Genomic DNA, 118141 nt, shown 5'->3' on the forward strand with positions numbered 1-118141 from the left:
AATGTGCACTGTACTCTCATGCTTTAAGCACATCCAAAATCCTATTTTGTGCTCTGCAGATACTTATAAGTGGAGCATATTTTGCTCGTAAGCTTTGTATTGTTATCAACAAAGTCAGTTTGATTTCATATACAACAGACATGTGTTATCTGACTTGTTCTGCCACTTTGTGATTTGTCTAACAGCGAATGGCCTTTTGAAACTGTGCCTCTCCTACATATGATCATTATCACATGTGAACATGAGGTAGCTGCTGTAATTGATATCAGAGTGTGTTTGTGCCACTGTCATTTATGAAAACCATCTTACAATCTGACAGAAAGGACTGATAAGAATCAGGCTGGTGATAAACCTCTTTTATGTACAATGTCAAAGACTTATCTTGTTGACACTTGGTGCAGAGGGAGTTTAGAGGGCCCGCCTCAACATATGGGGTCTACAATCTGTAGAGAGGGGAAGAGAGATGTGTTTGATAACCACATGACACATGATTAATCATTCAAGTATCATTTACAAGCCAAGGGAAGAGAATTATGTGTTATTTGGTTGATTCTACATAATGACTATATATATATATATATATATATATATATATATATATATATATATATATATATATATATATATATATATATATATATATATATATATATATATATTCAAAAGTTTGTGGTGAGTAAAAAAACAAAATATCCTAAAAGAAATTACCATTTTTTAATTCCGCAAGAATGCGTTCAGTTGATCAAAAGTTATAGTAAAGATGTTTATAATGTTTCAACAGATTTCTATTACAAATAAATGCTGTTCTTTTTTATTTATCAAAGAATCCTGAACAAAAATGTACCACTGTTTCCGCAACACAACTGTTTTCAACACTGATAATAGTAAGAAATGTTTCTTGAGCAGCATATCGGCAAATTAGAATGATTTCTGAAGGATCATGTGACACTTTGAAATTCAGCTTTGCCATCACAGGAATAAAATACATTTTAGAATATATACAAAATAGAAAAACAGTTATTTTTAAATTCTAAAAAATAGTTTATAGTATATAACGGTTTTACAATCAAATAAATAAGAGATGTATTTAAAAAAAAAAGCTCAAACTTTTGAATGCAGTGGAACGGTTTTGTTATACAGTTGTATTTTAAAGCCCATAGATAATGTCTTCATAATAATATCTATATACTTGCCCCTAAAATGAAAAGTTATTACAAGCCTCAACAGTTTATATTTGTCAATCCACATTTCAATGTCACATTTTACATCAGTTTAGCTTTTGTAGTCAGTGCCAAATAGAGTTCTCTGAATAACATAAATGTGACCCTGGACTACAAAACCAGTCGCATGGGTAAATTTTTTTAAATTGAGATTTCTACATCTGGAATCTGAGGGTGCAAAAAAATCGAAACATTGAGAAAATCGCCTTTAAAGTTGTCCATTTATGTTCGCGATTGTGCTGCATTCACTCACAAAAAGAAATGTTTTATATATTTACGGTAGGAGATTTACAAAATATCTTCATGGAACATGATCTTTACTTAATATCCTAATGATTTTTGGCATAAAAGAAAATTCGATAATTTTGACCCATACAATGTATTGGTGGCTATTGCCACAAATATACCCGTGCGACTTGTGACTGGTTTTGTGATCCAGGGTCACAAATCAATAATGTTACTATTGTCTATAGCTTTCAAATGTTTTGAGAGGTCTACAATAAGAAAAAAGTAAGAAAAACAGACCAACTAAAGTATCACTAATGTTTTTTTTTTTTAAATCTAATTTGGCTTTCAACTAACCGGCTTAATGCTGTCTCAGTCTCAGCAAAGCTATGCAGTTTCTTGAAGGCATTATTTAGGCCTATAAATGAGATTATAAATGATAATTGCTGTAGGCCTACTGTCCTTGATCTAAGCCTGTCTTAATCTGAAAACCTTTTTTTATTATTTGTGCATATATTTTAGTGTTAACACTGTCTGAAATGATGTGTGTATGCTTTGTGAACAGTACATACTGTTTGTGTGTATATCTTTGTATGGGTAAATGTGTGCTTATCCGTGTATATTTTGTACATATTGTTACAGTGATCGACTCAAAAGCTGAATACTGTGTGTACACATTTTTGGTGACTGCAATGGATGAAGCTTTAATGTACGTACATTGCTGAAACTTTCCATTGTTCATTTGTCATTGCAGCACACTGTCCCTAAGATTCAGCCGTCCTGAGACATCGCTAATCAAAACTGCATGTATTAAACTTTTTGGGTGTGTGTGTGCTCATCTCTCCAAGAATATCGCACTGTTGTGTTTCATGACAGAAAAATTCAAAAGAATATAACTGTCATATTTTGTGAAGGTAATAAACATGTGTTGAAAAGTGTCTGTGACTGTTAATCTGAAGGAAATCCTTAGAATGTGAAAAGGGTGAATTCTGGCCATGAGAGACTGGCCAGATGTGATTGTTGTAGTGTCAAAAGATTCAAAATCAGAAACGTTGTAAGTATTAAAGTATGGAAACATTCTTGGCCTGGCTGCAAGTAAAGGAAAAGGCAAGAGAAACTGGTCAAAGCAGAGCAGGACATCGAGAGAAAGAAAGTCGACTTTGAAGCTGCCAGAGTGCTTGAGAAATCTGAGAGGTTTCTGCTCTTTAAACCAGCCTTCTGGAAATCAAGCTCACAGATATTAAAGGGATAGTAACTCAAAGAGTCATAATTTACTCACCCTCACATCATTACAATCAAACAGTATATAACTTTATTTCTTCTGATGAACACGAAAGAAGATATTTTGATGAATATTTCAACTGTTTTGTCCATGCAATAAAAGTACCAATACAAAATAATGATCTTTTTAATTAATATATTTTTAATAATAATTAATTTTGTCTTATTGCATAGAGATATATTAAAATACAATCAGACATTAGAAATGAAACTCAGAAAAAGTACAACTTGAATAAAATGCATTTTATTTTTTTATTATTTTCTCACCTATGCAACTAGATATTGAAACGACGCTCTGGTGACCGACAACACAGTGCAACACAATAGTTTTGAGCTTCTGATGCTGTTTTTCTCGCTGTGATTGTTTTAGTTGAGAGTGTTTTATAATTTTAGTTTTTCAGTACATTTAATTTTTAGTAAGGCTTTGTTTGAGTAAAATGTTAATAAAACACTGTTACATATTCTGTGTTCTTTCATTAAGAAGAAACTAAATGCATTTCGACAGGAAAATAATTCAACACAAATTCAGATTTCAGCACTTTCAAAAATACGTGATTGTTTGTGATTAAATATTTAATGATAAAACATTAGTTTGTGATTAAATATATGACTGATAGCACTAGTTTTTAGGTTTAATATGCATGTTTTAATTATTCATAATAATCAGTGAATAATTACATTACAAAGTACAGTCTGCTTTGTTAAGCTCTGGTTTAAGAATTTTAGATGACTGTTTCACCTGTTACACAGTAAATAGTAATTGTTGTATTTACATAATTTTCAATGCTCTAATCAATTTACGTCATCATATGCCTAAATTTAGAGATAATTTAAGAGAGCATTTAAGAAGCAATAAAATATAATATAAATTCGATTGGCTGGACGCTGTTGCAAGAGTGCTGAAGAAGGAATGCAGCCTTGTCGTACAGCTTTACCAATATTAAACCATGTGTTTCCTCATTCTGTTGGAACAGTTGCTTCAATCGATCCATCGATGGCTTTTACATATGTAATCAGTTTAAAGTTTCTTCCAAACAGGTCATTCTGGTGATGCTGCCGTTGTCACAAGACTGTGATCTTCTGCCAAGAACATCAGGCCAATCCTCTCCTGTCCAGAAGGTGGTTTGTCTCCGTCTCGGCACCTCAGCTGAGACCTGTCCACTATGGGTGACCCTACCAGTAGTTGTGAAGTACCAGTGGTGTAGCTCTCAGCATCACTGATGCACACAAGCCCTCACAGCACGTCAAGCTGCAAACCGTGTGAGGGACCTTAACCTACCCTACCTACCCTAACCTAACAGGTTTAAAGGCAACCGCATATCAACCAATCACTCAAAACATCCTATTGACCACGTATCAATGCATGAAAAACCACTCCGAAAGTCCAGAAACCGCACAGCAACAAGCTAACAAGCATTCAGAAAACCTTGCCAAACACGTCAACACCACCGCAAACATTGTGACAACCATGTAGCAATGCATTAAAAACCACTTAGAACAACTTAGGAGGAGCCACATAACAAAATCACCAAAAGCATCCAAACAATCTCATAACTTAGCAGTGTGCTAAAAACATATTCTTCAAACTATAAAACTTACTCTATAACTATATAACAAGGTATACACAATATTTACATGCGTAGGCCCCGCTGTGTGATACTCCAGCCTCCATGTGACACTGATCACTCAGTGTCTGGGCTTCTTTCTTCTGGGTTCCTCAGGCATGGGCTCTTCACTGATGTCCACATGGATTCGTGGAGCGAAGCTTCTTCTGCTGGGTGTGGAGAAGCTCTCAGTGATCAGGACACGTCCGTCAGGCTGCTCTGTCTCCACCAGTGTAGGGCAGTTGAGGGTTTCCCACAGCCGCTGCTTGATCGTCAGTCCCAGATCAAGGCTGTATGGAAGATGCCGACAGAGCGTGTCTTCTTCATGGGCTCCACCACAGAGTGGTAAACGTCCTGGTAGCCCTGCACACTGGAGCCATGGATGGAGACAGGCTCTTCCTGCTGACACCGGTCCACTGAAGAGACTGAGGCTGCTGGATGGATGTCGGGAAGGACAGCAACGTTCTGTAGGTAGCGCTCTTCTAAACTGTTGGGTCTTTGAACTTCCACAGAGGTGCAGCTGTAATTGTGATCTAACTTGACTACAGCTGCCAGCTGTGAAAGGTCTTGAATGGAAGAGACACTCTCCACCAAGAATCCCCTCAGGTGTGCGGGACGAGCCCTGGTTCTTCTTGAGCGACGCTGTTCCATGCTGATGACCGAAGAACAACTTCCAAAATTAGACAAATTGAAGAAACGTACTGACCTGAAGAGTTGTAAAGAGCGTGTAGCACGTATAATCAGACTTCAAGGCTGCAGGGACAGTTGTGTTGATTTCAAATGTCAAAATGTTAGTCTTAAAGTGTTGAGGCTCATTTAAATGTAAACAACACTTGATATCAGCAGTAAGTCAATTAGAGCAGCATAAGCTCTATGTTACATGTACTGTATGATTCTCTATCACCATCGTCATTCACAGTTATATAGGGTATAAATTCCCCTTCTGTATGCAGTGGTGTCTATAAAGGCCAGCATTATTACTACTCGGAAATGTTCGTTGGTCATATCTGTTTTTTCAGTTAATCTTTTATGTGAATGAATCCTTCGTGCACTAACTCGTATCTACTTTTGTTAACTGCATTCTCTTCTTTTTGAAGTTCATAAATGCTTTGGTGACGTTTCCTGCTTACAAAAATTTACTATAGCTCTCGAGTGCGGCCTGAGAAAAGAGCTTTTTGTGTTCTGAATCTACTAAACAAATACTAACAGTCTGTGTTTTGAGTCTGACAGAGACAATCTTGTATGTGAATGATAATACAAATGCACATAAGTGCTGCTGTTCACATAAACTCTGTTTTCAACCCGTTTTGATTTTAACGGGTAATTGTTACGGATATTTAACGGATAATTGTTTTATTATTATTATTTACGTAAGGCGTGCAATGGCAACTGTAGGTAGCGCCGCACTCTTCCTGTAGGCTTCTGAAGAAAGAAGAAAAGAAAGATCTTGCCAGAGGATTTGATGGACACTGGGGTGAGGAGGAAGAGAAAAGAGTGTCACAGAACATGATTGTAAAGTAACATTTTAATGAATGTCATTGCATTGAATATTATTTTTCAAAACTGTTGTAATGGTCAGCTGTTATTTTTGTAGCAAATGTTCCTCAAATTACTCTGGAAACATTCTTGGCCTGGAAGTAAAAGAAAAGGCAAGAGAAACTGATTAAAGTAGAGCAGGACATGGAGAGAAAGAAAGTCGACTTTAAAGCTGCCAGAGTGCTTGGGGTGAGTAAAAAAAAAAAAAAAATCATGTGTATGATATTCCTCCTCTGTGTGCCTGTCTCTTGAGAACAGGGACTTCTTGTAGGGCAGCTCAGTAGAGAGCCCTTCGCCTCCCCAGTTCAAGTCCTTTCATGAGTTTGTATGTTTGTTGGGTATGGGTTGGTCAGGTGTTGTTTTTTTTTCCTGAAGGGATGATGCATTTTTGTAGGAAATTATAGCACACTGAAAAAAATTATTCGTTGAAATTAATAAAAAAATGTATCGTAAGTGGTTGCATTCAATTGATTGTATCTACATTTAAACAAATGCATTAAGCTGAACTAAAATTGATTAAGTTCAACTTAATGCATTTGTTTAAATGTAGATAAAATCAACTGAATGCAACCACTTACAATAAAAAAATGTATTAATTTCAACAAATAATTTTTTTCATTGCACTTGCAGGTCCATCGTCCTGAAGTCAGTGGGCTTTATGAATGGGTTTTTGTTTTGTCGCAAACAAACTGAATTAGTAATGCAGGACTGAATGTGGGATAATTGTTAAATAACCATTTAACAGTGATAATAATGTATCATTACTGCTTAGCTAAAATGTGGAAAATTTAGCATTTAAAAGCATGCCATAATTTAAGGTAGGGTTGGGCAATATGGCCAAAAAAAACAATGTTCCTATTGAAGGCTGAAAACAAACATAGAAAATAACCTTGCAGTCTGTCTATTATGTGTAAAAAAAAAAAAAAAAAATATATATATATATATATATAGGCTACATATATATTTATATACACACACACACACACACACACACATATATATATAACATCAAAAATGACCGCCAATAATTTTGAAGGGAAAATTAATACAACATTAAAAACAATATATAGGCTATATACATTGCAGTGTGCAGTGGAAAGGCGGCTTAAGTGCTTCAAACTCCGGTATGCCCCACCCACAGCTGGAAGTCCACATACATTGATGATTGTTTCCTGCAGCAATCGCCTTTTTACAGTCTATAGTCCAAACTACCAAAGCGATTCCATTGAGTTCAAACGACAGCGGACACTATGGACTGGAGATGTCCCTCACCGTGAAAAACATTTCTGTCATTTACAATCCCATCAATCAGAACAATACCTTCACCAGCGGGGATCTTATATCGGGACAAGTCATTCTAGATGTAGCGAAGGACACTCAAATGCAGTCACTGAGTGTGAAAATTAAAGGGAAAGCAGAGGTTTGCTGGGGCGATCGTCACGAGAAACATCAGTATTACTCGGATAAGGAGAAGTATTATTCCGTGGAGAAGTTTTTCGTTCGGGAGGAAAAAACGCATGGTAAGAGGAATATGTAGCCTAGTTTTTGTTGTAGCCTACAGTTAGTGGAAATCAGATCGATTTAAAAAGTTGTATTTTGTTCTGTAACTTGATCTTGAAGGTAATGACCAGACGCTGAGAGATCCATCAGGACAGCCGTGTAAGTCTGTTCGCGGATGAATATTGCAAAAAGAGCTTTGAGAATTAAACTTTATATATAGCCTAACTATAACTTTTTTTTTTTTTTAAGATTCATCGGTTGTGGCACCAGGCCATCATGTTTATCCATTCACTTTTCAGTTGCCTTTACAGTAAGTTACGGTTATTTGCATGTTGTAAACTAGTAAAATGTAGGCTAATTGACTGTAAAATGTGTATGTGGGTCTATACTCTATAACAACAGGCAGGGCCGGATTAACCATTAGGGCAACTGGGCACTTGCCCAGGGGCCCATGACATCTAGGGGGCCCTGACAGGTAGGAAATACACAGAAATTTAATAAAGTTATCAAACTCTTTACGATCTTCTTCACTGCATAAAGTGCATCTACGCGGGTTCACGCGACTTTCCTGCCTCCCCGCTGAACGCCAGATTACTCCCGCTGGTTGAGCGCGGTAAAGTTCGTTTCAGTTTCGATATTAGCCGGACATTTGTTCTATAGGGTCGGTAGTCTAACAAAGATATCAATAGCAAGATTAGTTTTAACATTATGTGACCATTATATATCGACATGATGAAATATTCGTTCAAAATCATTCGTGCATTAATGCTGCATAATTATACCTGAGAATGCTTTGACGCGTTTCCACAGCGCACGATGCTTAAGGGAACGTCTGCCAATTCCACCAACTGCGTTAAACGTAGTCTATAATTTGTATTATTTAAAATGACTTTTAACATTTAAAAACAGACGTTTTCAAATTCCAAAGCTTGCAAGGTTCCTAATGTCAATACTGACTTTACAGCTATACAGCTTTCCTGGTAGCCTTGAGTAAATTAACGTCTAAGAAAATGATTCATAAAACGTATAAATATCAGTTGAGCCTATGTTTATTTTCGTCATTGACACAGACGAAAATGAAAAGACTATCAGTCAAAGTTCAGCTTTAGGAGAGGTAGAAATAGGCCAGTATAAGAATACTGAGAGAATAAGAAATATGAAGATGAGGAGAGAGCAGACCAATAATTTAATGACAAGGTTTTAAAGCTAGCCTATTTCTTATAATTGTTTGGCCTTCAAAAGTCCTAAATTGCACATATGTAGATCAGAGAAATCCAAATTTTCTCGGGGGAGCATGCCCCCGAACCCCCCTAACTACGGGGGGCCTTGAGTCTTGTTGCCCAGGGCACAGGAAATTGTTAATCCGGCCCTGACAACAGGAAGGATGCCGGAGACAGGGCCGGACGCCGGAGTGGGGCCACTTTTCAGCCCGGGAGTTTCAGGCCCAAGACTGGCCCTCTTTTTCCATGGTGGAATTCCAAATTAGCACTTTTTCCAAATTGGATAAATGAAGCAACAGTTCAGCTCTTACCATTGTGCAGTTTTTATTAATAACAATGTTCAACAAATAATGCAATGGTTAAATAATAATTCACTTAAGCTGAGAAGTTAACACAAGGATAGGTTGATAAATTAACAAAAACAGAAAGAAAGAAAGAAAGAAAGAAAGAAAGAAAGAAAGAAAGAAAGAAAGAAAGAAAAAAAGAAAGAAAGAAAGCATTTGAAATGTATCACTCTTCCACAAAGAGGCATATTGAACTAATGTTTATAGATTTGTATTCAAAAATAATGCTTTTTTAATCAAAAAACGTGATACCAATGACATTTGAGGTTATTAAAACAGTAAGTCCCGCCCATCGACTACCAAAAATAAAAGTGTTCGAGTGAGCAAAAGCAGGAGATCAAGAGCGTGGAATGATAATGCGGGCGCGAGGGCTTGTATTGCGTGCAGAGGAGATGTCATGCGCGCACAGGGTTTGAATGAGCTTGCGAGTTCCCGTTTCCTCGCTTGTAGATCTGTTATCCTCTCGCGAATGTCATTTACTGCGCGCAGTTCATTTTGTCATTGATTTTTCGCCATAGGGCAGGCCCAGCTATCGGTAGGCGCCGGCGGTTTTGGAAAAGACGGGCTATGGACCCAACCAACTCTATGGGAGGGTAGGGGAGAACTCCCTCTTATGGTATAACCCATGCAGAGGCTGCGCGCTGCGGTGTCAGAATGCGGAACGTGTGTAGCCTAATGTAACTAACGTGACAAATGTGTAATAAAAAAAAAAAAAAAAAAAAAAACTCAACCAGCCCAAAAGTGAAGCGGCCCACCGGGAATTCTCCCGATTCTCCCGATTACCCACCCCGGGCCTGGCCGGAGATAATATAGGCTAAAGAAAAGTATTTGAAGAGCAAAGTTTAAAATATATAATATACATTTTCAGTAATTTTTGTATTCATCTTGTTTTCAGAAATATTTTTTAAAATCTTTTATATTAACAAACTTAAAGACAAACAAACATAAAGAAATGTCCTTTAATGTACCATCAAGTAAAAAAAAAAAAAAAAAAAAACATCCTTTATTTGCACTTTGAGTATGCAAATTAACACAACTGTTATTAAACTGTTAAACTATTATTATTAAAAATTTTAAATACCCAGACATTTTGGTTATGACTCATTAACTTTGATTTGGAGGACATGTTTTTCACATATTAATAATATCTTTAAAAAAATGGCTTGACTGCACAATTTAATATAAATAAATATCTAAAATATTAAAATAGAATTAATAAAATAGAACTTCTAATTTAGCTAATATTTATTTTTTCAAGAATTTCAACCTTTTAATGATGCTTTACTTTCTGCTGTACAATTACTCTGTGTTTACACATTACATTATTTTCTTATAGGCACTTCCCACCAACCTTCAAAGGTTCAGTTGGAAAAGTCGTCTACACTTTGGAGACAAAACTATCCCGATCAATGCGTATTTCTAGCAAAGCCAAAGCAGAGTTTCACTATGTCCCCAGTCCTGTTGTGTCCAATCATGAACTAATGGTGAGATTACGACTATATCCCATGCACTTTCTTTCTAATGTATACCGTACGTTCCTCTACTTTGTTTTGAGGTTCAGTCACCACTCTTTTACATGTTTTGTCTTGTTTAGGCCCCTCAGTATGGAACCAAAGATAAACAAATGAAACTCTTCACCTCTGGGAGTGTCTCCATGAACATAAACACTGAGAAAATGGGATACTACCTCGGTAAAATCAGATCTTTTCAGATTTTGTGATTCAGCTATTGTAATAATTGACAAAGAAGATACACATTTCGTGCTTGAAATCAACCATAAGTCCATCTGAACCCACTCACCACTGGTTCTGCCTGTTTTTCTCCCTCAACTTGTTGTGGAAAAGCATCATTTAGAGCATACACAACATGTATACATTCAATTATAATGTAAAAAGTACTGTTTTCTTTATAAATGCACATTTTTAATTTTTTTTTTTTTTTATCTCTCATAACATGATTCTGAATTAAGATGCCTATTTTGTCAGAATTGACAGTCATAGTTTCTTGGGATAATTCATCAAGTAATTTTCATTTACATAATCATGTCTCATTGTGTCTCACTACAGGAGAGGGCTTGAAAGTTTTGGCTGAAGTTCAGAACAATTCATCCCGTACAATCAAGCCAAAATACTGCCTGTATGAAAAACACAGTTTTTTCGCAAAAGGAAAGAGAAAACTTCACACACATGACCTTTTTAAAGAGGAAGGGGAACCTATTGAGCCAAGCTCAAGAAAAACCGTCACCAAAGTGCTGCCCATTCCTCCCAGCCTTACCGTCTCTATCCTAAACTGTAGGATCCTCAAGGTTGAGTACAGACTCAGGGTGAGTTTCAGCATCTAAAGCAAAGACAAACACTCACATTGCAATGAAGTCAACAAATACATTACATTGGCATAATTATGTCAAAATCCAGCTTTGAAATATTTTTAGTTCAAAACTGGATTTTGACATGGCAACCATCTTTTAATTCAAGAGGTGTGCTGATTGCTCATCTCGTACAGAAACACATTTCTGTTGCCATTACCCACTCCTAATTTGTTCCTAGGTCTACCTGGATGTGCCGTATGCCTCAGACCCGGAGATCAAATTCCCAATAGTGATTCTTCCTCTTCAGTCTTTATCAGCTGCAAGTAGTGGTACAAACAATGACTTTCAAATCTGGAATCAACCAACAAGAGGCAATGCATACCCCAACCCGCCTCCATCTGCCCCACCACTTAATGTTGTTGGACAGCCTGGTCAGTTTGGTGGCCCTGGCCACTACAGACCTCCTCTCAGTCAGTTTCCTGCTCCTGGTTACCCAGGACCTCCTCTCAGTCAGTTTCCTGCACCTGATTACCCTGGAGCTCCTCTAAGTCAGTTTCCTGCTGTTACCCTGGACCTCCGGGTCAGTTTGGTCCTTCAGTTTCACATCAGTCTGACTCATCAGCTCCACCTCCATATGTGGAATATCAACTATATCCACAGATGCCAGACCACCCTGAAAAATCTTAGAATCCCCGTCTAGGTTTCTTTTATTATTATTGTTTTATCTAAATTGCTATAATGATTCATATTTATTAAGGCTGTCAAAATTAACGTGTTATTTTTTTTTCAGTTAAACGCTTTAAAACAGATGTTGCGTTGTGTTACATATTTTTCCCATCATCCTTTGGCTAGCGTTACATTACACGCTGTTATTCATGCAAATGCTTTTAAACTATTCATGCGTGATAAGACACAAAAGAGAAGTTTTTCTTTTTCTTAGTTTTTCTAAGTCTCCTGTCTGTAAAGCAGCTTCAGACAGCAATTGAACGGAATTACACAAAACACAAAATTATGCAAAATAAAAGCCTGTTTTGTCGAGTATCCTTGCAACAATAACAATGGTATAATGATTCAGTTCGACTCCCAAGACAAGACGATGCTCACCCGACTGGCCAATAGGATCGTGGCCCAGCCCATGACACAATTCTCACAGTCAAAGCAGAATCCTGACACGAGAGCAAAAAAATTGCATCGAGAGCAAAGAAAAGCGTTTTGAGAGAAACACTTTTTTTTTTTTTAGAGAAAATGTTTTCACACTGATAGCAAAAAAATATATATATGAGAGTTTTTTTCAAAGTATTTTGAGAGAGGTTTTTTTTCTCAGAAAAAAAAATTAAATAAAATTTATATATTTTTTTGTTCTGAGAAAATACTTTCTCTCAAAACTTTTTTTAGTCTCAAATATTATTATTTTTTGCTATTGGTATGAAAACTTTTTCTCTCAAATATTTTTTTTTCTCTCATAAAATGCTTTTTTTGCTATCAGTGTGATAACTTTTTCTCTCAAACTTTTTTTTCTCTCTCAGATCATTTATTTTCTTGCATGTAATAAAGACACAATTCTCTCTCCATAAACCTGCTGCTGTCTGTCATTAAGGATAATCAAAGAATACAAGAAAAAGAGAAAATCCCTCACTGCTCCCAGAGGGGTTACCAGGATGTCATGTTTGGGGGGGGCAACATAAACAATTGAAAAAATCGGCGCAAAAATAAGCTATACTACACACAATCTGTTTTAGTGCATATCTTTTTCTAAGCCAGGAACCCAGAGATAGGCACAGGGCCCCCATAATATGAAGGACTAAAAATGACAGAACGAAAAATAAATAAATAAATAAATAAAAGTAGAAATAAATAATTAAATGCAGAAATAATAGTAAAAATAAATACATTTTGGTAATATAAATGGCTATTTCTGTATTTTTACATGTATTTGTTTATTTATTTATGCATTTCTATATGTATTTATTTATGTATTTATACATTTATTTATATATTTATGTATTTATATATTTATTTATTTATATATCTATATATGTATTTATTTTAACATTTATTTATTCCTACATTTATTTATTTCTGTATTTCCACATTTCTACATTTATTTATTTCTGTATTTCCACATTTCTACATTTATTTATTTCTGTATTTCCACATTTCTATTTATTTTTCCCTGCGCATGTATGCTAATTGACCAATGGCTAAGCCACGCCCACAAACGCGATGAGCCAATCACAGTACGCATAGCTAACCCAATACACTTGGACATTCTCTGCTTCCTCGTCCATTGCAATGTATTGCGGTTATCAGTTTTCATTCGTTTTTATGTTTTTTCTTGTCATTTTGGCTTTTAAACAGCGTGTGTGTGTGATTTTGGTTGGGTGACAGTTGTAGGTTACAGTTTGACAAGAGTTTACAGTTTGACAAAAGCACAATGTTGTGTTTTACACAAATATAAGTAGGCTAAACACTTTGCAGTTTTAATTATGTCCTGTATGAACAAAATGGAGTATGTTTTTATGTTTCCACTGTTCGATCGCGCCCCGGCGCCCGCTCTCTGACACACACGCACACACATTCCAGCAATGCAATCTTGACATCGCAGCCTGTTCATTATTCTGCGCTCCCACCAAACGCGAATAGAGCGTCAAATTTGCGCGTATCCGCGTCTAGTTCGACGCTTGAACATTTTGAATCCAAAGCGAATAGGACGCGCGTATAAAGCGAGCGTTTGAAGCGAAATAGCACCAAACTATGACGTTTACACTGTGAACTGTAAATCTTTGTTCTGGAGCTGAAGCTTATCGACATTCTCAACAATAAAATTATTAATATAACCCTCCAATGCATATTTAAGGCCCTTTTGGTGACACCGAGATGATATATAATCTTTCTGTCTCCAAAAAATCATCAATTGCCTCCTGTGAAATGTCTCAGACTGTGACAGCTGCCAAAGCGCCTGTTACCGAATGTTGACTGAGTGAGTGGAGGGGGCGTGGTTAGCCATTGGTCAATTAGCATACATGCGCAGGGAAAAATAAATGTAGAAATGTGGAAATACAGAAATAAATAAATGTAGAAATGTGGAAATACAGAAATAAATAAATGTAGGGATAAATAAATGTATAAATAAATACATATATAAATAAATAAATATATAAATACATAAATATATAAATAAATGTATAATACATAAATAAATACATATAGAAATGCATAAATAAATAAATACATGTAAAAACACAGAAATAGCCATTTATATTACCAAAATGTATTTATTTTTACTATTATTTCTGCATTTATTTATTTATTTATTTATTTCTACTTTTATTTATTTATTTATTTATTTATTTTTCGTTCTGTCATTTTTAGTCCTTCATACTATGAGACTATAGGGCTATCACATAAAAGTTAGTTAAACCAGGTCAACATTAATAATATGATGATAATATTATTATTATTGACAGATTCATATATATATATATATATATATATATATATATATATATATATATATATATATATATATATATATATTCAGATCTGATACCTGATGATGAGTGACAGGTGTTTGCTTGTGAGAAGACGTACACGAATAGGCTTCCGAGAAGGACGAGAGAGTTTTTTCAATGAATCTGAAGTCACGTTTGTATAGACAAGAGGTAAATGAATTTGTTTCTTCTAAGCTGTTCCAGACTTAGGTGCTACTTTTAGGGCTAGAATGCTTCGTGAATTACTCTTAGTAAAACACATTAGTCTAAAGTTATGAGTGACACGCCCATTATTTTTAGGAGTTTCTCTTAAATTCGCCAGTTAGGAGCTACTTGTAGCCTCTTATAAGATTCTTTGTGAATGCGGCCCAGGTAAACATTTTTGCTATGCTCATTTGAACAGTATGAGAACAGTATTGAATGTTATTCTCTGGTTGTAAGTGGCTTTGGATAAAAGTGTCTGCTAAATAATTAAATGTAAATGTAAACATGTAGGCCTAGATAAAAGGAAACATATTAGGCTACAGGGGGTCAGGAGTTGAAATTATGATATGATAAGCCGAGGCAACATAACTTTTTTTAAATATAGTTTATTTTTTTTTTATTTATTATTAATGGTGCTTGCCATAGGCAAATATTATTATTATTTTACCCTTTTTGTGAACTAGCCTACTTATTCATGGATTTCATCAGGTCCCTAGATACATCCAGTGTATCCTATCTACAGGACCAGTCTGCGGCTACACTGTAAAAATTAAAGGTGCCTGGAGGAACCTTTTGGGGTTCTTCACTTCGCCACACCGGCGGAACCGTCTGTAGATCCTCTAGGCACCCTTTAAAAAGGGCCGGTTCTCTGAGGAACCACACAGGTTTCCTGAAGAACTCTTATATGAAGCACTGTGTGGAACCACTGTGGGTGCCTCCAGGAACCAAATTTTTTTTTTTTTTTTTATTATTTGTATTAAATTAATTTCATGTTGTTACTACGGTTACCATAAACTTCTATTATAATAAACAAACTGAACCAAATACAAAATAAGAATTGTTTATTACATATTTTAGATCCATTTTAATACATACACTTCAATGCACTTGGGGAAAAAAAGCTAGTAATAGATTAATATCAATGAATACACACAAAACAAATTGTATAATACATAAGTAAAATGGATAATCAACCATGTGTATACAATAGGCTACACAAGAAAAGACATCTCAACAAAATGCATAGAAAACACATGTTCCATGTAATAAATCAATGTAAAAAATTAAAATTGACTAATTAAAAATGTCCATCTTCACTTAATTTTAAAACGTGTTTCAGTTCGCTTAAGTCTGACGCAACTGTTTCCAAGTCCAAAAGCTCTCTCAGATGCCAAAAACAAACAACAAACAGTGCTAATATGCACTCATTGTTCTGTAATATTCCTGAAAATTATGATCCTAACCTTTATCTCTATTCCGAAATCTCAGATGGTTAGTTATTCTGCTATTTTGAATCATAAAATGTTGAAGTCTGGGATGCCGTGAGACTGGAGACTGTAATGTACACTATGGCTTTTGAAAAGCTTAAATGTGACTTGAATCAACAGTTCCCATAAATGGTTGAGTATATTCTCAATATCTAGAAACAAGATAAAGGAAGTAGAGTAGAGGCTTTGACCCGGAAACAGTATTCCTTATGTCACAACAAGCAGAAAACATTTTCCATTTGAACAGAGTTAAGGTGCAGTAAAATGATCTGTTGTTCTGTGAGTGTTCACTGGTGAATTCAGTCATTTCAATAAGAATCCACACGATCAGCAATTTTGTGTGGTGCTTCATACATTACATTGCTACACTGCTGACAATGGTCAATGGACCTTTTTGCCTGTGTAATTTCATGAAATTCACAAATGTGACGCACCTTTACTCACTGCAACATAAAATGCAATCAATTATAAAATCTTCACAAGGGACATGTGAGGTACTTAACGAGTTAGAAAAGTGAAAAGGTGCATCAGCTTCATTTTCCGTTTGTTTTTCCTCTTTTCTGGTGGATGGTCCAGGCACTTCAATGATTTTCAGGTCTACAGGAGGATTTTTATTCTTCTTCAAACTTGTATTTCAGCTTACCGAGATCCCTGCAAAATACAAAATTTACTGTTAGTAAGGTTATTAAAGTGATTGTTGTGAAATTTAAATAATTTCCTCAGCCTTGTGACGTTCCAAACCTGTTTGACTTTCTGTCTGTGGAACCCAAAAGCAGATCTCAGGCATAATGCAACCCCTGACACCATTCAATTTCACTGCATGAAACACAAGCAGAAAAAAATTGTGTAAATCATTCATGAAACCATTCTTATGTACACTTGTCTAGTTCAATTCAATGCAACAATTTATATAAAAATGGTTTGCAATTGCACACAGAGTTCATAGTAATAAAGTACTTGCATGTGGTGCAGGTACTTACTGTAATTCAATGTTGCCACTGAAACATTGTAAGTTACTGGTTGTTCTGGGGAAACAAAATAACAAAGCTGATTATTCACAACATAGTATTTATTGACCACTAAATGGATTCAAAATGATATCTGAGAGAATGAGGGCACCTGTAGTAAGTAAAGTTAGGCTAAACAAAAACAGACCAAACTATATTAACCTGCTTTTGTTATTCATAACAAACGCCAATGACGACAGCAGGAATCAGCTAAATTAGTTAGGCTGTAAGTTATATCAGCAATTTGAAGACACATTTGTGCAGAATATGTTGAATTGAATGACTAACTTTAAATCAATCTAAGACAATAAGTCAATAATTTCAATTTGTTCATTAGATCAACGTAGTTTGCATCGCGGCTAAAACCTTCATACCAGATACTGTTCAATAAACCATAGCAATAAACAATTGAAAACGTAGTAATGTATAATACATTTAGTTTATATATGTGTGTGTTTGAATATATAGTGAGTATTTATATTTCGTTGGCGAGTTTACAAACCTTGTAACGGAGAGCCGAACAAACGGCGGAAGATGCGGCAGGCGCTGATGAGGAGAGCCGTTACTTTCAAACTCGATGACGTAGATCAGCTGAGCTTTGTTGCGCGCGAGCAGCGCGAGCATCACTGAAGTGACGACAGCAGAGGAATAGCAGCAGTTTCGTGACTGAATAAAACCTTTATCCTCATGGTTCTTCTTCTTCAAATAATAATTTATGAAGAAGTAAAAAATATTATTTTATTACTATTATTTATTCAATAATAATTAATGATTTTTTTATTAATATTATTATTATTTAGTGTTGTTGTTTAAGGTTTAAATTAATCAATAAAATAGGCCTATATAAATAAATGTAAGCTACCCAGGTGAAAAAGACGTAGGCTACTGTTAAATGTATTAAAATGCATTAAAGTAGGTTATATTTGTATTGAAGGCCTACTAAAAACACACTCAAGTACATTTTTAATAGTAGCCTATACGTATTTTTCACCTGTGTATGTATACTGAATCAAACTTAAGTAATAATAGGATAATAATAATATCATTCTGGCCTCACTGAACCACTGGGTTCCTCCAGATGCTGGCTTTAACATAAGAGATCTTCCAGGAACCACTTAAATGTTAAAAGATCTTCCAATAACCCTTCTATCGCATTCAGGTTCCTCTATTTTCCCCCAAAGCACTTCGAGGTCTCGTGGTAATGAAAAGGTGACTCCAGAACCTCTAAACTAAATACAAAGTGCTTAAAGGATCCCATAAGTTCCAGCAAGAACCTCAAATATTGTCAATGCTCCTCCAGTAACCCTACTATAGGAGAAAGAGCTTTGAGGCACTTAAATTACATTTTTAAGTTCCTTGAGTATCCGACAGGATATTTGAGGCTCCTTTAGTTTTTACAGTGTAGTCTTGGCAAATTCAGAAACAAATTGATTCATGTCCAGACCTTTTGTGATTTTTTTTTTCGTGTGAAATTTTTTCAATTTTAAGTTTTAATTTAAAATGTTTGCGAATCAGATTTTAATATAAATACATGGTTAAATATTTTACCACTTGCTTGAGCAACTAAATATATAAATATAGAAGTAGTAATGCATTGAATAATACGTTTATTAAATTGGGTTTAAACGTGAACGTCTATATGAGTGTATATGTGTACAAAGAGAATCGCAATGCTGACAAAAATAAATAAAAATTGTTGATAACTTCTGGATTTGAAATAAAAAAATAATGAGTAGCCTCACTCTGTTTCTGATACAGCCGCGGATCAGTTAACCTACAAACTGCAAACTCAGTATATGTGAAAGCACGTAGCGCGTGCTGCTCCTGCACCGCATACACACTGCACACAGCTTTCTTGTCTTACACATCACACACTCCACTGTTATGGAGGCCATTTCAGTAGATTTACTCACTAACATTGTTGTGGAAACACATTAAGCATGGAAACTAACATAGGTAGTATCGTGCTACAGCGCACATTCTATCATACAGTTCTGGCACCTCAGTCCCAATACTGTAAAACTCGACGTACATTCACATCACATGTTAATGCGTTAATGCAGCGGTAGAGTTACACAGGTCTGTGGTGAACAAAATATTTAACATTTTACTCTATGACATAAAATACATAAGTAATAGGCTACCTCAGTTTTTTTTTTTTAAGCTTTTACATGTCTTGAAAAAGGCGGTTGATCCAACAAGTGGCTAAATGGGACTAAAGAGGTTGTTGGGATAGAAGTTATCACACCGAACAGGAAAACTCATCTACACACTAGTCCGCTTTTACAGACTCATTTTGTTTATAATCACTCTCTTGCAAAGGCTGCATTCACGCCATGTTGTTAGAAGCGATTTCATGGCCGATTCTCTGCCAGAGAGTGTTCCCATAGACTGCAGGCAATGTTGTAGCCTAATTACCGTAATTATGAGATGACTTAGAATTATTTGTTTCTATTGCAACACTATCAAGACCAATATAATCTGCTGCGGTCAGATGGCACAGAGGCACAGCTCTCACAAAATTCCAAGTTTACAAGTTATAATTATGAGTTCTAAGAAGATGCTTTTACAGGTCGGAATCTCGTAATTGGGTGATTCTCCAACTACAGGCACTTTTGTTGTCCCTGGCCTTTTTTTGTAAATAAATAAACAAACAAGTGCACAAATAAACTGTCATTATGAAGTTCATGCTCCAACATCCTAGTAACCACCAAATCTTGCCCCTTTTTTCTTTTAAAAATGCTTTTGCATGGCTGTTTATTAGCAGATTTTGCAGTTTTATGCTTGTCCCCAACCCAGACTGGCCCTCTTTGAATGTTAGAAAATTATATTAAAGGATCGATTTAAAAATATTTTTTAACATGTTTGTCTTAAGGACAAATAAAATAATGTCATACCATCGAAATTCCATATGTATGTCATAATTCTAAACTATTTTTGGAATGAAATACGTCTGTCCCCAAGTTTTCCGTCATTTCCACCTCCCTCAACAAAATCCACTTTAATAGACCCACCTTAAATATTTTATTTACTTGGTAATCATGGAAATAACTGTGAAAAGGATGTATTAGTTGAAGATGAAACTTCAGGCACATGTGCTCTTCAGCACAAGAAAATAAATCAAGGTAAGTCAAGCTTTTATACTGAATATTTTTATTCAGCGTCATTTCCACCTTGTCTGTAGTTCGGGTGAATTATGTACAACAAATATGAAAATAATGTATTTATGTTTATTACGAGTAAACAACATAATAAGTCCAAAAGTGGCTAAGCCTGACATGAGGGTGTGCTAATATTGCAGAAAAACTGCTAAAATGTCATTTCCACCTCCGTCATTTCCACCTCTGAGAAATTTGAGGCGTAGATTTGGACATGATATATGCTGTTTTTGTGCGTTATTGACATGTTCTCATGACATATTTGTGCTTTTGGACTGAAAACTTTATATATCACCATTCCAGTACACTCTAAATGTATTTTTATTTATCTATATTTATATGAATGTTTATATAATTTGCATATCATTTGTAATCATTATTTTTAAAACTATTAGGTATACTGTTCAACTCATATATGTTAAATAATAAAATATATGGTTAAAAATATTTTACACTGGCAATTTAAGTAAAAATAAACAGAAACAATCTTTCCACTATAAACCGTCATTTCCACCACTTTCCACCACTACAGTTTTTAAGAAAAAAAATAAGAATAACCAATGATGAGGATCTAAATGTATTTTAAAATAAGTAGTAATAGTTCATTACTCACAATATATGTGTGAGTGACTTATAATAAACATAGACCTGAGCAAAAATGAGATGCTGTAGGCAAAAATCCCAACTCGTGGCAACTCGTGGCATTTTAGCAACTTTAAATGAAAATGCATTAAGTTCATGAAGTTTTAAGATTTATTTTGTTACATGATTAGGTAGCCCACTGATGTTGTTGACAGATGCATAATCTTATATAACAGTTTTACAATATTAAATTGTAATAAAATACATAAATTGAAAAGTGGTGGAAATGACATGGCTCTTCAGAAAAACTGTTAAAAATAATAATAATCCATGGAATTCTAAAACTGCCCACTGTTATATTGTGTTAGAAGACAAATGAATGAAGCAAGGAAGATTGTTTTAAGAGTGTTTTAAGAGAGTGAATTTTACATAAACTCACAGTGCCAAAAGTGCTTCTAGTTGGAGAATCACCCAATTACGGTAATTACAGCATGAACACATATAGCCTTGACTGCTAAATACTGCGACTGACCAATCAGAATAGAGTATTCCAGAGCGCTGTAATAAATTAAAATATTTTCAACAAAATGGCAATAAAAATAAATTATGAACTTAGTGAAATTATTTTTATGAATTCAAAACTAACTAATTGTGGTGCCTGACAATGTGCATCCATGAAAACTAAAAAAAACTCAAGTAATGATGAGATAAAGACAATATAAACACACATTCAACACAGCAGACACACATTTCTTTCCACACATCTCTTTCCACACATCTCTCCCAGAATGATAAATATATGAACAGATGAAGGTTGCAGTAAATAGAAGTTATAAAAGGAATTAAAATGACATCACTAATCGCATAGCTTGTTAATGGGTTACACCCCACCCGTGCAACTGAGGTTTATATATGGCTAGTCAGGTCTGCTAGCTAGTTAAGCATGAATTGGAAGTTGTGATTGTCTTTTCTTCCTTATTGTGACATATCCAAGTGGATAGTTGTTTGCTATTGCTGTGATCTTTTTTTTTATTTTTATTTTATTTTTATTTTTTTTATTGCTGTAATCTCATGTGGGCAACTCACACCAGTAAACACGTCATCAGAGAAGAGAAGAGATGTTGCTGCAAGAGGGAGGGGGACGTTTTTTGATTAAAGATTATGAGGGCACATGAATAAAAAAAAAAGAAAAAAAAAGATGTTTTCTTAAAATGTAATATGACAGACTTTATAGGGAAATATTTTCAGTAGGCTACCAATCCTAAAAAACAAGAAAAAAAAATGTATGTATCTCCTCTGGACACTTAGTGGAGGACCCTAGTGGGCTCTACTCATCACATACTGTAGCAGAACAACATTTTCTTACTTGCATAGATAAATTGTCAAAATATTCCAAATTTCCCTTACTTTCACCCTATTTTATGTTGTGTTATGGATTGGATCCTTAAATGCAGTACTACACTGACATCTACTGGAGGTGTGGGTTCTGGAACTAGCTAGTTCATGAAATTATTATTGAATTTTTACTCTAAAAGGAGAAGCCCATCTGTCACATTTACCCCCGGTTTCACAGACAAGTCTTAAGCCTAGTCCCAGACTAAAATGCACGTTTGAGCAGTCTTAACCGAAAGTAACTTGCATTGACATCTTAATATATATCAGTGCCATTGTTTTGTCTCAAAATGCACACAGAAATGTTTTTTTTCTAAGGCATGTTTATAAAAGCTACTTAAATGTCTTAATTGAAGTAAGGCCTAACCCTGGTTTAATCTAAACCCTTTCTGTGAAACCAGGCCTTTATCGATGTTTAGAAACATATCTTTGTGTGTAAAGTATTAAAATAAAGCATCTATGAAATTAGATACCATTCAAATACATTGTATTAGGCTAAAATTGATATGAACCGTAAATGGAAGTATTTGTGCACTTTTGAACACTTAAGTCACACTTTAATATGTCTCTATATCATTGCATTAGATACATAATATAAAACCAGGAGGCATCTGCACAAATAATGCTTGAGATTTCCCTCAGAATAGCATTTTGCAACAACTTTTAATCATGTCCCATGCTTTTTTTTTTTTTTTTTTTTTTTTTCATATTAAGTCAATCCCCTAGTAAGTTTACTTCACACAGAGTAACAACAGGCGTTTCTATTGTTTTATGTATCATTTTATCATTCAAAACCTTGAAATTATTTGTTTGTTTGTTTATTTATGGAGAACTGTTTTGTTTTGTTTTTGCATTTGTTTGTGTGCTCTATCTTTATTTATAGAAACTGATCACGTTTCGTTTTACAATCCAATTTCATTCATACTTTTAAGTATAACTTAAGTGTCCAAACACTTTTTGAGGCCAATATTGCAAAATAAGTGCAAATAAGTGTTAGAGTCCAGTCCAGAAGCGTCACGCGCCAGCAGGTGGAGCCGCCATTCAGTGTCAGTTTCAGAGCTTCAGCGCGAGCTCACAGGGGGGTTTCGTCAGGTTGACAGGCAAAGGAAGAGACGCAGTAAGCGAAAGCTTCTCAATGCTAGGGGTACGGCGCTTTTCTCGGCACCAATGCTGACAAAAGGAGTAGATTTTGTTTTGCTCTCTTGAGAAAGAAGTCCGAACGAAGTAAGTGTGAGAAAGTCCTCGCGCAGTTTATGGTAAAGGCTCAGCAGAGTTTCAGAGGAAGCAGGATGTACCATGAAGACGGTGCAAGCTCTCTCAGACCACGATATGGATGTAAGTAAGAGCCACTTCACTTTATGTCAGTTATATGAAACTATTCTATTAATGTTATTAAACGAAATGAGTATAAATTGAATGTGAATTTACTGTAGTGCCCAATGTCCATGACAGTTGGCCAGCAAGAGTATCTGCAACTGCAGTCTGACATCCATTATCACTGCAGTGGTGGTTAGTTTGGGTGATTCCCCCGTGTGATTTTTTTTTTTTTTGCACAATATTTTCTCAATAATTATTCAGAATTATTTGGAAGCACACTATAAAATGTGGTATCATTTTTGCCTTAGGATCTACAGTATTTGTACCTTACCTGATGTTTAAAAGATGCTGATTTTAAATAATATTTTGGACTTGAATAAAACCAGGTAACGTTTATTAGGTTACATGAACATGCTTTTTTTTTTTGAGTGCTGGAAATGTGTATTTGAAGTTACCCCTGAAGGCCTCTCACTTGTTGTATTTAACACAAAGGCAAGTTTTATCTAGAGATGAAAGATTGATATACGAACAATACTGATTATTTCTGTGTTCAATAACTGATATGCAGATCTGGTGGTTGGTAAAGAGTTGAGTAATTTTTTGGAAGCAATACATTAAATAAGTGTTACTTATTCCTTAAAAGTTTAAAGGGATAATTCATCCAAAAATGAAAATTCTGTCATCATTTACTTGCCTTCAACTTATTTCAGACCTGTATGAGTTTCTGTCTTCTGTTGAACACAAAAGAAGATATTTTGAAGAATGTTGCTGGTAACCAAACAGTTGATGGACCCCATTGACTTCCATAGTAGGAAAAAAAAAATACTATGGAAGTCAATGGGATCCATCAACTGTTTGGTTACCAACATTCTTCAAAATATCTTCTTTTGTGTTCAACAGAACAAAGAAACTCATAGAGGTTTGGAACAACGTGAGGGTGAGTAAATGATGACAAAATGTTCATTTTTGGGTGAACTATCCCTTAACTGATAAAGTAGAAAAGTGTGAAAACTGTTTAAAATGATATGATTATCAGTCTATATCCATAGAAAAAAAGAAACTCATAGAGGTTTGGAACAAATTTTGGGTGAGTAAATCTAGGGCTGCACGATATTGAAGAAAAATGACTTCAGCTTCTGAAAGTGAACATCAGTGTTTTACTGTAGCATAAGAAATGTTAGGCCTATTTTAACATCAGTGTAAACCACTGGGTTTAGCGTTTCAGGAAGGCCTATATTAGGATTATTTAACAACAGAAACTGAATAATCAAATGTAAAAATAAAACTGCTTAGTTTTCAGTCTATGAATTAAATATATATAGGCTACTGATTCTTATTAAAACTACAAAAGTTATTCAGCCAAGAGCAGTAAGTGATTTTCTCTATGTCTTTTGTTCATGACCCCAGTTATTGCAAGCTGTTGCGATATATACATTTGCGATATTTCGATAATTTCGATATATTGTGCAGCCCTATATGCAACTATTTTGTCCTTTGTCCTGAGCTAGATCCCAGATCTTTTCCTGACATATCCTGACATAAGGTGCTTGTGTATTTTTGGCATTAGATCTCATGCTGTGGCCTGAGCAAAGAGAAGCTCCATGATAGTTTTCTCCAGTTAAACATTACCTCTGCCCTTTGTAAAAGCACCTGACAGTCTGTACAGTTCAGATATTTGAGGAATTCGGTTTGAGGAGTTTATCTGCGCAGGTCTTATTAAACACACACATTGCGCCATGCTGACAAGACATCATGTCTATACTGTTTATATCTATGATGAGGAATGTTCAAGATGCTGTTTGCGTAGCACGCATTTGATTCTGGTGTGAACTACTAGTTGGTTGTGTATCAGAACCTGCTAGTTTGAGATTAACTCCACCATATCAAATCAAGGTTGAGAGATGTACTTGAGCACTATTTGTCGGCTCTTTAAATGAAGTTTACTTAACTCGTGTCAACACTGGCACCGTGACCGAGATCACATTCCAGCTAAACTGCTGACAAGGCCGCTGGTTTCATTCCGCTGATTTATCTAGGGTGTTTAGGATTAGCATTTTTGTTATTAATTGCTTTTTTTATTCATAAAAAGCAGATTTTTAGATATGACAACACATTCTCATATTGCATTTGACTCAAAAAGCTGTTGTACAACTTTTCCCTGTGTCTTATGCTGTTTGTTTGAAGAGAAATGTTTGGGTCAAAGTGTGCATCACAATGGATGGCATCTTTGGTTGAGGACTGTGCAGGATATATAGCCTACATGGAATGACATCATATTGAGCAATGAAAACTGAAATGCCATACAGTGCATCTCATTATCATGTGAGGTAGCTGTGACGCATATTGATATGAGAGATTGGATGGCCACAGTTTACTAACAGTTGTTCCCCTCACAACCACTATACGTGTGGTGCGGTTGCTGGCACAATGTGCATTACTGTTCAAAAGTGTTAAGATGTTTGAACGATTTTGAGATAAGCCTTAAGAAATTATTATAATATGCTGATTCGCTGCTCAAGAAATATTTCTTCTTATTATTATCAGTGTTGAAAAGTTCAAAATTATTTGATGAATTTCATAAAGGACAGCATTTATAAATATCTTCTAAAATTATAACTTTTGATCAATTTAAAGCATCCTTGCTGAATACAAATTTTAATTTCTTAATAAAAATCTTATTGACACCACAACTTTAGAATAGTAGCATCTATTGTGCAGCATCGGATCTTAGTCAACCGGCTCCTGAACATCTCTGATGTTTCCTCAAGTGGCCGTTGGATTGTTCTTTCTTTAATTATAATATTTGAAATGCACAGATGCTTTATGAGAACCAACTTTTGTTGCCATGTTTTCAAAATTATTGTCTATGGGACAGATTTAAGGTGATAATGCTGACCTACGTAATGAATCCCCACAGAGGTTAACTAGCAAGCCTGAGCCTGTGCGACAGGGTGAGAAATTTGCAGTGTTGTTTGCTGTAACAGGATTGAATCTCATTTACTCGAACAAAGGCCAGCATGTGACCATGTGTCAGCAAGCTTAATTATTACTAGATGAGTGAGGATTGTGAAAACACTTAGTAGTTGGACAGACTTGTGCTCAGTCTGATCTTATCTTAAAAATGAAACTTCTTGTTGCATGTCAGAGCATCACAAAGTTCTCTTTAGGTGCCTTTAGGTTTCTTTTTGACTGAACTGGTCTTTGTTTTTTGCTTTTGAGAATGGATGTGGCCTACTTTACTAAGAGTCATAATAAGTGTCATATTTTACTATTTTATTGATGTTTCACCTGGGCTCCACCAGGCTATAGAGATACTCCATATATTTCAGTCATGGGATGGGCGATTGTATAATCAAATAACTTATTAAACCAATTGACGTGAGTGCAACTACATCTGCTAGTGTTCTCAGAATCAATCATGAGCTCTGTGGTAAATGCAACAGATTGTGAAATTCTGTGCTGCTTTCATAGATGGTCTCGTGATGGTGAGATGTGGTTGACAGTTGATCTGTAGCCTAAGTGTCATGTTAATGTGTTGGGTCACAGCATGTCAAACAAGGGCTTCACAAACTTTTTTAGCAGTTTAAATTCAAAATAGAATCCATATTTGAAATTCAGTCCTGGTTTTAACATGATTTTTGACATGATTGTGTTGGTTACATCATGTGGTTGGTGAGTGTTTAAGTGGCAGCTCCATGCCATTGAAATAAATGATTAAATAACAAGTAAATGTTATAGGGAAACAATATACAGTACCAGTCAAAAGTTTGGAAACATTACTATTTTTAATGTTTTTGAAAGAAGTCTCTTATGCTCATCAAGCCTGCAGTTAAAAAAAAACAAAAAAACTAAATAAAAACAGTAATATTATGAAATATTATTACAATTTAAAATAATGGTTCTCTTTTTTAATATATTTTAAAATGTAATTTATTTTTGTGATGCAAAGCTGAATTTTCATCAGCAAGTACTCCAGTCTTTGGTGTCTTATGATCCTTCAGAAATCATTCTAATATGATGATTTGCTACTCAGTTATTATCATTGATGGAAACAGTTGTGCTGTTTAAAGGTCCCATGACATGCTACTTTTTGTAGGCTTTAATATAGGCCTTAGTGGTCCCTAGTACTGTATCTGAAATCTCTTTCCAAAAATTCAGCCTCGGTGCAGAATTATAGCCACTACAAGCCAGTCCCAGAATGAGCTTCCTTCAGACAGGCCGTTTCGGTGTCTGTAGCTTTAAATACTAATGAGGAGGAGAAAGGCGGCGCAAGGTGGAGGGTGGGTGTGGCCTTGACCATCTTGCGCAACGGTACCGTGGCGTGCATGTTTACGTTGGATATAGCCTATTGCAATGGCACGAAGACACCTAGTCGTTCAAGCATTTCAGTTTGACCCAGAATCTGATCCAGATGGAGAAGCAACGGATGAAAAAGTTGCAACTCAGCGGCTCCAGTAGGACTTTTCCGAATGGTTAGTTTAAAATATTATGTCTGGATACGGTACTTTATTTGGATGGTTTACAGTTATTATCATGTAGCTAACGCTAACCTACTGTTGCCTTTACATGAGAGATCTGTAACATCTGTAATTTATCTTATTACAATTAAATCAAGCTCTGCGATCTTGAAATGCGGATATCGCGCGCGCCATATAACCAACAGGAAAACGGTTATCCAAATAACAAAGTGTACAACACTCGCGTTACAGTGTGTGTATTCACACACATAAACTGCATAGCTGCATAGCTAATGTTACAGCCACATTCTACGTGTAACAATCTAGGTAACCATAAACAGTAAAGCAACACACTTATATATCATTAGTTGACTTACTTGTCCGAGGTGTGTAGCTGAGCCAAAGAGAGTGATCCAGACTTCAGTTTCAGACGTTCAGTAAGCTCAGCTCTGTATTGACCCTTCGGTGTTCATTTGTACATCCAATTATTGAGCAATTGTTATGCTTCGCTCGCTCAAAAGCCATGATATCTCTCGTGGACAAACTAAAATCGCGCGCGCGCGTTCCTACTTCCTAGCGCATTTTCTCATGGGCGAGAAATATTCTCTGGGCGGGCAAAGCAGAGAAAGGGGAGGTAACATTTCCTCCTTATGACATCATAAAGAGGAGATTCAAGATCAGCGCGTATGAGCCTCCATTTTCTCAAAGGCAGAGAAAGATAGCAAAAGCTCGATTTACACCGATTGAAATTTCTAGAAACTTGGGGACCATATACAGGCTTTGGGAACTCATATTAATGTTAAAAAACCTCAGAAAGTGAAAATTTCATGTCATGGGACCTTTAATATATTTTTTTGGAATACTTTTTTCAGGATTCATTGATGAGTAAAATGTTAACAGCATTTATTCATAAAAACAGCATTTATTCAAAATAAAAACATTTCTAACAATATAAATCGTTACCATCACCTTTTATCAATTTAACGCATCCTTGTTGAATTAAAGTACTAATTTCTTAAAAAAAAAATAGTTATTGTTCCCAAACTTTTGAACGGTAAGTGTATATTGTTACAAAAGATTTATATTCTAAATAAATACAGTTCTTTTTAACTTTTTATTCATCAAATAATGCTGAAAAAAGTATCTCAGGTTAAAAAAAAATATTAAGCAGCACAACTGTTTCCAACATTGATCATAAATCAGCATATTAGAATGATTTCTGAAGGATCATAAGACACCAAAGACTGGAGTACTTGCTGATGAAAATTCAGCTTTGCATCACAAAAATAAATTACATTTTAAAGTATATTAAAGTTTGATAGAGAAGTTTATGAAGAACCAGATTTAAAAAAAGGATATAAGATATGTTTAATACTTCTAGAGTTACAGGCATGCAAACTATGGAAAAATACTATTTATGGTATGCATTTGTTTTTGTTTTGATTTTCCCAGGGTCCTTCCCATTTTTTTTATCCCAACTTTCATCGTTGGTATATAATGCAACAAAGATTGCTCTATCAAAAGTTAAGTAATAGACCTAAAAATAAAATAATGAGGCTTTTAAAGTCATTTTACCCCCCTGTAATTTGGCTCCAAATCTCAGGAGAAAATGGTCTTTTTCAGTCCCCTCTACAAAATAGTGGATTACTCAGTAAATATTCATTCATGATATTTCATATTTTGGCTTTCTTCTTCATTTATGTATGTCTTTCACCAGAAAAGAAATGATCAAAATCAAAAATTTTAGCCGGGACCTCTGGTTAAAGTTGACACGGAATGACCTAGCATCATTTGTTTTCAAATGCCACTTGATTTTGATATTTTGTATCTAATGCAATGATGTTCATGTGACTTAAGTGTCTTGAATTACTTTTTTGAGTCACTACAAGTTGAGAGCAAGGACAGTGAGGATTGACCAACCTCTTCGTGTGACCAGCTTAAGTCATGTGTAAAAGATGTCAGCTCTGCTTAAGCAGAAATAAAGCGATTGCATTGAACTCGGCAGTGTTGTGAGCTGAAGATGAAGGTGGCGGAAAGGAAACGTAGTAGCAATCACGTAAATGTCGGCCACAAATGGTTTCGTAATGCAACAGTACTGACAGCTGACAGCCGCTTGTCGTAAGAGTGTCACTTCCTGATGCTTTCATGTACCGCTGACAGTGATGAAAGAGATGCTGATTATTTCTGCATGTGTAGGCTATATTGTATAAAATTACTCAACCTTGCACACACATTCAGTGTTTTGTCTACTTGTTTTTATAGGGGTTTAAGTGTGGTGTGTTTCTGATTCACTTCTCTCCTTCATAACAAATTGCTTGAGAAGCCTTTTCCAGTTCACGCTGCTAAAATCTAATTCCAGTGTGACTTAAATCAACAGCTGTCTGAAACACACAAAGTCTGAATAAAATATAATCAGCAGAATGGATTTTGGCTACACACCATCAGATTCATTCAATACCTTTTGTCATAGTGTGTCTAGTGGTTGTTGTGTTGGCTGTGCTAAAGTTGGCTGATTAAACTGGAGAGGAAAATGTCACTCTCAGCGTTCTGATGTGTTATTCCACCAGTATGGAAAAAGCTATTCTTGCATTCTTCAACTGTTATTTTCCTTTGTTTATCCTACAGCCATTGTGGACGATGAGAGGCTGTCGGCGGAAGAAATGGACGAGAGGAGGAGGCAGAATATTGCATATGAATACCTTTGTCACCTAGAGGAAGCCAAACAGTGAGTAGAAATTGTCATGCCACAGATAGGCCTACATACTGAGCCATTGTCATGGGACCAGATAAAAATACAATATTGGGTAAACCAAATACTTTATGACAGAATAAGTCCCGCCTTCTAAATAAAAGAGCCAATCGCCTATTGGTACAGTTATTGCATCACTGCAGCTGCATTTAGAAGCTCCGGTCGATACAGAATCAGTCAGTGCTCTGAGATGTGCGCTTCTGACTGTACACGTGCATTTGCTGGTCCAGCCTGAAAAATGCATTTTTCAGAAACAATTTATGAAACAGTTGTTGTCAAATTTCATTGGTGATTTCAAATATGAAATTTAATCGTAAGCTTTAGTGAACAGCTTTGGAGAATTTCATGTTTCCTCATTCACAGAGATGGGAGCTGTACTTGCATGACTAAAATAGCTGCCAGAGAGGAGTTTCAGAGATGGTTGCTGAGTCACTTGCCTTAAAGGGACTTTGGATAAACTTAAAAAAGCTAAAGGGAAGTGAAGGGGCATTAAAGGTACATTATAATATGGTTCCCTCAAATGTGTCATATGGATTACAGTAACTTTATGATACTCAGGGTCCTTCTACTGTAAAAGGGTGAAGATTTATTATGGACGTGAACTTTAGTGAGGTATTATTCAGAGGTAAGGCTGCATGATTTATCGGAATTATTGGAATCGCAAATGTGCATATCACGACGAGATGTATATTGCAACGGCTTGCGATAACTGCATTATTTTAATATTACAAAAAGTCTTAAGTTTTAGGTCGACGCAGACAGCAGAGAGTAGACTGGACACATGACTGTTACATACAGTACGTGTGGCATGCTTAAAGGGATAGTTCACCCAAAAATTTAAATGTTGTTGTCATCATTTACTCACCCTCATGTTGTTCTAAACCTGAATGAGTTTCTTTGTTCTGTTGAACACAAAAGAAGATATTTTAAAGAATGTTGGTAACCAGACAGTTGACAGTTACCATTGACTTCCATAGTATTTTTTTCCTTCTATGGAAGTCAATGGCTGTTTGATTACTAACATTCTTCAAAATATCTTCTTTTGTGTTCAACAGAAGAAATCAACTCATACAGGTTGGGAACAACAGGAGGCTGAGTAAGTGATTACAAAATTTTCATTTTTGGGTGAACTATTCCTTTAATGTTATTAAATCCAATGGGCCCTATTTTACCGATCTAAGCGCATGGTCTAAAGCGCACGGCACATATGCAGTTAGGGCGTGTCTGAATCCACTTTTGCTAGTTTAATGACGGAAAATGGTCTAAAAGGGTTGTTCCTATTACTCTTAATGAGTAATGGGTGTGTATTAGGCATATGGGAGTGTAATTTCCCATTCCCTTTAAAAGCCAGTTGCGTTCTTGTGAAAGACTGAACGCTTCTCCAGAGAGCAAACGGATCTCCTTGTGCACGAGGTTAACGCGCACAAGCAGACCATCTACGGGACAAGCCGGATTTCACCATATCTTTTTGTACATTGTAATCCTTTTATTTTTTAATATTTGGCTAGTTTGTGTGCTGCTGCGCGTCCCTGTGTGTGTAATAAGCAGAGTGTACGCACGTTGTGGACCCGCCTATAGGCGCACATTACTAACGCGCTCTTTAAATAACAAGAAGAAATACTGCGCCATTGACTTTAGACCAGGTTTCAGTTGGTCAATGGGCGTAGTCTATTTCAGTTGCCTCAAAATAGCAACGCGCCAACAATGCGCCAGAACCCACCTCGTTTTCAGACCAGTACGCCCATGGGCGCACAAATGGGCGCAAATGCATTCACTATTTAAACAACATGGCGCAGGACGTGAAAATGATAACTGCGTGGGGCTGAAACTAGCAAAAAAAACTGTGTCGCACTCGCACCTAGCGCTGCATTGTGCCGTGTGTATTATAGGGCCCATTAAGTGAAGTACTCATGCGCACACAAAGGCACTTCTCGGACAGCGCGCAATCCCCAATTCTGTTCTCTTCTGCAGCTTAAATGGCCAATTACACCCAAATTTCAAAATGCCCATCTTGTTGAGTATTCATGTTAACACAGTTATGTCTTAAGTGGACTAAACAGTTGAGAAAGAAAGCGTGCATGTAACAATATGGATTCGTTCCGTTCTTAAAGTGACAGCAGCCTAATAATATGTGTTAATCAAACGACAAAGAGAAAATCACTCACTGCTCTTGACTGAAAAACTTTTGTAGCTTTAATAAGAATTGAATTCATACAGTGAAGACTAAGTTGTTAAATAAACAAAATATATAGGACTACCTGAAACCTAAAATGGCATTTACTTTTTATGTACATTTACATTTATTCATTTAGCAGACGCTTTTATCCAAAGTGACTTACAAATGAGAATAGAAGCAGTTAAACTACCAATAGGACAACAATATTCAAAAGTGCTACGACCCTTCCCAGTTTAATCTTAACGCAGTACATGTACTTTTTTTTTTTATAAATAGATATAGAAGAGAAGAGAAAGTGTTAGTATTAATGGATTAAGTGTTGCTGAAAAAGATGCGTCCTCAGCCTTTCTTGAAAATGGCCACGGATTCAGCAGCTCTGGTTGAGTTAGGCAGGTCACTCCAGGGAACTGTCAAGGTAAAGGTCAGAGAAAGAGATTTTGTGCCTCTTTGAGATGGCACCACAAGACGACGTTCACTTGCAGAGCAAAAGTTTCTGGAAGGCACGCAAGTCTGAAGTAATGAGTTTAGGTAGGAGGGAGCAGAACCAGTCGTTCTGTAGGCAAAAGTCAGTGAATTGAATTTGATGCGAGCGGCAACTAGCAACCAGTGCAATTTTGTGAGGAGAGGAGTGACGTGTGCTCGTTAAAGACCACTCTAGCTGCAGCATTCTGGATCAGTTGCAGAGGTTTGACAGTTCAAGCTGGAAGACCAGCCAGGAGAGCATTACAGTCCAGTCTGGATAGAACAAGTGCTTGGACAAGGAGTTGTGTAGCATGCTCTGATATAGGAAGGGCCTGATCCTCCTAATGTTGTAAAAGGCAAATCTGCAGGACCGGGCAGTTCTAGCAATGTGGTCTGTAAAGTTCAATTGATCATCAATCACAACTCCAAGGTTCCTGGCTGACCTTGATGGAGTTATGGATGATGAACCTAGCTGAATGGAGAAGTTGTGGTGTGGTGTAGTGTTGGGTTGGCCGGGACCACAAGCAATTCTGTCTTAGCAAGGTTTAGTTGAAGGTGGTGGTCCTTCATCCAGCCAGAAATGTCTGTCAGGCAGCTTCCGTCTGATCATGTAATGCTACAGTAAAACTGCTGTTCACTTTCAGAAGTTGTAGGGATGCTTTCTTCTCACAAAAAAAACATCAGTTGGTTATATCATTTTCAGTTTTTAAATATATCAGCCTAAATATAATTCAAATTTATTTGACACATTTTAATGTATCGCATATAGAAGAACACAATATTTAACGAGTTATCGCATATCCCTTTTTTTCTTCAAAATCGTGCAGCCCTATTCAGAGGGTGTGTTTTGAAGCATGTGGTTATGCTCACAGTGTGATAACTTATCAGTATGATATTGTAGTCTATTTCTGATTAGTCAATATTATTTTGAACAGGATGGCAAATATATATATATATATATATATTCTTTTGCAATACCTTTTTACAGGAGGGTTAGAAGCATATCATTTGTTGGGCCATAGCAATTCTGTTCCACTCTTAAGTGTATGATCTTTTTTCAGGATTGTTTTGATGAATAGAATTATTTTTTTTTAAACAGCTTTTATTTAAAATAGAAATCTTTTGCAACATTTTAATTGTCTGTCACTTTGATCTATATGATGTATCCTTGTTGAATAAAAGTATTAATTTCTTTAAAAAAAAGAGAGAGAATCTTATTGATCTCAGACTCTTTAATAGAGGTGTACAGTATGTTCAGGTTATGAACCAGGCATATTGTGTGCATGGCTAGCACATTTCCAGTTGTGAGGGTTGAGACTTGTTTTGCTGTTAAGACACAGAGAGCAGTTAAATGCATCAGCGGTCATTTGTATCATTGGGAACTTGACCCAAATCTGATGAAAGCATGAAAGAATGTGAGGGAGTATTGCAATGTGCATTGTTCTGAGATGAGGACATTTCTTTCACTTCTCAATATAGTTCAAAATTCTGCGCAGTTTGTCTGATGACAGGATGATAAAATTGGACAATCAGAGGAAAGTGTGCAAGTTAATGAATTAATGAATCCGTTGTTACACATCCTGACTTTTCTGGCAGGGCAGTTTTGGCCATGACTTTAATGCAAAGCCTCTGTTCTGGGAATCCTGTCGTGTTGGATCAGGATTATAAGGCTGGTCACTAATCTGCTTGTTAGTAAGGGAGTAACATGTCATCCCTGTGTTCCACTGAGACGTCAGGAGTCACCCTTGGAGGCCCACAGGTTTCACTAAATATCTGATGCCTGCTGTGCAGATTTTTAACAATCAAAACAACCAATTAGTGTGGTGCTTTTTGAAGTTCAGTATAGAGCTGTAAAGAGATGTTACTATATTCTCAGACTTCATTACACCTGGCAAGTTAGCTTTTGAAACACAGTAAAATGTTTTCATTGTTTTTTATAACCACATGTTTGCTTTTGTCTATTTCATTTCAATTAAATATAATAATAATAATAATAATATAATAATAATAATATAGCACATTCATTTCTAATTCATTTCTACTAAATATTTATCTTATTTTTTAATGAAATGTTAATTCATATGCTACCATTCAGTTTTATTTAAATAATTTATTGTAATAATATTTCACAATAATAACTTTTTTTAGACTTCTATTAAAAACATGAAAAATCTTACTAACCCCAAACATTTTTGAACAGTAGTAAAAAAAGAAAAAAAAATTGAAATATATATATATATATATATATATATATTAACATTTTACATAAATACATTTATTTGTTTATTATTTATTTATTTATTTTACATTTTTACAGTAGTTTTCTCTGAACTTGTCTTCAAACCCCTCAGCATGCCTTTGTGGCCTCCCGGGACCCCAAATTGAAAACCCCTGAACTGATCTGCATAATTTATATAATTGTATATTAATTCAATTCTATTTCTATTGGACTGTTATTGCAGCTGACAAACATACCTTCTTACACAATCCCAAGCCCTTTCCAGCACTGTGACTGGGAAACTTTGTACCCGCTGACTTAAGCAAACAGAGCATGTGTTATTAGATAGGGGGACCTAGTTGTGAGACTTTTTCCATTTCTAATTTTGTCATTGTGTAATCCCCTAAACCGCATTAGTCACAACAGATTTATGTGAGTAACATGTCTATCATACATCTGAGACTGTTTTTTTTTCTAGATGTTAATTAGACTTCATGCCATTGCCTCCTTTTTAGCAGCTTATAATTCTCTTTCCCTGAGTCAAGATTAGAAACCTTTTTTGCTGCAGTAAAACATTTTCCATTCCCATCTTTACAGGTTATACTGTCTGTCACTACTTGTCTGCTTTGTCTGCCAAGTCTGGAAAATAGGAAATCATTCTCTTTATATGTGACCCTGGACCACAAAACCAGTCACATGGGTCAATTTTTTTAAATTGAATTTTGAAATCACCAAAAAGCTGAATAAATAAGCTTTCCATTGATGTATGGTTTGTTAGGATAGGACATTTTTTTAGGATATTTGGCCGAGATACAACTATTTGAAAACCTGGAATCTGAGGGTGCAAAAAAATCGAAACATTGAGAAAATCGCCTTTAAAGTTGTCCATTTATGTTCGTGATTGTGTTGCATTCACTCTCAAAAATAAATGTTTTATACATTAACGGCAGAAATTGACAAAATATCTTCAAGGAACATGATCTTCACTTAATATCCTAATGATTTTTGGCATAAAAGAAAAAGTGATAATTTTGACCCATAATTCCATTCACTGACAAAGTTATTTTAAGTTACTATACAACGTAATTTTAAGACAAGTCAATCCACTCGGTGGCCGTCTTAATACCTCTGGCCAGCTATTTTCTGTGTTGCTAACAGGCATACTTTAAAGGAACCCTCCAAAACTTTTCTTTTGTTCTTTTAATTACTTTTCAATAATATACAGTAGCGTTCATAAGTTTGGGCTCAGTAGGGTTGTTTTTTTTTTTAAAGAAGTTAATACTTTTATTTAGCAACAATGCATTACATTGATCAAAAGTGACAGCAAAGACATTTATATTGTTTTTTTTTCTTCTTCAGCAAATCAGAATATTAGAATGATTTCTGAAAGATCATGTGATACTGAAGACTGGAGTAATGATGCTGAAAATTCAGCTTTGCCATCACAGGAATAAATTACATTTTAAAATATATTAAAAAACAACAACAACAAAAAACTTTAAATTAAGTAGAAACAGCACACAGACCCTATGTTTTGTACAGGTAATGGGTTCAAAACAATCAGAAAAATAGGTGAAAAGTCATGGAAGATAATGTTAACCTCTGTGCCTCAGTCCAGTTATTTATCTGACAGTAAACTACCAGACCAAATAGATATTTTTTGGTCCATTGCTTTGTTCCTTCCCCAGCTGAAGCAATATTATCCCACAGTGTGTTCTAGTTTCGCTGTCAGAGCGCTCACCTCAAGAGTGTGTTTGTTCACCTCAAAACGGTTCAAGCAACATATTAGTCAGAGCTGTTTATTAGGAGTCATTGCCAGATTGGAGCAGAGCTTTGAATGTTTCTTTCATTGTGAACCCGTGCAGCCTAACAATCACAGGAAAGTGTCTCCTGAATGCTGTACACAGTCAGATCTCTTTAAGACAGTGTAACAGACGGCTGCATTGTTTGGTAGAGAGCAGCGGGGACAGGGAGAGGTGTGCACAACGGCCGGATTCTCCTCTTCTGATCTAGGGTTCCACATATCCTGATACAGCAACACTCATTCATTTTCATTGTAAAAGATTTTCTTTTTCAGATTAAACGGATAGTCCACCCAAAAACATTTTCATGTACTCACCTTACACCCTCATGTCATTATGACTTTCTTTCTTGTGCGAAACACAGAAGAAGATATTTTGAAGAATGTTGGTAACCAAACAGTTTCAGTTCCCATTGACTTCATTGTATGGGCAGAAAATATAATGAAAGTCAATGGGAACTGACACTGTTTGGTTACCAACATTCTTCAAAATGTCTAATTTAGTGACAAAGTTTTGTGCCTAAATAAATAAATACTTGTTTTTTACAAATAAGTTTTAAATGATGCTTGTTCACAGGAAATGAAGAGGTCGCATGACCACTATACTTCCAAGGGGTCATGATTTGGTTGGTTAGCATTGGCTAGTTAGCCTTTTCTGGTACTGTAGTCTAATAAACATCTTTCTTCACTGATGGCCATTCAGAACATATTTTTGAACACATAATTAAAAAAAATAAAAATAATAGTGGTCACGACCTAGAATAGTGTTGCCCTTTCTTATAGGGTCTGATGGCAGAGGGAAAAAAACTGTTAAATGTGAATAATAAACTAAACCTTTTAATGTTTGTATTTAGGGACCGAAAAATTGTTGTTGTTTACTTTTGTACATTAAACACGGTTTGCTGAGTTTGGTGAACTGAAACAAATCCAGTTAAGAACCACTGCTCTGTAGTGTGGTAGATGTTTTACCATTGTCAGAATGGCTGGAGGGGCTTTAAAAGCTTGAAATTACTTATTTTATGACACAGCTTAATAATGAGTTCATTAATCATGGGTGACAAATTGATCTGCAAGTAGGGCATTTAAACAATGGTATGGTAACTGAACTGTTTCACTGATTCTTTATTAGTGCTGTTCATTTAAAGTTAAAGACCTCTGTCATATTAGATTAGATTAGATTAGATTGAAATATAAAGTCAAGTCAAGTCACCTTTATTTAAATAGCGCTTTATAGAATACAGTGCAATTTCAATGCTGCTTTACAGTGATAACAGCAAAATAATACAGTGATGCAAACAGTGTTCTATTCAGCTGTAAAACAGCTGTAAAATAAAATAATGTCATTAGCTATGTTTCCATCCAAAGTTGCGAAGTTAACTGATGCGCAAAATCGGAACATCGCATTAAAACATTTGCGAATAAAGCACCGTTTCCATCCATTGAGTCGAAGAGAACAAAATCGTCAGTTCCTGATAAAGTGGTGCTAAATATCACTAAGAAAAATGGAAGTTGCTGCAGTAGGAGAAGCCACTGGATAAACTAATTTCGTATAGCAATAATAAATTACTTGCGTCTCAGAGCGCCCAGGCGAAACAAAATAAAGTTATCTTGCTTGAGGTGCTTCGGATGCCTGCTGTTTGAGAACATAGTCGTGTAAAACAGTTCTGGAAGAGAATTATACCGAACTACTTTGACGACGGACCTGAGCAATGACCAGAATGGCCAAACCGGCATGTCAGATGCTGTTCAGCAAGTTTGGTCTACTGGTTGGTCCAGTTATGCAGCTGTCCCATCTCAAAAGTCACATGTCTTTTTTGATGCGTATAGAGGAGTTTATTGTTAGTTAATATGTTTTCTTATATAAAAAGTTTATCCGACTCAATTGAGCGCATGTTTTTTTTTATGCATATTTTTAGAATTTATGCGCATTTTGGCGTTTCCATCCAGCGTATTTTTTTTTATTGTGAATGATGAAAATGTGGATGGAAATATAGCTACTGTTCAGCTGAAGTCAGTTTAGTTTTAATTCAGTTCTGTTGTAAAGACTATCAATTATTAAATTAGTTAATTTCACCTATAAAGCAGTTCTGCAGAAAACAGTGATGTCATCATCCAACTCAGTTTATCTCATCCAATAGTGTCAGTGCAGAGAGATTAATAATATTGATGAATATTAAGTGTCCCCATTTAAGCAAGCCAGTGGTGACAGTGGCAAGGAACCCAAACTCCATCAGGTGATATAATATAAACATGTTTTTTGCTTTGAAAGGCACAGTTTACATTGGCAGATAGCCTACTCAGTTTTAGCCTCTTCTATAGCAAGCTGTCATATACACAATGATTGTTTGACATTTTACTGTTATTCTCCTTACATATTCATGATATATTGTACTGAAACTGTATGCCACAATCGTGGTTCGATATCACTGATGCAATCTCATGTGCAAGTGTGATTTTAGAGGCACTCTAGCAGATGGGCTGTGTTGAAACAGAGCAGGTTTTGTGGGAGGCTGGGGAATTGCTGACACATGTCTGGGCAGAATGTTTTCTTTGCCATTGTCATGTTGTCTTTAATTAAATCAACCTAAAGAGCTGGATGGACATGCAAGGAATGTCATCTTTTGGCCCATTTAAAGGAAGCATCAAATATCAGAGAGGGTTTCTTTGGTCAAAAATATCATGATGTAGGCTAACCCACTACGGGCATAATAAAAGCAAGTACCTCTTCCTTGATTGTGCTGTACCTCAAAATGAACAGAGTGTGCCTGTGACCTCACCTATGACCCCACAACTGACTAACTCTTGACTATGCTAAATTGCCAATGATCTAGGTTAAGCCACCCAACTCCAGAGTGACTTAATAGATGATTAACCAAAGGTTTGCAAATAACTGCACATTTTTGGCATTTTTACCGATTGACTCTCCTCTGTGTATTAGTGTAAGGTTTCTTACCTAATCAGATCTGTTAGCTCTAACACTGATTATAGTCCCATATATTTAAGCATAGATAACCCATAAATCATTAAAAGAGAGTAGCTCTGATTTACAGATATTGGATTTTTTTAAAGTGCCCCTATCATGCTTTTTCGTTTTATTATTTTTCATGCCATGTATTGCATAGCTGTTCGTCAATGTAAAATGTCTGCACTGCTTCTGAGATTAAAACGGTCGATAAATGGAGTTATGTCTAGAAAGAACCGATTCTGAACTGCCTAAAACGAGTCGTCAGTAATTCAATGTAGAATTGAAACAAATTTGCAGCTTCCCGCGAACATCGTCTACTTTGAATCGCACACAAACACTGTAGTTGTAACTGAGGCCTGGAAGAGTTTGTTTTGTGTTGTCGACATGGCAAGAAACTTTCTGCTCTGCAAAAGCAAATACACTTTGCACGCACTTCCAAAGGACAATGACTCAGGCTTGAATTGATACTGTAAAACCGACGCGATAGTTACTGTCCGCATCAATGTGTGTACAAGGAAGCCTCTGTAGCTGAGATTCAGATATAGTAAAGCTGTAGACCAATAACAACAGGCTGGGCCATCTGACCAATCAGAGCAGAGTAGGCTCACGGAAAGGAGGGGTTTAGAGAGAGCGAACCCTTTATCAAACCGTTTCAGACACTGTGAAAAAAGAGGTGATGCTGCAATATACATTATGAGAAAATTAAAGTGTGTTTTGACCTTGGATGCATGTAATCCTATTGTAATAGACCCCTCGTTTTCACTTTAAATTTAGTCTGCTCCATGTTTGTGAGCTGAATGCAGGACACTTAGCTGACAGTTTGTTGGGCAGCTCTACAGGGCCCAACGCCAGATTCCCACTCTGAGAAGAGAAAAGATACGCCAATGTAGGTGCCATGACAATATAGCTTTCTCTGAAAATGTCAAAGGTCACTTGTGTCATCTGGTCACTCACTAGCAACCAGTTTGAAATGTAGTTTCTTGTGCTGAATGATCCAGGTGAATTTCAGTGATTCAGTGATCTGGAAAACTGAACTGAAGTGGCTGCATGCTTATTGAGACTGCAGGCTAATAAACTAGTCCATAATTACAGTAATGCAATTATTATAACTGTATGATTTTCAGTTGTTATTGCACATAAAAAAAAAAAAAAACTTGTTTAATTCAAATGATAAAATAAATACACATAGATAAGGCGTCTTATGCTCATCAAGGCTTAATTTATTTCATAAAAAATGCAGTAAAAACAGTAAGTGTGACCTGTAGTTATGTATTACCTGTTCATGCCAGAAAAGCCAGTATTTAACATTTGCCCAAAAAGCTGAGCAAACGTATAGGGAGTTTTTACACAAGGCAAATAACTGCCATTGAGAGGAATGGAAATACTTACAAATTACTTTATCCAGGCATTACAGACCTTACAGACCTTGGGTTTTGTAAAGAAATTAGAGAATATCACACCAACAGTTTGTGGTCATCTTGGTTTCACTTTTTGGGGGAACTGAGATTTTGTCATTTGGGTGTGCTTTAGGGACTTTACATCTGAAATTAATATTAATAATTAAAAAGTGCAGTATATCAGAAAGACAAACTTATTGATTTTGCTGTTAGAAAGGAAGCTCTGTGAGATCTCAGTCATCTATTAAACATTTTTGCTTCTTTAACAAGTTTAAAAATACCATTGACTCAGGTTTTATGATGCTGAGAAAAATAATTGTTGATGCCCGTAGGCATAATGGTGCATTTGAATGGTGCAAAGTGTTTATTAATTGATTGTGTGCCTAAGTTTAATTTTCTTTAACCATTCTTTTTCTGTAATTCATTTAAAGGTTTAACCTGTAATATCTAAAGCAGCACACTTTTTTTCCAGAAGGAATCTCTGTCTTGGAAGTACATTCAGTATATAATGCATGTTAAAGCATGTTGCTGTCATTTGAAAGTATTGATTTTATACTGTAGTGAAAAACCTGCTAGTTAAAACATTTAACGTCTATTAGTCTATCAGTCTATTAAGTTTCTGTATGTCGTCTTTGAGTAAGCAGCTGAAACATTAAGCCCTTTGTTTTCAGATGGATGGAGGCCTGTCTGGAGGAGCAGCTGCCTCCTACCACAGAACTGGAGAACGGCTTGAGGAATGGTGTCTACCTTGGCAAACTGGCCAAGTTCTTTGCCCCGCAGCTGGTGACAGAGAAGAAGATTTATGACAGGGACCAATCTCGTTATAAGGTACTGATTTTCTGATGTTTCACTTTTTAGAATTGTTTTTAGCAACTCTTTAGCTCAGCACACAAATGCTGTATGTTACCCTACGTTCACACGGACACTCCTAAAAAGTACATTTTGTAAGTCACACCTGTTAAATACAGATGTCAGACCCAAACATTGACTGTGTCTGTGTGAACGGAGCCAGTGTGTTACAGTGCTTCGTCAGGATGTGCCTTTTCCTTAATGCAACACAGACATCCTCACATCCTGAATGTCTCATTCCCATGGGAGGAGAAATAGCAGATTCAGATTGAATTGTGTCCACTGATAGTGTTGTTTATTTGCACATATTGTTTTCAAAGAAATTATGCAAATAATCAGGTAATGATGCAAACACACCCAGAAATGTTGTGTTGAATTCAATTTACATGGCACAGCATATAAAGTTGGCATGTTTGTGCTAAAACTAATGACACTTTGTTTAGCACTATTTTAGAGCATTTAGCACCTGGTTAAACTGAATTGTGTACATACCATACAAAAGTTTTAAGAAGTTGTAACTTATTTTATGCTCACCAAGGATGCATTTATTTGATCAAAAATACAGTAAAAACAGTACATTTTAAAATATCTGAATAAAAGTATTAAAACAAATCTTACTGACCCCAAACTTTTAAATGGTTGCTCATTACCACATTTCTGTTGCACATAGAAAACAGAAGGAACAAAGCTTTAAATATAATTCAGTTTAAACAATATGTGCAATAATGTGTTACTGTTGTATTTATATATTTATTTGCACTTTTTTCCCAGCACTCAGGACTACATTTCAGACACACAGACAACACTGTGCAGTGGCTCAGAGCCATGGAGTCGGTTGGTTTGCCCAAGGTGAGGCACAAGTACACGCTTTTAAAGAAATACACACACACACACACTGACACATATCTTTGCCGTCCTCTCTCTTTGAAGATAACAGTGCATTTTATTAGACTTGCATTCAAAGAAGCGACAAGTTGGAATCAAACTGTGACCTTGGTATTTTTGAGAAGTTATGTTTCATTGGGAAAACTAATACAAATATTTACTAGCTACTATTATTTATTATACAGCTTTACTTAAGCTTTCACTGTAATAATTAGGCTACTGCAATATCATCATATCCGATTATACTTTTGAATTATCTAAGCAAGAACACATTATTAATGCATTTTCTGTCGCTATTCCAGAATACTAAGAACATTAGGCTTGTAAGTACTGCATCAATTCAGTCTTCCACGTATCCTGTAGCTTATAGAAACAAACTAATTTGAAGCATACAAGCACTGACACTGCAAGGCAAACTGCACTTTATCTCAGTGTTTGACAGCCCATTTTGTGAATCAGAGTCTGTTTTTGAAGTCCTTTAAACCTAGCGTCCTTTGTTACCTAGCGTACACGGTACCTAAAAGTTCGGTCGATCTGTAAAAATCATTTTAACAGAAGGCTAAAAATTTATATTTTGTAAAATTTTGACGGATTCTCCCAACCATGCAAATTCACAAAAAATGCATTCATCAGTTGATAATGTAACGCACTGAAAGTTTTGGTGTGATTGTACTGTTCAAAGGGTTAATTATCAAATGTTAAAAAAACTATTTTTTATTCGTTTGGAAGCTGCATTCAAATCCATTTGACTCAAAAATCTGAGGGGGCACGTGCATGATGCCTCTGAAACTGTGATACAAAACTGTGTCCTGTACACAGTGTGTGTCCACTCTGTCAGTTTGGACAGTTTACAGTTACCATTGTTATAAGGTTATTATTGTATATTTACTCATGGTTTGACTTGTTGACTTAAATTAGCATTGGCCCTCTGTTTCACTCAAGGGCAGGAACACAGTAAGTTTCATCTAAGTATAAAAACTCAGTGCAATGTGCAGTACATTACACAAAGCCACAGAAGTAAACAGGCATCATGTTTACATATACTATATGGGCAAAATTATAGTGTAAGTGCTTTGTTGAAGTCCTTTTATTTCAAAACCATTGGCATTAATTGGGAGTGGACCTCCCTGTGCTGCTACAAGGAAGATTTGAACATGTTGAACATGGCTGTAATAGGTTGCTACCGTTCAGACTCGAGCGTAAGTGAGGTCTGGCATTGTTGTTGGGTTTTTGGGGGTCTGATTCACGGTTGCCATTCAGTTCACCCAAAGGTGTTCAGTGGGGTTCCAGTCTGGACTTTGTGCTGGCCAGTTCACAGACTCTTTAAATCATTTCTATATGGATCTTGCTTTGTGCACATTGTTGTGTTGGGACAAAAAAAGCCCTTCCCAAACTCTTGCAATAAAGTTGGCTGCACACAATTCTTTATAATGTCTTCGTGCTGTAGCATTATGATTTGCCTTTATTTGAAAAAAAGAAGAAGAAAGGATTAGTTCACCCAAAAATGAACGTTTTGTAATTATTTACTCACCCTCATGTCGTTCCAAACCTGAATGCATTTCTTTATTCTGCGGAACACAAAAGAAGATATTTTGAAGAATGTTTGGAATCAAGCGTTCTTCAAAATAATGGAGGCCATGATGACATGATGAATGCGCACTATTTTATGACGTTTTGTTGTATAAATATAATACATAAATAACAGTAGTGTTCACACTGAAAGTAAAAAAAAAAAAACTATTTTAAATAAATGTTTCTATTTATCAAAGAATCCTAAACTTTTTTTTTATCAATGTTTCCACAAAAATATTAAGCAGCACAACTGTTTTCAACATTGAAGATCGTGTGAGACTGAAGACTGGAGTAATGATGCTGAAAATTCAGCTTAAATATATATAAAAAAAATATATATATATAGTATATATATATATATATTTATATATATAGTTATTTTAAAATGTAATATTATCAATATTTGTGTTCTACTATACCAAATAAATGTAGCTTTGGTGAGCTAAAGAAAAATATTTGGTGAAAAAAAAAAGTCTTTTGAACGGTAGTGTACAGTACTTGTAGTGTATTATTTATTAAAAAAAAATATTTTGCCATTTCTCTTTCAGATATTCTATCCTGAGACCACCGATGTATATGATCGCAAGAATATGCCCAAGGTGATCTACTGCATTCATGCACTGAGGTACTATTATATACCGTCTGATGTTTCTCGACTCCTCATTCTATTCTTTCATGCTTTTTAATGTTTACAAGCTGTGGACTAAAAAGGTTTGCTTGCTTCATCAGGTTTCATAACCTGAAATTATAAAAATGGCGGTTACTTTGTGGTCATGGTCTCTTGATCTCTCAGTTATGACAGCAGGTTTGTAGAGCATCAGCATGTATGACTGCTGCTTCCTTTTGGCAGCCATTGTCATGGCAATCTCACCACTGAGAAAAGCAGCCGTTTTTGGAGTAATGGTGGGGGGTGCCTATAGTGAATCTAACTATCCGTCCTGCTGGTTAACTTCCTGTCTGTGTTAAGTCATTTTTTCCTGTCACTGTTTCCTGACAATTCCTGTCACTATGCTTCAGAGACAAAACTCATTTTCTCACCTCTTCTGTTGTGCTGAGCATCCTCAGATCATTGACTTCCTGAGAGTAGTGCTTTAGGACGTAAACACATCCGTCAAGTTAATGTTTTATGTTTTTATCTGCTTCATGGATAATCCACATTTAAGTTTTTATGGCCTGCCAAGGATTGAATTCTCTGAAGTATGAACTCTGAGGTGTGATCCTGTACTGTTATGATATCAGATTCCCGCCCTCCCTTGCAGGAAGTGTACACTCAGAGATTAGCAGAGGTTTCTGTTTCCTGTTTGTCTGCCACTACTGAAAATGTGCAACGTACAATCTGGAAGCAATATTTCGTCTGTCCTACTGTAAATGTCTGCCTTTATAATCAAAGCTCATGGGAATATTGATTAGAAATCCACTCTGTGGGTCATCCAGGCATTATATAGAGATTTGTTTTTAAGAACTTTGGCATGTAACTTGTTCCACCCTTTTGTTCTACACATATGAATATGAATAGTTATTGCTGAGGAGAAGTGTGCTTTCACTTTTCTAAACATTCAGACTTAGGATTTTTATCTGGTAACAATTAAATGGGCAAATAAATACCATTAACTTTAATTACCGTTAAAAAGTTTGGGGTCAGTAAGATTTCTTTTGTAAGAAATGAATATTTTTATTCAGCAAGAATGCATTAAAGTGATCAAAAATGACAGTTAATGCATTTATAATGTAACAAAAGGTTTCTATTTAAGGTTATTTCCGACTCTTAGGTTAATGATAATTTATAAATATACTATTGTTCATTGCTTATTTTTTCATTCATTATACACTAACCAAAGTTATTTTTTTTTCGACAAGTACACATTAAATTGATCAAAAGTGTCAGTAAAGACACTTATAATGATACAACATAATTCTGTTTAAAATAAATGCTATTTATCAAAGATCATGGTTTCCACAAAAATATTAAGCAACACAACTGTTTTCAACATTGATAATATTTTTTTTTAACCCCAAATCATCATATTAGAATGGCTTCTGAAGGATCATGTGACACTGAAGACTGGAGTAATGATGCTGAAAATACAGCTTTGCCATCACAGGAATAAATTACATATTAAAAGCTATTCAAATGGAAAAAATAATAATAATAATAATATTTCACAATTGTACAGTTTTTATTGTATTTTTGAGCATTGGTGAGCATAAGATAATTATTTCACAATCATAAAACATACAGACTTTTGAAACTAGTGTATATGAAAGGAGGGACTTGAGTTGTATCATGCAAACAGGGTGGGCTCTTCTGCCAAACCGCAATTCAGAACATTAGTGACCACACAGCAACACCCTGACAAACACCCACAAAACCCTATAATTGTAACTAGAAAATTTCATATAGCATTCAGTTGTTAACGTTTTATTTTATGCTAAGTGATTTATCAGAAAACCATTGAGTGACTGAAAGCCATTCATGGTGAGCCATTTTAAATAGAAAGCCAGGTAATTCATTGGTGTCTTAATGTATGCAAATCATAACTTTTAGTTATTTGGCAGCTAGTGTGCACAGGGGAATGTGTCTAATGAATGACCACAGGAAGGCTTCTTTTATAGTAAATGATTTATAGTGCTTCCTGCTCTCTCGTTCTCTCACTTGTCTTGTGTGCGGGTTGCCTGGCTTCCTCCCTTTGCCTTGCACACACTCTTCCTTCCTGACCCTGTTGTTAAGTTGCTCAGTAAGACTAGACATCACTGAGACTGTGCCCAGAGATGCCTCAGACGTCATTATATCATCATCGGCATATACTTCGCATTAGATAGTTGACATGTATACATTTTTTCCCTAGATAATCAGTATTTTAGGGTCAACATATCTAATATAATAGTATATATGATACATGATGTTTATATATTGTTGTAACAAGGTTTGTGTTCAGGGAAGAAGGAGGTGGGAACCGGCGAACGTTTAACATAAAACTTTAATCCAAAAAAATAAACAAACAACAAAACGAAAGTAAAGTGGCAGCCCCTCACAGACGACTGCCACATAAATTAAAACAGAACAAAAACATAAAGTCCCAGGCCTAGTCCTCTCTCGTCCTTCACTGTCGTCACTCGAGGCATGGCTCCGTTCCCATGGCTCTCGGCCTTGCACTGCTTGCCACAATTATTTTATATATAATATATTTATATCAAATATTTTTGCATTATGCATTTATACTTTGATATCCATGAAAGGAAATGTGTGTATCAGTTGGCTCTGAAGAATATAATCAAGCTTGTGACTCATGAGGTATAGTGGCCTGCATCTCTTAAGCCACTTAACCTTTGGCTCTTCTGTAGTTTGGAGGAAAAATTCATACCAGACTGTCTATCTCTCTGGCTATTGATGTAGGGGTCAAAGGTTAAGGAAAGCACATTAAGTTTATCTCTCTTGCATAAACGTTCAGTTGCACACCACCTTTAATAATTCATTACTCCTCTATTTGTCCTCAGTCAGTGGATAGATAAAAGTTTAATGCAGTTTCCAGCATGTGTTCTACACTTACTGCAGGCTATTTTCCTGTTCCAGAATTAGCATAGTGTCAGACTTAACACAACTGTATACTGCCATCTAGTGGAAGATAATTGTTGCTACATTTTTTATTTGAAATGGACGATATTGCAGAGAAAGCTAGTGAAATATTTAAAACAGTGTTTCCCAACTGGTTTTGGCTTCAGGGCACAACACAGTATCAAACTGAATTTTTTTTTTTCTTTCCCTCTTTCTTTCTTGTATATTAATTACAATAATTCAAGATGTGGTTTGGACAGACCATGTTTTATCCTCATTGTATGTGAACCTATATGTAATTATTTTAGTTTTCTTGCATATTTTTGTTCTAATTTCGCTGCTTTTACCAAGTAACATACTAATTTTCTTCAAAATATCAAGTTTAATTGTACACATGACCTTTGACATCAACAAAACGTATGGGAATTCAAGAAATGCCAAGAGTGCTACTGGGGTAAAAATCTTCATATCTCGAGGATGGGATTTGGATAAGGGATAGTTCAATTTGTTTAGAAATATGGCCAAGGCACTCAAGGATTAATAAAATGTCAATGTTGATTTCTCCTCATTTTTAAAAGTTGATCAACCTATTTACTTTGCTATAATGCATGGTTGTATGGGCATTACATCCAACGATAGAAGTTTGTTTGGATTTGGAATAAATCTTTTTTTTTTTTATAAACAATTTTAACTTCATTTTCAACTATGGGATGGAATCCTGCATTTTAAATTTAGTTGCGAGAACTTTTCTTTCCTGACTTAGTAGTTCAGTTAGAGATGTTGTTCCCTCATATTACAGTATAACCAAGAGAATTGAAGTTGTGTCTCTACAACAGCCTGTGAACGTGTAGCTGTACTCCCAACACTAGTCTAGATGCTTAGTCGTTATTGATGGTTTCACCCTGGCTAAAAGCTGAGATATGTTTCTTACTCAAAGCAGTAGAAAGGTTTTAAATATTTCTAATTGTCTTTTTCTTCTACCATTTTGGAGAGAAATGGAAATAAACTGACTTTAATTTTGACTTCCAAATTCATTGTGTAATCCTTAACCCTGCTCTCATGCAGAAATTACTGTTCTAGCTCAGATTTTCTCTCATTCCCTCGCTATGATATAGTGCATTTATTTGTTTGTGTATTTGTTTGTTCTTCTTTGTGCAGCTTGTACCTCTACAAATTGGGAATTGCCCCTCAGATCCAGGACCTGTTGGGGAAAGTTGACTTTACAGGTAAACCACAGTCATTCTCATAGATTAATGCAATTTTTACCAGAAAATGTCAAAACATTTTTTATTTTCTACCTCAGCTAACCACACTTTTAGAAGAAAAGGTTCTATTTTGAACCGTAAAAGGTTCTGTCAGATGCCTCATACATGGAACCTTTTTGGCTTTCCCATCATGGGATCATTTTATGGATTTAGTTTAATTAATTAATTTAGTTTCAATTCATTTTTTTATTTAACTTTATGAATTGAACCGCTTGTAAACACACTTTATCACTAGAAACAACTGAAACAACTTGTTAAACATGAAAGTATTATGCAATCATTTAAGACATTTCTCCTTATATAGAACCATTTTCCCTTTCCCTTAAATAGTTCTTTAAGATCAAGAACCCTAGGGTTCTATATAGATCCCCATTGAACCTTTTTTTCTTCTTCTACAGTACAGGGCTGGAACCACAGTACGATGATCGTGCACCCTTAATTATACATACAATAGTTGCCATTGTTATTCTAACTATAAACAAATATGGGTTTTTCAAAGGATAATACTTAAACTACCTCAATTGAAAATACGTGGTTTCTTGCAATCTTACATTTGAGTTTTGAAGCATATAGTGGTGTTCCCTTACAATAACAGAGTGCACAGCCACACAATTATATCCATAACTGAAGAGTAGATCCTCTGTCAGCTCAGTTTACAGGACAAGGCAGAAAAGTGCCTCAGGTTTCAATGATAGCGAATGCTCTGCAGAAACGTGGCTGACTGCGTTTGATTAATGAAGGGAATGTTATGACAGGTAATTACCACTTTAGCTCGGCTCAGAGTGTAACTCTTCAGCTCATTCATTGCGTTTTGTTAATAGCTATTATGACACTTCATCAGGAAATTGAGTTCAAGTCATAATAATGTGGTCTGTAATGAATTAATGATGGAGGTGAACATACATTTAAGATTATAGCTTGTTGTTTTTGCTGTAATGGTTTGATGTTGACACACTTATTGTGGAATGATTTAAAGTAACAAGGACCTTGATTTGTTCGACCTGTATGTTGGCAAGACAGCCATTGTTGTTTTTCAAACGCATTACAGGTGCAGGTCCTGTGAATATGCATGTATAAAATGCCACAGATTAGTAATGTGTCAGTGATAGTAAATAGGCTAGAATTAAAAGATATATGTAAGATACGTAACCTAAATGATGACATTTCATATTCTCATTCCACAGAGGAAGAGATCAGTAACATGAGGAAAGAACTGGAGAAATATGGGATCCAGATGCCCACCTTCAGCAAGATCGGTGGCATCCTGGCCAATGAACTTTCAGTAGATGAAGCTGCATGTGAGTGACTTCATCTGTTTTTTATCTAGTCATAGGTTTGTGTAAGTATACATCTGTTTAAATTACATACCTATTATCCTCATTCTCATGATCGCATGTTTTTGTGTCCTCTTTCTGATTTATATCTGCAGTACACGCTGCTGTCTTTGCCATTAATGAGGCCATAGACAAAGGGCACGCTGAGAACACAATGGCGGCTCTGCAGAACCCTAACGCCTTACTGAGAAACACAAATAAACCACTGGCCCAGGCCTACCAGGACACACTCAGCAACGCAAAGAGGAGGAAAGAGGACCAGGCCTCGGGACGGGTAAACTAGATATTCATATAAATTTAAAAACACACTTCAGTTCAAGAGTTTGGTGTCAGTCATATTTTTAATGATTTCTTATGCTCACCAAGGCTGCATTTATTTGATCAAAATACAGTAAAAACTGTAATATTGTGAAATATTATTGCAAGTTAAAATAGCTGTTATTTTATATTATATTTTAAAATGTAATTTATTCCTGTGATGGCAAAGCTGAATTTTCAGCATCATTACTCCAGTCTTCAGTGTCACATGATCCTTCAGAAATCATTCTAATATGATGATTTGCTGCTCAAGAAACAGTTATTATTATTAACAATGTTGAAAAAAGTTGTGCTGCTTAATATTTTTGTGGAAACGATGATTTTGTTTATGATTCTTTGATGAATTCATGAAATAAAAAATTCAAAAGAACAGTCTTTATAAGAAATTTTATGTAACAATGAAATCAATGTAATGCATGTTTGCCGAATAAAAGTATTGATTTTGTTTAAAAAAATATTAATCCCAAACTTTTGACAGTAGCATACTTAAGAGTCAATTTTTTACATTTTAGATAAAATAGTTTTCTTGCATATAGTCTATAGTTTAACATGCTATTGGTAAAGTTATTTAGGACAGTTTTAGACAGATCTTTCAGTAGTGAGTTACTATTCCTCAACCTTTAACTGGATAATAGGCAGCAAGACTGATAATGTTTTTACATCTGCATGTCAGGACTGATGTTTTACAAACCCAGTGCAAACCACATTTGTATGAATTAAAACCTGGTTTAATTAGGATTTTTGGAATTATGTGTTGTATAAACAATACCTTAGTCATACAAAGGCAAACAGTAAAAACTGTGCAGTGTGCACACAAGTAAATATCAGAATATATCAAAAACTTAAAGATTAAGCAATAATTTACAAGGAGGACTATTCACAATTTACAGAAAACTTTAGACACGTGTTTGCAAATATCTGATTTTTACATGCAAAGCAAATTGGTTTGTGTTTCTTTTAGCAGCCTCCTCTCAAACAAGCTCTAGCATTCCTTTAGTTGCAAAATCAGCAGGATTCTGATTAAAAAATAACAGAGAATCAGCCTCTCTTGTTAAATGCTGATGTCTTCTAACACTCCTCACACACTCTGCTGACTCCAGTATCACCTGATCCCCTGATGGTGACTTAATTGAATAGTCACTTTGTTGTGTGTCCACATCTAAGTGGGTAAATGTTGTATTAGGCTTTTTTTTTTCATTTAATTTTCAACCTGCTGTTAAAATCTTTGCTCAAGGGCACAAGGCCCCTGATTATCCTGTTTTTTGTTGTTGTTTTTTTATCTCTTTTAAAAAAAGTCTTGTTGTGACACGTTGTATGTGTGTTTAGCGCTCGTCTGTTGCAACTGAAGAGAGAGATGTGTATGAAGAATTACTGACCCAGCAAGAGATCCAGAGCAGTGTAGACCTCGTGAACAGTAAGTGTGGGACATTAATCTGGAAAGTGGGCTTTAGACCACATATAAAATAATGTTTATTGTTTTTGTTGTTGTTGTTAAGATTAATACTGGAAATAAATATTTTAGTTTAGTTTTTAAATTGCAAAAAAATAATAAAACAATGCAAAGTTATGTCTTAAAATCTAAGTGAAATATTTAAAATTCAACACTATTTGTCTGCAGCGTTTCATTCAAATTGTTATGCTAACAGTATGATTTGCAATAAAAACTGCATTTTCATTAGCATTGTTATTTTAGTATTATTTATATACAATTATTTGTTATTTTAAACTAGCTTTTATTTTTCTATTTTTATTTTTTATTTAAATTTTAGGTTTAGTAATTCTTTTATATGCTTTTTTTTCTTTTTATCCATATAATAAATGTAAGTTGAAGAACAAATTATATATATATATATAAATATATATATATATATATATATATATATATATATATATATATATATATATATATATATATATATATATATTTAATATGTGTGTGTGTGTGTGTATGTATTTTTAGTTCTTCAACTTAAATGTATTTGTTTTGGTTTGTTGCCAAGGCAATGTTTCTCATTAAGTTACATTTTTTTAAGTATTTCATCTAATTTTTATAATTTATTTTATTTCAGCTTTCAATTACCAAAAGCATTTTTAAATGTTTTAGTTTAAGTTAACAATAACAACACTGTTTATTAGTAGCCTCAGACCTCTTGGAACTCATGATACAGTATATTGCTCATTTTGTAGCTTTTTATTGTTTGCTTCTCATGATTTCAAATTTAGGGGATATTTTCATCCATGGAAATATAGCAATGAATTTTTACTGTATGGCATAGTAGGCTGCTTTGAAAATATTCTTGAGATTCTCTGAAGTGAATATAATGTAATGTAAATGTTATGTACAGTAATAATGATTTTCTCTCTCTAGCATCAGCAGCTATTCAGCAAGTAAGCCAGGCTCTTGATGCTGAGGATCAGAAAGCCCTACTGGCCAGCCTTCGGTTGCCTGCACTTGGTCTTGTAGGAGTCCTCGATGACAACTCCTGCTTTTACCTGGAGCACTTCACGTCCTACAGGAAGCATAAAGTTAAGGTACTGAAGCAGATTATCTATATCAGTTGAAATTACTCTTGATTTTGGGTCAAATGAATTTGATGAGCATGTTTATGACATCTGTATGTAGGATGCTGGTGCGGGTGCTCAGCTGGAGAGAGAAGAGATTCAGAGGGTCATCACTTCCTGTAATGAGTTTGCAGAGGCCGAGAAACGAAGTATGTTGCACACATACATTTGCCCTTGACTGGCTGATAACGTATAGACTTGAGTGTTGTGTAGATCCTCTGTAGATTATTAAGCTCTCGATGTCACCATTGTTGGTTTAGATGGTGTTACAATAAAAGTTAAATTAACAATAACGTGAATGGCTTTCTTAATGGATCAACATATAGTTTTGAGTTCATTCATTTTGAGTGCCTTAGAACAAATAATTCTGAGCCAATAGCCTCATGGGCAGCATGCCGACATGTAGCGTAGTTGCGCTTCGAGCAACCCGAGTTCGAGTGCCAGCTCGTGGTCCTTTCTCTGTCTCTCCCACTTCGCTTCCTGTCCTCTCTCCAGCTATACTATCAAAATAAATAAGTAATAGAATAAATAAAAACAAATAATTTATATACATTTTTTGCTTAAACGTTAAAAACTGAAATTCAATCGATACAAGTGAATTTATTAAATTAAATATTTAAAATGATAATGTGTAATGTGAAAAATTCATTTTGAGATCTGCTAAAGATAACATTTAACAGTGTTATTAAATGATTAGTGTTTTAAAATATTATCTTTAAGTGAGCATCAGATGATGGCTGACTGAGGTAATCTAAATGTAAAAATATATATGTATATGTATGTGTAAAAAAGCAGCTGATTACTGATTTGGTACCAGCATACACTGTGTTTTTCTATTCATATGATTGTTCTGTGTTTTTCTGATACTACTGCTTATTGTGCTCTTGATGGACACAGAGCAGGAGGCGATTGTTGCGATCAATGCAGCTATTCGTCGAGGTGTTCCAGAAGAGACCGTGGAGGAGCTTCTGAACCCAGAGGCCCAGTTACCCATCGTCTACCACACTGCTGCCAGCCTGTACCAGGCCGAGCTCTTCAGCCTGCAGCTCGGCTCTCAGGTCAGCTCTCTTACCCTCTATCCCACCCCCGGCCCCAACGTTAAGCTCTTTCTTGTCCTTCCTTACAAAACAAGTTTAAATTTTCTATCATCTCAGAACAAGGCCGGTCTTACTCATGAGGAGCTGTGTGTAGCTGTGGAGATGCTGTCTGCTGTGTCTGTGTTAAATGAGGTTCTGGACACCAAAGACTCAGTGGCCATCATTGAGCAGCTCAGTGACTCTCCACTGGGCTTCAGTGGTCTGGATGCTGACAATTTACAGAGGTACAGTGACACTACTGATTGAACAGAGAGAGATGCCAATAATACTATATGCCACTCTGAGAAACAATTTAATAATTGACTTGATCATGTGGTTGTTTTGCTTTGTTAGATATGCAGACACACTGCTCCGTCTTAGAGCAGAGTCCCTCGCCCAGGGTCAAGAGTTCCTCACCTGGAATGATGTTCAGAAGTGCATCGACACTGTCAATATCCAGGTGCACGAGGAACATGAGAGTAAGCAAACTTTCAAATAAATTATAAACTAAACTCTATATATAGTTAGTTATTTTTAACTAAACTTTCTTTCTATAAACTTTAATTTTTAATTAATTAATTCTTTTATTCAGCAAGGATGCATTAAATTGCTCAAAGTGACAGTAAAGATATTCATATAATGCTACAAAAGATCATACTGTTCTATTGAACTTTCTTTTCATCTAAGAATCCTGAATAAATGTATCACATTTTCCACAAAAAATATTAAGCAGCACAACATTTTCAATATTGATAATTATAAATGTTTCTTGAGCACCAAATCAGGATTTGATTAAATAAATACAGCCTTGATCATAAGAGACTTCTTTCAAAAACATTTAAAAAAGCTTACCGAAGTTTGAAAGGGAGGTATTTAAATAGCTTTTTCTTTTCAAAATGTAGTGTATACAATTTTAGTGCATTTCACTCTTCTAAAAAAAGAAGGACATTAATATATTTTCTTATAAAATAGCTTTTTGCTCTATTTCTTTACATTATTTCTTTCAGATGAGCTGAATAATATAATAAAATATAATATAATATCAAAATAAGGTGTAGCAAAAGGCCTTAAACTCATTAATGATGTGTGTAACTCATAGGTGGTCTTTCAAATACATTGAACCTTGAAGGTTATTAAAATATACCATACAAAGAATGTCTTTTTTGAGAAAGTTTCTCCATAATGTTCAGATAAGCTGGTGTCGCTATATGGTTGTGTGGACGTGTGTGCATGAATTAAGAACAATTGATCCAGTCTGTATGAATCACACCGAACAGTTTTATTGAACATTTAATGAATCTCACATTTAATGAATCTCAAGTAAACAGGTGGACTTTTATAAAGGTGGAATATATAGAAGTTAAATATCTTAAAACAACATATTTGTTATTGTATAAACAATGAATTTAAGACATTTTTGTCAGTTTCTTAATGGAAATGTACACATATCAATGACTCTTCCATTGCATCACGAGTTGTTGATCACATAAAATTCCCATGTTCTGTGTGTAGGAGTCATTGCTATCGCTGAGATCAACGAAGCTCTAAATTCTGGAGATCCAGAGAAGACACTCGCCGCCCTCCTACTCCCTACAGCTAAACTACAGGGAGTCAATCCAGCCACCGCCAAACACTATCATGATCTACTGCTGACCACCAAAGACCTCATCTGCAAGGTGAAAGAGAATAACAGCACTGAACCAATGAAATGTTTAAGAGGTTACATCTCATATTTGTATTACTCTTGAATTATTTTTCTCTTATTCAAATTACTTGAACACTTCTTTCATGGTCTCAAATACTTTGTATTCAGCTTGACTTCTGTGTGTCCAACTTCTTTCATTTCTGTACAAAGTAATGAGCCTCTACTATAGTTCAAAGTAGGAAGTCCAACCATAACATCCTCAATCCACTGTTGAGCCATTTTAGATAAGGAAGCCCACCCTTGCAGGGTCCGCAACATAAAACATCCTGCTATTTAAAAGGCCTTAGACAGTGGACAGAGCTTTCAAAGGTCTAGAGCTAAAGGATCTAAACTTGACCTGGGAAGTTGAAGTCTTTGTGAGCAGATAAGAGAGGAAAGGGTCCAGACAGCTGTGGAAAGAACACAGACACACGGCTGCTCTGTAGTAATAATACAGGTCATAATGCTTATCAATGGACAACTTCACATAGTGTGCAAAAAGAAGTGCACTACATGGAGTAAAACACACTAAAAAGATCCCAAACACTAACGTGCTGGCCTTCATGTAGTGTTTCCAGTCAAGGCTGGAACAATTTAGGTGGTAGATGATGGATCCGTAAACAAATGCTATGACCAGCGATGGAAGGATGAACCCCAGGCAGATCAGACTCAATCTGTATGGAATCAAAGGTTTGTAGGACGCTTCCTTATAGGGCTGGATATCATGACAAGTCACCAACTCTTGCCCGAAAACACGGTAGCTTTGCTGAACCAGAAACTCTGGTGCCATCGCAATAGCAAAAACCACCCAAATGGTTAAGCTCGCCCAGATCGCACAGTACCTTTTCAACATTGTCCTGTAGAGGAACGGGTGGACCACCGCAAGGTAGCGCATCACACTAATACACATGTGGGCATGGATCGAGCAGTAGGTGTTACCATAAAAGCAGGCAGTCACCACCTTGCAGGCAAGCTCTCCAAAGATCCAGTTGTTGTTATTGAAGTGATAGTGGATTCTGAGTGTGAGAGAAAGTAGCAGGAGTAGGTCTGAAACTGCTAGGCTAACATATAGGATACCACTGGAAAGATTCTTTCTTCCACTGAGGCAAGCCAACACAAAGACGTTAGAGGGGATCCCGATCAGGATGGCTAGCATGTACGCGGATGGAATGATCCTAGTGCTGACTATTCCAGTGCTGTAACTGATGACTTCATCAGAGGCGTTTATCACACGCTGCTGGATAGATGTGTTGGAGAACAGGGAGATATTGAACACTATTCCTCCAGGAAATGTTTTTGGCTGAATTGACTGTTTTGGCATATTAATGCCGGTATATATTGATGCTGAAAAAATGTTAGAAAACACAATGTTAAAATACTGAAATAAAGTGTATTCTTTCTTTGTTCTCTATATAGTTTCTCACAGCTTGATACTGAAATATGTAGTTACATTTAAACTGAATTGAATGTAATTCAACAAATCATTAGATGAGCAGACATGGCTTCAAGTCATTATTTTTAACTGTAATAATAATAGCATTGCACATTAAATTCTAAATACATATTTAAGTAATTGTGTTAGCTGGAATAATCTGGAAAACATTGGTTGTGGAAATTTGACGTGACTATAAATCATTAAGTCTTATCAATTGAACAGACTGTATTTGACATTAAATATAATGTCAGCTCTGACTATGGCCGATATGCTTTGGTTTCAGTTTTTAATATTATAGGCACAGATGATCCAAATGAATCACTCATGACAAACATTAACTGTAAGAGTAAGACCGAACAAGCTGCCAACATCAAGCATTTTGTATTTTTTTATTTGAATTCATTGAAGTGTTACATTTTAACTGTGGACATTTACTTTTCATTTATTTAATTTATTTTAATTTGTCAGGGTTATGTAGTTTTGCGTGTTGTTGTTTTCCTTCTCTGACTCTTGTTGTTCTTTCAGCAATGTACAACCTTCCAAAATTCTCACAAACTCGTCATCTTTGTTGTTATAAATGCGGCACATTGTATTGTGAGAATTATTTGTTTTTAGATGATTAAAAATTCTCTAGATCTACTTAAGTTTTCATTGTCATTATAGACTGCTACAGTAGCTGAGAGTCAGTCAACTACCCTTAAAGTTTTTTTTAGTCACAAAATCATGACTTCAGCCCATGTCCAATAGCAATCTGCTGTTGATCTCTTACTATCTTTAACTGTTAGAGAAAAGTGGTCTTACCTGAATCTTGAAGTGAATCCTCAAACATTAATGATAATAGCAGCAGCACAAATACTCTCCACATGCTTGAAATGAAATTTTACAAAGTATCGTTTGTCAAACAACTAAACATGACCTACAAGTTTCTGTTCTGAGAATCAGTCATCTGTATGAGATAACCACAAAGCTAGACGTCTGCGTCGAAAGGCGTGACGGTTTCCTGTAAGGGTTTAGGGAGTGTGGATTCAGAATTACTCAGTGCTCATTTCTCAGGCATGTCAGGATATGCTACATGATGTGAGGCTTCCCCCAAATGGTTCCAATTCTGGACTAAACTATTTACAAATATCTGTCCACAAATAGTTCCAAAATAACATACAGGAATGTTTATATGATGTTTTGGTGTTCTGACCACTTGAGTAACTTAAGTTCTTTAATGGATTTCTTTCTTTCTTTCTTTCTTTCTTTCTTTCTTTCTTTCTTTCTTTCTTTCTTTCTTTCTTTCTTTCTTTCTTTCTTTCTTTCTTTCTTTCTTTCTTTCTTTCTTTCTTTCTTTCTTTCTTTCTTTCTTTCTTTCTTTCTTTCAGGTCTTATCGCTTCAAATAAAGGAAACAGTACTCTTTTGTTTTGTTTTTCAGGATCTCAGTGTCAGCAAATGATAGGTAGAATGATAAATCTTTAGTTTTTCACAGCAGTCGATATCATCAGGTTGCAGGTTCTTACCTTTTTCTTTTTATTCTGTTAAAAATGTGTAAAAGACAGTGCAGCTTTGCAATCTGGCCACACTATTTACCAAGCAACATTCAGTGAATTATTTGATGACACTTTAGGCCAGTTTTTATACAGTTCACTGTGTTTTCAAAATTCCAAAATAAATTATGAAAATGTTTGGGTTAACTTTGCTCTTAACATTTGACATCATGCACTGAGATGCTATAATATTATATGACTGCTGTGAAAACACCTGCATTAACAAGATATTTACCAAAGAGACACTTCCTGTTTAACAGTGATAGTTGTACAGAATGTATAATACAGCCTCTAATACTTGATTTACTATAGTTGCTCACATTCAGAATAAATTAGTGTGTAGTAGCAGATGATTTGGTTTGCACTGTGACAGTGTGTGAGCAGTACATATGTATTGTATTGAGCCTGTGTATTGTATTGTATACACATGTATTGTATTGAGCCTGCGCTGACTGTGTGTTGCGCTGTAATAGAGCTCCGGAGATGAGTCTGCTGTGCTGTGGCTGGACCAGATCCAGGAGGCCGTACACACTGCCAACCAGGACCAGGAGGATGCACTCAAATGTAAGTTTTTAACTAAATATAAGTTGCATGAAAGATGTATGATTAACTTCTATGTTAATTCTGTTAATATCCTATGCACATCCCTGTGAAGGATGTATAGTATATGATTCACATAATGGCATATAACCTTTCAAATTGGGTTTGACGTTTAAAATGAAATGTTATACTTACAAAGCACAATATATTTTATAACGTATATAATATATATTTTATATATAAGCTATAAATAATAATCTATACAAAATTAAAAATAAAATTGTCACGTTTGGCTGCAATAAAAGCTTGACTATGGAGAATCTAACAGAAAATCACTTTATTAACAACATAACTCGGAGATACCCAGGATATATCAGGAAACAACTAGAACGCAACCACATCATACAAAGACGACACAATTAACTGAGGAAACTAAGAGCTTAAATACTAGATAATCAACAAAATAGAAACAGGTGTGTAACATAATCCGTAACCAAGGAAACTAACTAGAGAATACAGACAGGCAGGCACACAGGACAAACCAAACTAAGTGCCATTTACACGACACCATTTTCAACTAAAAATGGAAAACTTTTTATGCATTTTGGCCGTTAATATACACAACAACGCCATTTTGGGGGCCTGCAAATGCAAGCTTTTTAAAATGCGTTTCAAAGTGCAAGTCTTTGAAAACGATACCGTTATTTTCCCCATGTAAACAAAAAACACGAATTTGTGAAAATGGTGGCGTCGTACGTATGCGTATTATGTGTTCAGTCTATAGGCACATAGTGTTTCCTTGCTAAGCGACATCGCCAACTATTGGAAGTTGATTGTTCTGTATATTGCGTGTCTGATTTCAGTGGCTGAGGCCGTCGCAGACATAAACAGGTCAGTATCTGAGGGCGATGCTATGGCCACACTGGGTGCTCTGCAGTGTCCTGATGCAGGTCTTCGAGCAGTACTGTCTGAATGTGCTCATATCTACCACAGCCAGCTCTCTCAGTTACAGAGCACTCAAACAGAACAAGGTAACTCTATCACACCCCTAATGACTGGGGTCTGGAAGGTCTAACTATAATTTGAACATTAACTTAGCTCTTGTTATCTGCCTTACTCTTTGAGCTGGAGAATGTATTGTCATGCATATTAAGTATAATTTATTATATAATTATACAGAATATTGTGTATGGTATTATCAAGCCTATTCTTGTATATGTTTATCATTAACATTAACAAACCTAATTGTGTCAATTGTGTGCAAATTTTGCCAGTTTAATTGGATAAATTGTTAGATATTAGTTGTAAATATTCCACAGACTTTTCAAGCATCATCTAAAACATTTACTGGTTTATTTGATTTCAGACCGGCAAATACATATGCAATTCTTCATAAATAAGTTATTCTTCACAGGACCTCTGGGCAATCACAGTGCTTTAATTTTAATTGTGTTATCTGTAGGGACCAGTGGCAGTTCATGGGTAAAACACAAGATCAAGGATAAATATGATTACTTATATAACATCGAAAGCAAAGAAGGGACGTGGGTTGAGCCAGATAATTTTTTTCATGACAGTTCACAGCTCACCAAAGAAGATATTCAGGTATGTCTTTAGCACAAACATACATTTGCAGTTTTTTGGGTTGTTTGTGACAGCTCTGCAGTTCATTTCATATTTTCTTTCCTCGTAACTAGAGTGTTTTGAGCAGTGTAACAGCTGAGTATAGCAGAGAGCAGCTGTGGTTGGCCAATGAGCCGCTGATCATCAAACTGCAGGCCCTGATTCGTGGATACCTGGTGAGGCGGGCACATACTGACAGACTGGAGTACCTGCAAAAACAAGAGCCGAGCGTCATCAAACTACAGGTGCTTAACTGTGTTAAATTATTGATAGATACTTAACCTGATTACTGGTATACCAGACCTCCTACAGCCTTGTGAATTTGTTTTGTTTGTTTGTTTTTTGTTGTTTACACTTAACTGCATGTTACTATACAATTCTTATTTATGTCAAAGTATATATAATTTGAAAATTTTAAGACTCAAATTTTAATATTGACCACTGTTTTAAAATTAAAATAAAAAAAAACTTCTTTTGAATTACTTTTTATTATTTGTTTAAATTATTGTTTATTAAAGAAAACAATATACTACTTAAGTTCATAGTTTTATAATTGGCACTTTCGTGTACTTAATTTACACATCAAAAGAATGTAAATCAAAATTATTTTATGTTAACACTTCAGAAAAATTGTCATAGGGCTTTTTACTTGCACCAATAACAAAACACTGAAAAACACACTATCCTATGAAAGTATAGTAGAAAAAAAGGTGTGTGGGGCTTCAAAAAATCCAAAATCGCATACTCCCTTGAGTTGGTACTTATTTTGAATATTTGCAACTGCTAAAAAAAGTATGTTCTATATATATATATATATATATATATATATATATATATATATATATATATATATATATATATATATATATATATTAGTATAAATGTGTACTACATTCGCCATATTGTCATTATCGTGTGACCTACCAGCATTAGTTGCGTCGCTTCACTGTCATTCACAAATCATCTCCCGTGGCCTCATGGGATAGTAAAGTGCCCATCGTATCCATGCACACTTCAGAATCTCATCCGGGTTCACTCTTTTATGAGTACTGTGAATTCGGACATACTTGTTTTGTCACATACTTTTTTTCGCCTACTATATAGTAGGGAAGTATGCGATTTCGGATGCAGCCATCGGGTAGTTTTCACATTGGGTTTGGTTTACCATTGCAGGCATCCTGGAAGGGCTACAAACAGAGAAGAGTCTATAAAAACAGACTAAAGACCTTCCAAGACAGCGTGAGCACGGTGATTAAGGTAACGGTTATATCACTGATGCTCTTTTATTACGTTTTTCATCATACCGTATTCACCTTGTTGTTTTGAATTGCAGAACTTGAATTATTCTTAGCATGAAAACATGTTTCCTCTACACTTTAGTTACAGTCACTGGTGAAGATGTGGAAAGCTAAACGAAGCTACATTAAGAGAATGCAGTTCTTCAAAGATCATGTAAGTCATCTCACTCACAAGTGAACGAGCAGCTTCTGCATCTGCATACTCATGACGCTGAAATATTCTGTGTCGTGTTCAGGAGAAAGAAATAGTGACGATTCAAGCTTACCTTAAGGCTAATAAAGCAAGAGTTGACTACAGAACTTTGAGTAAGTCGATTACATTATTATATTGAATGTATTATGTAATTTAATTTATATATACTTGTATTGATAGTTGATTGGTTTGCATGGTAAATAAATGTTTTTCCATTTACTTTTCAAACAGCCGGTTCTCAGCACCCCCCTCTCTCAGTGGTCCGTAAATTTGTACATTTGCTGGAACAAAGTAGCCTCGATTTACAGGAGGAACAGGAAGTGACACGGCTCAGAGAGGAAGTGGTCACCAAGATTCGTGCTAATCAGCAAATGGAAAAGGATCTGAATTTAATGGATATTAAGATTGGCCTGTTAGTAAAGAACAGGATCACACTACAGGTGCTATTTTTATGCGGTGGCTTTAAATAATTTAAAGACTGAGATTGTTAAACTATGTGGATTGTTTGTTGTATATACTATGGATTAATGAGACAAATGTTACATTATCCTTTGAGTTTTCCCAAAAAAAAAAAAAAAACATTTATGTTTTCTTGAGTCTCATGAGAGTAGAAGCAGTTACAGATGTTCAAACCAGCTGAGTTTAACCTTTGACCCATCCTAATTTTTCCAACCACTTCAATGTTTTCTCCTTTGGCAGGATGTGGTGTCACACAGCAAAAAGATGAAAAGCAAAAAGAACAAAATGAGTAAAGAAGATCTGACCATGGGGGAAAAGCAGGGCATCAAGGGCCTGAGCAAAGACAAGAGGAAGAAACTGGAGGCCTATCAGCATCTCTTTTACCTTCTACAAGTGAGACCTTTGGCCCAAATTCAGTCATTTTAAATAAATAAAGACTAAGGGCCCTATCTTGCACCCAGCGCAATTGACTTTGTACACCGACGCATGTATCATTCCTATTTTGCACCCGCGCAAAGCGCGCTTTTCCCTCCACAGAAGCACGTCGGTTAATTAAGAAATACACTTGCGCTCCCCGGGGCGGTTCAGCGCAAAGAGGAGGCGTGTTCCGGCGCAAACGTTCCTTCATGCTATTTTGCAGGTTTAGAAAACAATTGCGCCACTAACCAGGAAAAAATTGTTTAAAGTCAGTGGCGCGTTGCGCATGTTATTCATAAGCTATTTTAAGGGCGCATGCTTGGCCATAATCAATGTAGCGTGTGCACAACGTGAATGCACTTTGATTCTCTCATCTACACAGAAGCAGCAGTTTTCATTTTTGCAAATCATACATTATTACGATAGATAGATAGATAGATAGATAGATAGATAGATAGATAGATAGATAGATAGATAGATAGATAGATAGATAGATAGATAGATAGATAGATAGATAGATAGACAATTTATTATAAAAGCATACATCTAGCTTACACATTTACCCAAATTATCATACGCCTTTTTAACCGAAGTTAATTTGGGTGTGTTTATCCATCCCCAACGTCCCTGACGAGAACGTCGGTCTCCTTGGCTGTGAACCGCTCCTGGTGCGCGCCTGGCAAATCCGCCGTTACAATAGGAATCCGCTTTAGAACAAACGCGTCTGCTCTTAAAGGGAATGTGAGATGACGCTCTGATTGGTTTATTTCACGTTACGCCCAAACCACACCTATGAATAATGAAGCTACTTCAGACCAACCCATTTTAGATTTGCGCCTGGCGCAAGAGTCATTTATCCCGCCGGCAAAATAGCAACAGCGCCAAGACCCGCCCACACAGTTACTTGCGCTTTGCGCTTTGACACTTGCGTTTCAGATCGTTAAAATAGGGCCCATAGACTGGAATGCTGAATTGCAACTGGTGGCAAACCAAAGGCATTAAAGGGATATTATATATAATCTATAAATATGTAAAAAACAGTATTTGTAAAACATATATATATATATATACATGTATATGTATATAACATACTTTTTAAAAAAATGCACAAACTGTTATAAATACTGTAAATCCTTTCAGTTAATTTTTTTTGATCAATGAGTTTTCTTAATTTAACAGACTAATCCTTCATACCTGGCCAAGCTAATCTTCCAGATGCCCCAGAACAAATCCACCAAGTTCATGGACACTGTGATCTTCACGTTGTATAACTATGCCTCTAACCAGCGGGAAGAGTACTTGCTGCTCAAGCTTTTTGAGTCAGCGCTGCGAGAGGAGATCAAGTAAGATATAGAGACTGAGATTTTGAGCATGCAAAGAAATTATTTTTCAGAGAGACTAATATATTTCAATTCATAATTATTGCATCAAACGTGAATCAAATGTGTCTCTGAGACAATGTGTATAGTTTTGCTTTATTATATACAGTATGGCAAATATCATTTTAACTTTGCTGTCATCTCTGGCAGATCTAAGGTGGATCATATCCAGGAAATAGTGACGGGAAACCCTACAGTCATTAAGATGGTTCTGAGCTTTTACCGTGGTGCTCGCGGACAGAACGCCCTCAGGCAGCTGCTTGGACCAGTGGTTAAAGAGATCATTGAGGACAAAAACCTGGGCATCAACACTAACCCTGTAGACATCTACAAAGCCTGGGTTAATCAGCTAGAGACCGCTACAGGAGAAGCCAGGTTCATATTTTCATATGCATATTTTCTCATCTCACATATTGCACACACTTTCTCACATCCATTTCCCCTCCAACTTTGTCAGCATATTTACATTTTTTTCTCCATACTATTTGTAAATCATAACAATAAAACAATGACCAGAAGTTTGGGGTCAGTAAGATTCTTTTGCAAGAAATTAATGCTTTTATTCAGCAAAGATGCATTAAATTAAATTTAAATTGTTCTATTTGAAATAAATAGGTTTCCACAAAAATATTCAGCAGTACAACTGTTTTTAACTGATGATATTAAAAAAAATTCTAGAGCACCAAATCAGCATATTAGAAGGATTTCTGAAGGATCATGTGACTGAAGACTGGAGTAATGATGCTGAAAATTCAGCTTTTGCATTATGATTTAAGAATACTTCACTTTTTAAAATATATTCAAATGAAAACAGTTATTTTTAATTTTTGTAATATTTCACAATATTACAGTTTTACTGTATGGTTGATCAAATAAATGCAGCCTTGGTATAGATGAGAGACTTCTTTCAAATACATTAAAAAAAATTGCATATCTCATACCGACCCCCTCTTTCTATCTTTTGTTTTTGTTTAATTCTTTTTTTTTTACTACTGTTGTTGAACTTCACTTCATAGTAAGCTGCCATATGAGGTCACACCAGACCAGGCTCTGTCACACGAGGAAGTGAGGGTTAAACTGGAATCCTCCAATCAGATGCTCCGTACTGTCACGGACAAAGTGCTCGGCTCCATCATGTCATCGCTGGACAGCATCCCGTAAGAACAAAGACCATTGCAACCTTTCAAACAGATGTTCAGTTATGCTTCATGCAGTTCATTTTCATTTCGCCTGTTATATTTGCCAAATATGCTTGTATTATGAATGATTCTTTTATACAATATAACTTTACAGTGTCATTGTGCACCAGGGGGCAGCACTGTAGTTAAAACAGAGAGAGTCTGCCAAAAACAAGAAATATTTTCAATACATAATAAGCGTTGTGTGTTGTTTTGCACACAGCATTCATTACTACCCTCTCATTAATTTAAGGTATGGCCAGATTTTTATTTTGTATTGTTTGATATCTGTTTTCTTTTGCATGCAGTTACGGCATGAGATATATTGCTAAAGTTCTAAAGGACACGCTTCATGAGAAATTCCCTGACGCCACAGAGGATGAATTATTAAAGGTCAGATGTTGAATATTTTAATGGTACTCGTGTATCCAGATTCCATACAAATGTTTATTTTAAAATATGTATTCAGTGGGTCCTGCCTGCAAAGTTCCTTTCATACTTGAAATGTAGCTAGAATTGCTTGACACATAATGAACCACAACAGATTAAAGATGAACTAAATCACATTTTGTGGAGTCAACGTCTCAAGAACCCAGAAAAATAATGGTTCACATGAAATAAGTTCAGTTTGAATAGCAGCATCTTCTTCCCACAGATTGTAGGGACTCTGCTCTATTACCGTTACATGAATCCTGCCATTGTGGCTCCAGATGGCTTTGACATCATTGACATGACGGCCGGAGGTCAGGTGCATTCAGAGCAGAGGAGGAACCTGGCATCAGTGGCTAAGATGCTACAGCATGCTGCTGCCAACAAGCTTTTTGAGGACGAGAGCGACCACCTCACCCCCATGAACAGCTACATCTCCCAGACCTATCAAAGGTTCAGGTGAGGAGAACAGAGCACTTCATGAGTTTAAGGTTTAGTTTGTCTAGGGTCACACACAAAAAAAATACTATTACTGTTGAGAAGAATCAAATACTTAAAGGGATAGTTCACCTAAAAATGACAGTTCTGTCATCATTTACTCACCCTCATGTTGCTCAAAACATGCATGACTTACTTTCTTCTGTGGAACATTAAAGAAGATATTTTGAAGAATATCTCAGTGTTTTTGAAAGTCAATAGGGTCCAATGTTGTTTTCTTCTCATGGAAACAAAAATACTTTTTGTAGAAACTGATGAGTTGAACAAAAGATTTTAAACAATCAGACGAATCTTTAGTCAGGACAGGCTAAAGATGCATGGAAATTGAGGTTAAAGGTGAGGAAGTGTTTTTGTATGAAAGTAAGGCATCAGCAGTGAGGAGAGACGTGTGTTGCCACTTCAGACGTATTAGTTTGTGTATGCTTGTGCGAGGCAGCTGGAAGTGCTAAATGACCTTTTGCCCAAAGCCCCTCATTCCCATGCCGGTGAGTCATTCTTACTGGAAACTCCCTGCTGATTTCTTTTCCTCTCTGATTCTCAGCAATTCTGCCTGATGATCTGGATAAGTTTATGACAGCATGTGACCTCCTCATTCAAGTATACTTTGCATTGTAAATTGATTATGCATTTGATTCAAACATCTTGTTTTGCATTTTTTTTGGTTCAAAACAGATTTCCACAGAATTTGAACAGCTGATACACACTCCCATGTCTCCTGCGTATGTGTGTATCAAATATTTTGGCTAATTCGATGGGGTTTATATATTTTACCATGATTCTACCGCAATCCACAGATTTCCGATGGCAAAATGGGCTTTTTTAATAAAACTTGGCTGCCTATACAGTTGAAAGGCAAAAAAAAAAGGTGCTTACCTGACAGAAGAAAAAAAACAGAAAAGGCCTGTTGTCTTCCTTTTTGTCAAATAGGTAGGAAAACACCCATAATGCACTGGGCATGTCCACTCCCATCAGTCTGCTGTGTGTAGTACGCTCACCAGTCAAATACCACATTGCTTTAGTAGGAAACACTTCTTAGCAAACTTTTAGTCATAATGGTGTCGGCTTGTATTGTTCCTGGGTGCAAGTCTGTAAGAATTTAAAAAGTAAACGTTTAGCGTAGTGGATTACTTTGGGTTTCCAGTGAAGGATCCAGCACATTGTAGGCAGTGGCTAAAAGCTGCAAAGAACACAAAGAGAATGCCGCAATAGAAAATCTGAAAAAAGTGTTTTGTAGTCAACATTTCAAACTGGATGACCACAAACAGTGTTTTAGGCCAACTGGAGGGGGAAATCTGCCGTTCTGTCAGAACCTCCCAAAGTAAAACACTATTGCGTAGAGGTAAGAAAGCTGTTGCCATAGTGTTCTAGTTTTACTACAGGTATAATGCTGTTTAAAGAGTAGACATAGTATAATTTTCAGTGATAAACCTACTCTTACAATAACTGTTCTCTAAATAACCCCCTTGTCAACCCGACTGTCTGTGGGCCGGGATACAAAAATGCGGATGGACAATCTGTAGTTTTCACAAAAGCCCTGGAGCTTTTGCTGGCAAATAAACGTGAGCTTTTTTTTTATTGCTTTTCAGGGGCTTCTTCCAGGCAGCTTGCGACGTTCCAGCTCCTGAGGAGAAGTTTAACGTGGACGAGTACTCTGACATGGTGACACTCAGCAAACCTGTCATCTACATCTCTATTGAGGAGATCATCAACACACACTCTGTAAGCCACAATAGAACCAACCAATTCAATAGAAATCTCTTTTTTTCAAAGTTGCAATGAAATGGAAGTAGCAAAATATATATATATATATTTTTTCGTATTGTAACGCACCCGAGTGTAACGGATTGTCGGAAAAGAAAAAAATGTAGGGCGGGACTTGGTTCTATGCTTTAGTTGTTAATTGGATTTCGAGATGTGGGCGTTGCCCTCAAAAGTGGTGGCTGATAAATGAGTGCTTGCAGGGGCGGGGTTTAAGCAGACTGAATGATTGGAGAAATCCTACATACATCAATAGAGAGAAGTCAGTCATTTTCACTGGAAGATATAGTTATGACATTTAGATTTAACATCACAAGGTCAAAACATTATTAAATAAAACATGCGTGTACTAACCATCCACAATAAGTTCTATAACTTGCTTTTAGAAAAAAGATAAGGTGAATTTTCATTTCAAGCCAGCTTTAACAAAGAGGTTTGTATTACAGCTGTGAGCCCATCATTCAGTGGAAGAGATGGCCTCTTCTTTTATTGCTGGGCTGTTCATATGAAAAAGAGACACACAACTTATCAAAACATATATTTTCAAGACTTACTGTATCTGTAGGCATGTGATCTGGAATGTGAAGTCAAATGCTTTTTTTAGATCTGCAACTCATGAGAGGAATCTACTGTGAGGAGCGGCTTAACTTGATCCATCTGTGTGAGGAAGTGACATCATGACCTGTGCAGACATAATAAATAGCGCCTGTATACTTTTCTCAACTCAGCCAAACGCCTACATTCTTTCTATTGGAGAACTAACATTTATGTATGTTTTCAAGAGTGCAACACATAAATTAAGAGAAGTGATGTCCATTTTCAGCTCTATGACTGCAATATATATTTTATTGAACCAGAGATATTCTGTGATTTGAGGTGATGTGGAGTTCAAAACAAATATTTAGGAGATATACAAGGAAGAAATTACCTTCAAACTGAACTGTGTATTGAATCCTAAAGTTTGGTGTTGGCCTGGTTTCTCTTCCATATTTTAGGACAATGAGATGGATTGGAAACAAATACTCATCCTCTTAGTCATGTTGCGGATTCTATAAAAAAATTAAAATAGAATGAGTCCCAGATTTTACATTTTCAACTTTGCATTTTACAGAATAAAGAGCATTCATTTTTAGTGATTTTTTGACAAAATCTTTAAGTAGATATCACCATAATAGTAACTGTAATTACAATATATGTTAACTTGATCCAAGGTCGATTTTGATATGGTGATGATGTGTTGTCAAGAAGTTTTGTTGTTTTGTAGTCTATACAGACTAGTTGTAGCTGATAGTTAAATGTACTTTTTTTTCTAGCTGGTGTTGGAACACAAGGAAGCCATTGCTCCAGATCACAATGATCTTCTGCTTGAGCTCCTGAAGGACCTGGGGGAAGTTCCTGACATCGAGTCTCTAATTGGTAATATGATAACAAATACAACATCACCAGAATTTTAGACATCACCAGAATTATCCACCTAGATGACATAAAGACTGATTTGATGTTTTTGCAACAGTGTGTGTTTAGATAAATTTTCACTCACTGAATGTTGATTAATAGAAAATGACAGAAATTAGCAGAAACTGCTGTCAGAACTTAGACAATAATGAAAGTAAAACACACTCTGACACTCAGGTGAAGGAACTGTGGACACAAATGACCCCAACAAGGAGAACTCACTGAGTCAGCTGGCCAAAACAGAGATCTCCCTTACCCTCACCAACAAGTTTGAGCTGCTGGATGGAGATGACAAAGACATGAAGGGTCTAATGACAAAGTAAGGGAGCAAGTAATCAACACTTCTTCAACTGCCTTAAAATTTGAAATGTCCTCACATATAAATATCTCTCTTGCACACTCAACTATTCTTCACTGTCCTCATCATTTCCTGTCTTCATATCTCTCCTTGCCCATGGGAGGAAGTGGTTTGGTGACCAGTTTTATCTTCACTTCTAAAATGGGCCTCTTGACTCGCTTTGTGTAATTAGCATTAAGTAAAGGCCTGTTCACAAGATGATTCAATGTGAAAATTCAGTGCAACAAACATTTTACATTTCAATATTAATGTGTCTGTTAAGAACAACACAAACATTTGAATGCCTTGAATACTTGAAATGTGTAATAATACTCAAAGGAAACATTTGTTTCATTCTATCATTTGCTGGCCAGTATTGTCCTTCTGTTAAACTTGCATGCTAACTGCTAGAATTCTAGCCTAGGGATCTTTATGGCAGTATTTCCTTAGGGAGGAAGCAGGAAGAGTGACATCATAACTCATTGTCTATATGTTTACACCCTGCTCCATTTCCATTTCCAAAAAAACACAACATCTGTGAGGCCCCTTTGACCCAGACGTGTATGATCTTCTGTTTACAGACCATATAAACATGAATTACTGTAACCAGCCAGTTTGTGTATGTACGTTGTGAGACAAATCACAAATGAGTCTGTTTTCTCCCTGCAAGCACTTTTGGTATGCGTTTACTACCAGACAAACTTTGGACAAACTTGTTCTCAAAGGGATAGTTTAATCAAAAATGAAAATTGTATTATCATTTACTCTCATCCAATTCTCATTTATTATTACTCACTCTCATGTCATTCCAAACTTGCATGAATTTGTTTCTTTCTTCTGTTGAACATAAAATATATTTTGAAGTAGGTTCTTGTCCATTTAATAAAAAAGCCAAAACAGCATTGAACCCCAGTGACAGAATGTATAAAAATCACAACAAGCATAAATTCAGTCAAGTTCGAACATTTTTAAGTTAGGGTTATTTCAATCAAAAACTAAAATTCTGTTTTTTCCCTCATGTCACCAGCATATTGCAGGCTTTATCAAGTCTCAATTGTGAGTGCCAAAGAAGTAGACTTGTATTGCATTATCTGCTGAACAATGTCAGCCCGTATCTTACCAGATGAGAAAACGCAGAACATGTTGAGACACTCTGATAAGTGCATCCTCATCTTTGTTTGCCTGTCACTTTGCAGAACAAAGAAACTGATAGTGGATGTGGTGAAAATTCAACCAGGGGAGACACTCACCGATATCCTGGAAACTCCCGCCTCTGCTGCACAGGTACACAGTAGGCCTTTCCCCCATGATCAAGATTGAATGGAGGCCAGTCTTCTAACAGATTCAGATGAAGTTCAACCCTCTCTCTCTGGTGTTGTAGGAGGCAGAGCATGCTAAGCTTGTGGAGCGTCAGGTGGTGCAGGACTCTCAGACTCCAGAAGGGTTAAAGAGCAGCCAGGCCATGCTAGAAGACCGCCAGCTGCCTCTGGAGCAGAAGAAGAGGAAGATCCTCAGGAACCTGAGAACTCTAGAGCAGGCTGGTCTGGCCAGCTCGAAACACAAGTACCAGGAAGTCATCAATGACATCTCCAAGGTCAGGCTGTTATGACTTCATTCAGGGGTGCAGGAACTATGTGAAAAGAGCTTGGCGCACATTAAGCATGGCTCACTGATGAGTAATACTTGCATATGGGATGAATGTAGATATTCCTAAGCCATATAATGATTGCTATGCGTCTATTAAACAATGGCATGTCCCTTATCTTGCTCCCTTTAGGACTGCAGGGTGCCATAAACGCCTTCAACTAGTTAGTTTATGTCTTTAGTCTGACTGTATTTGTAATGTTTTTTTTTTTTTATGTAATGTAATGTAATGACTTTTTTTTTTTTTTGCATGTGGCAGGACATTCGATACCAGCGGCGCTATAGGCAGAGGAGGAAAGCCGAATTGGTGAAGTTGCAGCAGACTCTGACTGCGCTCAATTCCAAGGCAGCTTTCTATCAAGAACAGATCAACTACTATGACACATACATCAAAACCTGTCTGGATAACCTCAACAGAAAGTGAGTGGAGATACATGTAATGTTCTCTGGCAACTTTTCATATTTTGTACAAGCATGCTCATAATTATGTGAATAAGAAATCAATTAAGCAATTCATTGTGTTTTTCAATACATAGATAAGAGCCTGCAATTTGATTAGCAAATAATTAAAGGGGGGTGAAACACTCAGTTTCAGTCAATCTCCTGTTAATCTTGAGTACCTATAGAGTAGTATTGCATCCTTCATATCTTCAAAAAGTCTTTAGTTTTATTAAATTTATAAAAGAAAGATAGGCTGTACCGAGTCTTTCCGGAAAAAAACGAGCGGCTGGAGGTGTGCCATGTGGGCGGAGCTAAAGAATCACGAGCACCATGTTTACTTGCTGTTCTTACGCGCCGATAGCTAACAACACACAGACATTTGAAGCAGTTTTACTCACCGCCAACGCACGACCGTGAACCTTTATCGTTGGGACTGCTCCATCCTTAAGCATTAGACGATCTGCAAATCCGGCGTCGAACTGGGCCTTGTTTATAAAACAATCATCGTCGAAATGCAGGGAACAAACAAAAACACTTGCACAACTCCGTTGATGCTCTGGAAAAACAAACTCCATCCACTGGTCCCTTAACGCTGGGTTCTTTGGGAATCTGTGCAGGGTTGTCTTGTTTTTGGCAACCAAAAACCCACTTCTTTGGTGACATTGTGCTAAAGCCAAGCACAGCGCTTTGATGGGAGTACTGCTTTCGCTCTCTTGCTCTGGTCTGCGAGTGCGCGCCCGTCCGCGTCCTTCCGGAGAAGAGCCCTTAGGACCCGTATAAGGAAATTCCGCCGCATCTGACGTCACACACGCCCATACTCGAAAAAAACTTTCCGAAACTTGTGACAAACCGGAAGGAGTATTTTTGGAACAGAAATACTCCATCAAACGTACAACTTAATTTTTGAAACTTTGTCCATGTTTAGCATGGGAATCCAACTCTTTAACAGTGTAAAAAACTCAGTATGCATGAAATAGCATTTCACCCCCCCTTTAATCAAGTAATAAAACAGATATATTCATTATATATTTAATTAAATGTAGTAATTTAGAAAATAATGTTAAAACTTATGACATTTATTGCATTTTCAGTTTAATTATTGCTTTTCTTTATTATATTTGACCTTTTTGTTGATTTCCTGCTCATTTGAGGTGCAGCACCAAATCTGTTGTTAATATCAATTTGTTCATAAATTAATTTAATTAACTTTTGCCAATTTTTAATCTGTCCCAATGACTGACTAACTTTAATTCATTTGATCTTATCCCCATGTTGAGACATTTTCACAAGTTTATTAATATCTCAAATGATTATTGATTGGCACAATACATAATGCAATTAACCAATGATACACAATAGCTTAAGAGGGGCACTTACTGGTGTGTAAATTGGGAAGTGTCCTATCTGACATATATTTCACTAATGGTTGTTTCACCACCAGGAATTCACGAAGGTCCATTAAACTGGACAGAAAGGAAGAAGAGAAGAGCACTAAGAAGTCCAAGGCCTCGTCCCTGAAGTACACAGCTGCCAAACTGCATGAGAAAGGAGTCATTCTGGAGATTGAAGGCCTCCAGACTAATCAGTGTGTACTTCCTCTTTACACCATTTATTTTTATTCTTTTGCATTGATAATGCGTAACTTTATATTGTGCCAAAATAAAGCACAGAAATATCTAAACCAGCGGTGTCCAAACCTGCTCGTGGAGGGCCACTGTCCTGCAGAGTTTAGCTCCAATTTCTCTCCCACAACACATCTGCCTGGAAGTTTCTAGTATGCCTTGTAAGAACATAATTAGCTGCTTCAGGTGCGTTTAATTGGGGTTGGAGCTGAACTCTGCAGGACAGTGGCCCTCCAGGGGCAGGTTTGGACACCCCTGATTTGAACTGACCCCAGATCAGTGGCTGGGACATATTGCACAAGATGCTTTTCAGAGAATGCTTAATGTACAGTCAGCAGTTTGTGTGTTGCATTAAAGGGTGGGTAGTGCATTATGAGGAGTTATCCATCCTGTTTTGCTCTTCCTCATGCAGGCCAAATAGGAGTTTAGTGAGTGACAAGCCAACTATTTTTGCTATCTCTTCAGGCAGATCAAAAGAATATTAATAATGTTATCTTTCAGTGCTAAGGGATTTAGTCGTTTAATTTGTTGTCCGTTTCAGGAATGTATTATGCTTATTGTACTTTTGACCAGGCACTACCAGTCATTTTGCACTCTAAGCCCCACCTATTCCAGTACTTCAGTAAGTGTTTTGTACGTTTCAGGTTAAAAAATGTCATGTTTGACATTTGCCCTTGTGAGGAAGTGGGTGACTTTGAGATAAAGGCCAAGTTTATGGGTGTTGAAATGGAAAAGGTGCAACTGCATTTCCAGGTCAGTTTCCAGGTGCACAGAGCCTGGCACAAGTTCTTCTCCTATGCATGCAGGATACTACTTTTATTATTCGGAATTCGGTATTTATGGACATTTTTAATGTCTTGTGTTTTTTTTTTTTTTTTTAGGACCTGTTGCAGCTTCAGTACGAGGGAGTAGCTGTCATGAAAATGTTTGGCAAGGCCAAAGTCAACGTCAATCTACTGATCTTCCTTTTGAACAAAAAGTTCTATGGAAAATGAGAATCCTTTGGAGTTAATGCAGTGCAGATATGTGACCCTGGACCACAAAACCAGTCAGTTTTTTTAATTGAGATGTATACATCATCTGAAAGCTGAATAAATAAGCTTTCCATTGATGTATGGTTTGTTAGGATAGGACAATATTTGGCCGATATACAACTATTTCAAAATCTGGAATCTGAGGGTGCAAAAAAATCAAAACATTGAGAAAATTAAAATTGTCAATTTATGTTTACGATTGTGCTGCATTCACTCACAAAAATAAATGTTTTATATATTTACAGTAGGAAATTTACTAAATATCTTCATGGAACATGATCTTTACTTAATATCCTAATGATTTTTGGCATAAAAGAAAAATTGTTCATTTTGACCCATACAATGTATTGTTGGCTATCGCCACAAATATACCCGTGCGACTTGTGACTGGTTTTGTGATCCAGGGTCAAATATGTTTGGAAATATTTAACTAGCAATCAATGTTAGTTTACACTTTGCAAATTGTGCAAAAAGAATGGAACGTGCCTTTGGTTTTTAGATGTTTTTGTAAAAGAAATGTCTTTGAGCATTCAGGATATTTGTGCAACTGTTTTTGCAGGTTTTCTGTATTTAGTTAACTATAAAATGAGATCTCGCCACTCTAAGAATGATATGATACATGCCAAGATGTACATACATAGCATACTTAAGATTTTACTTTAATCACCACAATCAAAGAAACAGATGTTCACAATATTGCATGATGACTGGATTTTTTTGTTTTGTTTTTTAAATTGTGTATGGATTATATTTTTTAAATACGAATATAATTGAAATATATATTTGATGGCAAATAATGTATTGGAAGCTGCAATGTTTTAATATGTTCAAAATGTATAATGTGGGAATAAGACAAATGACTCAAAATGCACTACTGCCGTGTTGGCTGTTAAAAAGATAAACTGGAGGAGACTTTTCACAGGCCTGACAATAACTTGTGCCTATAATTTTTTAGTGCTCAATTGTACATCTTTTAAAATATGCCTATTAAAGAACATTCCTAAACGTTTTCAGTTAAAAGAAATGTGTACTGAGAAGGATGAATGTATTGGTTTTAATTAAATACATCTTGCATCAAAACTGCGTTTGTTCATTTATGTAGGGCAGATCTGACTTAAGGGCTGTATTATGAATCAAAAACCCGAGTATAAATTCAATATTAGCAATTTTGTCTGTCAATTCTGTCCTCCAGACAAAAACTGCAACTTCATATGTTTGTAATAGCACTAGGTGAAACAAATCAACAGTATAATATACTGTAAAATAACAACCCTTAGAAATTTCAAATTAAGTTAACATTTGTATCAACAAGTCCTGGTCTTTCCTGTGGTAGTGGATTTTAGAGTCCTTGAGCTGCACGAGTAGGCGTTGACGTGCACGCGCCAGACGGAGTGAATCCAGCATCCTCCCTCTATTCTTTCCTGATGTCTTGAGAGCGTGCGCGATTAGGCTCATTCGGGAAAAAAGTATTTGATGTTAAGTGCGTGAATTAAAAAAAAAAAAAAAAAAAGAATTTTGAGCTGTCCTGTTTAATTAAGTCGTGATGTTGAGGGTTGTGGTGTTGATGGGGCTTCTGGCTGTGGAGGGATCTGCGGTTGCGCTGCCCAGTAACGGTAAGACACTTACTGCCTCTTTCTTTGCCCTGGACAAACAACTTTAGTAACTTAAAGTTCTTTGGTAAGCGGAGCTAATTACACACTAGGTGCTTACTAGTTCATTTGAAATTAACTTCTTAAAGGCAAGCAAGACTAATTGGTCGAAAGTTGAAATCCTGAGCAACTCCGTTTATGGTAATTCATTTTTTTTTTTTTTTTTTTTTTTTGTATATTATTTAGGGTACCAAGTAATCGTTTAATCTCTTCTGGGAAAAAAGTTTAAACCAGCTTTGAAAAGGGCCTTGAGCATTTTAGCAGTGAGGCATATTAGCATATTCAAATATAAATAATAAACAATCTAAATTTTAAAATAAAGTTAAAATCTAAAGTCATGTTGTTTTTACTGTTGCCTAATAAAAAATTAAAAAATAAACATTTTATGAAACTAGTGAGAGTAGTAATGAACTGCATTACTATTTAAATGCATCCAAGTAATCATGAAATCCCTTCTGCAATTTTTTTTTAAATAATTGAATTATCGATTGACAGCGTGTGCTGTTTAATACCTTTAACAATTTTCTTCCTCAGCGCATAACATTTTATGGTTATACTTATCTGTAAATGTTAGAAAGACCAGCGTATAATAGATTTTAGATTTTTCACTGGGATTTATAAAAAATTATAACCTAGCTCAAATTACAGTATGGCGTTGGAGCTTGCAACGCTAAGGTCGTGGGTTCGATTCCCAGGGAAAACAATAACTGATAAAATGGAAATATGTACCTTGAAAAGCGATGTAAGTCGCTTTGAATAAAAGCGTCTGCCAAATGTGTAAATGTAACCGAGATTAATCGATTATTTAAATCGTTTGTTGCAGCTCTATGACCAGGCAGAGAGCTAAAACCAGCAAACCTAGTTATTTATTTATTTATTTATTTATTTATTTAAGCACATATAGTATTAGTATATTTGAATATATAAATAAATATTAATCTAAAATATATAAATAAATAAAATTAAGGGACAATAAATGAATAATACATCAAACTAAAAAAAATAAAAAAATAAAAATATTTCCATGTGTAACAGTCTATTTTTTACAGTCTATGGTAACAGTGTAACAGTGACGAAAAACATTAACGAGAATCGTCCAGACAATGTTTTTTTTTTTTTTTTTTTTTTTTTTTGCTAAACATTTTACACCTTTTTTTGTTTGTTTGTTTTGTTTTTCAGGAACGTTAATTCGGACATTTTCGGGTTATTTCCTCACCGTCACCGATGAGCCAATATTTGATTATCTGGACGTGCAGGACGAAGGCAGCGGCTCCAGTTCGGGCCAAGCATCCAAACCCAGGAAAGATCACCACCACCATGTGCCTAAAAAGACCTATCACATCTCTCAAGAGGCCTCCAGCTTCCTCACAGGCCGCGTGGTGACCGCTGTCATCCCTACAATATATATTATAGTGTTTATTATCAGCGCTCCTCTAAATCTGCTGGCGCTCGTCATGTTTGTGCGCAAAGTGAGACCAAAGAAACCGGCTGCGATTTATATGATGAATCTAGCCTGCGCTGACCTTCTGTTCGTCCTGGTCCTTCCGTTTAGAATAGCCTACAATTACAACGGAAATAACTGGATATACGGGGCTGGGATGTGTCGTTTCGTGACGGCTGCTTTCTACTGCAACATGTACTGCTCAGTGCTGCTGATCATGTGCATTAGTGTGGATCGCTTTATGGCTGTCGTGTACCCGATGGACTCGCTTACCTGGCGCAGTCCTCAAACCGCGTCCGTCGTGTGCGCCGCCATGTGGATTTTGTCCATCGGCGGGACGATGCCTTTGCTGATTTCAAATCAGACCATTCACTTACCTGACCTGGGCATAACCACGTGTCACGACGTGCTTGACATCCACCATCTCCGCGAGTACTACCTGTACTTCTTCCCCGTCATCTCTTCACTTTTCTTTTTCATTCCGCTCATTTTTAGCACCGTCTGCTACGTGCGCATCATCCAGGCCTTGTGCGCAGCCAACGTGGAAAACCGTTCGAAGAAAACGCGGGCCGTTTTTATGGCGGTAACTGTTTTTGCCGTTTTCGTCATATGCTTCACACCAACAAACGTCATCCTGTTGGCGCATTACGTGCAGTTCGCGCGCAAGCAAAACGATGCGTCCTACGCCGCGTACCTGGTCTCCACGTGCATCGGGAGCGTCAGCTGCTGTCTGGACCCCCTCATCTACTACTTTGGGTCGTCTCAGTGCCAAAAACAGGTTCTCGCCTTTCTCAAGTGTCAGGCGGTCTCGGGCATGGAGAGGAGCGCACAGTTCACCAGCAGCACCAGGTCAACCAAGGTCGAGACTTTTCAAAGCAGCGTGAGCAACCAGTACAGGAAGCTGATGGCATGAAAAGCAAACGGGCTGGTCTGATGGCTGCTTCTAGAGGGGTTTGAGAACTTTGCAGCTGGCCTGAGTGAGAGACTTTCTTAAACCAGCTGCAGCAGGTTTCCAAGGACTTTCAATCACATTTCGTTTAACCTAGCTCAGTAGAATGGTGGGGGTTGATTGCATTATCATTCATTGGAACTCTTTAATTATTCATGCATTTTTTTTGTATCCAAATAACTCTATTGGGACTTCAACCATTTCTGTGCTCTTGTAACGTCTTTGCTAATGTATATATCCTTGCTTTATTTTTGTAATCATTTGTGAATTGTGACCATGTCAAATAGCGAATCAAAACATTTTTACAGTACAAATCAGATACTAATGCTTGTAAAGATTAAAATGGTTTGTTAACATCATTTCTGATTACTGTAATTTGCATGCTAGCTAAATGGACCAGCTGGCTGCCTTTTTTTTATGAAGTTGCCTGGTGTGTTCTTTTTGTCTTTGATGAGTAGGTAGATGTTACAATATATAGGCCTACTATACTGTTAGGTTTGAATAGGCCTACTTTATTCAGCAAGGATGCAATAAATTGACCAAAAGTGACGGTAAAGACATTTACAATGTTACAAAAGATTTCTATTTCTTTTCAAGCAAGTCAGTCTGCTAAGGGGGAAGGCGGAACTTGATATTCAAAAGTCAATGAATATGCGACAGGTGAATGTGAAATTTTTGACGAGCAAGACGTCAATCTCTGAGTAGCACAATTGATGTAGCTAAGCCACGTAATAAACTTCATTCCGTAAAATAAGTACAATTAACTACACAAAAAAGCATTTCTAACGTCTCCAGCATGTTTAATAGTTACCCAAAATTAAACAGTTCACCCCTTATATCACGTTCATCAAGGCTGTCTCTCAGTTGGAATATTAGTTCAAACATAACACATGGACATCAATCACTTCACTGAATACTTGCTGGCCAATAAATAAATATTACCTTTACGATCAATCTGTTTTCAGAATGCAAATTATGTAAATAAAGGCAGAGCATATTTTTGCCCTGCTAAAATTACCAATTGGTCACCAACATATGTTGTGCTTTGAACTGGTTGTAGGGTTGTCTCCAAGCTCTTTAACCAATCCTGCTCACTTTTTTTTATCCATCAAGAGCACATCAATTGACCAGTTAATCAGTGAGAAATATTGAAGTTTTAGATCAACACCAGTATAAACTAGCAGGGTGGGACCAATATAAATATTCATGGTGCCCTGTGCAGTTTTTTTTTTTCTCAGAAAGGTCACATACACAAACACAACAAATGGTGAAAATGATTTTTATATCAGCATATCCAAATTCTTCACAGATAGCTGTATTTACAAGAACAAATCCAACATGAAAAGAACTGAGGTGAGCCCTAAAAATCTAAGTTCAGGATATACATTAGTCTTTTCCCACAACCTAACGGAAATTAAGCGAAACTGTGGTTTGCCTAAACAGTGTGTTTGTTACAAGGTGATTTTGCCAGTAAAGGTTGTCTGGTCAAATTCATTGCATTGAAGCTAAAAACCTTGTTTAAACTTGTGAAAACAACATATATTGAATGAAAGCCTTGACAAATCTCGAGGAAAACCACCACATACTCAGTTGCTCAACTAAAAAAACAAAAAAACATTTGCTGTTCAAACATAACAGTGTGTAACTGTACATGATGCTTATCTAAAAGTGGAAGTTATCATTGGGGAACTGTTGAATGGGATACTGAGGGCTTCCTTGGTATCAGCTATACTGCATAGAACAGAAAACAAAAATGTATATAAAAAAGTAAACATGTACAGTCCAGCCCTGTGTGAATCCAAACAAGACACAGACATGTAATGACAAAAAAAATGTTGAAAAAAGCTTGTTCTAGATGTCTTCTGCTTCCTTTCATGGCTTGCTTGAGTTTGTTTAGATTTGGAGTAGGATGACTTCACTGTAATTCACGATAGTTCACCAAAGACAAAATGAGTAGAAAACCAAAGATCCGGTGGAGAGAAGATTATGTTTAGTCAATTAACGTGGTAAAAACTTGTAATTTCACTCCTGTGCTGTCCTCTCACACACTCATTGTCATGTTTGGAGAATACTGCAAGAAGACAAGAAGGTATTTAAAATGATAAAAATACTTTAATGATCCTATGGAAACATCTTTCTGCATACATACACTTTCACTTTGAAATGGGTTGAGGAAGTTGCCACTCATTTCTCCATCATCTCTTGGTGTGCCAGGCTGATTATTCATGCTGAGGTTTCCTGGTGAGCTCTGATGAATGTGAAAAAAAAAAAAAAAAAAGAAGTTTGAGGACAGCAACCACACTGAATTTCAGAGAAATGTACGTCAGAGTTTAAATATCTTTCAAAACAGAACAGAAATGTCCCATACCTTTGGGAGGCTTTCAATGTCACCAGATCCTGTTGAATGGGGGGAAAAGGAAAAGACTAAAGTATTGAATGAAAGGCGAGAATGTGCAAATGGATGGAAAATGTTTATGTTTGGCATTGTGTTGTGTCAGTTAAATCTGTCACACCTAATGAACCATTTATATGATGAGGCTCCATGCCTGCCATGCTGCCTATTGGGCCATCGGCACCTGAACCTAAAGGAAACTGAAAGGAAAAATGCCATAAGGAAAACAAAATATACTTCTTATGTTCTTCTTTTTTTTTTTTTTTAAATACTCACATTTGGTCTGTTTCCATTTGGAGGGACTGAGCTGATCATGGTGTACATGTTGTCACTCGAATTGTTTGACTCTAAAATCAATATTGTACATCACACATTAGTTTTTTCATTATTAGCTAAAGATAAAAGAACCGACTTGGTAGGGGTAAACGATGTAGTGTGTTTCCTGCTGTCTAACATCTACATAGGCTGCTTCTATCTTCTATGCTAATGCTAACTGAAATAGAACCATGTTGACTGATGTGAAACGCTGCATAACTTCATAGCAGCAACTCACAAGATTAACCCTCTCTGCTGATGGCAATGCTGTTAGCAAATGTTGCTAAAGACTTTTCAAATCTAAACAGTCATATCTTAAAATCTGTTCAGTATTGTATTGTTTAGGATACAAGACTGAACAGATTTTAAATCACTGTGTACAAAAAACACTTGCTGACTTTGTAAATAGTTACAGAGAAAAACTGGGCATCATACACTAAATGAATGAGGATCGCACACCACCAAACTTTCAAGTCATTCAAAAATAAACTCCCACAGAAATGTGGCTTATTACTAGGAGACGCATGACGAATGAAAACAATATGTCCTAAAATCAACTCAAAATATCAAACATGCTTGATATCCTCCAACTGGATGGAACACGACACCGTTTTCAACTAAAAATGGAAAACTTTATGTGTTTTTGCAGTTCATTCACACGACAACAGGATTCAAAGTGCAAGTTATTGTCTCCATGTAAAATACAAAAATGGGAATTTGTGAAAACTGTGATGTCATGCGTGTGAATATTATGTGTTCAGTCTATATGGAGTTTAGTGTTTCTTTACAAAAGTGACAACGCCAACTACTGGCCTGGAAGAATAATACGGCGTTTTTAATCTTTTTCACGGATAGGAAAGGAAAAACTTTTCTGTTTTAAATACATCGTTGTCGTGTAAACATACACTTAGTCCTAAGATTAAAAAAATTACCTGCAGGACTGGGCATGATGGGTGTCCCGGGAGGTCCGCCTCCTGCTGGGGGACCCTGCAAACACACTGATTCTGCTTATTCACATGACCAGAATGTGTTACCCAAAGTGTATCTAAGACAAGGTACTGCACCAGAGAAACCTTAGACAGCATTACATTACCTACCGAATAACTGCCCGGAGACCCAGATGAATAAGGGATCTGCAGGGAGAAAGAACGTGTACTGGTATTTATATTTAGGATGCAAGACTTCTGATCAATTAACATGCCATGTTGAGAACTAACCGAATTGTTATTTGGAGGATTGGGCCATGGTCTTCCTCCTGCAGGACCCCTTTACACAACGGCATACAAATGTATAGTTTTATACAATTTATACAGTACATCAATAGAGATTCTGACTTAATGATTGCTGAAGTATTTATGGGATGATAATGAACTGTGATCTGAATACAATTACATGTTAATCCCAGGCATTCCGGGTCCCAATATGGCATTTAGGGGAGGTCTCATCCCACCACCATAGTTCTGGAACATCAATTATACCCAATAATACATCACAATACACTCAAGTTTGTGAACATGCTTACACACCTTTACCTAATTTTCCATGGATAACTCACCTGTGGTCCAATAGGAACCATTCCTCGAGGGGTCATCCGCTGCATAGGCCCACTCATGTTGGGATGGCCTTGAAAATGGGCAAATTAAGCAGAGGTTGCTTCATATACGCAATTATTTAAACCATGGATTTAAATAATAACATTTGATAGCTGCATACACATTTAAATTAGCCAAAATATTTAATAAAAAACACACAAAGGGCAGAAGTAGAAGTGTTGACTTGATCATAAGAGTTGTATTTTAAATACCTGGCTGTCTGGTAGGATCCATCCCACTGGGAAGGAGAGGCTGGTTCCCAGGCCCCAAAGCCTGTACAAAACCATTCAGATTGAAGTTTCAGGCATTATAGTGCGAGGAATGAAAACCTAGTTCCCGAAAGCAGAATATATGAGTGAAAATACCTGATTGGGTATTCTGAGAGAGCCTCTGGGCCCACCTGGGTATCGAGGAGACAGAAACTGCTGAGGAAACACAAGGAGAGAGAACAATTGATCAATTCAATTTTCAAGAACCTGAACACAAATCCTTCATGGTTCACCCTGCAGGCAAACCAGAGCAACGGGCACTATAAATCACACCACCAGATGGCAACACTGCATTTCTATTTTAAATCTGTTATTTAGTCTTACAGATGTTTAAAGGGTTAGTTCACCCAAAAATGAAAATTATGTCATTAATTACTCACCCTCATGTCGTTCCAAGCCCGCAAGACCTCCGTTCATCTTCGGAACACAGTTTAAGATATTTTAGATTTAGTCCGAGAGCTTTCTGTTCCTCCATTGAAAGTCAATGGACGGCATACTGTCCATGTCCAGAAAGGCAATACAGACATCATCAAAGTAGTCCATGTGACATCAGTGGCTCAATCTCAAGTTTATCAAGCGACGAGAATACTTTTTGTGTGCAAAAAGTAAACAAAAATAACGACTTTATTCCACACATTTCCTTCTCTCTGGGCCTCAAGTGAGTTCACGTAGTGTTTTTGCGTAGCGCGTCTGTGTTGTACGTCACACGCATCACATATGACCAGCGTCGGCCAATAGTGAGCCTACGTGTGACGTACAACACAGACGCACTGTGCAAAAACACTTCGTGAACTCACTCGAGGCCCAGAGAGAAGGAAATGAATAGTGGAATAAAGTCGTTATTATTGTTTACTTTTTGTGCACAAAAAGTATTCTCGCCGCTTGATAAACTTGAGATTGAGCCACTGATGTCACATGGACTACTTTGATGATGTGTTTATTGCCTTTCTGGACATGGACAGTATGCCGTCCATTGACTTTCAATGGAGGAACAGAAAGCTCTCGGACTAAATCTAAAATATCTTAAACTGTGTTCCGAAGATGAACGGAGGTCTTACGGGCTTGGAACGACATGAGGGTGAGTCATTAATGACATAATTTTCATTTTTGGGTGAACTAACCCTTTAACTTCAATGCTGATGTTAAATCTGTGTGGGATAAACACATGTGGCTTCAATTGATCCCTCAATGCAAAACAGCAAAAGCATGTAAACAGTAATGCAATTAGAAGTCAATTGAGTGATTGTACAGCATCTCTTTCCAAGTCAAAAACGAGCCTATTCGCTTTTTAAACGCATATTCTTGGTCTTATTATGAATGACTCATTGATGCTCATTATTCTGTTAAGGCCTTATTTTACCCAACTCACATTCAGGTTTGGCTCCATTCTGGAAAATAACACCTACTTTTTATCACCAAATCCCAATGAACACATATCCTGTTTTACTTGTAAATACATCAAACAATGGATGTCAATTGGCTTGCAAACAGCATTTCACATTGACTTCAAAATGAAAAAGTACTGTTTCAACAGATGTGTAGTAAACAGTGCTATATTTGTGATGTCCAAAGCAGATATCTCAGAGGGTTGGTTAAGATAAAACCAGACCAAACTGAGTGAGTTTGAGAGGAGAACTGAAAAAAAGGATTGTTAGAGCTGGATTCTTCTGGAATCTGAGCGATTGTCAATACACATCAGGCAGGACAGCAGCTCTCAGACTGCCTGCCGACAGTTAATCGATGTACGTTCTGGTGCATTTTAACTGACGTACACACAGCCCAGTGTTGATGCACTCGAAATCCTCCTTCAAAAATACCACATTATAACAGATAATTAAACAAATAATTGAAAAGACACATTTTCTCTTTCCAATTAAAAATCAAAGTGTGGAAATGTTTGCATAATCTGCTGTTATAGACATCCACATATAGTTTTCTTGGCCTGAATAAATATTTAATGGCCCATTCACTATAATCTCTCCTGACTCAGCACTGTCTCCCCGGCTCAACTGTCAATCACAGAGGAAGAACTGAATTTCTTTTTATACAGTATTCCAACACCTCCATTATCTGAATTCATTTTTTTTTTTTTTTTTTTTTACATGCTGCTCATTTGTTGTGGTATAATCCTGTTTCAGACTGTCTTCCAATGGCCTTTATCAATAAGATATTTCAAAATAATGAAGGTAAGCACAAAAAGATGCAAATCAGAAGTGTCTCAGTGCAAAACTTTTAATATATACAGTATGTGTGTACCTGGAAAAATCCCGGGGGCAAAGGCATACCGTCCCCAGGAGGACTTCCAATCACCGGACTCTGTGTTGCACTCTACAGGACGCACACACAAACACACACACAACTGAAATACCCACACATAAAGGACACAGGAAGATTGAGGAAGAGGAGTAGGATTTCACATGTAACGTATCATTTTGAGAATAACATACTCTTTAAATAACCTGAAAATGTATGGATTCTTTGAAGAGCCAGTGCAATAAACAAGCAGCAAAAAAATATTTTCAGCATTGGTGCTGTACAATAATTACAGCTCTTTTCTTATAAGACAAGTTACTGTACACTTCAAAATCAGAAACAAAAGTCACAACAAAAAAAAATATTTTGAAGAATGTTGGTAACTAAACGTTTTCCCATTGACTTCAATTGTGTGTATATATATATATATATATATATATATATATATATATATATATATATATATATATATATATATATATATATATATATATATATAAATATATATATATATATATATATATATATATATATATTTTTTTTTTTTTTTTTTTTTTGCACATACAATTACCAACATTCATCAAAACATTGTTTGTCATAAGCAAATCATGATAGATATCTTTAAATTATTTTTGGGTGAACTATCCCTATTAGCCTGTAGTTTTAAAACCTCACATCTGATATCACGTGCTCCAGCACTGACACACTCACGCACACAAACCTAAGAGTTGAACAATGGGAGGAAATATGAAACAGTGGGAAGACATAGACACTGAGAAGTTGCACCTCCTGGCAAACACATTTTGTCCACTGAATAATTAAAAGCACTAGTGTTGGTGTACTACAGTTTCACTGGCAGTTTAGACTTTCTACTCAACAGAAACAACTGCTTTTCCCTGTTTGCCACTAAATACAAGGATGGCAGTTACCTCAACATACCAACCTAAGTGCCATGAGCTGCCCAGCAGTAATTACAGTAGGATGAAAATGGCCAGGAGTGTGTCTGGGTCTTACTGTATTTCATCCCAAAAATCTAAATACATTTGTTTTTTTGGGGGAAAATTATGAATCTGCAGATTTTATATAAATATATATATATATATATTATTCACTGAAAAGTATCTTTATATGATGGTAGTATTAAAAAAAATGCCTTTATGCTTTATGCCTTAATACAAAATAATAGGAATGTTTACAACAGAGGAATGTTGTGTAGTCCCTACCAGCCGTTTGTTGTAGTCCTTAAAAAGCAATTTCTTTAAAAGAAATATATCTCCCTTTGCTTTGAACTTTGAGCGTTGTAACTTTGCAGATGTTGTTTATGCTCAAACAGCAACATTACACACTAACTAAAGTTAAAAAAGTGAAATCATAATCAACCACCCCTTTAAATAAACCCTTTTTGTTATTTAAGATCTTTTTGTATCTGATGATGCCATCATCATCCTCTGGACTAAACCGTGACAATTAGTATACAAGTGCAATGAAATTTCTTTGTTTATTTTCTCACTTCTTACTTGGTGAAGGAAACAGTTGTACTATACACATGGCCGACATGTTCCAGATTCTTAAGGTTTAAGCCTGCAGTACATTTCCATATTTATTAGATTTGCTCCTTCTGTCTGCAATAAGGAGGCTGCATGCGTGTGTGTGTGTGTGTGTGTGTGTGTGTGTGTGTGTGTGTGTGTGTGTGTGTGTGTGTGTGTGTGTGTGTGTGAGAGATTCCTTCAGTGGCTGGCTGGGTAGAGAGACTCATTTCTCTACTCATTAGAGAAACGTGGGTAGAATGGCAAGTCCCCTTGTCTAGACTTTCTCATCAGCTGCATCAGGACAAGATCCCTAGTCCTCACACTCAGAGAGAGAAATAAATCTACTCAGCTCAAATTAGAGAAACAAAAAACATTTGATCCAGGTTATAAGACCTGTTACACAGAGGATGAAAGGGGTAAAGCAAAACTGGAATTCAACAATGAAACAAACCAAAGAGTGCCGTACATGTAACTAACTAACCAAACAATCCGAAGTTAAAGGGATGGTTTGGAGTAATTTCAACCAAGGGTCCTTTGCACCATGACATCAAGCCAAACAAACCTGGACGTCGAGGTCACTTCCGTGATTTGGGAAAAGCCCGTTAAAGTCCTTTGCAAAACTCACAAGTGTAAATAAAGGCCCTTGCACACTGAGTCTGAAATTCGCATCCGAAATTTCACTAGCTTTTCCATTAAGGTCCGAAATTTTCGCATGCGTTTTTTCGTATTCATGATTCGGTGGCTCTGAATTGTCAAAACACCATTCAAAATGCTTGCAGAAAATTGAACCTGATCCAAATTTTTTTATGACAGACAAAAGTTTCAGAGGCAGTGAGCAAGCGTGATTGACATAACGTGAGGTCGTATTTATTTTTTAACAAGCAAAAATTTGGAGTTAAACCATCCCTTTAACTTGAGAGAGACTGATATTGAAATATATCAAAATACAAAAACATCAATTCACAAACTGAAACTCATCCTAAATAAAGCTAAATTTTTAAATAAGGAAATTAAATTTAATCAAATAACAATGCCTATTCGCTATGTTGTCTGTCCTCTTTTGCTCTCATTCTCACATCTGTTATTTTAAGCATGTGACTTGTTACATAAGCTCCACTGACTGAGAGACAACAGAGATACATTATAGTGACAGTTGGACCTGAGCCATGTGTATAGGATGGGAAGAGTAAGCCAGCTGAGAATACAGACAGACCAATATAATAACAGGATATATCTCAATAATACCGACAGGAAGAAAGTCTCTAGTCCTCTATTAATCTCTCTCTCGCCCCCTTCATCCATTCATCCCCTGTAATGCCGACACTTCCTGTTGAAACCCAAAATTGGATGTGGATTTATAGTAGAAAATAAAATGTATAATTTCCATCATGTCCTTAATAGAATTCGGGACTTTTGCGGTTTGTGCAGTTTTTTCAGTGACTCCGTTTACATTGTTGCACCATTATAGTTTGCAACAAGTGACTGTCCTTATAAGCAACTCATTGAGTCATTTATTCAACCGATTCAATCAAGAACCCTCATTCATTCAGTGGCCTAACTAAATAGGTGCCGCATTCAAAATCGCATACTTCCCTACTATATATTAGGTGAAAAAAAGTATGTGACAAAAGAATTGTGTCTGAATTCACAGTACTCATAGAACAGTGTACCCGGACGACCTACTACTTCTGGGAAGATTCTGAAGTGTGCATACGATGGACACTTTACTATCCCATGAGGACACAAAAGAGGATTTGTGAATGGCAGTGAAGCAACGCAACTGACGCTGATTGGTTACCAGCTCAGAGATGCGCTCGCTTAACTTTACTCAAGCTACTGTAGTAAACGCTGCACAATGGTATCGCTCTTTACAACGTCACACATAATGGCAATTAATATGATTAGCCTTTAGCTTGACTATGTTATCAAACAGCTAATAATGTGTTGCTAATATTACACAAACCATGTTTCCGTTCACCATCTCAGTCTGCCTTCTAAAAACCAGCATCCTTAGAAACGCTTTGAACATCATAGAACGTCGGTGGAGAAAGGAATATAGTTCATCATAATATCGTAATAAACATCATATACATAATTCACCTGCTATATTGCTAACAGTAACAAAGTACATTTACATAATGTCAATCTGGCGTTGGATTCTGACATCAATCTGATTTTCATTTTCAACATTGGGTTTGGACTTCTAAATGCGAATTTTGTCATCGTTTTGAAGCACACTAGCTTTTAAATGACAGTAAGGCTAACATATTCATACTAAAAGCCAAACAACTTTAAATAGGGCACTATTTGAGGGATCAGTCATTTGGGTGTCCAAAACCATTGTGGAGGTTATTGAGTGCACTTATTCAATCTCACATTCAATCCCACTACTGGAACTGTGTTCTAGAAATAAACTTGATATTAAAATTAGGGTAGGTAAGCAGGCATAGATTCAGAGGCATAAGGTACTGTAAGTATTACATACGACAAATAATACAACAATGCATTGACATTTACTTTTTACTTTTGATACTGAAGTACTTTTAAAAACAAGTACTTCTGTACTTTTACTTATAGGTCCCGTTCTTCGTGATCCCATGTTTCAAACTTTAGTTAGTGTGTAATGTTGTTGTTAGAGTATAAATAATATCTGTAAAATTATAAAGCTCAAAGTTCAATGCCAAGCGAGATATTTTATTTAACAGAAATTGATGACATCGAACGGCCGGTTTGGACTACATCCCTCTACTTCCTTCTTTAATGACGTCATTAAAACCGTTTTTTGACTAACCTCCGCCCACAGGAATGCTCCCTCAACTCTACCGAATTTCGTACTTGCGCACTTCTAATAACTTACTGTGTTTACTCAGCTCTTACGGTGATTTTCTGAAGTAAAACTGACGCTTCATCTTTTGTGTGATGTAACGTTACAATAAACTTTATTAAACTCGTCAGTATATGTCTGATCATCATTCAGACAGCAGACTTGTAGGCTATTAATAAATAATGGATACATACAAGCAGATGACAAATACGTTATAATAACCGTAATTAAACTACTAAACTATACCTGTTTCATCTCTATACAGCACTCTGACTCTCTAGGCATTATTGTCCGACTCGAAATGAACACCGTTACTGAGAGTTTCTGATATTATCATCATTCCGTGAGATGAATTTGTCCTGAGAGACTGTGCGCGAGCTCATGAAGCCCCGCCCCCTGGGTCGTCCAGCAGCAGCTCATTTGCATTTAAAGGGCACACACTAAAACAGCGCGTTTTTCTGAGCCCCCAAAAATGACAATTTAAACATGCTGTAAAAAATTATCTGTTGGGTATTTTGAGCTGAAACTTCACATACACACTCTGGGGACATCAGAGACTTATTTTACATCTTGTGAAAAGGGGCATAATACGGGACCTTTAAGTAAAAATCGGTCTTTACATCTTTTACTTGTAACGGAGTAATATTTGACCAGTAGTATTTGTACTTTCACTCAAGTAAGGAAGTTGTATACTTTGTCCACCTCTGATTTTTTATATCAACAGAAAAATATACCAGGAAAACGAGACTCCCCTGCTTGCAGTTAATAATATGCTAAAGCCCAAGAAACACCAGAGATTTCAAACCACATTTTTGAGAGTGTCTTTGGTTCACTGCAGTTTTAAGGAAAACATACTCAGCAATGGTGTTGACTTGTCAGTTTGCACATGGTTTGTCTTCAAGCATATTGAAACACAACATAGACTTTCACAAATTGATTTTCACCTAAAGTAATTACTTATTCAAAATAAGGACCTACTCAAGAGAGCATGTAATTTATGACGCAGCCACCGTTTGTCTTTATGAGTGAGCCATCGGATCTTTCACTCAACCAATTCGTTCATCAACACTCATTCATTCAGGAATGCAACTACTTCCTTGGAGGCTCAACATTTGATTCTGCTGTGGCTTTGTTAGGAACTATTTTAAATGCTGGAGCAAAAACAAAGTATCTGGAAACCTTGTGTCTTACGACCTAGCGTCTTACATCTAGCACATGATACGAGTTGTAAAAATGTGGAGCTCAAGTAAAAGAAGTTCAGCATTTAACGTCACCATGAAATCAACTGTGCCCTCATAATCTTTAATCAAAGTCCTCCTCCCTCTTGCAACAACATCTCTTCTCTGATGACACGTTTACGGCGCAAGGACAGGACAACCTGTTACCCACGTGAGATCAGAGCAATAGCAAACCACAATGAACCAAAACAGAATCAAGCCACACTCAATATTTTTTCCTGTTCAAGAAGCCGTTTCACTCAGATATACGTCACAATAGGGAGGAAAAGATGATCCCAACTTCCGTATCACGATGACTTTAAAAACACGGTTTTCACATTCCACTGCCCTGCGTTTTGCATTTTTATAAACGACCGCTTAAGGAACAACATTAGAATGGTTACTTAGAAAACGTGTGTATAAAGGATGGAGCCAGAAGCCTCCTGGGTAATGATGCAGTCCTATACCCACCAGACAACCTTTCCCATAATATCTGCAGTCTAATCTAATGCAGTGATGAGGTCATCCTCACCACATCTCCTTTCCTGCTGTCTCTCTCTCTGCTGGAAACATTCTCTGCTTTACAGATGGCAGACTTTAACCGACCGGTGTGTTTACTTCTGTGTGTGTAAGGGGGTTACTTCAGGACAACAGTGTTTTCAATTAACCCGCAATGAACACCCAGCCCAGCTGCTAACTCACTCCACCCAGAGTCCACTTCTCTACCTCTGGAACACGGCCAACCAGACATTACAGGAACGTCTGAAGATAGTGTGTGCATACCAATTCAGTTGTGTGTAAAAGTACTCTGGCTCATATTATGCATCAGAACATACTGAGATTAAATACACAATAATGATAAAAGGATTCACCCCATCATGCCAATCACCTTTCACACTGGCCCAGACAACACAGTGAGACATATGGAGAACATGTAAACGTTTTTTTTTTTTTTTGTTGAGAAAATAGCCTGTCAATTGTCAATGTCCCGTTAGCAGGGCACTCGGCATGCTTTTTTTAGACTAGGAACGTTTATTATTTCTCAGCATATCTTGATAATGGTATGATATATTATGTAATCTTGAATAATATTGTTTAAATAAATATTTTGTTTTTAGATTCTTTTATTGAGTACAATATTATTCTAAATATAACCTTATCATCATCATCATCATCATCCATAAGAAGTGATAATTCTCATTTCTGTCAAGCTAAAATGTGTTAAAAAGCTTCAAAAACATGGAAGGAAAAATAGACCACTAAGCCATGCTTGTCAGATCTTATTAGAACAATGAATTAAGAAAGTCATTGATTGAACTGCACATTTTAAAGTGAAAATCTAAATCTAGAGCACCCCAATTTTATTTGGCAAGCGATAAACGTTTAAGATAAACAAAGATAAAAAGCACATGTAGGCTATACTATTCAGTGTAGCAGCAATAATCCAAGCTTGAATGTGGATACACTGTGTGAAATATCCCTCTCCATTCAGGGGTGAAAATCTTCATTAACATGCTTGAATAGGCTGCATAATATTATAAGCTATTTCATGCTGTCGTGCTTCCCCTTTTCCTCTCATGTTTAATTTGCTGCTGTTTGTGTTCTACTCTGTGCGAACACAAAGAAAATGAAAGTGCAGATGAGACTAGCCCTAAGCCAGGCAGGAGAAAACCACTAGGGAATATGAAGGATGTAAATGTAAAGACAATATGTTAAAAGCTTATCAGAACTTGACACAGAATTTGCTCAGGATTTGCTGATTTATTAAATGGTGCTGATTAATCAAACGGCTTATATAAGTATAAGTAAAATTTTCAGTATATACATTTCTTTATATATTCAGTATTTAATAGAGCACTCCCTGACTGTCAGGAACATCACAATGTGATTTTAGTAGTGTATAATATTGCATTTCTATACAACAGCTTTGCTAAATAAAGGGGAGAAAGTAAATAAAAACACCCTATAGCATCATTTTAAATTTATGTTTTAGTATATTCAATCCCAATCAAAATGAGTTGTTCCTCATGCCACCATGTATTTTCCAGGTTGTGTTTCCAGGTTGACAGTAAAATATCTAGTTCAGTCATGAAACTGAACGCAGGCTGATAGGGCATGCAATCTGCAAGCAATCATATCATTACCGCATGGCGCAAGCTGATTGGCCTCTGCTGATCATGCAGCCAATGAGATTGCTTGCTCAACATTTAAATGGTCTAGTAGTTCATCGTTTGCTGTAAGCTAGTCCTGCAGCATGCTAAAGAGTAGGGCTGAACGATTAATCGAAATCGAATCGCAATCGCAATTTGAAACTTTACGATTAGCTAATCGCAATAGGCTGCGATCTGGATGAATTTCAAAAAATATGCAGCGAGTCTGTCCTAATGAAGTAATGAAAATACATTTCTCAAATGACAACAATCATTATGATTATCATTTTTAGCAAAAGAATGATCAATTTAACCATTATGCAGCATTGACAAAAAGTAGATTAGAGTGCTCAGGCTAAAACTTGACTAAACAAAAACAGGACACGGTTGACTAAATCTGATAAAAACTAAAAAGTACATTTGACAGGATTAAGAAAAAAAAAAAAACACAGCTGACAAAATGAACTAATTGAAAGGCACACTGCATCTGCTAGACTACAATGTAGTAGTGGAATAGTCTACAGTTAAAGGCATGTTGTACTCCTTTAATTTAGAGTGTGTGCTGCACACTATTGAGAATATTGAGATGAAGCTTGACTTAACATCGCAGTATCTCTTAGATTGCAAGAAAATTGCAAGTAAATATTTTTCCCAAATCGCAGAGCCCTACTGTAGAGTTCTTCTAGAACCCTCCACCTCCCCCAGCTCCACCTGCCTAGATCCGCTATGGGATTTATGCATGTCTATTAATGCAGCAGCAGCGTAGCAGATCTGTTACTTGTGATCTGCTATTCAGGTTATGAGATGAATGGCATGAATGAACACAACTGTTGCATAGCCTAAGTGATTAACCAGAATATGTTGTAAGTATTAAAACATGGTTTAGTAGTTTACTTCACTTTGTGTACTTAGCCTAAACCACAGGTTCAATCCTGCTCCTGGAGGGCCACTGTCCTGCAAAGTTTAGTTCCAACCCTAATCAAACACACCTGAATCAGCTCATCAAGCTCTTCGGAATCGCTTGAATGTTCAAAGGTGCTGAAGCAGGTTGGAACTAAACTATGCAGGACAGTGGCCCTCCAGGAGCAGGATTGAAGACCTCTGGCCTAAACAGTCTGACCTCTCATCACTAACGGTTGTATAAATGTATTATGATTTGATTTACTCGACATTGAGATCATTTAAAGTCTAAAAAAGGATGCTGATTTTTAGCACTGGCAACAATGAATATCAATGATCAGTCACCAGACTGAATATTCAGCTTCATGTTATATTTAACGATATGTAATGCAATGATACAATTGTGTGTCATCTCATCTATTCGAAAACTATCTGTATGACTATTTTAATTGGATTTATTTATTTATTTAATATGTTAACTATTCCACTACGACAGGTGACCCACTCTGAGCAACTGAGGGAAAAGTGTACACATGCAAAGTGTAGCCCTATTCGGTCAAAATAACACTGACAAAATCCAACAGATCTCCAGAGTTTCAGGCTTCATTCAATTTGTGTAAAAGACAGAAAGGCAACAGAGTACCAGTCATTGTCTGCCTTCTTCTTTTTTTTTTTTTAAACAATGTGGGAGAGTGGGTAAAAATAGAGTGCGTTTATGATTGCCAGGGAAATGGAATGTCCTCGTTTAGGCAGGAGAGAATAATCTGAAAAGCACTTAAAGCACAGCAGTAATATTTCTATGCTAAAAATGGCTGTTAAACAATGGAAATCAATGCGGGTTGAGTCACTGGATCGTTCATCAGGATTTAGTTACTTTACATTTTGGACTTGTATATTAAGTGAGAATATGACAATTTGTGTTATGTAAAATCATTACTGTTGTATTGCTAAAAAGCACATAAATATAGAGACCACAATTTTGCTAAAAAAATCATTAATTTTATTTCAAATATATTAATAAATGTAAATGATGCAAGTATAATAATAAAAAAAGAATTAAATAAAGTGTTCATATTAAATAAAGAAATAAAATTGAATTTATTTCTCTCTCATCCATTCATCCATCTACCCATCTATCTAATATATATCTAATATATACGTTACTAGGTTTACTGTACTGCCCTCCACAGTCACAGTGTGTATTAGCACATTTCACAAAAAGTTACATTTTGACAGTACTCTCTGCAGATGTTCATTTACTTTTTTTGTATAAGCTGTTTTTGATTGTTGGTATACAGCAAAAATTTCAAGTCATAACTCTTTATTTTTTAGTTGTAAGTTATAAGAGCGGCTTTGTATGTTACTAATTATTCACAATATGCGCAAGTCCACAAGCATTATGTTTGTATGAGAGCTGCTGGTACATAATTCTATATTTTTGAACGAAAGCTGTTTGTGATTTTGCCACAGCAAAATAATTCTTTGTTTTTTTTTTTGTCTGAAGGATTATATTGCTCATTGCACATAACAGGAAGATGTTGGTTAAAATTATATTATTATATGCTAGAGATTCAGAATACGCTGAAGTTTGTATTCATTAACTACAAGTATGCTAATAGTACAAGCACACATTTATTTTCCTGTTGGTTCTTTGCTATGTTGGGACATATGCTGGCAAATGTAACCTTACAGTTGACTTGCCAAATCACTTCCATTTGTTTATTAATAAAATTAATATAGGAAGTATTGGAAGTAAATTATTTATGGGTCATTATAAATACTTTGCTTTACAAGTACCAAGTAGTCACACAAAAAAAAAAGATGCATCAATAATCGTTTTAGCATCGCAGCCCTCTGTGCCTAGAGATTCCCACCTCTAATATATATATATATATATATATATGTATATGTTAATTAAGATGAAATCACTTCTGGAAATATGTCTAATGTATCTATGACTCATTTTAGAGGATTATATGATTTAATGACATGTGTTTATCAATTCATGCATGACTGAGGATCAGTGTGGCACTTCACATGATTGACACATGAACTAAAAGTGGAGGCTCTTCCTGTAATGAGCCGTGGCTGGTCAGCAGTTAATCTTGATGATTCTGGTCCTGAAGTCAATATAATTTGTGGTAGATAAACAGGCACCTGACTTGTAGTTGGAGTCAGTGTTAGCGGTATTAGAGGAACAATGAGGTTATTATGCTCATTTTGAACTAACCCAAATGGGTCATTATTTCTTCTAGACAAGCCTTTAATCAAATCACACTTCATATTTTTCTCTATTGCTATCTCTATTTCTCTCTCTTTCACACTCAGAACAGAGGTCAAGATGTCCTCCTCCCTCTAGCCAAGATGACCGCAAATGTATGACATCATTGCAAATGCCTCCAGCACGGACCACCAATTTATCATCCTTCCCGCTTTCATTCCCCTCCTGCTCTCCTTTCCTCTCCTTCTATGAGCTGTACACTCACTCACAATTATCCTGCAAGGCTTCTCAGGGACCAGCTCTAAATCACTCAGAGCTGTTCTATAGGTCAGTGGATTCCTACTGGTTTTGTTTACAGTTCAAAACAGTGAAATGTATTAATTGGTTTATTAGTGGTTAGCAGCAGCCAATAAAATCATGGTAACAGCACAACATCCTGTTAATCCTCATTGCAGGTGAATGTATTTATACTCACATAGTCATGGAAAGCTTTGGCTTCACTTGAGTGTTCACATGATTCTCTCCTCTCAGAAGCAGCACAGTAGAGGTCCCAGAAAACACTGCGATAAAATATGCACAATATAATATAAAAAGACTAATACTGCAGTGTGAGAATGAATCACTATCCTCAGTTAATTAAAGCTCTATTTGGACGGGACTAGTTTTCCCTGAGGAAATGTTTGTTTCACAGATGTACTTTGAGATTTTTTTTATCCCGTCAGAATTACATATGTCTGTTCTCTTGCACAACATTGTATAAATTACAAAGCATATACTGTTCAGCTAACTTGGGGATCCTCAGAGAAATTGAACTGATTATTGGTGAGAATGTCTGTGATTTACTCAACCATTCAAAACTTTGGGGTCAGTAAGATTTTTTTATTTGAAACTTGGCATCTTGGCATTTGAAAGGAATTAATATGTTTATTCAGTAAGGATGAATTAAATTGATCAAAATTGACAGTAAAGACATTTATAATGTTACAAAAAATGTCAAATTAATGCTGTTCTTTTGAACTTTCTTTTCATATAAGGAATCATGAAAAAAAAAATAAGCACACCACAACATTGAACATTGATTATAATAACATTGATAATATTATAATTTTCAACATTGATAATTATAAGCAATATTTCTTTATCGCCATATCTAACCATTCTATCACCATTCATAGTAAGTAAAAGTAAAATACAACTTATGTCAAGTACTGAGAATTAAAGCATTAAAGAGAGTCTTATGACAAACTACACTACCTTAATTAATTCCCTTAATTAATATATTCTTTACTGTAATATTATTATATTATTATAATTTTTTTAAAAATGGGTTTCGTGTTGCACACATCCAGACAACATGATCTCCATAATCCCCACTCCACCTCAGTATCAACTAGAGATCCCATGAAATTACAGACGTTCATATTCTAATAATTATAACTCAAACGTATTTTAGGACACTAATCCCATTCACATAGTGCTAAAGAAATCTGATAGCAGATATTCTTACCACCACCATGAGTGCAAGAACCCTGGCGGCTCTCCTAATGTTATATTCTTCTCCCATCGGATCTGCCGAGTTAAACAGAGAACAAAGGAAGTGTTATAAAGATTCAGTGACAAGTTGACCTGTGCTCCCTTTGTGATTTAAGCATAATTAAAGGCAAATTCTGCCATGGAGAGCTGAACTCGGAGTCAAACATGGTGCCTAGAATAAATCTGAGGGATAAAACTGTAACTTGGCATCTGTTTGAAACAGTCTCAGTGTGACTCAGTCATTATTCAATTCAGTTAACCAACTGACACTTCGCTAAGCTCCATCCTCCTTGGTTAACTTGGGAAGGAATTGGACATTTTCAAAGAAGTGACAACGTTTTTTTATTATATTGTTGTATAATTTCTGGAAAATAGTGTTTGATACTATTCAACCACACAGGACTTCTATAGGTTTAGAAAAAGAGCAAAAACTTGTCTGAAAACATGGTGGATGACAACAGTTGCTAAGGTAGACTGGTCAGTAACAGGCTGGATTTGGCGAAGGTCAGTTATCAAGCCATTAAAGCCTAAAGTATACTTTGGCTTTTACATTGCAAAGGTATGCAAGGGTATGCACTCAGTGCAAGTGATCCAAATTTCATCAGCAGCATAGTATGTAGGTACTGTACATGCACAGTCAGATTTTTCTAACTGCACATACAATGTACGATCCACTAACAAAAGAACCTACAGGTTTTTTTGCACCCATTGATACACAGTTGAAAAAGAAAGACTGAATGAGATACAACAACAACAAACTACTGGAGATGGCAACAACCAGAGGTAGGGGTCTCGACTTGCATGGCTTGAGTCTGACACGAGTAGCAAATTTGTGACTTAGGCCTATATGACTAAATTAATAAATTTGACTTGACTTTGATTTGAGAACCAATGACTCGAAAGTCATTTGAATGCTACTACTACTAATACCATGCCAAAGACTCAGAGAACTGAAATGACAGAAACCAAGCGTAGCGTTAGTTCTGGCAGGTCACGTTAGTCAAGCTCGCATCAGCTGACCCTCAGCTGATCCACATCTACCTATAGGAATACGACGCCTATCACCATATACATAAGCTCCTTCAGTATTATCAGCAGCTATCGCGTTTCTCAGGAGCTAATTACCCTCCTCCATCCCCAGCTCCTCCTCTCGTCCAGTCAGGATTTGACATTCTGATTCCCCTTGAATCAGAATAATTATCGAATAATGTTGTACTTTAAAATCTTGAATTAAATATATTTGCAAATTTTCATGTTGGTTCTGTTCTGTTTACCCCAAGGGGGATTATTGCTGCTCTCCCTGCTCTTATCCATGCTAGGCTGCATGGATGCGCAGGGAGTTCTTTCCCAGAACGGAACCATAACGCCAATCCAAACTGTATGCTAATTGTCAATCATATTTGACGGTAGTGGTCCTGACAGAACTATAATTAAATTATTTTTTTTTTTAAAATTGCAACATCATAAAAAAATGATAAAATGTAAGCCACAGAACCACCGGCAATGCTGATCAGAGTCTGTGCTATTTCATGATGCTGACTCTAGTTTAAACAAGTACATTTTTTAGCTCATAACTTCTGGAGAGAAATAGTGCAGACACTGAACAAGGATGAAACTTTCTAGTGTGCATGTGTCGAACACCTGTGTTTGTGAGTGCTTTCAAATGAAGTATACTTTGAAAGCCTGTGTGTTCGGCTGTACGGATACGGGAAAAACTGAAGTATACTTTAGGCTTAGACCTTCTGCACATCCTTCTCCTTTCTCCTCAACTCTTTCTCTAAGACTAAACAGGAACAGAAAACACCATCCATCTTGATGAGATCATCAGTTTTTGTCACTGACCATGTGAGATGGGTTTACAGACATTAAAGCACTGACGACAGCTGCCATAAACAACACGGGTGTGCCCAACATTATCTCAATACACTGCTGCGAGAGCCACTGCTATTTTTGGGTTCGAGTCCAGCGGGAACTGGTTACATGAGCAGGGTGGCAAAAGACAGGAGTCGCAAAGGAAACCAGCCACAATGGACGGGGCGGGTGGCTTAGTCACAGAGGCTGGACTGAGTCACGACAGCACTGTCTGGCTTGTTGATGTTCACGTCTGAGTGGTGGGCCAGCCTTTGTGTTTTTACCTCTGTCATCGTGCCAGTCTCATTCCATTTTCCCTCATCTCTCTTTGTTCTGTTCCAGTATTTATCTGATCCGCTGTCATTCGCAAATATTTACTTGACTCAGAGCTAGAACACTCTGCATCTGCATCTGCATTTACTTTTACTGTTCAATTGTATCTTGTCAGTGATCATGTCATCAGTAAGTGAGCTGTCGTGGACACCCATATAAACATATCTTTCCCAAACACAGTTCCAGAGGATGACAAGCCATTAACTTCATGTTGAAGATAAACAATGTTCATTTAAAGAGCAGAGCAAGTGGACACTCAGTGCTTAGGAGAATCTGTGTAAATAAGCTTACAGTCCCCCGCTGTATCTCCACGAGACAGTGCCATTAAACAGAAACAGTTTGCCCAGTTTCTAGTGCCAGTCACTGGTACATGTAAATATTACCTCCTAAAAAGTATCTTAAATTGTCCACCTTATTCACAGTAAAGGTCTTAGTGAAAATGCAAATGACTGGTTCACTTACCTCTGACAGAAAGGTCTGCGCTGATTTCTGAGCTCCCACATGTAGCAGATATTCGTACACATACAGAGCTAACCTGCCGAGACAGAAAATTAAGAAGATATTGAGGAAACCTACTTTAAAAGCATCATGTCATATACTGTATAAGATCCTTCAGGATAAAACTCAATTGTTCAGTTTCCTAAAATAATTCATTAGAAATAATTATCATGTCCTCTTTGAAATAGCAAAGTAACTTAACTTGATAGTTCAGCCAAAAATTTAAATTCAGTCATCATTTACACGTTTTCATGTTGTTCCAAACCCGTATAGCTGACTTTATTTTGTAAGACACAAAAGGAGATTTTTAGCAGAGTGTTAATACTACTTTTTCCATACAGTGGAAGTGAATGGTGACCAATTCAGCTCCAAAAATGACATAAAAGTACACATGCAATATCATTTCAAGTCCCCTGAAGCCATATGAGAGGTCTGTGTGAGAAAAAAGACTGAAAGATTGAAATTTGTGTTAATTCACCAAATATGAAAATGTTCAATATCGTATGTGTGTCACGTGTAGTATAATACATTACACGACTCAAAATGAAAGCAGAAAGTATTTTTAATTATCAGGAGAAAAACAAACAGAACAACTACACTTAAGCAAGAAAAGACCAGGGGCCTGTTCTTCGTACGTCGCTAACTCACTTAGCTGGATTTGATTGTTCTCGATTTGGCATGATCTTGGATTGTTTGGTTCTTCGAAGCTCATCCTAGACTTGTTGTCATAGCAACAGGTGCGCAAGCTTAAACCTGCTCGGGAGCAAGCTTATTATTTCATGTTAACAGGATTAGACTGCGGCTTCATAAGCGGAGCTGATACAGGAAGTCCAGCGCAATAGTGCACTTTCTGAGATATATATTTTTTCTTGTGACTCGTGAGATTGTCGTTTACATTATTAATTTGTTGGAAACGCACATTTATTTTCGACTTGTCGGAGTCGGGCTTTAACTACAGCACGAACTGTTTGCATTGCCCTATGATTATTTGCGAGTGGCTCTTTCCTTTACACTATTGGAGATGCAGAGAACTTGATGGCAAGTGCTGTCTGTCGTGTCATTTAGGTTTTTTTTGTGGCATTTCCAAGCCACTTAAGACCCAATGTTGTAAAGCAGTTGTTTTTTTAGGCTATCATAATTTTTTATGAAGATCGTGCAATCATGACCATGCCGATTACAGTATATGTCACTCAGGCTTCACTATCGTGATTGGTACCATAGACTATAGGCTACACAATAGACTGCCATCAAGGCCTCAATGAAGGGAATTATGTGAACAGAAAGGGAGTTCACAATGTAAATGTGTAGCCCAGTTATTCTTGATTCTTAATATTCCAGATTAGTAATATTATATCAAATAAAAAAAGGCAATTGACTAAAATCTTCCATATCACAAATGTGAAAGCAAAATGGCCAGGATCTGTGTATGACTTAAGCATTTTCAGAGATTCACATTTATGCACATTATTTGAAAGTGGTAAGGAAAGTTCCACAATTAAATATCAAGCTCACTGTATTACATACACTTATGCTGATCCTAACAGAACTGCATTTTTTCATAGATGATTATGACATGTTCCTGCCTGCAGACAGGTGTTTTATGACCCCATTCCCTGACCCAAACCAGTTACAATGCAGCTCTAGCCAGGACAAGGGCACACAATGATATGAACTTTGGCTAACTAAAGGGAAGATTTCAGTGTCTGAAAAGTCTGAGGGTTGCACTGACAGGGCCTGTGACATTGTTGCATGTGCCATATTAGACAACATTGCCAAAAAAAAAATAAAAAAATTAAACATTAAATGTTTAATAAAAGACAAATATGCTTAGTTCCTTGAGTTTTATTTCAATTGTCCTTTGTAAAGAAAAGCCAGTCGTCAAGTGCCTGCAACAAGAGATATTAAACACATGCCTCATGCAACAAATAAAAAGGAAAAGCTATGTCTCCTCTGTCTGTGCAGACTCTTCTGTAGGCCTTTCTGTAGATGTGGAATCCTGCAACTTATATTGCAGCCATAAAGCATACAAGTATAAATTAAGTAAAGTTATTTATGCACTTGCAGGTAGGCTAGTTCCTCCATATGACAGTTATCTGAGAGGCTTTATTCACTGTCCAGTGCAATGGAAACAAATGGAAATGACAAAGTCTTATACTTTCTTTCCTTTGGAAATGTCCACTTACTGCACATATTTCAGCCACCACTTTCTTGGGAACAGATACAAGTGTGTATTATGTAAAAGTGCACAAAAGAGGAAAACACAATGTCATTACAATGAACTACACTCTGGAAAAATGAGATCAATAACTTATGGCAAAATATAACATAAGTTTATCAGTTTTCACTTTCACAAGTCAAAGCAATTCATCATTACTCAAGATTTAACAGTTGAAATGACTATACGGCCTTAATTTAATGCAGCAAAAATTATTTTATAGTGTAGGCTACTAAGATCTTTTCTTTTCTTTTTTTTTTCTCAGCCTTTTTCTTGGTTGCTTTTATAAACAGAACACCATTTATTTAACAGTGCCTTTTATAAAAGAGACTATAATATAACAAAAAATTACCATTATGTAGAAAATTTTTGTACTTCACTTTTATTTGTTCCCGTGTTCTAGTGTGGTGACTCTGACATTACAATGAACAAAGTAATTATGCAATTATTAAAATACAAATATATAGGATAAGTGTTAAAAACATCTAACATGGCCACTTCTAATGGATTTCAATTGTCTGCTACTTTTTTCAGCCCTCTCTCCTGGCATTTGCAGACTTTGAGGTGTTCCCTGGCGTTTTGATTAAACATTAAAATTCTGAATAAACTTCGAATATTAGTTCTTGCTCTGCTGAGGAGAAAAACTGAGCCCGCTCTTTGGCCACGCTGAACAGCCAATAGCAGCGTTGCTGATCAATGTTTCTACTATCGATACATATCCCCTTTTAAACCAGCGCATGAACGCGCAATTATCTCAGATAACTCAATCCAGCTATACTAATCATATCCGGCAAGTGTGTTCGAAGAACCTAATTAGCCGGATCATGATTAGCACGATGATATCATCTTGGATGTCTCATTTGATCTCGGATGTTTTAAGCAACGTACGAAGAACGAGCCCCAGGAACAAAATGAAACACAGGGTTTAACTTTAAATACAAAGAGCAAACAAAGGGAACTAATCAAGACCAGCTGAACAGAATTATTAATTAACGGTAACCTAGGTGACAAACTAAGAAATCAGATCAAATAATGACAGGGAGACAGAACAGAACTGAATTAAACCACACTAAACAAAACCATGAACCTGGCAATGTCCATTTTCAATATTGCTCAAACGAGATTTGAGAGTTACAGCAGAGGGAAAGATTTTTAGCGAATAATGACTTTAATTCCACTCTGTTCCTCACACAAAGCTATGACCTCAGAAGAATGTAGTCATACGGACTAATGCGCCTAGTCGTTATGGTGCTCTTTTTGTCATCTGTCATTTTTATTTCTGTCATTTCTTTTTGATTCAGTTTCATTATATGGAAAACAAGAGGGAATATATTTTTGGATACACTATGCTTTTAATTCTAGCTGTGTATCATCTCATATGGTTAAGCAACCCATATGTGATTTTAATAAGGCAACTCAAGTCCTAGTTTGGATATCATAATCACGACAAACTTTTGCCAAACACTGAGTTCACAGAGAGTTCAGTCTTCCATTACTATTCAGTTCACCATTTCACTTTCAGTTTTACAATCTCATTTGTAATTTTTAAGAGTTCCATATCTCTGCGATAACATTTGGTTATTTTTGTAGGTGAAAGTTTATTGTATAGAGGATTTTCATATTGATTTTTTTTTTAGTATCCTCCATGAATGTGTGAGGGAACCTGAGTCAGCAGAGTCCAGCGGCACCTTATTAAAAAATATTTCACATGTACGCAGACGACGTATTCTCTCTCCTGCTTGTTTCTGCAGACACAACACTTGATGCACAGAACGACCTCCAAATGTTCAGAGTATGCGCATACACTCACACAAAACAAAAATAAAAATATGACGAACATTCACTACAATGTATAAGACAGTGTTTGAGCAAGAGAAGAAAGTACTAGTGGAATAATGACAGAGGAACATTGGCAAACCAAGATCACACACAAGCGAGATTGAGGGAGGAGATTTGGAGATTGGAGGAATGATGGGGGGTCCTGAGAATCAATCCTCCTGAGACTGTCAGCAAACTTTCATATTCTAATGACGAAGGATAGAAAAGAGACAGAGAGAGGATCTTTCCGGCAGTCTTCCCCTTTCTCCAAATGAACAAAATCCAAAATCTTCAAACAGAAGCAGAAAAGAAACTAGGCTAGGCTTCAAGAGTTTAAGAATAACAGTTATTGACACTTTAAAATGAGATTTTAATATTTTCCTCCAATAGCCTAGACCTTTTCAGCACTGTGCCGGTTGTGTTCTGTTTTCCGGTTTGTGTTTCCACAGCAGGAAGGTAAGATCTTACGGATTTATGAATGAACCGCTAGTTTTAAAATCTTCCCGGTCTACAGACATTTGTTATGACATCTGCTTCAAACATTACAATGCTCATGATAACTTTCGTTAACTCTACAACAAGTGAATCCACATCACTAGCTAAATACTCTTCGACAACGATGCCATAGAAATATACAGAACTACTGCAATAACCGAAGTTCAAAGACAAATTATATATGGCTGCACCTTATTTCTCTGGAGCATAAGGTCTGGGTGTTGTATGATTGCCACAGTACTGCTATTGGTTGTTATGGTATTCTGAATAGTAGCTAGAACATTGCTTGGTGGTTCTGGGTAGTTGCTAAGTAGTTGCTTACTGGTCAAACCTCAAAGTCTACAAGATTTTTTCACTTTGTTTCATTATCTGGTGAATATCACTTAACCCGCGTTTCCACCACAGGAACTTTCCCCAGGAACTGGGAACTTTGTGGTGGTACTCGGTGTGTTTCGACCACAGGAGCAGGATCTAAATGAAGTTCCGGGTAGAAAAAATCCCCCTCAGAAAGTCCCTGCTTACAAGATAGTACTTTCTCAAAGTTCAGGAACTTTCGGGGGTGGGACTTGGGCGCTGACATGCTGATTGGTTTAAAAATATGTTGAGGTGCTTGCAGTCCTACGTCACCGGACTAATTTGCCTAATCTTCACTGTACTTTAGACCGTGGTGTAAACGCAGAAAGCAACAGGTCTCGTGGAAAATTCCTAGAACAAATTATTCCGTGTAATTTCGGTGGAAACGCAGCTTTAGACACGTGTAAGTTGCTTTAAAAACTAATAGCACTTCTCCACAAGTCACACAATTTGAGCTATTATTCATGCCTTGCAGTCAAGTTACATGATGAAGTTTAATTCCAGTATGGACAATATTAATGATGCCTGCCTTAAACTCCAATTAGACAGAGTTGACCTACATAGACAGATCATTTCCATTGTGCTTTAAGCTGAATTAATGAAAAATGTATTTTATTTGACAGAGACAAGGGGCTCTCTCTCTCTCTCTCTATATATATATATATATATAGAAATAAACTTTTCCCTCCTTAGGCTTTTAGTACAGGCCGAAGAAATATAACAACCAACCAACAATCTAAAATTAAAAAAAGATAAAAAAAAAAGCAATAGAAAGACTAAAATACAAATAGCCAAGTAATCAACCTTAAATAAAATGATTAATGAGCACAAGATGGATATTAAGCCAGTTTTTAATAGCTAACTAAGGACTATTGATCAAAACATTAATTAACAAACTCATAATCAAATTATAAATAACTTTAAACTGCCCCTATTATGGATTTTTGAAAATTACCTTTCATGTAGTGTGTAACATAGGTCTATGTGAAGGAAAACATCCTGCAAAGTTTTAAATCTGAAAGTGCACCCTATATAAAGTTATTGTCTTTCAAAAGTAAGAGTCAACTCTGAGTCAATGAAATGAATCGTTTTTCAAACGAGTCATAAGCCGTTTCGTTGTGACGTCAAGACAAAACATTAGCATATTGCCCGCCCACTTATTGCGCACACAGACACCAGAGTAAACTTGAACCCCCTCAAACTGGCAGTTGATTCCTGTGGATACTGTAGAGCATCATGTTGAGAAGACGCTGTGCTCTACAATGTGAAGGTAAAGCCAGTATTTTTTCACTGCCCAAGGACGAGCATGTGAAGAATCAGTGGTTAAAATCAGAGGTGTCAAAAGTATTCACATTCATTACTCAGGTAGAAGTATAGATAGGGTTTAAAAAGACTTCTGTAGAAGTTGAAGTATCAAGTCAAGCTTTTTACTCAAGTAAAAGTATAAAAGTACTTGTTTCAAAACTACTTAAAGTATAAAAGTAAAAGTAATGTAAGAAAAAAAAAATTATCCCTCGCTTACCGCATCTAGGTTTCCTTCGGAGGACTTTTGCCGCTGCGCACAACCAAATGTGACTACAGCCTCTCACAAGTTAGAAAGACACCACAACGTCAATCAGTTTAGCGATGTGTTTAGCTTTATTTTACTGACGACTTCTCAAATCCCAGAGTTCAATGCAGGAATCGCAAACCGCTTGCTCTTGAAAGATGGGTGTTCAAAATACTTAGTTTTTAGTTTTATATTGTGTAGGTCTCCTGCTAACTGGTTACTCACATTCTTACTGTCTTACTGAAATACTCCTGCTAATCAGTTGTGGGCCACTATTACCTAAAACTGAGTAAAGATTAAGCATGAAGCAATACTTGTTTTACCAACGTTTATATTTCATCAGTCATTCACGCTAGAGCTCGGCTAATGCACTGTTATTGATAGTTTCCACGTGTTCACCACAATAAATTAGAAAAATACTCGGTAAATAAATAAGTAAAATAATCTGTTTGTTGATGGACATGCACTTAATGCTGATACAGTTGCAACATCTCATAATGTGCCTCAAACTGAGTAGTGTATCACTGAGAAACGTCCTACTCGAGTTGATCTTGCGATGGAGGTTCGGGATGAATGAATAGTTCTTCCAGTGTTTCATCATCGGACTCGCTCTCAGATTGATATGGTAAAATCGACGTCATTGTTCGTTACTGTGTTTAGTTTACAGTGTAGGAAGCCTCAGGACACGCAGAGCTGACGTTGTTATGGCAATGGCCGTTTTTGTTTTGATGCGCGCTGTACGCGGTAGACCAATCATGGTAGACCCAGATGGCCAATCAGAGCAGAGAAGCTTGCGGAAAGGATGGATTTAGAGAGACTGATTCATCTGACGAGTCGTTTCAGAATCATTGAAAATGTAGTGATGTGCAAAAGAATTTTATGAGAAAATGAAAGTTTTTTGACCTTTGATGCATGTAAACCTGTTGTAGGAGACTCCAAAACAACATTAGGAAACTTTAAAATAGCAAGTAGGGGCACTTATTTAGATCAATAAAATTACAATGTATAAATAAAAAAAATAAAATGACCTCACAGCTCAAGACACTAGCTGTACAATCAATATGAGAAATGATATAAAGAGAGGTAATAATGACAGAACAGAACAGTGGCAAGAGTGCATCATTAACCTCATGCTGTGTCCTCATCCCATCAACACAGCGCTCTTTCCCATTCTCCAGAACTGACAACATCTTCATTGACTGCCATACACTCGCTAGATGCAAACAGATTCATTTCCCAAGAGACATTAGAGAGCGGGGTGTCTCTGTGTGCATTTGTATCATTGGGACAAATCTGTCTATGGGTATGTGTTTGACACATTACTGTAGTTGCAGTGAAAGAGAACAGGGGATGAACACAGAAAGACAAATATAGAGATGGGTAGAAGAGGAGAGACAGGAAAGCAGGAACTCATAAATGATTAATGGTGAGAGCTGAAAAGGAGGAAGGAGAGTGACATGAGGATAACGGTGGAAAATGATCGCAACCATGGTTTGTAAAATAGCTGACAGATTACAAGTCGCTTTTATTTAACAAAACAGTGTGCGTGAAACATCAGTATCTGACATCTTTAACTAAACATTTGAAACATTATACATTTATACACATTATGGTCATTTTGACCTTTGATGTGTAGCCAACAGACAATGGCGGAATACAGGGATGCATATTTTTGCAGAAGATACCGTATAATACGTTATATAGGCTACATACACACAAGAGTAAAGAAATTAGTCAGTAATATTTTTTTGTCTCTTATGCTTACCAAGGCTGCATTTATTTGATCAAAAATACAGCAAAAAAGTATTTAAACAAAGATATTATAACCATTTAAAATAAGTTTTCTATTTTGATATATTTTAAAATGTAATTTAACCCAGTAATGTCAAAGCTAAAATTTCAGCATCATTACTCCAGTCTTCAGATCTTCACATGATCCTTCAGAAATCATTCTAATATTCTGATTTGCTGCTCAAGAAACAGTTAGCCTATTATTATAAATGTTGAAAATAGTGCAGCTTAATATTTTTGTGAACAGCAAGTTCAAAAGAAAAAATTTGAAATAGAAACTTTTTTGTTACAATGAAAATTTACTATCACGTTTGATCAATTTAATAACTCAATTTAGTTTTGTACATTTATTCTAAGCAAATCATGTTCATGGCTGAATTTTAAAATGGTGTCAGTTGGAAAAAAAATCAGTCTGTTTGGAAAAACACTGCTGGAAAAAAAATGGAGCTATGAAAGAACAACAGAACAATTTCAGAGGGGAAAAGGCCATCTAGGTAAGTCTAAGGAATGAAACTCATATCCTGTGTGGACAGAACAATGCTACATTCCTCAGCCTATTCTGGATTAATTAAGATGCTCTACTGGGTTAATATGAATGTGGTTTGCTTACATCTTTATCATAATGTGTCAACAGAAATCATTTTATAAAAAATAAAATACAACACAGCTTATAAGTGTGTGTGTTTAATATTTTTTTAAAAATGGTGTTTGACTGGAGCAGGCATGTAGATGGTAAAAAATGTGTACAGTCTGAATGAAAACCAGAAGTTCAGGGGTTTAGACCAAAGCATGCTGCACAACACCTCGAGAAACAATGCCTTTCTCCACGACAACAGGAAATGCCAGCTTATCTTGCAGATGAAAGCATGGAGAAAATGTGCAGCTCTGGAAAAGAACTTACAACACAATCTTAGCAGAAGATCTTAGTCTAGTTTACAGCTAGACACAGGCCAAAGCGACAATAATGGAGAAACTCTGCTGGATTTCAAATAGGTCAAAGGACGCATGGAAAAACTATAGGACCACACAGACTGTGTGTGATTTGTGAATAAAAAAGGAAGGCTGTATTACACACAGGCTAAAGACAGAGAGAAAATACTCCTAGCCGGTTTCTAAGCCATGCCGTCACGGTTGCTTAACCTTGCAGTAGGGCCGGTGTGATGCCGCTTGCATATCAATGATGGAGAGAAATATCAGAGGCCAACCACTCTGCGGAAAAACTGTTCCAGCAGCAGGAACGACAACCAGTCATTCTCTAACAAACTGAACAAAACTGCAGAACAGAGAAATTACACTTTTCACCACATTAGAACATATACTTGAAACGCATCATTCTGGAACTTTATAGTATAAGTATATAAAAGTATTTAGTGAAACAATATTTTAAAGTATATGTATGCAGGATTCAAAATGAACTTTTGGCCACACCTGCCAATGGTCAGTGGTTTAAGACAATTTATGGGTCATAAATATTTCTCCAACTGTAATGAAACTGTAAAAATGTTTTTGAGGTCAGTAAAAAGCACGATGCTGCTGATGCAACACCAAGGTCATGGGTTTGAGTTCCAAGTAATGAATGAAATAAAATAAAAAAATGCTTGAATGCAGTGTTAATTGTTTTGGATAAAAACATCTGCCGATGCATTAATGTAAAAAAAAAAAAAAAATACATTTATATCTCAATGACAGCTGAATTATTGAACTTTTTCCTTTCGGATATCTATGGAAACTAAAAAAAAACATTCTGATTTTGTTTCATTCTTTTTTGTTGTGGCAGCTCAAATGTGTATTCCACATATGGAGTTCTGGAGAAGAAAAGGATTCAGGCATTCTAGATAAACATCCTATAGTACATTTTCCACTGAGCTAAAAACTGTTGGAAGACACGTTGTGACAGGTGTTTTCTTTAGTAGACGGTTTGTATGTCTTTGATTTGAATGGCTCAGATCACTTACATCAGTGAGAGTTTAAACCATATGTTGTTGTAGTTCCTAATAAAGTTACAGCCCAGCTGACATTTTATTTACTTACCAAAGCCAATTTTTACTCACTTTTAGCAGCTGTCAAATGTTAATTTGGGACCTTTTATATATAGAGAGTGAAGCCCTAAAACCATAGAGAGTTTTGAGAATACTTAACTATGGAAGTCTAACTGCAGTGGCTATCTAGGTCAAATTGCTACTTATAGGGGAGTTTTAATCACGTTCCTGATAGTGAAGATTGAACAAATGTGACTCCTCAAACTGAGATAGGCCTACAAACCACTGACTACAGGGTGAGCTTATAGCCTAAATATTTGCTGGTCTTCACAGCTGTCTAAAATCAGAGCAATTTATAAGTTAAGATGATGCTTAAGATTGCTGTTCAATATAGAGCTGGTAAGTCCTGCCCATCCGTAAAACCCCAAGGGGACCTCTAGGTTGAAAAATCGTCAATGCAAGTGAATGTGAGAAAATAATTATTTTCTGGTCCCGTTTGAATTTTGCCATGAATGTGAACATATGTTGTCTGTGAATTTTTTATATAATTTTTCATGTTACGAGTTTGACAGTATATTGTATGATTCTTTGGCTAGCAGTTGTGGAAAACACATAACGAGAAAGACTACATGTCGCCTATGTGACGTCACCCCATAACACATTTTCCCTCCACTTGTCAAATCACGGTGCTAATGCTGCGATAATCTATGGAGACAGATCGAGATGCTTGTGTGTTTTGTACCCAAATGTCACCATTCAAACCAAATGGGCTGTTCTTTCTTCAGATTCCCGTCGAAAGCAGCGAAGAGTTGTAGTCCACAAAGTGCTCTCACACAAAGTCTAACCGTATCAAACTTCTACCCACTAAATTATAGCATTCTTCACACGAAAAATTATATAAAAAATTCACAGACAACAAATGTTCACATTCATGGCAAAATTCAAACGGGACCAGAAAATAATTATTTTCTCACATTCACTTGCATTGACAATTTTTTAACCTAGAGGTCCAGTGGGGTTAGCGGAAGGGGCGGGACTTACCAGCTCTATAGGCCTACAAGGTTTACCTTCACTATACATTTGTTTTAATCCAGTTATATTGTTCAACTGTCATTGTTCAAATGTAGAGGATAAACTAAAATTAAAGTTTAGACAGATATATGCGTGGCCCTCGGCCTAAACTTGCTAAGGGATTGACAACACCCAACATACAATACAATGACACCACCTTCCACACATTATAACACCTAAACCCATGGTTTCAAAGACAAGGATTAAGCCTATAGTTCTAAAATGCATGTTTGAGCTGTTTTAACAGAAAGCAACTTGCCATGGTTTTTCTCAAGATGCACACCAGTAACGTTTCCTAAGGCATATTTTAGAAAGCTATGTCCTAATTGAACTAATCCTGGTGTAATCTAAGCCATGTCTTTGAAACCAGGCCTTAGTGTTGTCTTTGACTATGAATTTAGTTTGGAACTGTGATGTCAGGACTCACTGCTTGTTGGTCCATATAAAAAAAGCTGTTTCTAATACTTAGAATAACTTCATGTGAATGAACATAATTGGAGGTGATGTTCACTTTATGTGTAAAACGTATGTGTAAAACTTAAAAAAAAAGGAGAATATCACACCACTGGACTATTGAAGTGAACAGCAAAAAAATAAGAAAACCTTAAAGGGTTAGTTCACCCAAAAAATGACAATTCTGTCAGTAATTACTCACCCTCATGTTGTTCCAACCCATAAGACTTTCGTTCATCTTCGGAACACAAATTAAAATATTTTGGATTAAATCTGAGAGCTGTCTCACTCCTCCATAGGCTTCTATGTAATTGAAACTTGCCGGCGCGGAAAGTTAGTAAAGACAATGTTTAGCCTAAAATAGTCCAAATGACTACAGTGGCTCAACCATAAGTTTATCAAGCGACAAGAATACTTTTTGTGCACAAAAACAAACAAAAAATAATGACAATTATTTATTTTCTTATGTGTGGGCCTCTGAGTGAGTTCACATAGTGTAACTGCATCGCTTCTGGGTTGTACGTATAAAAATAAGCTCACTATTGGCCAGCATCACACACATGACCAGCGTCCGCCAATAATTTTTGGGTGAACTAACCCTTTTAAAACAGATGGTGAAACCAAAATGAATGGTTAAAGCACCTAAAAAAACAATTTCCTGTAAAAATGTATAAACATTTAAGCCTAAAATCTTGATGTTTAAAATAAAAAAGTGAATGCCCATGCTATTTGTCAACTACCAATAACCGTGAAATGATTTGAGTATCCTTGCACAGCACCTTTTAAGAACAACATAACATAACACAACCAAGCCTGATTTGTTTACGATCAGTCAACATTTCTAAAACACTGAAAACAAGCCAAGAGACATTCAGATGGACAGCTGAAAGGTCACTCAAAATGCAAAACACTTTGGTACAAAGGAAAAGCGAAGCAAACTATCCGAGTAAGTTAACTACGTGCTGTATAAGAAAGATTCTGCCATCGACTGCTCAAGAACGTTGAAGGAAACTAAATTATTCTTGATAATTATATAAGCTAATACATGATCACAGGATACACATAGTGATATAAAAATATTTTCTCATAATGCAGAAAGCGCGTAACTTGAGGAGCAAAGCGTACATGCGCCAGCTGCTGTCTTTTAAATGTCTTCTCTGTCCAAATGTGTGTGTGCGACTGCAGATGTGACCGCGAGAATTCCTCGTCCACCGCCTGCTCAATATAACTTACTTTTCTCGGGCTTGACTGTCCGATGGCACGCTGTTCTTGCCTTTGGCGTACATGCTTGCACAGACGCGACTGTCACGCACCTGTCAACCCATCACAGCCTCCGTCGAAACAATCTCGTCACCATAGCGACTCAGTCTACTCCTCACCATTGGATGGACGGCGGTGAAGAACAGGCGCCCCCTCTCCCTCTCTCTCTCCCTCTCTCTCTCCCTCTCTCTCTCCCTCTCTCTCTCCCCCTCTCTCTCGATTTTTTGAGCAAATAACCTAAATGGCCTCGCCCACTCAACACCTTTCTCTCTTTCGCTCTGACTGCAGCCACGCCCCCTGTGATCCGGTGAATCTGATGTCTGACCCCACAAGCATGACATAAAGGCTGACTAAGAAAGTGTGTGACTGCACACAATACAATTGATTTTGATGACATTTCCCCCTCACAAGCCATCAAATGTCTTAATTCCTAAGTGACAAGTGATTTTGCTTTTTAAACACTTCCTCAATGTACGTAGTTACGTAGCTACGACTTTTGCCTCAATTAACTCCTAATTGCTGTTTATTAATAAGGTTTGGGTATGAACTGGGCTGGATTTAGGATGTAGAAAATGGTCATGAAGAATAAGGCATTAAAATGTGCTTCATAAGTAGGCTACAAATAAACAGCCAATATCCTAGTAATATGCATGCTAATAAGCAACTAGTTATATTATTATTATTATTATTATTATTATTATTATTATTATTATCATCATCATCATCATTTTCATCATCGACTTTTGAGTTTTGTCTGTCCAGTCTGTACTGGTTCTGTACTGATCTTGGGGCAAACTACTTGTAAGCGAGAGTCAACTATGATACACTGCCATCTAGTGAACAAAACAATCCAGTAATATACAGACCAAGATTAGTATGCTGAAATAATTTTAAAGCGAGTCATGTGACGGTTCTAAAAACAACATTATTTGGTTTAATGCAATGTGTTTACATGGTTTTAGGTTTTAAAAAAAGTCATTATTTTACACATACCGTAAATTATTATTGCTCCTCTACAGAGACAATTTATATGCCCTGCCTTTCTGAAACGCGTAGATTTGTACAAAGTTAATCGTTCTGAAAAGTCCAGTGTGCGCTGATTGGCCAGAGATCCAGTGCATTCTGATTGGCCCGAATACCTTAAGCGTGTGACGGAAATGTCACGCCCTTTACCATATTTGGAACATCAGCTCCCAAAGCAATAATGACAGGTTATACTACAGCTATCAATTCGAGCCCGAATCTGATCCGGAAAATGCAGATGACCAAGCTGACCAATATATATATATATATATATATATATATATATATATATATATATATATATATATATATATATATATATATATATAAGTGTGTGTGTGTGTATATTGTAGTGTGTATATTGTAGATGTAGTGTGATAAAGATCAAAGTGTCCTATATTGGTTTGTTAGAAATTTGCATAATGCAGCATATGGTCTTGGCTGCCTGCTAATAATGTCTACTTTTACCCGCCCTCTGTAGTTGTAGCGGAGGCCTAAGAGTTTGTTTCGTGTTGTCAACATGTCGAGAAGATGCTGTTTTAGAGAGACCGGCGGATCCTTGATTGAACAACAGCAGCAATAAGAAAAATAAAGTGTACTTTTTATTTATTTATTTATTTATTTATTTATTTATTTATTTATTTATACCTTAGATATTCCAACATGTAAACCTATTGTTGGGGACATTCGAAACAAAATGAATCTTTAAAAAAGCATAATAGAGGCACTTTAAATTTATTGTTGTATACTCTACTCATTGTATGGCAAAAATGTTCATTCTAAATGTTATATAAACTGCATATATAGCATAATTAAAATCACTAACTTATAGATAAAGTAAAAAAATCTAAATTTTAACAGGTCAAAGAACTTGTGCAGGAACACACACATTCATTCCTCTGAGCACAGTAATTCTGCCATTTATTTATTTTTTCTGTAAATGTAAGGGGCTTTTTATTTAGATCCCATTACAGTAACTGTTATAAAAATCCATATGCAACATTTATTTGTAAATAATGGTATCATTTGACATTCAAATTTGTACACATGTAGCGTGCTGCCACCTAGTGGACAATTAAAAAGAAAAATCAAAACAGACCAAGGCCCTGTCCCAAATGGAACCCTAAGCACTCGCGGTCTTCCTCTGAGTCCGCACTTTCATGATGTAATGCCGCTTTGACTGTCGGGAAGAAGTCTGCTACGGAGCCCGCATCAGCGCGGGCTCGACAAAAGTGCGCATCAAGGGCGCAAATCGACCACATGGGGCCGCTCGCGAGCACCCTTCTTAGATCTAAAAATAACAAATGGGACACACTGCGGTCTCACGGACTCACGCGGCAGCCATTGTAAGTCCACAAGACCGAAAGTGCACATGAAGTGTGCCATTTGGGACAGGGCCCAATATTGTTATGCAGAAATACAATTTTAAATACAGTTTCAGAATAATTAGGATTGATAAGAATTGAGATTTCTAATGCAAACTTTAATTATCAGAGGCAATTCTTAAATGACAAATGCTGGAGTACTAACATTACTAAAATTGTAAGAGATTATTATTATTAGCCTATTATTATTATTATATATTTTTTACAATTACTAGATGGATGTCAACAGTTTCTATGGTACAAGAACGTGCACTATTCAGGCCCTTGTACCAGAAAACCCCAAGATTCTGATGCTGATATAAATGTTGATGACCCAATAGAGGATCCGGATTATTACCTCGTCCGGTTGCTGGTGACAGTTCTTTTGGGTCCCTAGATGAAGATGATGCTCCTGTTGATGAAAATATTGTTGCACTATACCACACTTGACAGCGTGTTTCTTGAAACATAAAAGCCTAAAATGCCATTATATTACTATCTTTTGCTATTTTTTATTTTAGTTTTTGAATGCAGAAAGAATGTAATGTCTTTGGTTTTGTTACTTTTAGTTATTTGTGTTATTTATTTTTGTTTATTGTTAAA

The 118141-nt window shown here is 36.3% G+C and overlaps 5 protein-coding genes and 1 long non-coding RNA gene across 11 annotated transcripts; 3 read left to right on the top strand and 3 right to left on the bottom strand.

Annotated features, from left to right (window-relative positions):
• The first annotated feature begins 7017 nt into the window (after window positions 1–7017).
• Window positions 7018–12810, top strand: LOC308691577 (arrestin domain-containing protein 3-like). Its single transcript, XM_081366946.1, has 7 exons — window positions 7018–7386; window positions 7487–7525; window positions 7616–7676; window positions 10267–10414; window positions 10525–10621; window positions 10997–11253; window positions 11477–12810. The coding sequence occupies exons 1-7, from the start codon at window positions 7128–7130 to the stop codon at window positions 11936–11938; spliced, it is 1323 nt and encodes a 440-aa protein (XP_081223072.1). The 5' UTR covers window positions 7018–7127; the 3' UTR covers window positions 11939–12810.
• A 10585-nt stretch (window positions 12811–23395) lies between these two features.
• Window positions 23396–77741, top strand: iqgap2 (IQ motif containing GTPase activating protein 2). The gene is made up of 38 exons (XM_081366945.1): window positions 23396–23675; window positions 30740–30839; window positions 42554–42710; window positions 43503–43580; window positions 45737–45813; window positions 49900–49967; window positions 51191–51304; window positions 51436–51614; window positions 52985–53072; window positions 54027–54190; window positions 54282–54369; window positions 55118–55278; window positions 55375–55541; window positions 55651–55775; window positions 56809–56972; window positions 60419–60509; window positions 61349–61516; window positions 61948–62090; window positions 62183–62353; window positions 63282–63365; window positions 63489–63560; window positions 63643–63712; window positions 63831–64039; window positions 64299–64451; window positions 65655–65818; window positions 66005–66229; window positions 66871–67011; window positions 67341–67425; window positions 67688–67920; window positions 69546–69678; window positions 71031–71133; window positions 71350–71491; window positions 72706–72793; window positions 72891–73103; window positions 73413–73573; window positions 75036–75179; window positions 75861–75969; window positions 76098–77741. Exons 1-38 carry the CDS (start codon window positions 23594–23596, stop codon window positions 76209–76211), a joined length of 5028 nt encoding a protein of 1675 aa, XP_081223071.1. The 5' UTR covers window positions 23396–23593; the 3' UTR covers window positions 76212–77741.
• Window positions 56556–59463, bottom strand: f2rl2 (coagulation factor II (thrombin) receptor-like 2). 2 transcript variants are annotated; one of them, XM_081366951.1, is made up of 3 exons: window positions 59217–59463; window positions 57532–58324; window positions 56557–57390 (listed from the first exon to the last, which is right to left on the bottom strand). In XM_081366951.1, exons 1-3 carry the CDS (start codon window positions 59278–59280, stop codon window positions 57285–57287), a joined length of 963 nt encoding a protein of 320 aa, XP_081223077.1. In that variant the 5' UTR covers window positions 59281–59463; the 3' UTR covers window positions 56557–57284. The 2 variants fall into 2 exon arrangements, with proteins under 2 accessions (XP_081223076.1, XP_081223077.1); XM_081366950.1 differs by having other exon boundaries at window positions 56556–58324.
• Window positions 61816–70374, bottom strand: LOC308691582. The gene is made up of 4 exons (XR_014030263.1): window positions 70272–70374; window positions 67712–69045; window positions 63033–63295; window positions 61816–62317 (listed from the first exon to the last, which is right to left on the bottom strand). It is a non-coding gene; the product is annotated as an uncharacterized lncRNA (long non-coding RNA).
• On the top strand, window positions 77601–80648 carry f2r (coagulation factor II (thrombin) receptor). Its single transcript, XM_081366949.1, has 2 exons — window positions 77601–77863; window positions 79079–80648. Exons 1-2 carry the CDS (start codon window positions 77794–77796, stop codon window positions 80251–80253), a joined length of 1245 nt encoding a protein of 414 aa, XP_081223075.1. The 5' UTR covers window positions 77601–77793; the 3' UTR covers window positions 80254–80648.
• Window positions 80649–81065: 417 nt separating this feature from the next.
• On the bottom strand, window positions 81066–115450 carry ssbp2a (single stranded DNA binding protein 2a). 5 transcript variants are annotated; one of them, XR_014030262.1, is made up of 17 exons: window positions 115125–115390; window positions 102131–102203; window positions 99459–99520; window positions 98427–98511; window positions 87114–87185; window positions 84954–85013; window positions 84801–84861; window positions 84552–84619; window positions 84389–84456; window positions 84214–84262; window positions 84094–84129; window positions 83929–83994; window positions 82958–83028; window positions 82803–82881; window positions 82658–82686; window positions 82439–82537; window positions 81066–82360 (listed from the first exon to the last, which is right to left on the bottom strand). XR_014030262.1 is itself a non-coding variant. In XM_081366952.1 (17 exons), the coding sequence occupies exons 1-17, from the start codon at window positions 115175–115177 to the stop codon at window positions 82331–82333; spliced, it is 1050 nt and encodes a 349-aa protein (XP_081223078.1). In that variant the 5' UTR covers window positions 115178–115449; the 3' UTR covers window positions 81066–82330. The 5 variants fall into 5 exon arrangements, 4 of the variants coding, with proteins under 4 accessions (XP_081223078.1, XP_081223079.1, XP_081223080.1 ...); XM_081366952.1 differs by having other exon boundaries at window positions 83929–83983; window positions 115125–115449; XM_081366953.1 differs by having other exon boundaries at window positions 83929–83983; window positions 84954–85010; window positions 115125–115381.
• Window positions 115451–118141: the final 2691 nt, after the last annotated feature.

Source organism: Scardinius erythrophthalmus, assembly GCF_964197995.2.
Source record: "Scardinius erythrophthalmus genome assembly, chromosome: 5".
Lineage (NCBI taxonomy): Eukaryota > Metazoa > Chordata > Actinopteri > Cypriniformes > Leuciscidae > Scardinius > Scardinius erythrophthalmus.

Bases quoted from the DNA above. Each gene is read 5' to 3' on its own strand.
- LOC308691577 (XM_081366946.1), top strand. From the start codon at position 7,128: ATGTCCCTCACCGTGAAAAACATTTCTGTCATTTACAATCCCATCAAT. The intron at 7,387-7,486 runs GTAAGAGGAATA...TTGATCTTGAAG, and splicing joins TCGGGAGGAAAAAACGCATG to GTAATGACCAGACGCTGAGA. The intron at 11,254-11,476 runs GTGAGTTTCAGC...ATTTGTTCCTAG, and splicing joins AGGTTGAGTACAGACTCAGG to GTCTACCTGGATGTGCCGTA.
- iqgap2 (XM_081366945.1), top strand. From the start codon at position 23,594: ATGGTAAAGGCTCAGCAGAGTTTCAGAGGAAGCAGGATGTACCATGAA. The intron at 62,354-63,281 runs GTGCTTAACTGT...TTACCATTGCAG, and splicing joins CGAGCGTCATCAAACTACAG to GCATCCTGGAAGGGCTACAA. The intron at 63,561-63,642 runs GTAAGTCATCTC...TGTCGTGTTCAG, and splicing joins TGCAGTTCTTCAAAGATCAT to GAGAAAGAAATAGTGACGAT.
- f2rl2 (XM_081366950.1), bottom strand. From the start codon at position 59,280: ATGTGGAGAGTATTTGTGCTGCTGCTATTATCATTAATGTTTGAGGAT. The intron at 58,325-59,216 runs GTAAGACCACTT...ACATTTTTTCAG, and splicing joins GGATTCACTTCAAGATTCAG to CATCAATATATACCGGCATT.
- f2r (XM_081366949.1), top strand. From the start codon at position 77,794: ATGTTGAGGGTTGTGGTGTTGATGGGGCTTCTGGCTGTGGAGGGATCT. The intron at 77,864-79,078 runs GTAAGACACTTA...TTTGTTTTTCAG, and splicing joins GGTTGCGCTGCCCAGTAACG to GAACGTTAATTCGGACATTT.
- ssbp2a (XM_081366952.1), bottom strand. From the start codon at position 115,177: ATGTACGCCAAAGGCAAGAACAGCGTGCCATCGGACAGTCAAGCCCGA. The intron at 84,457-84,551 runs GTGAGTTATCCA...TTGATGTTCCAG, and splicing joins TGGTTCCTATTGGACCACAG to AACTATGGTGGTGGGATGAG. The intron at 82,882-82,957 runs GTGAGTATTTAA...TTTTCCTTTCAG, and splicing joins CAAATGGAAACAGACCAAAT to TTTCCTTTAGGTTCAGGTGC.